At 39.0% G+C, this 138,210-nt stretch overlaps 4 protein-coding genes across 6 annotated transcripts; 2 read left to right on the top strand and 2 right to left on the bottom strand.

Annotated features, from left to right (window-relative positions):
- Nucleotides 1–1,169: 1,169 nt before the first annotated feature.
- GDF9 (growth differentiation factor 9) lies at nucleotides 1,170–4,457 on the bottom strand. Its single transcript, XM_047096231.1, has 2 exons — nucleotides 4,064–4,457; nucleotides 1,170–2,410 (listed from the first exon to the last, which is right to left on the bottom strand). The coding sequence occupies exons 1-2, from the start codon at nucleotides 4,455–4,457 to the stop codon at nucleotides 1,446–1,448; spliced, it is 1,359 nt and encodes a 452-aa protein (XP_046952187.1). The 3' UTR covers nucleotides 1,170–1,445.
- A 2,301-nt stretch (nucleotides 4,458–6,758) lies between these two features.
- On the top strand, nucleotides 6,759–8,020 carry LOC124524210 (cytochrome b-c1 complex subunit 8). Its single transcript, XM_047096340.1, has 3 exons — nucleotides 6,759–6,840; nucleotides 6,987–7,154; nucleotides 7,822–8,020. Exons 2-3 carry the CDS (start codon nucleotides 7,001–7,003, stop codon nucleotides 7,914–7,916), a joined length of 249 nt encoding a protein of 82 aa, XP_046952296.1. The 5' UTR covers nucleotides 6,759–6,840; nucleotides 6,987–7,000; the 3' UTR covers nucleotides 7,917–8,020.
- Nucleotides 8,021–12,093: 4,073 nt separating this feature from the next.
- LEAP2 (liver enriched antimicrobial peptide 2) lies at nucleotides 12,094–14,612 on the top strand. Its single transcript, XM_047084550.1, has 3 exons — nucleotides 12,094–13,313; nucleotides 13,533–13,672; nucleotides 13,964–14,612. The coding sequence occupies exons 1-3, from the start codon at nucleotides 13,257–13,259 to the stop codon at nucleotides 13,998–14,000; spliced, it is 234 nt and encodes a 77-aa protein (XP_046940506.1). The 5' UTR covers nucleotides 12,094–13,256; the 3' UTR covers nucleotides 14,001–14,612.
- Nucleotides 14,613–14,865: 253 nt separating this feature from the next.
- AFF4 (ALF transcription elongation factor 4) lies at nucleotides 14,866–114,122 on the bottom strand. Of its 3 annotated transcripts, none has more exons than XM_047084523.1 (21): nucleotides 113,775–114,122; nucleotides 80,220–80,346; nucleotides 76,534–77,328; nucleotides 74,492–74,536; nucleotides 70,463–70,549; nucleotides 46,418–46,454; nucleotides 44,632–44,680; nucleotides 41,949–42,003; nucleotides 41,474–41,511; nucleotides 40,669–40,831; nucleotides 39,146–40,063; nucleotides 34,355–34,467; nucleotides 33,537–33,777; nucleotides 28,599–28,693; nucleotides 28,108–28,171; nucleotides 27,854–27,990; nucleotides 27,522–27,593; nucleotides 26,060–26,153; nucleotides 25,208–25,251; nucleotides 23,792–24,012; nucleotides 14,866–20,661 (listed from the first exon to the last, which is right to left on the bottom strand). In XM_047084523.1, the coding sequence occupies exons 2-21, from the start codon at nucleotides 80,340–80,342 to the stop codon at nucleotides 20,534–20,536; spliced, it is 3,519 nt and encodes a 1,172-aa protein (XP_046940479.1). In that variant the 5' UTR covers nucleotides 80,343–80,346; nucleotides 113,775–114,122; the 3' UTR covers nucleotides 14,866–20,533. The 3 variants fall into 3 exon arrangements, with proteins under 3 accessions (XP_046940479.1, XP_046940488.1, XP_046940494.1); XM_047084532.1 differs by having other exon boundaries at nucleotides 34,379–34,467; nucleotides 113,775–114,121; XM_047084538.1 differs by lacking the exons at nucleotides 14,866–20,661; nucleotides 23,792–24,012; nucleotides 25,208–25,251; nucleotides 27,854–27,990 and having other exon boundaries at nucleotides 26,066–26,153.
- Nucleotides 114,123–138,210: the final 24,088 nt, after the last annotated feature.

Below are 138,210 nucleotides of genomic sequence, written 5' to 3' on the forward strand. Positions count from 1 at the left end.
CGTTCCATTCCCAATCACATCAAGAATACCTACAGTCTAACCTTAGGGGTGCCCTAGTGGCTGAATCGGTTAAGGGACCGACTTCAGCTCAGATCATGATCTCACAGTTCATGAGTTCAAGCCATACATCGGGCTCTCTGCTGTCACTGCAAAGCCTGTTTCAGATCCTCTGTCCCCCTCCCACTCTCACTTGCTCTCTCAATATGTAAATAAGTAAAACAGAAAAGAATTTAAACATAACAGGTTCAAAACGTACACTCTCCCAAGTACAGAAAGACCTAAATCAAAGCAAACGCCTCCCATGCTCATGGATTACAAGACTTAACATTACTAAGAGGTCAATACTCCTCAAACTGATCTACAGATTCAATACAATCCCCATCAAAATCTCAGCTGGCTTCCTTAGAGGCTAAGCACTAATCATTAAGAAAAGATCATCTCTACGAATGATAATACACCCTGCATTTAGGATTTACTTTGGTTGGTAGATTAGGGGGGTTAGAAATGCTGCAACAGAAATCACTCCAGCAGCCCTAACTATGGATCTCCAGGGCTCCCTCAAGGTAGATTTATTGAAAACCCACATATAAGCCGTCATATCCAAACAAGGCTTGCTCTGTAATGTAACCTAATCACTGCCAGGTGAGTTTAGTGGCAAAAGACCCAAATCCACCTGGAAAAAATTTGTGGGGGTGCAGTGATGACAGCTGAGGGAAATCTGCAAAACCAAGCTTAGAGCAAAAAGGAAAAAAAACACTCCTTGACTTCATTCCGGAAGGTCAGAGATTTTAAATATTTAAGGGAACAAATAGTTAAAAATCTTTACATTTTCTCATAAAAATCTGCAAGGCAATTTCCTTTCAACAAATTGGACAAATGTTATCTTGTTTGAGGTGAACCACCCTATTTATATGCCTAATGAGCTGAATTACATATTGCGCATCCATCACACTGATCCAACAGTCATGGGTTACATGCTTACTCTCTAGTCCCAGTAAGATAAGCTAACCTCTTACTCTGTAAAAGATAAAAAGTTAAGATTAGCTTGTAGATACACTTCTCCCTCCCCAAGAGCCATTTAAAATCAATCCTTAAAAAAAAAAAAAGCACACACAGAAAATTATGCCACTGAGAGGGGTTTATTCTTCCATTAACTACAACTACTGCACTCTGATACCAATGTCAAGAAAAAAAAATCATTCATGGGAAAGAAATTTAGGGCCCTCCAAAATAATTACAGTTCATTTACACCCGGAAATTAAACAGGAAGATGTTACCACTTTCCACGGATAGATGCCACAGAATGTGCTCATCTACACAGGCTCCCCCTTATACAAGACATACTCCATTGAGATTTGACACGTGGAACTTTCTCCTGAAGGCACAGAGGTGCACGGCATTTCTTTGCCAAAGAGGCTCCAGGTTTTAGTTTAGAGAACCCAGTATCAACGACAGGTGCACTTAGTGGCTATCATATCTTCATATTCTTTGTAAGCGATTGAGCCATCTGGCTCAATGGTCAGAACACTGAGAGGACTGTATTTGGCAGGCACACAGGAGGGTCTTGGCACTGAGGAGTCGAGCTTCTCATGGATGATATTCTGCACCATGGTGTGAACTGGCGAGCCATACCGATGTCCAAGTGCCCTTGGACAGTCCCCTTTACAGTATCGAGGGTTGTATCTGTGCGGGGCCACGATCCAGCTGTCCCACTTCAGCTGACTAAAACTAAGTCTAAAGTCATGGAGCTCACACTCGTTTTGGGGAAAAAGAAACTGTTTGAAGTATTCGCTCAGATTGAAAGAAGCTGCAACCAGAGGCTTCTGAGGTTCCAAGCCGATAGTCTCCTGACCTCTCCGATGACGGGAAGGTCGTACAGCCTCAGCTGACTCTTCTCCCTGGGGACAGGCAGACAGCCCTCTCTTCTGGCCAGCACCTTGGGAAGGCCTCCTTTTATAGTGAAGGGAATACCACCTGTGATGAGCCTGGGCACTCGTGTCGTTCAGATATAAAAGCAGTGAGGGGGGCACCAGAAGAGTCACGTTAAAGGGACTGTAACGTGCTGAAGGGGGCTGCAGCTGGGCTTTCACACAGGTCAAATTTACAGACATGTGAATGTTTCTTTGGTTGGAGGCCACTAGAGGCTGAAGAGGAGCCGTCACATCCACCTCAATCCATCTGTATTTCTTTCTAAATTCAAACTGGGAGTCAAAGGTCAATGAGGATGGAGTTCTATGGAGGTTCCCGCGAGAAGACTCGGGCTCATTCATCACCAGGTTGCACACACATTTCACAGCAGAAGAAAAAGAAATGGGGTTGCTGAAAGTAAATAGCAAGACTGACTTGATGAAGTGTTCAACGGCAGTAACACGATCCAGGTGAAATAGCAGGTCCACGGATGGTACGGTTCCTGAGAAGAAAAACAACCCACGAATTGTGCTTGAATACAAAAACGAAATAGCAAGTCAAATCACAGCATTAATACTTGATCATAGTGCTTTCTCCCTTCTCTTCCTCTCTTCATCCAGCCTCAACAAGTGAGGGAGGGGGGGTTACAGAGAAAATGCGGGTGAGAGCTTTCTTCCATAACTAACTGCCAGCAACTACAAGCAGGTATTTTATCACTACAAAATCACAACAGCTTTGGTGGTGAATAAAAACAACTATCGTTCCGTTTCACAACCTCAATCATTTGCTCCAAACATACAGAAGCTAATAAATATTTTTCTCTTGGCAAGTGCCTGGAGAGAAAGCGGTCATAAAAACACCAAGCTTCCTAAGGGATACAGGAGTACTGATGCATAGGGGCACTTGTACCCTAATGTTTATAGCAGCACTCTCAACAATAGCCAAATTATGGAAAGAGCCTAAATGTCCATCAAATGATGGATAAAAAAATTGTGGTTTATATACACAATGGAGTACTACGTGGCAATAAGAACGAAATATGGCCATTTGTAGCAACGTGGATGGAACTGGAGAGTGTGATGCTAAGTGAAATAAGCCATACAGAGAAAGACAGATACCATACGGTTTCACTCTTATGTGGATCCTGAGAAACTTAACAGAAACCCATGAGGGAGGGGAAGGAAAAAAAAAAGATTAGAGTGGAACAGAGCCAAAGCATAAGAGACTCTTAAAAATGGAGAAACAAACTGAGGGTTGATGGGGGGTGGGAGGGAGGGGAGGGTGGGTGATGGGTATTGAGGAGGGCACCTTTTGGGATGAGCACTGGGTATTGTATGGAAACCAATTTGACAATAAACTTCATATATTGAAAAAAAACAAAAACAAAAAAAACCCCACCAAGCTTGCTAAGAAGACTTTCTAAGCCCAATGAACAGGATCAATGAAGAAAACTTAATCATGTAATTCGAACACTTGAGATTGATAATCGAGGCTCTAAAAGCACTATAAAAAACCATCAAGGAAGAAGAAAAGATTTTAAACAGCCCCACCTGACTTGTTGGGTCAGCACAGTTTTGGTCATGAGGTAGTGAATTTAGGTTTTTGTTTTTTGATTTTTTTTTTTAAAGCACTTCTTTTTCACACACAATACCAAGGTGCTGAGTCAGACTGTTGACTAACACTTCGTTGTGAGGACCTACTGTTCCTAATGGAGACTCCAGCTTTCCTCTCACAGACAGCAACAAACAAGGGGAAAACATCCCAATTAATGCAGTAAATAGCTAGGGGATATTTTAGACACATTTCCAGGTTAGCAGTGGTAAAAGGGGAAGAACAAAGAGAGGTCAAGACACCGGGTTTCCAGTCTTGACTTTGTGACCTTGGACAAGATGCTGAGTTCCAACAAAACACTCCTCAGTCTTTAGAGCTATTAAGTCCCCTCTAACTCTACCCTATCTATCCTAGGAGACTTGCCACCCCTTAATCCATGAAGATGTTAAAACCATAAGATCAAGTACCACATTTGATTTCGGTTGTTGAATATTATGCAAAGTAAACTGCAATTCAAAGAACAAACCCAATCTGTTTCTTTAACCGAAACGCAAACTAATTTATCATCTTTCCACCACCCATTCACCAATCCACTCCTACACACCTGTCACCTGGTCCCCAGGAGCCTGCTTGTGCTGGGCATAAGATGTGAAGAGCCGAACAGTGTTGTAGAGAGGACTTCTGCTGGATTTAGGGATCCCCTCCTTGGTAGCAAAGGACTTATAGAGTCTCTTCATGTAACGCAAAGCTCTGGAGTCTGGCTGCAGCCTAGGGGCGTCACCTTGCCCATTATACAGAACCTTGAAGAGAGGAGGAAGGAAGCCCAATCTGTCTTTTTCATCTAGAGGCTGCACCAAGGACCAAGGTTCAGCCTTAGCTTCCCATTCAGCACCCGCTGCAATCTGAACTTCTGTAGAAGCCCGAGAACAAAGACTAATAGGAAAACACAGCCAGGAAAAGCAGAAAAACCAAAGGAAAAAGTCGCTGAGAAGCGCCATGGCCTGGAAGAACTAGCAAGGAATACATTTCCCCATACCAGTCTTCTTCCTAAAAGCCAGGAAGAACTTAGGTTGGTCTCTTAAATAAATTTTAGGTGTGTGGGTGGGCTAGGGTCAATTCTGTAATCAGACCTCAAGGATGGGTACCTGAAGATAATTCTTATCAGCTGTGAATCAAACATCTGATAACATCCTATCTATCCAATTTGTGCTCATTAGATACTGATGTATCTGGTGATTTAGCTTTCCTCTCCTTTTTGTTCTGGCATTCATTTAAAACCTCTTAAGTTAGCATTGCATAGGTGGACTACCTATGCAAGCTGAAAGACCAACAGAAATTGAGAAATGACCTTAAAACTCCCCCTTAAAAATTTTTAACTTTTTTTTAATGTTTATTTTTGAGAGGGGGGGAGCGGGGGAGGGGCAGAGAGTGACGGAGACAGAGCAGGCTCTGCCTTGAGAGCGTGGAGCAGCAGGGCCTAAACCCACGAACCTTGAGATCGTGAACTGAGTGGAAATCCCACGCTTAACCGGCTGAACCACACAGGCGCCCCCAAACCATCCCTTTTTTGAGATTACGATTCTTAAAATGTTCCCTAGGTGCTTGCTGAAACTTCCAAAGCACGGAAAAAAGCTAATTATTCATGATGATACGAAAACCTGTTGGTATTCAATTTATGGTATTGGGTTCACTCTTGCTCTTCCTTCACTCTCATCACCTCTCTGGCTCCCAGGTGCTTAGAATAATTACTTACTGCATGTGGATTTGGAGAGAAAAAAAGTCACAATTGGCATGGAAATCCCAGAGAACAGAGAACTATTGGATGGCCCAATTCTCTTAGGGAACTTCGTATAGAATATGTACTTGGAATGCTGCAATATGCTTTAAAATGGACATCACCTTTAACCTTGACTCATTTAAAAAAATTTTTATGCTAATTTTTGAGACAGAGCATGAGCAGGGGAGGGGCAGAGAGAGACAGAGACACAGAATCCAAAGCGGGCTCCAGGCTCTGAGCTGTCAGCACAGAGCCCATTGTGGGGCTCCAACTCACGAAGAACAATCGTGAGATCATGACCTGAGCTGAAGTCAGCCACTTAACCGACTGAGCCACCCAGGCGCCCCAGACCTTGACTAATTTTAGAATATAATACCTTGATTCTTTACTTTCAACTACATATTCATCTGTACCTATGTAGGTTGAAAGGTTTAGAGATGTTTGCAGGTTGTTTTTTGTTACTCAGATGCTGGTAGAATTTGAGAGGTGTTTTTGTTCTTGTTATGTAAGTACCTATGTTCTTGCCTTGGAGCTGAGACTAGGTGAGAAATGATGTTTTAAAGAAATGGGACGAAGGTGCACCACAAGAGGCTGAAACGGATGCATATCCAGCGCCACCCATGAGATCACACTGGAAGGAAATCAACCCACACTCCTGGTACAGATAGAGAACCAGTCTGTGCAGCACCTAGGTTGATGAAACTGTTTCAAATTTTATGTTTCTAAATTTTAAGTTCATTGCCTATGCCAAGCCTTCCCGGCCCATGACTGGTAAGCAGGGTCGCATAAAACACACCTAAACTTTGAATGACAGCTTACTCCTACTACACACACGGCTGGCAATTCCATGAACTAAACATGTACAAGACGCCCTGCATCCCGCCTTAGAAAGCGCTTCCAGAGAGAAGCTGGCGGCTGCGGGGGTGACCTCTGTCCTCCTACCGCCATCAACAGCCGGTTATCAACGGCTTGCCCACTTCTTGAAGACTCCTGGGGCGCGACCTGAGGAAACGTGTTTATTCTACCCAGGGAAAGTCTACGCCCCGCCAGTGCATTCTATAACCGCGGCAGCCGAGAAAAGCCCCGGATGCAAGCTCCTGGTACTGATTCTGATTCTCGTCACCGATGGTCTGAAAAGAACCGAACCCCTTTAGCGGCCGGACCAGAGCGCACACAGTCACGTAGGGAGGCCCCACGGCGGGCGTCAGGGCGCCCTCCACAGGCGCAGGACCCATAGGTCCTCGGCGGGAGCGCCTTTGACGCCGGCTGGCCCCTTTCTCTCCACCTCAGTTCCCCTCGGCCCCGGCCGTCGCACGGAGAGGCAAGGGGCTGAGATTGTCAGCGGGTAGTCCACGGACCCCAAAGGCCGCCGCGGAGTCCGCAGCCGGCGCTTGGCCCCGCCAATCCACGGGGCCACCCGACCCGGCCACTCTTCTCCAGAAGGGGGAGCAACGGTGCCTCCCCCTGGAGACGGCAGGAAAATGGTATTCCCCGGAAGTGACTTCAGGGTCTCCCGGAGCTGCTTCCACTTAGCGGAAGTGACGGAAGGAGGCTGGTGGTTCCCGAGGCTGTGGAGGGCGAGGTGACCCCCGCGCGGGAGTGAGGTCCGGTCGTGCGGTCGTGGTGGCCCCTGGGAGGGTGGAGGCGGCGCCTGGGCCGGGAAGGATGGGGGGCGCCGGGGAGGACCTCTTGGGTGGAACCAGCGCGTCCGGAGACTGAGGCAAGCGCCTGTCGACCCTCGGTGTTGCAGGTGCCGTCACGACCATGGGCCGCGAGTTTGGGCATCTGACGCGGATGCGGCATGTGATCACCTACAGCTTGTCACCCTTCGAGCAGCGCGCCTTCCCGCACTACTTCAGCAAGGGCATCCCCAACGTGCTGCGCCGCACGCGGGCGTGCATCCTTCGCGTCCTGCCGCGTGAGTGCCTTGGCCGGGTAGGGGGGCTGGACTTCCATCACACCCCAACAGCGGGTCCCTTCCTTGAGCACTGTCGGTAGGGCAGGCACTCCGCAACTTGGGATACGCCCGGTTTCTCACTGAGTGTTCCTGAAAGCCCTCGTGCTAGTATATCGTCCTGCTTATCTTAACCGATGAGTAAACTGAGTCACAGACGACTTAAACGACCCGTGCAAGGTCACCTGTGTGATTTCAGCTCCTCCCTCTGAGGTCATCTTTACCCACTAAGTAGCGAGGAACTGTTTGTGTCCGCATCAGGTAGTGATGAAAATTAGCACAACATTGTGAATTTGCTAAAAACCACAGAAGTGTTCACTTACGTGTTTCTGTTACGTGCATCGTTATGTGCATAGTTTCTGTGAATTATCTTCATTATCTCAAAATATTTAAAATGTGCAACAGGAAAGAGATAGGGGAGGTCTGATGACAAATTTTCCTGGGCTGGCCCTTTATTTTGGTCGCCTGTAAAATGAGTGTGTGATATAACCTTCCTTCATCATCTGGTTTAAAAGTGGCTTCTTGGAAACTAGAGACAGGAGGGCAGAACCTGCAGTGAGTCAGAAAAGAAGACTGAGACCCCAGTGTCTTATATGGGTGCACTGCTTACTCTCGCTTTTGATTTTTAAAGCGTTTGTAGGGTTTTATCTTGTCTATACCTGGGGGACCCAGGAGTTTGAGAAATCCAAGAGGAAGAATCCGGCTGCTTATGAAAATGACAAATGAGCCACTCATCTGGATAATGGTTCCCTTCGTCTGAAAGCCCTTCTCTGGGAGAGGAGTCGACACTGTACTGTCTTGAAGACATAATAAACTTCTTATGGACTGCACCGTTGTCATTTTCCATTTCTGTGAGCAAGTCCTGGATGTGACTGCTAATATTCAAGTTCGTGAACTCCCCTTCCTGGCATGAGTCCTAAACAGTTTCTCTAGTGAGTTTGGTGAAGGATCTGAGCTCAGTGCTTGTTCTGTAATCTACGAGAAAGTAGCTGCAGCTGTTCCTGAAGATCATTTGTGAACCGTGGGTTGCCAGGGGTCTGCTCCCGTAATAACAGTAAGATCTGGTCACTACTGTAATTACGGTGTGTCACATACTCAGCCCTTCACGTGCCTTTAAACCTCACACCTGCCTTTTTTTTTTTTAAATTGTCATTATTGCACACATTTTGCAGATGAGGACACATGCACAATGAGAGTAAGTAATTTGACTAAATGACACAACCAGTGATGGTAGATTCTGACACTAATGCTTCTAAAGCCATGCTAGACTGCCTTTCCTCCCAAGACAGGCCTTCCTTAGCCAGAGGGGAAGTCAGCTATAAAAGCAGGGGTGAGATCACCACTTGGCCCCTAGAGCTGGTGTCAGCAAATTGCCTGTTCTTGTACCAGGCTGCTAATGGTTTTAATCACATATGGCCCAGAAAGCTTAAAATACTCTCTGGCCTTTTATTGAAAAGTTTACTCTTGTTCTAGAGCCTTTGAATTCTCTTTTTAGTAGAAAGGCCCTTTTCCCTTCACCAGGAGATGGTAGAGGTAGGTATGGGTAGTTTACATGCTTCTGGTTCCCTGCTCCATTTCTAGAAACTTTCTCACTTCTTAGGACACTTCCTGCTGGTCCAGAGCAGCAACTTTCCCAGTGTAGTTCAGCTTCTGGCCCAGGCTGTATTTTTTCTCCTTCTTTTCTTTTTATTATTTTTAAAAAATGTTTATTTTAGAGCGAGACAGAGTGTGAGGGGGTAGGGAGAGAGAGAGGGGGAGACACCGAATCCAAAGCAGGCTCCAGCCTCTGAGCTGTCAGCACAGAGCCCAGTGTGGGGCTTGAAATCATATACTGTGAGATCATGACCTGAGCTAAAGTCGGATGTTTAACCTGCTGAGCCACTCAGTTGCCCCTCTTTTATTCTAACAATTATTCTTGCCTTTTAGGAACCAGAATTAAAATACTTAGAAACAAAAAACGCTAATAGAAATTGGATTGTGTGGCAGGATAAAGAACCTCTGAGTCTAGTGAACTGGGGCGCATACCCTTTAACCTGTGTTTCTTCACTGTATGATACAAGCAAGAAATCTGCATCCCTGAGCTTTGAACTTTTTGCCAGTAAGATAATGTGTTAATATAAAGCCATAGGGTTGTAATGGTGAGATGAGAGCTAAGCAGGCGTCTGGCAGGCTTAACAAAGGACAGCTATGTGATGAAAATTGCCTCACCAAACGTCCAGTTTTCCTGGGCTCTGTCCAAATTTGTTCCTGGGACTTGCTGTGTATTTGGGTCCTAGACTATTGACAATCTGATGCAGCTGTGGACCTGAAGGTGTCAATGTACCCCTCCTTCACTTTATTTAGTTTCACCAGGGGAGGGCCACTGCCTTGATGGGCCAGTAACCTGTCCTCTTCCCTCTGACTAGCCTCAAACTTCCTTGGGGAGATGGCTACCCTCTCCCATCTTTTTGGCTCCATTTTACCCCAAGATGTTATTTCTTCTTGGTTCCTTGACTCCTTTAAAGATAACAGCTTAAAAGTAAACTTAACCCTTTTTCAGCACAGACCAGGCCCTGAGTCTGGGTCTGAATCCTTTTTATCCCAGGAATGCTCTGAGAAGACCCTGCTACAATCTTTTACTGAAGTTCTGCTTTGAATAAAATTATTAAAGGCTGCCAGAAGGCTGTCTCTCACCAAAGGGCTTCTTCCTTCTCTAAGCTGGGGGGGCATGGAACCCTGTGTAGCAGGGTGATGGGGACGGTGGGTTAAAGGGGTGTGTGTGGGGATGTGTTGAGTTATCATAGCTCAGTGCTACTGTACTGGGACCTGGGATTATTTTGGAGACCATTCTATCTGCAGAGAACTGTAAAGAAAAGAACTTTTAAAGTCTCTTAAGGAAGAAGGGGACCACTGCCGTGGGCCTTAATGCCTATAACCCACCCACTTGGAGCCTCCAGCCCTGGCTGTGGCTCAGTCCTCTGCTTCCAGGGCACAACCACTTAACTCATCTAGCCCTTCTTTTCCTCAGCACTGCCCCGCCCCCACAAGGGCTCTTATCTCTGGGCTGTAGAATGCAGCGAAGTGAACTCCGCTTTGCCAACAAAGTCCTCGAGATGCAGGCCTACCTAGTGCAGGGCCAGAAGTCTGTGCCAGTTCCAGCCAGCAAAAAAGCAAATACACTTTGACCCTTTGTTGAAGTTTTACCTGGAAAAGTTTTTCCATTTCAGAGTCTTTCATTTTTTATTAGACATGTCCTGCTCAGGGACAGCAAAAAAGTCTCCAGTTACGGCCAAGCCCTAAGGGTCTCCTCTCCATCTGGAATGTGTTTCAAACTGCTCATGTAGCTACACCCTCTTTCTCTCATTTCATCCCCGGCACTTACCTCAGCAGCAGAAAATCCCTGGGAGTTGTAATCAGAGTTACCGAGCTATAAGCTATCCAACATGCTTCTCATTTTCTTCTTGTAAATTAATCATTTGAACCCCCCCAAATGTCAGTGGCTGAGAGGTCTCAGATCTCCTCCCATCTCACTGAGAGAACAAGAGACTGAAGCTCAAAGGGAAAGGACTGACCACTGGTCAGTTAACCCAGACCCCAGGCTCCTGCCTCCCAGCCAAGCATTGTTTTCTCTTTATGGCTGAGATTGTTAAAGGCTGCTTAGACCTTTCTGCTGGAGGAAGATGTAGTTGTATGCTTATTCATTCAGCAAATACTTGACTGTACAGAGCCCATTGATTATTTTTATTTATTTCAGGAATAGGCATTCACAGCTATTCAAGGGCTATGGGATGGTTGTGGACAATGGCTGTCACTTCAGCTTCATGCTGTCCAGATGCCACTTTCCTTTTCAAACTTTGATTTTTGCTCCATGTTTAACTTAAACAACTACAGAGGTAATGTAGGCACATTTTGGAATACTTTTCCTAACCGGGAAAAGTTCCATGGGCAGTGAACTGATGGGACTTTCCTCTTGGGAGGGGAGGTGGCAAACAAGATTGAGGCTTGAATCCCAAAGGCTTCTGCAGTGGTGTCACACTCATTATGATACATAAGACTTTATCCCCCTGTACACAATGGACCCTCAGGCTTTTTCCTTGCCTGGGGAATTGGCTAGTTTGATTTTGCTTGGAGTAGAGGAAGGCAGAAATGAAAGATGAGGAGAAACCATGTTTGGAACTAGCAGTTTCCAAATCCCATTTGGCAGATCATGCTCTTTAAGGGGAGGCTGGCACGGAGGCCACAGACCTGTCTCTAGGACATCACGTTGTCAGTCTTTTGCTTATCTAATCAGATTTGTGTTCTTACCCAATGTTCACTAGGTCATCACATAGCTTCTTCCCCACTCCACAGAGGTTCCTGGTTAAGCCCCTACCTGGGCTGATTCAACATCCAAGCTCAGGCCTAAGGGGAAGGAGCAACCAGCTAGTCTGTTTCTTCAAGTTCCTAAAGTGCAAGTAGTGGTGTCTCCCTCGGGGCCTGGCTGCACGGTCATCAGTGGACTGGGACCAGGACCGTCAGATCTGTGGCCACACCCCACTCCCCTAGCTCCAGTTCTGAGGTCCATCTTCCCACCCTCTGCTCCCTCAATAAGACGATTGGCATCTATGCTGTCCTATCTTCTGCTGTTCTGCCTCTCCTCCACTTTACCTTGCAGAACAGGCAACCTCAAACCAAATACCCATCCTGATGATAAGGGCCTTGGAAAGAGGTATCAGCCAAGCTTTTTTTTTTTTTTTAATATTTATTTTTGAGAGAGACAGAGACAGTGTGTGAGCAGGGGACGGACAAAGAAGTGGGGAGACAGAATCCGAAGCAGGCTCCAGGCTCTGAGCGGTCGGCACACAGCCCAATGCAGGGCTCAAACTCACGACCTGTGCGATCATGACCTGAGCTGAAGTCGGTTGCCCAACCGACTAAGCCACCCAGGGACCCTGTATCAGCCAAGTTTTTAGGGAGACACCAAGGAATCTTGTTACATCTGTCTTGGCTTAACCTTCCAGGTCATAGGAGGGATCTGAAGTCCTATCAATCTTACTCATAAGTTACAGCTCTTTCCCCCACATTTATCAAAATGCCCATGTCATTTGAGGAGTACCCATAACACCTCATGACTTAGGTACACGCACTTTCTTGTTCTAGCAATCTGCAGCTGTTCCTACGGAAGCTGATGGACGTTTTGTGCTTTGGCAGTATCTCAGCCCTAGGCCTGCTCCCCTGAGGCTGCTAGAAGGCTATGCTCTGCAGATGATCCCAGTCACCTACTGGGCAGAAAGCCTGTAATTCCAGGATTGCTGTCATACGTCACCACCATCAATCAATCCCACTGATTTAGGACCCCTGCTAAGAACTCATATTTTTAAAAACAAAACCACCTATACTCATTCATTCTATTCACCCATAGTTCAAGTAAGTCCCACATCAGTCTTGATTGCCCTTCCCCTGGGAAAAGGCAGGTAGGCCAGACTTTGAACTTGCCACAGCTGGGTCCATTCTTCTAGTGGGATGATCCGGAGCAGATAACTGGATAAGAGTCCATCTGTACAAAAGGGGGATCTGGGGCCACTGTTAGATCACATGTGCTGAAGCAACTTCCCAAAGAAGGGAGCTAAGGGCCTTATCCAATTGCCTGCAACATGATAGACTGGTGCTTCTTTCCTAGACAAGTCTGAAAAGGGGTCAACACTATTTCTGAAGACCTCACTATTAGAATTTTATTTTGATTACGGTGACCTCACTGAGCTATTTTGGAATCAAAATGTGGCTAGGTGCCTGGTTTCCCTCAGTGGCTTCACGTGGCTTTCAAAGGGAAGGAGAGGGTGGTGCTTTTGGTAAAATGGGTAATAGCGTCCAAGCCAGTAACATAATCACTCAAAGTCCAAATGAGGGATCAGTAAATACAACGTGCCTGAAAGGCAGGCCTTGAGCACATTCCTCTGGTAGACATTAACTTATTACATCGACCGTGGTTGCAAATATAAACTTTGCCCCCATCTCACCTGGCAACCATAAAAGTGGTGAATTTCAGTCTATAAAAGGAAGTGGGAACTGCCCCCGGATTTCAGGCTCCAACAGCCTCCCTCTGTCAAGATGTGGCATCTCAAACTCTTTGCGGTGCTCATGATCTGCTTGCTGCTGTTGGACCAGGTAAGAAGTGGGTGTACAGGGATTGTGGTGGTGTGGAGGGGTGGGTGTGGCGGGGGGGGGCGGGGGGATTGTAGGCCGAACTTGAGAACCAGACTCAGCCCTTGAGGAAAAGTCCCTCTGCTCTGAGTCTACAGCATCCTGGCGGTGAGCATTCTCCCAAGGTGTACAGAAAGGGGTCACCTGTTCCACGCCTGAGCTTTACTGGTCTTTGCCCTACAGGTAGATGGCTCCCCCATGCTGGAACCGAGTTCAACAAAGAGAAGGCCACGGAGAATGACTCCATTTTGGAGAGGGGTTTCCCTCAGGCCCATCGGATCCTCTTGCAGAGACGATTCTGAGTGTATCACGAGGCTGTGCAGGTAACTCCAAAAACTTGGGAGAAGGGCAGAGGACAGAAGAGCACACACGCAGATCTAAGAATAAAACTGGGAGAGGCGACTGCCTGGGCTGTAGCCGGGAGCTCCATGGAGAATCCCTCAGGACTTGAGAACCAAGAACAGCTCAACAAAGTTAGCATGAAAGGTGGTGCCTTTCCTTTCTGCAGTCTATCCTGAGGTTAGATAGAGCCAGGAGAGGAAGGAAACACAGAAGACACGTCTCTGGGCACTGCTAAACCTTTGTCTTAAAAACCACCTTTTCTTTTCCTTAAGAAAAAGACGCTGTTCCCTAAGTGTGGCCCAGGAATGACGTACACACCGGGGGAAAAGAGGACAGCATTCACCTACACAATGCTCCATTCTATGGAATATTGATGAACTGCATTTTGGCTGGAGACACTTAAGTGAAGCAGTTTTGTGTTTTTAATATTTAAAGACAGATATATGCTTTAAACTGGTCTCCGTTTCTTCTTAGAATGTTATGTAGATAAGCTTAACTAAACTTGTCAATTTAGAGTTTATTTTTCTATGTATACTATTAAACGTCTCAAACTGAAATTTTCAGTCTCAAATTCAAGTTTTTGAGGGGAAAAAGGATTCATTTTGTATGCTACAGAAAAACCCCAACATTGCCTAGTAACAGACTACTCAATCTGGAAAGGACAGTGAAAGTGAACATGTAAGAAATAAAGAACACAATGGCAGGCTGCAAGAGAAAAGTTTCGTAAGAGCCAGAGGATCAGCCTTGGCAAGTTCACAAGCTGTGGCCCTGGATCCCAGCCCTTCGCTCCAGGTCAGAACTCTTCAGCAAGGCCTCAGACATGGGCAGTGTCGGCACTTACTGCCCGACGATGGGACCAAGTCTGTCTATGACTGAAAAGGAGGCAGAACTGGAAGAAAAAAATCTAGTTTAATAAAACAATAAAACCCAAGCCCCCAAGAACAGCAGAATAGACTTTTCTGAGTTCTACTGGAGCAGGGTGAACTGTGATCTACGCAAAGGATGCATGGCCAGCAAGTTCAGAATTTCTGTCATCAGAAAAGGAGAGCCGGACTAGGGGACCAGACTCTTCAAGCAGAGAAGCAGTAGACACTAAGCTACAAAAGAGAAATTACATGAAAAGGCAGAGTAAGAGTTGAAGAAGTTTAAAGAGCACAGTGTTTATAAACTTTAATACAGAAAATCTATTTGATATTTATTAAACTTAGTTTCTCCAGCTATGGTTTGGCATTATACAAAGCATCTTAATGACACAGTAGAGTTAAAAAGATCTTTACAAATTGAAATGTGATACCCTTGTCTCCAAATATTTTAATTGCCATAAATTTGTTTAAAAATACACATTAAACGCATGTTTGACACTCTAAACTTTCTATAATCTCAATACCACAAAATACATATAATATACTATACAGATGTGGAAAAATCTAGTTAGTATATAATACTTTGCTCACCATTAACAGCTTTATTATGTGAAATGCACATACTTAGAAATCCTAGCTTTTGAGCCCCAAAGTACCTCTGAAATTTTAATGTATTGCAACAAATAAAAATCACAGTATATAATTGAAATTTTGGTTGAAAATGTCAGATGCTTAAATATTTTGGATAAAAGAAATGTAAAACAAAGATTTGGATCATGTACAAAACAAAGGCATCCTATCAGACACTAACAGTACCTTTCTGCAAAATCAACAAGGCTTTTTATCAGCGGCATTGCTTCCCCTCCAAAACCCTCCCCAAATATCAAACCGTTATTCACCAAATAATTTTAATGTCAAATAAGATAAAAGGATTCAATAAATATATAAGCATTTCCATCCTCCATATACAAAATTTCTTAAAACCATTCAAAACGGAGGCTAGATAGAAATTTTCATAACCGTGCTAACCAACCTACCTCACATCTGGTCCTCAAAAGTAGTGCCTTTTTAGGCACTGCCATCCGGGCCAGCTCTGTTGGTGAGCCCCGCCCCCCCCACCCAAACCCCAGTACTGTTGAACGCTCATGTCAGTGATTTGCCAGGTGTGTGCATAAAGTTTTAAAAGGGGGACACTTCTTGAACAGTAACAACAAACTCAACAGTATGGATAACCATGGCATTGATTTGAAAGGCAGCATTTCCAAACATATTTTCCAGAGAGGAACATAGCCAGTAGAAAATTCCAGTGGTTGAAAGCTGAAAAGAAACCCCACGTGGAAACAGTAACAGGTCAAAAACTGCATATTACTAGAATTTCTGGGTGGGAGCTTTTTTTCCATGCTCATTTAGGAAGCTTTTTTGTTTGCTTCTTTTTAAGAATGGCAATTTATGCTTAGCTGAGCAATGGTGGCAAGGAGAGGTCAATGCTGACATTCCGAAAGTCAACTTCATTATGTGATGATTACTTTAGGCTGCTATTTTAGGATGCTTAAAGATCTGTAAGACTCGGTTTAGACTTAACTCTAATGCCATATTCTGTAACCAGATTCCATCAAAAAGAAGAGATTTAGATATTCTTCCGTTGCTTTTCTAGAGCAGTGACTTTAATTAACCATATAGTTCAAGTGAACAGAATCAGCATCTGCTTTACGTACTACTACTAACTTCCTTCCTGTCACTTGCCAGCCTGGTTCTAGGGTCTCGATGTCTAAACTGAATTTCTCCGTTACGGAGTATGTCAAAGACAAGCTCACAAAAAACACTGGCCTCTTGTCACTACATATTCCAAATAATTTGACACTTATCTCTATTTATTTTACTGAATAGCAACCTTAGATGTGCAATGTTATTTATTATTGGAAAAAAAGTCTGCCTCTCCAACATGTAAATACATGAAAACTGAAATGAAATCTGTGTTCCACATAACTAGGGAATATGAGTTTAGGAGTCTACATGAACATGAAATGCTTTGCTTCTGGATTTACTTAGGTTTAAAAAAAATCATCACAATCTGCCTGAAACAGTCATTCCCATCAGATGTTCCTGGGACCCAGAGGCAAACTCCTATAATTCAAAATACATAATGAGGCCATTTTGTTCAATTAGCAACTGGAAAATTAAAATCCTTCCCACCCTGTAAGAGCCCTTATTATACTACAGAAGGGCTCAAATATATTCTCAAAGTTAATTTACTACAAATCATAGTAATTAAGCTTTAACAATCTAAAAGGAATACACATTGCACCCTTGAACATTAATATTCAAGGTGTCAACAAGAAAGTGTCTTAGATCAATTTAATAAATAATGTGGAAATAGTTGCACTAAGCTAAAGTACTAAACACACACATTTTTGACAAACTAATTTCATGTTTTCATACATACATACATATATATAAAGTGTGTATGTGTACATAATTTTAAAATCCAAAGTTGCATACCCTTACGCCTAGGAAGAGTGCACAGTGTACCTCTCCTCTACACAATCAGGCATCACTGACTGGAGCAACCACTGGCTGCTCTGAAACTCCAGAGTGCTGCGAGCCTCCAGAACCAGAACTTTCGTTCAGAACAGGTGCCTTTTGTAGGCTCTTGCTTCACAATGCAAGCTCACTCAGTGAATATAATTTCCCAAAGTTTCTGTCATTAAGTACAAAATGATGCTTGTCTGATCTAGCTGATTAAACCTTTCTTTAAGAAAAAGAAAAAAACAACAATTAAAAACAACAACAACAGTGAATCTAATAAAGCCACAAGTGAATGCAAAGCGCAGCCCAGATGCCTATGGATCCACCAGTGCGAGAGCTACCTGGAGCACAGGCATGTTGTGGGCACGTGCACACATTACTCTACACTGCTTTTACGTTGGAGAATTAAATTCGTGATGGTCAAGCTTCTCCACTCTTCAGCAACTATAGCTGAAGATTGATCTGAAGTACTCATTTCTTATAAAGTTAGTTCTTGGCTACTTGCCCAGGAAAAGGTGGCCCTGAGGCAAGAAATGGGCTGAATGCTCCCCAGCCAGACTGGCCCCGGGCTGGACTGTGGAAGCTTGAATCACCTGGAGGGGAGTGTTCCCCACAGCCCAGCCCAGGCTGGGCAAAACTACCATGTGACAACTTCATCCACTGTCCACTGGATGCCTGTGAAGAGTCCAATGGTGTAGGCTGCTGCCTCCTGGCATACAAGTGTGGTCTTAAAGAGCAGTCAATAGAGTTTTTTTAAATAGTTGCTACTTCTATAATTAACTATATATTAAGTACAAGTCTCAGACGAAGTAAGTTTTTAGCCACTTGTCAAATTCAGGTTTAAATGGTTACAGAACAGTGAAGACACCTATTGAGGAAGGAGGAACGGTGGCCTATAAAGGAGTCCAAAGTCTGTGCTGGAGCGGATGAAGACACAGACAACTTTGGAGGAGATGGACACAGAGGGAAGGGAGTGGTGTTTCCACAGACTATTACATTAAAAATTCAATTATTTAGGATACGATTTTGATCCACTGCCCATTACCACCTGGTGGGAAAAATCCCTCCACGATGAAAAGCTTGAAGAATTCATTCTCTAAGAATGAACAGTTTTACAGAGAGAGAATTAACTTAGAGCAGCACCAGAAAACATGCAGGAAACTATATTTTAACCAAGTATCAGTGTGACCCCAGAAACACTCCTGCTGCCTTTCAGGACACACAAGAGATTAGAACACACTGGAATTCAGAGGTACCCAGCTGGCTGCTGTTGCTGAAAAGTATAAACGCTCAGAGGACACTTAATCCCTTTCTAAGACATCACTGCAAATTAAGGAATCAGAGTAAGAGCAATCAGAGAAGGACAGGACATACAACCACTTGATTAACAGGGGTGAGTTTCTCAATAACTACCCTAGATCACTGAGAAGTCGTCCTCTTAAGGAAAACTGTTCCTAAAACATACTAAGATGAAGTCAGAAAGATTTCAGAGGCAACTTCTCTAAGGGAAAAAAGTTAAATTCAACCAAATTTCTAGATTCCAATCTTCAGCGACATGCAAAAACAACCCGAGGTACAAAACAGTTAAAACGCTCTATAAATTTGAACCACAGGACAATGAGGGTTCACTAGCTTCAGAAATGAGTGTAAAAAAGACTCAAACACAGAGGACTCACTGCACCACTGGGCTTGTGAGATTTTCTATCCCGTCTTTCCCACTTCAAACCTTAGCAATCATCTGTAAATAGCAGGGCAATCCTTTTTTCTGATTGGATGGATTCATTTTTGGAATGGGGAAAAGGATAAACTATTTTTTGAAGCAGCATTACCCAACAGGTTAGACTAAGTCATGTACCAAAGCATTAGCTTTTCTGAAATAATTAATCTTTATGTGACCCTAAAGGAAGATTAAAAAGTAAAGAGAATTTAACATTATTACTGCTGAAGACCAACCACATGGGTGATCTGGTCCTAGTGTAAAACTTCATCTGTAAACAATCCATAAAGGTTTCATTCAAAGGTAAGATTTAAGGCACACCAGACATGATAGGGGCACGAAAGGGGCATGACAGACGGTACGTTTCTCGCTTTTAACGCCTATATGCACCTTACAGGGAAGGTACTCTGATACACAACTCTTACAGAGCTGGCTTCTTAAGCTCTACCCCTGCTCCCCTCCCCTTCCCAAGAGAGCTAACATTGAACTAAATTAGATACTTTTCTAGTGTGAATTTTCTGATCCCATCGGAAACACAAATCATTGGTGAGGGGGCCCTCATAATACAAAGGCAGTCAATACAAGACAAGTCTAAAAGGAGAACGTCATCTCTACCTCAGGCATTATAAACTGTAAGTTGTACAGCAAAAGCACACACAGCAAAGCTCCAGCCCATTCCTGCATTAGTCACTGCATGCTCCCATGAGAGCATCACAATCTAGTGTGGCAAAAACATTTTACAAATAAGAATTCTGAAGAGAGATTTAACCCTTCAAACACCATCACCGAAAGAGATACAGGCAACATCCCCGGGAGCTGGATCATTGTTTGTCCCTCAGTAACTTAACTCTGTTTCAAAACCGTCAAGTTATTAGCAACAAAAAAGAACACATGGTTTTAGCAAAATCCATGAAGTTCAAGATTGTCCTTTTATGAAACCCTTCACACGACATCCGTCTCCTAGAAAGTTTACCTGCCCTCTTTTGTAATGCATTAAATGCAAGCTATAGTCACCTTGTGATTGCTATAGTGTTATTAACACACATTCACAGTTCCGGAAGTAATGCATACCGAATCAGACACATTTCATCTTCTCTCTGGAGAATGTCATCTTCTCATATTTAAATGATTTTCATGTGTAGAAGAATATCCTTAATACTAAGTATAAATTCTGCAAGAAAACTGTAGTTACGATTTAAAATAATATCAGGTAGTAGGTACAGAAAGAACACGTCCACGTTTTAGATGAACCAACTCTTACTCTTAGAAGAGCTACCACAAAAAGACATTAGGTAACAAAGCTCCCAAAAGTATATAAATAAAAACGCCTACATTAAACTTAGGCTAAATTTTCAACAGAGTAAATTCATAAGCAGAAATAATTAAGTTTTAAACTAGCCCCAATCTGGGAACTTAAAAAAAATTAAAATAAATAGGATTTCAATTGATTAGTTATGAATTGCAGCTGGAATTTCAATCTTATTACAGATCACCGAAACCGTCTTAGCAATGTGCTGCAGATTTAAAAACATTTAAATAATTTTCCATATTGGGAATATTAAAGGGGTCAACTGACATCATGGCTTTGGGTTATAAATAACAACAACACATGAACCAGGGAGGAAAAAACCATTCCTCATTCTTAGTGTCGACTAGGTGGCATGTTATGGCAGTTTTCCTTCGTGATGTGACACAGTGTTGTGGAGAAAATCAGAGGCAACGAGAATGTGTTCAGTTCAAGATATCAACTTGGCATCCTGGCGAAGCCAGTGCAGTCCCTGCCGGGTATATCGAACCAGGTCTGTCATGATGCTTGCATTAAAGATGAGAGGGCCCATCACTTTATCCAGTTCAGCAAAGAATTCTAGAAAACCAAAAAGAGTCATTAAATGATACACATGCTCTCCCCAATCACTGCTTTAAAAGTTTGGTCTAGACTGTAAAACAGTATTCATAGGAAGTCAAAAAAAAGATTCCCACCTGCATTAAAATGATGACCACGTTTTAGAACAAACCATCCATCCCATAGTCTCTGTCTTTCAAGCTACATTATTTTCTCTAAGTCATGAAACGTTTCCAACAGACTGTATGGTTAGGCATTAAGTGTTATACATAAAAGCAGAATTCCACTAATGGAAATTATCAATTGCTAGTATGCAGTATACACTACTAAAATGGGGACCTAGTGCTACGATGTACTCAAAACAGTCTCTGTTTACCGTTTTTGTGTAACAAGTAAGTGGTACAAAAAAGGACGATGTTCTGTGCATGTTTCCCCGTAAGAGCTCCTGTGAGGTTAGATATTTATGATAGCCTGTATCCAAACTTTCTGCTGCAATCATATACCATGCAACAGTGATAAACTAAATCCCATGTTTCAGACAGTATAGTTTAAAAATGTAAGGGATGGAAATGAAAGGATTCTTCCTATGTGAACAAATACAGGTTGATGTGGATGTGAGGTGGGTGCAGAGGAGGACGGAATGAAAGTGTCCTAACATCTGATCCCGATGCAATTTTGGGAGAAGACAGAGAAGGATGCAGGACTCAGATGGTAAAGAGTTTTTACATGTGCAGAGAAAATGGAGTCATTCTCATGATGAAGACTTGGCCCTACTCAACACAAGACACAATCAAACAGTGAGGAAAAAAGGGTCTTCTTTATAGAATGCCACCTAAAAAATGCAGAAGGAATATCAGAAGACAGATTCCTATTTCCTAATGGAATAATGGATATAGATAATAACCATCAATGGATGTTAAAACAGAAGTTAAAGTTTGAAGGGCGCCTGGGTGGCTCAGTCGGTTAAGCATCCAACTTCAGCTCAAGTCATGATCTCATGGTTCGTGAGTTTGAGCCCCGTGCTGGGCTCTGTGCTGAAAGCTGAGAGCCTGGAGCCTGCTTCGGTTTCTGTGTCTCCCTTTCTCTTTGCCCTTCCCCCACTCACACTCTGTCTCTCTCTCAAAAATGAACAAACATTAAAGCAAATTAAAAAAAAAAAAGTTAAAGTTTAATAGGGAATCTTACATCAAACTGAGGCTAAAACCACCTGAATTCAATCAATGGTCAAATCCTAATATCACTAAACAAGAGATAACCATTAATTACATGCCTCATAATATGCTGTAATATGCTATAATAGGAAATCAAGAGCACCACCTATGAAGTATTATCTAAAATAATGAACTTGAATCTAATCAAGTCTCAAGATGTAACTAATCAGTATGAAGGAAATATGGGGGACAGAGGAGCAAGCTAAATGATACCATGAGGAAGGAATCAGTCAAATCCAGAATATGTGTCATTTTGTCTTCAACATAAATGGCACAGTGCCCCACCTCCAAAAACACCAAAAAATAGAGGAGGGAGACTGATCAATGGGTGTGTGGACTCTGTTGGAAACAAATCGAGCTGTCTTTAAAAAAAAAACCCAAAACCCGCATATTTGCAACAAAAGGGAAACTGGATGGTAGACTAGGTATTAGGTGACAGAAAGGAAGTACTATTGATTTTGATGACTGGGTTAAAGTGATCACGGTGATCATGTTTTTGAAAAGTCCTTATCACTCAAGGATGCATATACCAAAGTATGTTGGGGTGAAATGTTATAATATCTGTTGTTTGCTTTAAAATACTCCAGGGGCAAAGAAAAGCAGGAGTCAGAAAGAGATGGAGTAAGATTAGCAAAATACTGTATTGGTAAAGCTGAAGTTGAGTGCAAGGTGCACAGGGGTTCATTATATCATCCTCTTTCCTTTAGTCAATATTTGAAAAGTACCAAGCAAAAAAGTAAAAATGAAAGAAGAGGATTTAAAAAAGGAAAAATGAAGCTGGAAAACTGTTATCAGAGAGAAAAAATGTAAAGTAAAGCAGGAGTGACTTAATAAGAATTTTGGCTTTGTAACCTTTCCTGAGCAACACTGACAGTATTTAAAATTTTAAGAAAAAATTGGATTTTAAGAAACACAACTTCATGTTTGATGCTGGGGTTCCTCTTCTACCTTTCTCTTCCCATTATCCCTCTTTAGGGATAGGAATCGTTCATCTTCATCTGATTACCTGTTTATATAATAAATATTTAAATGCACTGTGACAGAAAGACACTTGACTGACTGATGGGAGTGTTGGTCTACAAAGGATCTACCTGAATAGTTGCCACACGTGCCATATTTGCTAATAAAAGCTATGAAAATATTATGGTGTTTATATAGTACTTTTCCCTAGTATTTTATTATTATTTCTTAAATTTAAAATCCAGTATAGTTAACATACACTGTTATATTAATTTCAGGGTACAATATGGTGATTCTTCCCTAGGACCTTTAAGTATGTTATAATTCTCAATGTTCTTAGTTTGGGACATAACAAAAATAAGGTACAAAGTCTCAAATAACCTAAAACTGAATAATGCTAGAAAATAATTTATTTTATAGTCTCTTTTACCATGTAAGTTTTTCAATAGACCTAAAAATCCAGTATGAATGTGTTTTTTTTTTAAGTTTTATTTATTTTTCTTTTAGTAATTTCTACACCCAACACAGGGCTCAAACTCATGACCCTGAAGACCAAGAATCGCATGCTCCTGTGACTGGGCCAGCCACGAGCTGCCAAATGTGCTTTCTTACATATTAACTATCTCCTGTGTACAAAATGTCTGCATGTAATCCTACGCCTAAGTCAAACTTACTGTCACCCATCCTAACAGCATATATTTTTATTACTTTTATAACTGGCGCTGTCCTTAATGTGCCAAAACAAAGGCCTATTTGTCTTAGACCAAAAACTGTGTTTAGTTTAGTCTGTGTCACCAGTACAGTGAAAGGTATTTTTTCACCAAATTCAGTACATTCAGTATGATTGGTAAGCAATGGTCATTATCATCAACTCTCGATTGCATAATAAACTAAATGCGGATCAGACACTTATTTAACTGGATCATAAAAGCTCTTTTTGACAATTTCAACCTTCAAAGTCTCTCCATTGACCTTCCTACCTTTTTGCTCTTTGGAAAGCTGCTCGGCTTGGTCCCAAATTTCGGTGGCATAGAGGAAGTTGGACGTAACCTGAACATAGCTGGCTGCCATCTGGTGGATCCTCTGTGGAATGGTCACCGAAGAACCACTTGCTGAAGCACTACTGGCCCCAGAAGAATAATTTCCTGAATTGCCTGGCGACAGCTTTGGAGATACAGGGGAAGGCATCCCAACAGCTTTGCTACACACAGAGAAACAGGAAACTTATTCGTATGAATATGGTGAATGTGATGAAACCAATGTTCTACTGGCTCTTCTTCCATGAAAGCTTTTAAAATTTAAAGATTCTTTTAAACTAGAAGAGTTCCCAGAGAAGTACAATTCCTTCTAAGTAAGTACTTAGCTCACTAAAGCCCATGGTGAATCATCCTATCTAGACTCTTTGTTTTAATAAATGTAATAAATAATAAGTCCCACCTTTTGATGGAAAAGAAGGGAGGAGTTCACACACCTTGTTAGTAGCACTTCAAAGACTTAGAAGTTAGATCACCTCACTCCCAGCTCAACACACTTTCCATCTATTCTGGCACGTAATAGGTACTTTTCTAGTTGTTTTATAGAAAGTTGGGTGGAATTTGCAATTTAACACAAGAAAATTGTGGTAGTAGATAGGAACATCTTATTTTGAACTCCATTTCAGGTATTTTCCTAGTTTAAACAAGTTATTCAAAGCTGACAAAGAGGTACAGATTTCTCAACCAACTGCAATTATTTCAAGCTTCCTGTCAATTAAATCTTTCTCAGGAAACACATGTTGAACTCTGACAGGTACATTTCAGCAGTACTAAAATTTGTGGAAATGCCAAAGACTGTTTAAAAAAAAAAGGAAAATCAAACAAAAGTTGGGGGGGGGAAGCTATTTGTTAAGAATATTTTTATCTTCACTTTTAGCACTAGAAATTTGATTAAGAAAATACACAAGGGCAAAGACAGAAAGTCAGTTAAGATAAAAATAATAACTAAGTAAACTTACACACAAAAAAAGCTTTCATGGCAATTTGCCTCCTTTTGGTGGGGGTGACACAGGAAGGGAGGAAAAGCCACAATAATCCCATCGTGATAAAAACCCAAGTAGGTGTGGAAATTAAACTATGAGAAGGACTGAGGTGCTATTAAAAAAACTCAAGATTTCTCCAGGTGAAATACCCCCTTCTCTACTCTTTCTAAGATTATGCTCATTATCATATTTTCAACTTAGTAAAAATAAACAGAAAAATGAAAACTTTAAAAAATACTTTATTAGAAATAGTTGTAATTTTTAAAGAATTGTCATCTTTCCATTTTTGGAAATTAGACCTTACCACCCATTCCACTTTTACAAACAAAAATAAATAATTGTGTCACAAAAAATACTTTATAGAATAAAATTTACCTACCTTCCCAAGCCAGGTGATGGTGCTTGAGAATTATTGTAAGAATTCTGTGGAAAAAATAAAATGTATTTAATTAAAAAAAAAAAACAAAACACACAACTTCTGAAGTACTACAGATATTCAAAAGCACTGGGCCAGAACTGACCTTAAGAATCTTTACAAATTTAAGAACCTAAAATGTAAGAGCAAGAGAGAGAATGTACGTGTGTGTAAATGTGCAACAGAAAGACAATACTTAGGTGAGAGCTGGGGGTTCTGAAAGACTTAGAGAGAATACTCAGAGAAGAGGGGTAGTCATACTATATGCAAAGGCTGCATGAAAGTGAATGGATGTAACCCACAGTTTCTCTGGAGCAGAGGTTTAGATAAGGAATGAGAAAGAGACCTCGATGACTTTGAGGTCAGGGTAAGAAGCTTGGACCTGACCTTGAAAGCAACAGTAAGCTACTGAAGGGTTCCAACTCAGAACCAGGGCAGGATTTTAAGAAGATTTATGTGGTGCTGGCAGGAAAAAACATAGACAGTTTAGGAAACAAATGTAACAGTGTAAGGAGGGGTGGCAGTAAAACAGAATACCATTTGCAATGTATAAATTAGGTTTCATTATAAAAAGAGGCTACATCCCCTGAACTATTAGTAAGTGCTATTGCATATGGCTACATAGGTTCTACAATCAGATATATGTAGATTTAAAAACTTTTTAAGAAATCTCAAACCTATTTGAAAGTTCACTGACAGTAAGTAGCTCTACCCTTGCTGTGGCAGGCAAGACATGAAGGCACTTTTGGGGTTGGGATAGGAGACTTTACAAATTTTGTGTCCTAGAACATGGACCATCCTCTTTTTCACACTTACCTTCAGGTGCTCTGTCAGTGTCTTTGAGTACTTCAGAGCATTTTCCTTCTTCAGTTTGAACAGCCTCAGGTACAGCAAAGACTGGCATCGCAGGCTGGCCAATGGAAAAGGGCAGCTTATTTACCAGCACAGCAGACTCTGGCTATATCTGCACAGACAACTTTTGTATCGTGCAAGAGCGCAGGACTGGCTAATGTGAACAGACCATGGCATAAGTGTCAACGACACTAACCCTGAGGCAAAACTGGAAGATGCGCTCTTTATGGTACACACCTCAAGGAGGGGAAGAGACTGAGGACTAGTCTCCTGTTTGCTGACATTCAAAAATCAAAACCTCACCCGTGAGACACCAATTGTCATTGCAACACATGCATTAAAAAAATCACTGAGGAGCAGAATCTCTAGATCAAATTATAAATATCTCATACTAAACAACAAAAACCAGGGAACTCCACCATGCATAGTACAATTCTGCTGCAACGCAGGTAAGCCTTACTATGGCTGACCAAAAGCCCTGCATGGTCACCAATGCCTACCGCTCTAGTCACTTTCACTTCTCACTGGTCTTTTTAGTTCCTTGATAGTTTCCTGTTTCCTTCCACCACACACCTCTTGCACATGTCCCCTCTACCTGAAGATAACGTGTCCCTACACCCTATTCTCTTAAATATACTTTTCTTTCCAAGTACTGAATTCATATACTTGTGTGATTATTTAATTTCCGTCTCCTGACACTAGACACCAGACTCCATGACAAAGACTGTGCCACTTTATCCACACTACATTCCTAGCTATTAAGCCCAGTGCCAGGTAAAGTAAATGCTTTTATTTTATTTTATTTTTTTTTTAAATTTTTTTTTTCAACGTTTATTTATTTTTGGGACAGAGAGAGACAGAGCATGAACGGGGGAGGGGCAGAGAGAGAGGGAGACACAGAATCGGAAACAGGCTCCAGGCTCCGAGCCATCAGCCCAGAGCCTGACGCGGGGCTCGAACTCACGGACCGCGAGATCGTGACCTGGCTGAAGTCGGACGCTTAACCGACTGCGCCACCCAGGCGCCCCGTAAATGCTTTTAACAAACAAATTGGTAATACCTCCCTGGGAGCAAGCCAACAAGCCACATTCTTTATTCTGAGCAAGCTAAACATTTGCTCCCTAAGGAAAGGTATATGATATGTTGAGTAACAAGAGGGGATACCAAAAGAAGCGCCTGGAAAAGGGACGATGTGAGACAAGGAGAGTTCTACTCTACCAAGGATTTGCCAGGAGGGCAATGGATCAGAGACTGACAACAAGTTAAATCTTTCCGTAGGGATTTTGAGTTATTTTCTACTTTACCCATTGAGATTTATGAGTGGGTTACAAAAGGTCGATTCAAGGATAACTTTCCGAAGGGCATAACAGCATAATTTGTTCTGGAACCGCCTGTCATCTAGCAGAGGCTGGAACCCAACACCTACCAAAGTACTGTGAGCCTTTTATCTGCAGCTGTAGCATCAGGTGCCAAGTAATTCTTTAGCTTCATAGTGTACCTGTGAGTTAAAACAACAAACAGATGACACAAAACATAATATTCCCCTTTATCTAATGACTTCCTTGGTCCTCAGAACATTAGAACCCAACTTCAATAAAGGCAAAAATACCCCCTGAAGTATCTAATTCTCTGTATCCAAGAACAATAAAGGATTAAGCATCCTCTTTAGCTTTACTGTATACAGCTACATCAGCCCCTTCCAAGATGAACCAAAGAAATACTATTGCCAATGACGTGGCAGCAAATTTTCCCACTTACTTGATGAGCTCCACTGTCTCTGAATACATAGGGAATGGGGATTTGGATTCCTGAGCATTTTTCTCTAATGCATTCCCACATTCAATGAAAGATACCACAGCATCAAGATAGTATACAGCTTTCTCAAACCTATCAGACTGAAGAAAGGAGAATAAAGGTAATGAGAAATACACTGATGTACTATGAGAGCAAACCACAAATGAAGATTTAAGTTAATTTGATTAACTTAAATAAATGTGAGAATGTTTACATACCAATGCATCTGCATTGTGCTTCAGCTTTTTTGCTTCCTGTAAATAATGGTCTGCTGAATAATTTCTGCAATGTAAATTTTTATAGTAAATGAAACAGTAAATATTTTTGTAAGATAATACTTTCCATTTTAGTCTCTAGCATCCCTCAGTTTTCATGTCCCCAAGTAAAGAACATGACCTACTACTAAACATCCAATTCAGGTTTTTCTGACGAATGCTTTTCTTGGGTTAGGAGCATGAATCGTTTCGGCCAACTCATGGCAGATTTTCTACTTAGGGAAACAGAAATCAAGCTCCCTAGTATTAGATACTAATTTACCCAAGTTGTTTGAAAGATTCAGAATGAACAGATGCCTTTCGAATCAAAATCTAAATGTTCTGTGGATTACAACACAAGTATGAATTCTTCTGGTCACTGATAGGATTTTAAACAAGTTTCTTACACTCTGACTGGAATGATTTCTCCAAAGCATAAGAAACATTTATCTCACCTGTCGTCAAAGGCAAGCTTCGTTCTCCGAGGCTTAGAGGCATCAGGAGTTGGTGTAGAGGAAGGACAGTTAGAAGAGCTATTTGGAGCCTTTTCCTAACCAAAAAAAAAATATAATGTTGAAAAAATACGTATGTTGAAAATTCTGAGGTGATTAAAGTTAAACTGGAAGTATTTCTTGTGCCACTAGTAAAAAGTACAAAAAATTCCACTGCTGTCAGTAATTAATTTCTTTGTTATAATCATTTACAATTTCACAATGTAAAAGTCCTTTTTAACAGAATGGGTCCACTTTATATAAACAAAAACATTCATTCTAATAGCAAAGTCTACTATTACCAGGCAATGACTGAACTAGACACTTGTTGAAACATAAGGAAGACACAAACCTACTATCAAAATAGTAGTAGTGCTTAAGACAAAATTTACTGATAATTACCGGTCACTGAAAACAGCAATAATATCATCTAACATTTACTATGTGCTTACTACTTACCAGGCACTAAGTACTTAGGCCAGTCATTAAGATTTCAACAACCTTATGGAATGTGTATTGCTACTGGGACAGAATAAAAAGCAGTGTCAAGGAGGGTAACTCACCCAAGTTCAAACAGCTTTCAAGTGGCATTCCCGGAATCCAGATCTGTCACATTTTATTTTATTTATTTTTCAGAGTCTTTTTTTATGTTTATTTCAGTTATATTTTGAGAGAGAGGGAGAGGGAGAGACAGAGTGGTGTGCGTGAGCAGGGGAGGGGCAGAGAGAGGGGGAGACAGAGAATCCCAAGCAGGATCTCTGTACTGTCAGTGCAGAGCCCACAAAGGGCTCGAACTTATGACCCTGAGATCATGAACTGAGCCGAAATCAAGAGTACGATGCTTAAATGACTGAGCCACCAGGCGCCCCTGAAGCAGTCCCATTTTACAAGTCTAGGCTTCTTAACTTTATTCTACCCTCTATCAATATAGCCCTTTATGCGGGGCCTTTGATCCTGTCTTCCCAACTACTTCCCTATACACATTTTTCCATAATAAAACATAATAAGTTAATAAGTAGATAGATAAGTAGATAAATAAGTAGAATTTATCCTACAAATGGATGAATGTTCCAACATTAGTAAACCCAATTAATATATAATTTTACCGCTTGTGCTTAAAAATCTACTGAAAATGAACCATGTAACCTAACCATTTCTTTTTTCTTAAATGATAATAACTTTTCAGTTCTACCCAATACAGCATGCACCTCAAAGAATTAAAATAATCATTATGGTGATGATGATATATGATGATGTATCTCAACTCAAAAAAACCTGGCAGAACTAGAAGAAATAAACAAATCTTGTAAGTTTGTGGAAAAAGGAACAAGAGGACAAAATGACCAAAATATCAACATAAAGAAGGTCTGAAAACAGGATTAATCAATGTGAATTACACAGATTCCTTGTTCACAATATATGCAGAATAGACATTCTTTTCTAGTAAATACAGAACAGTACAAAAATCTACCATATACTATACTCTCATAAAGCAAATCTTTTTTTTTTAATGTTTACATTTTTGAAAGAGAGAGAGCAAGTGCACAAGTAGGACAGGGGCAGAAAGAGAGGGAGAGAGATCTGAGGCAGGCTCCTCCCTAACAGCAGAGAGCCTGAAACAGGGCTCAAACTCACGAACTCTGAGATCATGAATTAAGCTGAAGTCAGACGTTTAGCCAACTGAGCCCCCCGGGCATCCCTCTCATAAAGCAGATCTTAACAAATTTCAAAAGACTGCTACCATGCAGACAATTTTCCAGCCCCAATGCAATTAATGTAGCAACACTAACCAGATGATAATCAGCAAATCTCCATATGTTTGGACATTGATTAATCCACTTTTAAAGAACTCTAGTGTCAAAGATGAAATCACACTGGAAATTAGAAAAAATTTTAAACTGAGTTATAAAATCATTCCATATCTTCTAGGATGCACATATACAGTAGTTAAAGGAAAATATATAGCTTAACTGCTTATGTTAGAGAAAGAAAAAAGGCTTAAACTTAATTTAAAAATTAATGAGCTAAGTTTCCATCTTTAAAAGTCAGTGAACAGAGGGGCACCTGAGTGGCTCAGTTGGTTAAGAGTCTGACTTTGGCTCAGGTTATGATCTCGCAGTCCGTGAGTTCAAGCCCCATGTCAGGCTCTGTGCTGACAGCTCAGAGCCTGGAGCCTGCTTCAGATTCTGTGTCTCCCTCTCTCTCTGCCCCTCCCCCACACATACTCTGTCTGTGTGTGTCTCTCTCTCTCAAAAATAAATATTAAAAAAAAAAAAAAAGTAAACAGAGGGAGCCTGGGTAGCTCAGTCAATAAAGCATCTAACTCTTGGTTTCGGCTCAGGTCTTGATCTCACGGTTCATGAGTTCGAGCCCAGCACTGGGCTCCGAGCTGACAGGGGGAGGAGGGCCTGCTTGGGATTCTCTCTTTCCCTCTCTCTCTCTGCTCCTCTGCTTGTGCTCTCTCTCACAAAATAAATAAACTTAAAAAAAAAAACCCTCAGTAAACAAAACAGCAAAACAAAAAGAAAGGAAATCATAGACTAAAAATTAACAAAATAGAAATAAAAAGTAAACCACAGAGAATCAACAAAAACAAAGGCTCTTTTTTGAAAAGACAAGTAAAACTAATAAGCCTCTGATGACACTAATCAAGGGGAAAAAAAAAAAAGAAATGGCATAGAGAACTAATATCAAGAACAAAAGAGAAATATAAGAGATGTTACAAATACCAAAAGCATAAGAGATTGTAATCAACAACTTTATGCCAACATATTTCAAATATTTGATAACAGGAGCAAATATGTAGAAACACAAAAATTATATGTAATTTTGTTTTTCCATATTATCTATTCTTAAAGTGATAACAAGAAAAAGTACATTTTCTAACTAAATTACAGATTCTTTTTATTAAAAAAATTTTTTTTAATGTTTATTTATTTTTGACATTGAAAGAGAGCACAGACAGAGGAAGGGCATAGAGAGAGGGAGACACAGAATCCAAAGCAGGCTCCAGGCTATGAGTTGTCAGCACAGAGCCCGATGCGGGGCTTGAACCCACGAACCATGAGATCATCACCTGAGCTGAAGTCAGAAGCTTAACCGAGTGAGTACTCCAGATGTGCCTATAGAGTGTTCTTTAATAAACCCATATATAATTGCCTAAATTGGAAATTGCCAAGACTAACATTAACGATTTTAATAACTGTTAAAAATGCCCTAAGGTGTTGGAATCAAAGTGGTCAGGGCCTATATTTTATATTTTGTCACCAACAACAGAATACCAAATAACTACACTTGATCCAACAAATATTTCCTGATTACCCAGTAAGTTAAACAATGGAGAAAACACAAGATAAGATACAAATCCCTGCTTTCAAGGACCTGATAAACCAACAAGGAAGACATAAGAGTTTTTACCTATGAGTAAAAACTTTTGTGAAAAAGCCATATGAGTGGGTGAGCTCACTTAAAGAGTACATTTAAAAAGAGAGAGGTAAGAGGTTTCAAGAAATAAGCATACAGACCTCAAATCCTACAGCTAAAGGATGGAAAATAGAAAAAAGAGCCAGTCAGCAAGTTGACACAGAAGTGGGACGGTGAAGGAGGTCAAGAGGACAGTCAGGTCCCTTAAGGACACTAGGACTTATACTCTAAACCATTACAGAAGGGTGTCCAACTGCGGAAAAAGCCTTCTGTATATCTCAATTTCAGATGTTGTTCACAATTAAAATTACCTCAATTTCAAAGACTTAACTACTACATTTAATAAGCATGAGTAACTACTTTTAATGCAATTTTTTCAACTCTCAAACCTTTGCCTACTCAAGTCACAAACAACAATCCAGTGAACTATATTCTTAAAAATCTATGTATTTGGGGGCGCCTGGGTGGCTTAGTCGGTTGAGCATCCTACTTCAGCTCAGGTCATGATCTCGCAGTTCGTGAGTTCGAGCCCTGCATCGGGCTCTGTGCTGATAGCTCAGAGCCTGGAGTCTGCTTTGGATTCTGTGTCTTCCACTCTCTCTGCCCCTCCCCTGCTCACACTCTGTTTCTCTCTCTCTCAAGAATAAATAAACATTAAGAAAAAAAATCAAGGTATTTTCTTAATTTTGTCAGAGTTTGCTCCCAATCAAAACAGTTCAGAAAGTAATGCAAATAACCTCGTAAAAAAACTGAGGGTAAGATTCTAATAAGGTATAGCCTTGAGAAAGCTTCTATGACCCAATTCTCCATCCATGAATATTAAGAATATTCCCCTATTGGGCACCTGGGTGACTCAGTCGGTTAAGCATCTGACTCTGCTCAGGTCAAGATCTCATGGTTCGTGGGTCTGGGCCCCCACTGTCAGTGCAGAGCCTCTTTGGGATTCTCTCTCTGCACCTCCCCCACTTGCACTTACTCTCTCTCTCTCAAAATAAACTTAAAAAAAAAAAAAGCCCTATGTTATGATCATGCTCTAGGAATAGTTCCAATGCTATTTACCTAAAGAATTTCCTTCATGAATCAAAGCCAAATTAGTTGCCTTATCACTTTATGTAATATAACTTGCTTGTAAAATCTAATTCTAAAAAATCCAAAGCCAATTACAAACTATACACAATCGATCATAGCAAATGGAGTGATTTATAATTAGATCATAATCAGCTACTTTCTTCCAAAACCAACTTTTCCAATTAAGCGTTTGTCTTAATTAATATGCATGTTGGCAGGTGACTTATTGCTTTCACGGTCTGAGATCACTGCATACGTTCATTATCAAGATTATGACATTTTGAAATGAAAACACATAGGCCTACAAGTTTAAGGAGAAGTTTACAAGATTTTCAAAGTACAATGTCACCTTGGAGAATTCCTATGGCAATGGGATTGGTTTCCAAAAGGCTCAGGCCTCTAGTGGCTTACCTTGACCTCCTTAGAGCTACTGGAAGTCTTCCCTTCAGTCTTCTTCTGCTTTGATGTGGAGGAACTGTTTTTGCTGCTGCCACTATTCTCCTTGTTGCTGTTATTACTTGACTTTAAAGAAGATGACTGACTAATAGTCCTCTTCCGAGAGCCATGCTCTGTTTTTGGATCTTTTGAAGGAACGGGTCCAGCAGGAGAAGGCAACAAATCCTTTTCTTTTGCAGCATTTTGCTTAGTTGACCTGCCAAACCAAACAAATGCCCTTATTTCTCCACAGTCATGTAGCTATGATGGATTTTTTTCTATTTCTCTCTGCTTTCAAGACAAATTTATTTTTCCCTGAGTTAATTAAAACACATGATTTCTATAAAACAAAATAAAAGTGTACATTTCATGAGGACAGGCCACCTCATGTGTTTTCCACCCTCTGGTTGTACACCCAGCGCTTAAATCTTGGCCTGCCACACAGCAAGTATTCAATAAATACTGATTACATAAATGAGAAGATGAACGATGAAGATATTAATAAGTTCCTAAGTTAGAAATTGGTCTCTTGCAAGTTACAGTTAAGCTTGTCATTTAGCCAGAAAGTGGTAACACTTTAGTTTAATTCTTAGCCTATATTCAACCCTACTCCACTAAAGAAAGAACAGACTGAATCTTAAAAACTTTCTGACCCAATTAGCTAAAAATAAAATCTCCCACTAGGTGGTATATGTATACATATGCATGGATAGGACATATACTTACTAAAAGGAACATTCTAAGAGCACATCAGGAAGTACACAACAGCAAATAACATGCACATATTAACATACATGTAACATGTTTGGGGGACATACTCTCTGTTGCTGGATGGCTTGTGACCTGCTGAATTCTTGTCCTCTGTTTTGGGTTTCTTGCTGTCATTGGCTCGGTTATCATCTTCATTCTGGATGAAAAATAGGAAAAAAGCAACTACTACATTTGATTTTTATTCACCTAATTTCAGTTTCCAGCACAAGTCACCCTCAAATAGTTCATCCCTGGTAAGTTTCAAAAAGAAAAGAAATAAGAAGTGAAAAAATTCATGTAAGCCATGCTAAATAAACTGAGTTTCAAGGTGGAGAAGTCTCCTATTTAGATAAACAGAGCCCAAATACTGAAATACATTTCCTATAGAGTCTTGAGATGACATCTTTTTATCCTAATGATTTTGCAGGAAGAATGAAATTATAATTGAGATATAACTCACATACAATAAAATCCACTCTTTAAAAGTACACAATTCAATGACTTTTAGTATATTCACAGAAGTGTACAACCTTACCACAAATAATTCTAGAACATTTTCAACATCTCAAAGACCCCTCTACCCTATAGCAGGCATTCCCCCCATTCCCTTCACTCCCAGACTCTAATAATCGCTGATCTATGTATTTCATCTTTATAGATTTGCCTATTGTAGACATTTTATATAAATGGAATCATATATGTGGTCTTTTGTGTCTGCCTCCTGTCACTTAGTATATTTTTAAAGTTCATCCATGCTTTAGCATGTATCAGCACTTCATTTGTTTTCATACCTGAATATACTCCATTGTATGCATATACCACATTTTATCTACCCATTCATCACTTAAGGGCCATCTGAGTTGTCTCCACTTCTTGGCTAATACAAACAATACTCCTGTGAACATTCAAGTATAAATTTGGGGGTAGACATGTTTTCTTTTCTCTTGGGCATATACTTTCTCTTGGGTATATACTCTTGGAATTTTTGGGTCATAAAGTAACACTGGGGTGCATGGGTGGCTCAGCCGATTAAGTATCCGACTTTGGCTTGGGTCATGATCTCACATTTCGTGGGTTCAAGCCCCGCGTCGGGCTCTGTACTGACAGTTCAGAGCCTGGAGTCTGCTTCAGATTCTGTATCTCTCTCTCTCTCTCTCTCTCTCTCTCTCCCCTCCTCCTCCTCCTCTTCTGCTTGCACTGTCTCTCTCTCAAAAATAAATAAACATTAAAAAATTAAAATTAAAAAAAATTAAGTAACACTACCTTTAACTTTTTGAGGAACTGCTGATACTGTGTTCCAAAGTGGCTACACATCATTTTATATTCTCACCAGCACCATATAAAATTCTAACTCCTCCACATCTCTGCCAATACTTGCTACTGTCCATATTTTTTACTATAGCCAAACCTGATGATTTTGAAAGACTCTTTTTGCTAAAACAAAAGTTATTAGCCTATCTAAATTTACCAAAGCTACTTTCCTGAGTGATTGTAAATTTTCTTACTGCTTCAAGTATCAGGGCCCAAGACTGCAAACATTCTACTGTAACAAAGAAATCTGTTCCCTTACACAAAAGATTGAAAGTGGACACATAAAAACACGAGGGGGTGCCTGGGTGGTTCAGTTGGTTAAGTGTCCAACTTTGCCTTGGGTCATGATCTCTTGTTTATGAGTTTGAGCCCCAACGTGTGGCTCTCTGTTGTCAGTGTGGAGCCTGCTTCGTATCCTCTGTCTCTCTCTCTCTCTCTGTCCCTCCTCCCCTGCTCGCACACATGCTCTCTCTCAAAAATAAATGAACATTGGGGCGCCTGGGTGGCGCAGTCGGTTAAGCGTCCGACTTCAGCCAGGTCACGATCTCGCGGTCCGTGAGTTCGAGCCCCGCGTCGGGCTCTGGGCTGATGGCTCGGAGCCTGGAGCCTGTTTCCGATTCTGTGTCTCCCTCTCTCTCTGCCCCTCCCCCGTTCATGCTCTGTCTCTCTCTGTACCAAAAATAAATAAACCTTGAAAAAAAAAAAATTTAAAAAAAAAAAATAAATGAACATTAAAAACAAGACAAAACCAGGGGCATCTGGGTGGGTCAGTCGGTTGAGCAGTCAGCTTCAGCCCAGATCATGATCTCACAGCCTAGGAGTTCGAGCCCCGCATGGGGCTCTGTGTTGATAGCTCAAGAGCCTGGAGCCTGCTTCGCATTCTGTGTCTCCCTCTCTCTGCCCCTCCCACGCTTGCACTGTGTCTCTCTCTATCAAAAATAAATAAACATTAAAAACAAAACAAAACAAAACAGGGGCGCCTGGGTGGCTCAGTCGGTTGAGCGGCCGACTTCGGCTCGGGTCATGATCTCGCGGTCCGTGAGTTCGAGCCCCGTGTCGGGCTCTGTGCTGACAGCTCAGAGCCTGGAGCCTGTTTCAGATTCTGTGTCTCCCTCTCTGATCCTCCCCCGTTCATGCTCTGTCTCTCTCTGTCTCAAAAATAAATAAATGTTAAAAACAAAAATTAAAAAAAAAAACAAAACCAAACAAAAAAACATGAGAAAAATAATCTAAATCCATCATTACTCTTAGCTGGGACTCCTCTCAGTACCATCTGATTTATCTTCAGAAACTACCCCTGACAATTTTACCAAAGTCAGGACACTCAAAAAACCATTACTAAGTTTCCTAACTTGATTCTGATTTTATAAAATCAAAATCTGACTTACAGGTATTGATATAAAAAAACTTGGGGGGCTCCCAGGTGGCTCAGTCAGCATCTGACTTCTGACTTCAGCTCAGGTTATGATCTCAGGGTCATGAGATTGAGCCTCGTGTCGGGCTATGTGCTGAGCATGAAGCCTGCTTTAGACGCTCTCTCCCTCTCTCTGCCCCTCCCCTGCTCTCTTAAAAAAAAACAACAACCAAAAAACCAAAACGTGGGAGGAATATAACATGCCAATGAGATGTGGGGAAGGGGAGGAGTATGGAGAATTTCTTTTAGAAGAAGGGGATTTTGTTGTAAGTTATATATTGTAGAATTTTAAACAAGAGTAAAAAGGACATTACATATTCTATCTCTATATTATATCAAATCTCGTAACATGTAATACTTTTTAAGCATAAAAGGACCATTTTTTAGTTCCATAAGAAGCACCTTAGTCTTCTAAAGAGCAGAGTCCATCATTTATTTATAAGCTCTTATTTCATGTAATTCTATGAATTAAATCCCAAGTCCAGCAATCTGAGGTTGCAGCTCTACAGGGGCAGCAGCCCTAAACTTACTGGTCTAAAAAGCTTCCCTATACTACAATAATGGAAACTCATTAGCTATAGCACTGAAAATAGTAAGCTTCATTTTTCTAGAAATTCATATTTTTATAAATCGTATATTTTTGAAGATTAAAAAAAAGGGTATTATTCTAGTTTGTCCAAATATGTATCATCATCTGCACTTCTGTACTGTGGTTTTAAGAAAAAAAACAGATGAAAAACCTCCAGTTCACTCATTTTAAAAAATGCTTTATTCTTTCTATCCTCTGATGTGAGACTGCCACGGTCAACTGGGATTGGGGTTTTGCTCTGAGTCTACCTGGTAGACTGGGTGGCTCTACCTGAGCCTGGGTGGCTCAGTCAGTTGAGCATCTGACTTTGGCTCAGGTCATGATCTCACTGTGTGTGGGCTCCAGCCCCGTGTGGGGCTTTGTGCTGACAGCTGAGAGCCTGGAACCTACTTCCAATACTGTGTCTCCCTCTCTCTCTGTCCCTCCCTCCCTCTCTCTCTCAAAAATAAATAAACATTCAAAAGAAATTTTTTTAATATAAATCATTAAGATTTTCTTTCCTCTAAAAATGTCTCACTAGACCTGAAAGATCAAGCTGGTTTTTTCCCCCAAAGAATCTGTCTATACTCATAAGTTGTTCAGCTCTTTTCATTATATGTCATTATCCTCCAATCAAAGACATCTGTGAGTTTTCACATTTCCTCAGTTTAAAAAGGCTGACATTATATACTAAGCATCATCTCTAAATCCAAATTATCACAAAAGACTTTAAGGACAAGAGTTGGCCATGTGCCAGCAGATGTGCTTAGTTTTAAACCTGCAGACATGGGTGGTCGAAAAGGAAAAAAAAAGCTGGGGCACAGGTATGTACAGAGGATTGGTGAAATTCTTTAGAATTTGTCCAAAATTGATGAGCCCATTTTTTATCTGGAATTAGTAATTTAAAGAGTGTGACTTGGTCTGGGTATAAGATAGAAGAGAGTGTTACAGAATGTGACAGCCTGGGTGGCTCAGTTGGTTAAGCGTCCAACTTCTGCTCAAGTCATGATCTCGTGGTTTGGGAGTTTGGGCTCTGCTTCGGGCTCTGTGTGGACAGCTCAGAGCCGGGAGCCTGCTTCAGATTCTGTGTCTCCCTCTCTCTCTACCCCTCCCCTGCTCTCTTTCTCTCTCAAATATACATAAACATTTAAAAAAATTTTTTTTAAAGAGAATGTGACAACCTGGAAAATATATATCCCAACTAAAGACATTTAAAATCAAAATTTTAACAATGTTGTGAAGGCCTGTTTGCAATCCCTGCTTCACTCTCATCTATATGCTGGCCAGTACATACTCTGAACAGAAGCACTGGCTCATTTCTTACTTGATCAGAAACTATCCTGCTTCATTAAAGGAGCCAGGCAGAGGCACAGTGGTCCTGAAGGACTGTTCTGTCTGTAGCGTCACTTGGGTCTTGGGCTTCCCCTCTATTTTCTCTCACAGCTATAACTCAACTAGGTATTTTCTGGCTTACCGAGATTTCCACTGCATTTCAGGTTCTGATGTTTAAAAACAAAACAACAACAAAAACCCTTTACAAACCTTATGTTTCCTCTTGCCTTTGTTGGAAACTTTTTCTGAGGCTTGTTTCTGAGCCTCTCTTGTGTGCTTTTCTGGCACATTTTTCTTTTCCCCCTTGGGTGGCTCTGTTTCTTTGTAAGGCTTTCCTGGTATTCTGGTCAAGAGATTCAGGTCAATCTTCACAATAAGTGGATACCTGTCATCAGGCTCACTGAGGGGTGAAAGAAGTTCCTTCTCTTCCATAGGAGAGAACATTCGTTGCCGAAAAAAGCTATCTTCTTCCTCCACTGAGGAGGGTTTCACGGGAGTCCTGTTACTCTCAGGGTACTTAGGAGTTTGTGAGGAAGGAGGAAGGCTCTCGCTTTCATCCGAATCTGAGGATGAGGTATCTGTTTCTATGATTTCCCTTGATTTCTGGGAAGATTTACTCGTTGACTTGTATTTCTTTTTTTCTGCAGAAGGTCGAGGGGAAGATTTGGACTCCTTTTTTATATTGGGTTTCCTTGAGCCTTTGGTGGCTGCTTTGTGTCTGCTGGAAGGCATGCTGGTAGCCATGTCTACAGGGGTTTCACTTTCTATCTTCAGGCCTCCCCGGGGCTCTTCAGCAGCTGCCTTCTCAGCCTTTTTGGGTTGTTTTTTGCCTACAGTTCTCCTCTGTGTTGTACTGTCACTCTGTGCAGGGGACTTCTGCCTCCCGCGCCCACTTTCTGATCCCTTTTGGACAGTCTTGGAGTCTCGTCCAGGAGTAGCAGAACTTGTTTCTTTAGGCCCCCCTGGATCAGTGTAGCTATTCCCAGTGCCCTGTTCTCGGCCTTCCTTTTTATAGCCTTGAGATGAGGGGATGTTACTGTCCACAGAAGAAGCTGGTGACACTTTATGTGGGTTCACTTTATTCAACCAATTATCAAGTTGCCATTTGTTTGTTGGTGGTGGTTCAGGCTGAAAAACAGAAACAAAAATACAATGTCTAAGAGCACAGAGCCATCTGTTTTTCATACTTTTGATTGAACTAAAGCAAAGGGCTGAATATTGACTATCAGAGCTCTCATCACTTGAATGAGGAGATAAGCTTAATGTTACAAATGGCCTTTAAACATTAAAGATTCCTGTCAGGAACCCAACTTCAAAGATAAAATTCCTAATCTAGACCAAACATTTATTCAAGTAACAAGGACACTGAAGTATCGAAGGTTCCTCCAAGATACACAGTTCAATTTCTTAACCTTCTTTCCTTCACTTTTTATATCTCTTTTTTTTTTTTTTTTTGAAAGACAGAGGGCACAAGTGAGCAAGGGGCTGAGAGAGAGGGGGCGGGGGGGGTGGGAGGGAGAGGTTGGGCTCACTCGAAGTGGGGCTGGAGCTTACCTGATACAGGACTTGAACTGAGAAATCCTGAGATCATAATGTGACCTAAAGTCAAATCCTTAATGACTGAGCCACCCAGTGGCCAAATCTAGCCACCTAGATTTGAATCAAGTCTTAAATGGCCATCAACAGAGGCCATGAGAGACCCATGGAAGGTGGTACCCATGTCTCCCTCTCACCTCAGGAGATGCACTCTGGGATGGCTCGTTTGCCTCACTGTCACTGGAACTACTTTCACTCTCAGAGTCAGATCCAGAGCTGCTTTCAGATCCACTGTGGCTGCTAGAATCATCCCTGGAGTTATCTGCTCCTTCACTATTATGGTGTGAAGGTTCAGAGTTACTAAAAGAAAGAAAACATATAAATGAGAAAGTTGGGTTTTTTTCCCACAATGACAACAGGAAAACATCCAAATCTGAAAACCAACTTTATAAAATGTTTACTGTTATACTGTTACAATTCTATGAAGCCAGAACTTTATTTATAAATGAAATAAATACTTCATAAAAAGTTTCTAATATGCTGCTCAGCCACTGGTACTTACCTTTTAGAAACGGTTTTCTTGAGGTATGATTTACATACCACAGAATTCATTCATGTTAAGTTTACAATCTGATGATATTTAGTTAATTTACACGACTGTACAATCACCACCACAGTAATATTTACTGTGTAAGGTCAATTTTTTTTTTAATGTTTATTTATTTTTGAGAGAGACAGAGAGGGAGAGTGTGAGCAGGGGAGGGACAGAGAGAGAGGGAGACACAGAATCTGAAGCAGGCTCCAGGCTCTGAGCTGTCAGCGCAGAGCTGGACACGGGGTTCCAACTCATGAACTGTGAGCCGAGCTCATGACCTGAGCCGAAGTCAGTCGCTTACCTGACTGAGCCACCCAGGTGCCCATGTAAGGTCAATTATTATAACACTACACTTCTATCAGGTAATTCCCACCTCTACAAATAAAACAAAATAAAAGGATGCATACCTTCCTGGTGTACTCCTTGGCATTGTCTTATCACAATCCTAAAAGTAAAACGAGAGGAAATCTGTGAATGAATAAACAACACTCTATCTGCTTAATGTGAACAATATTTGAACTCTTAACAGGAACACTAGCAGTTCTAATGTATGTATCAATGTTTACCTAACATTTAGGACATAATGTTTTTACCTAAAGAATAACTAATTACCAGGCTAAGATGAAAAGATTTGTTAATAGTTCTTGTCAACAATCTTATGCTTCATGAGTAAGTTCTGATCCACCATAACTATTAAAGAAGAGCCAATTAAAAAAAATGGAGATTTAAAGACAGAGCAGAAAAACATTACACTGTCAGAAAGCAGTAAGGAACTTCTTTTAAATAAATGGCTCATAAATATATCATTCAACCATAATTCTTATAGAATACAATGAAAACACAGTGTATAAAACTGGCAAACTCATAAAGCAGTAGACATACCTGCTCCCCATCGCTGTCTTCACTGCTGCTTAGTTTTAAGTCATCTTTTAACATACTAAAGGGAAAATGCAGAAAGAATTAGTATTTTTGTAACAGTTTATCATGGCACACCAGAGTATTAAATATTTACTAATCATTCTAGAAATAATCACTGTGGTAGCCAAAGATTTAATTAAAAAACAAAGAAAAGAACCAGTAAATTTTACTCTGTTTTGGTTCACATCCAGAGTACAAAGTGAGAAAAGTAGGAATTTAACATTTTCACAAGCTCTCACTTTTCCATAAGTAAAATGCATATCCTTCTTTTCTAATTAAATAAACCACATTCTACAACTTCTCTCTACTTGTTTTCTCTATTTTTCTCTAATTACATACACACACACTCATCATATTAAATCAAATTACCATACTCATACTCAACAGTCCACTAGAGAGATATAACTCCTAAAAAGAAGGAAGATAAAATGAAAATATCACCAATTCTCTTTCACTGTCCCTCATGTATCACAAAAAGATTCATACAACTAGGTAACTGTGAAAACCAGAACACTAAGTCAAAGTGCTAGTTCATAAATGTCTTGCTATGAAAGAAGAATGCCCTCTGGAAAAGTAACAATTTTGGATAAAAACCTTACCTATAAAATAGAAATGACAGTGTATGAATTAAAAACAAATTCCAGGGGGCGCCTGGGTGGCGCAGTCGGTTAAGCGTCCAACTTCAGCCAGGTCACGATCTCGCGGTCCGTGAGTTCGAGCCCTGCGTCAGGCTCTGGGCTGATGGCTCAGAGCCTGGAGCCTGGAGCCTGTTTCCGATTCTGTGTCTCCCTCTCTCTCTGCCCCTCCCCCGTTCATGCTCTGTCTCTCTCTGTCCCAAAAATAAATAAACGTTGAAAAAAAAAAATAAAATAAAAAAAAAAAACAAAAACAAATTCCAGGTTCCAAACCCTCCTTCATCAAAATTCAAATCAATTAAAAAAACATGAACTGACAATTTCTGAAATTCACTTTTCAAAGTAAAATTACAAATTTAAAATTGCCTAGAGGCTCCTGGGTGGCTCAGTTAACCATCAGACTTTGGCTCAGGTCGTGATCTCGCATTTGTGGGTTCGAGCCCTGCGGTAGGCTCTGTGCTAACAGCTCAGAGCCTGGAGCCTGCTTCGGATTCTGTGTGTGTGTCTCTCTCACCCTCCCCCGCCTGCACTCTGTTTCTCTCTCTCTCTCTCTCTCTCTCTCTCTCTCAAAAATAAACATTAAAATTTTTTTTCCTTAAGGCCAAAAAATCATAATTAAAATTAAAAATCTGAGTAACGACCCCCAAAACACTCCTTGCCTTTTTACAGAAGAGCAAAAATTAATACAAAGCTTAGGGAAAACTACGACTAGAAAAATGTTTAATATCTCATTACCAGCAGTTCCATTACCTTTCTTCTTAAAATTTCATGACACTCTCCAATCAGTGGGAAGGAAATCTTCTTTCACTTCAGTAACTATTAATACTTTCCCCTCAAAAACTTCACCTGAGTTTCTAAATCTGACCCCAAATTCAGATTATCATATAAGAGACCACCTTGAAACAAAGTACCCAGATAATTACAGAATTATGAAAAATGTTTTAAGGCTGGCCTGGTTAAGCGGGACAGAAAAAAAGAGTTTTCTTTTGGACAAGGGCTTGGTGCAGGTCTATGAATGACATCGTATAAGGAAATGTACTTGCTCTGAATTCTCTCAGCCCTTATGATTTAATAATGGCAGCTCAATGAACCTGCTCACACATGTGGATATGTCAAAGCTTTTACCAGACTGCTCAAGGTCCTGCATGCTTTCGCTCCCTCAGCAACAAGTAATACACACATATATGGTAGGCCCTTATCAATTCTTTGCATATGAATAAGTATGATAAATATGAATATAATTTGAATTCTTTAACAGTGAGGGGGACTTGTTGCATTTCACATAAGTTATTCTCACTCAGTTCTTCCTCTGTTCAGCTGAAGAGGCTGAGGTTATCAAGACTGTATGTTGTAGTTTAGAAAGCTAGCACTGTGGCCACCATTTCTTTAGAATTTTGGTTTAATCATGGAGTTAACTTGTGGTCTCAGGAATTCAGGAGTTCACTTTTGAAGCTGGAATTTATTATCACCCAATATACTAGCCTGATTACATTTTGATATATATTCCTGGTTCTACTAAAGAAGCAGGAAAACAAATATAGTACAAACTATGCTGATTTAATATTCTACATTTAGCAGTTAAATGGAGGGCTTACAAAGAAGAATCCTGTATTTTTTGGTCTTCTTTATTAAAAACTATCAACCTACACACAAACACAAATACACACATCTCTAAGAGATGAGAAAAATCTGTAATCTCAGAGGAGGGGAAGGCAAACTATGGCCCACAAGTCGAATAAAGACTACTACTTGTTTTGTAAAAAAGTTTTATTGGAACACAACGACACCCAGAGTCTATATTTGCTTTCATGCTACAATGGCAGGGCTGGTTAGTTGGGACAAAAGCCATCTAGCCCCTAAATCCTAAAATATTTCACTATCTGGCCCTTTACATAAACATTTGCATACCCCTTCCTTAAAAGATTAAGGACACATTTCTAAGTATTCTGGTATGCAGACACTACACATAGACTTTTAGCAAAACGGATAAACTTATTAAGCAATAAACTTACGATTTAGACTGGTGTCCATTTGAAGTTTTAGAAGAAGGATTGTATCTTTCTAGAACAAAGAGAATGCAGAAATTAGCAACTACAGTGTGGCTATTTAGATTGTAAAATATGTATCAGTATACCCTCAAAGAAATGTAAATCAAAACATTTAGAATTCTTCCTCCACCAAACTGGCAACACTTTAGAGTCCAATAATACAAGATACTGGTGGAAACAGGTAAGCTCCAATGCTGCTTGTCCAACTATAAACCCATACAATCTTTTTGGCAGGCAATCTGGCAATATTATCTTTACTGATACTGTAAATGCACATATCCACTTTCGTAGCAATTATAATGAAAAAAATTTTTCCTTACAGGTATATCTGGAAAAATACATAAACACACACTGAAACACAGATGTTTATCATAATATGTTTTGTAACAGCAAAAACTGGAAACAAACATCTATCGAGAGGAGAATAGTTAAATAAATGGTATTATCATAAAATACACAATTTTAATGTTATAAAGAATGAGGTAATGTTAAAAGAATGAGCAAGAATTTATACTGATATAGACACAGCTCTAAAATAAATTAAGTGAAAAATATAGGTAATACAGAGTATGTGCAACTTATGATCTCATGTGCCAATACTGAGTTATAGGGGGAGGAGGACAGAACTAAGGAGGAGACATTCTGAAAAGTTGTTAAGAGAGAAAATGTAAACTTTCTGGCCTAGGGCTATTTTCTTCATATCTTTAAATAGTGATAAAGATTCTTATAACTATAGTTTAAGGTAAAACCAAGAAGTGGATATACAAATAAAGTTTGCTAACGTTAAAAAGGAATATTCTCCATAGTTTCATCTCTTTGCTTTAAGACCTTTAAAGACAACAAACTAAGCATCAAAAAGTCCCACATTTTTACATCCCAAAACTGATTACCAATGTAAATCTACCTTATTAAAGAAGTTACTGTTCTTGGCAAAACCATATATATTTATATTTATTATAGCGCTATATGAGGAAGCCCAGACATTCATAAAGTTCCTGGCCTTACCACTCATTAATTCACGTAACCATCATCTCTTGGGATCACATTTAAATTCCCTAAGGCTACCATCCCCTCAAGTTCTTCTCAGAAACAAAAAGACAGGAGGTAGAGGGGGATTCTGTAACACACACAAGATGTTCGTCCCAGACCTAAAGACCCGGGAAGGATAAATACAGACGTAGGCAGAGAAGAACTACAATAAGTGACAATGACCCTTTCCCTTGCACATAGTGTAACTCTCACAGAACCAACTATCTTCATGAAAGATAGAGAGAGAGGAATGCTCTTGGGTTTATCAGGTGTCCATCAAACTGAATTCGTGAACTTTGAACTTATTACTTCAAGAAATAGTCAATTTGATCTCCAAGGATCTATAATTCTTCATTTTAAAAAATGTTGATTTATTTTGGGGGGAGGAACAGAGAGAGGTTGGAGAGAGAGAGAATCTAAGCAGGATCCATGCTGTGGGCACACAGCCTAAAGTGGGGTTCGATCCCACGAACTGTGAGATCATGACCTGAGCTGAAATCAAGAACCGGGTGCTCAACGACTGAGCCACCCAGGCGCCTCTATAATTTTTCATTTTTTAAGTATACCAAGATTCAGTTTAACTCATTACAAACTATCAGATAATAAAAACTGGGATAAGACAACGTGAAGGAATTATAAAACCAATATATGATGTGACCATGAGAAATGAATGCTCAATTAACAGCTTAACATGAAAACCAAGAAGAAAAGAAATACTCACTTTGTTCTCCAGGGCCAAAATTGGACTGCTGAGATTCCTAAGGGACACAAAATTATATAGTGATATTAAGAGAAGGGTTCATTAGTAAAAAATGCTTTAAACTAAACTATTCAATTCCAGCTAATTCAATGAAAGATCCTGTTGAGTTCCTAAGAATGCATAAAAGAAAAAACACAAAGAATTTAATGATCCCATCTGATCAGCCTCAGCAATTGTTCTGGTCAGTAATGAACTCTCCCAGAGCTGAACACAAAAAACATCAAGCTACCTAATAGTCTACCTTTATTATTCATTTCTTTTCAGCAGCATCCATGGTGCTCATATCATAATTTAGAGCTTCGGGAAAGCAAATTATTTCCATTTAAGATTCTTGGTCTTAAAATGTTTAATTAAAAAAAAGTAATACTAAAAACCTACACTAGAGTAAACACAGCTGTACAACCTATATAGAGTCAAAAGATACCACTTTTATGCACTAAAAACCTCACACGGTCATTCACATGTCACTATATTGCCTTCCTTTTCCCACTCCCAATATTTTACACACAATTAGCAACTTGAGGAAAAGACTGTCATATACCACTTTGTACGCCATACACTAGTACAATGTCTGGCACTCAGGAAGCACCAGTAAAAAGAAAGCCAAAATCTCACTGTCAGTGAAAGAAACATGCCTTTCCAAACTCAACTTTCATAATCAGAAAACCTTTTTCACACATGGAAATTGTGCATTTTTCTAGGTTAAGTCTTTGGAACACAACATAGTATTAAAATTACACAAACATCCCTAAAAGCCCACTTAAAAATGAGCACAATCTTGCTTTAATGACAGAATTACCTGTGAAAGAGAAATCCACATAGTATGAATGCTAAAATACAGTTTTGTTGTTAAAAATAATACTGTAAACCTACACCTATGGTCAAATGATTTTCAACAAGTATTCCAAGACCATCTATAAGGGAAATGACAGTCTTTTCAGCAAATGGTGTTAGGACAACGGACTAGCCATAAGCAAAAAAATGAAGCTGGATGCTTACCTCAGCCAATATAAAAAAAAAATAACTCAAAATGGATCAAAGAACTAAATGTAAGAGCTCAAACTACAAAACTCTTAGAAAACTTAGAGCCAAATCTTAATGACCTTGGATTTGGCAAAGAACTCTTACATATGACACCAAAAACATCAAAAACACAAAAGAAACAAATAGAGAAATTGGATTTCAGCAAAATTAAAAACTTTTGTACTTCAAAGAACAACTCTATCAAGAAAATAAAAAAACAACCCACAGAATGGGAGAAAATATGAGCAATTACGTATCTGATAAGAGACTGCTATCTACAATATATAAAGAGCTCTTACAATTCAATGATAAAAAGACAGCCCAATGAAAAAAATGTGCAAAAGCATCTGAATAGACAATTCTACAAGGAAGATATAAAAATGGTTAATAAGCACATACAAATGGTCAATAAACACATGAAAACATGTTGTCTGACATCGTTTGTCATGGGGAAAATGCAAATCAAACACACAATGAGGTAATACTTCACACCTACTAGGATGACTAGGATCAAAAACTGATAACAGCAAGTATCGACAAGGATGCAGAGAAAAATGAAAGCCTAGTAGGAATGTAAACTGGCTCAGCTAGCTTTGGAAAACATTCTGGAAGTTCCTTAAATGATGAAACATACAGTTGCCATTTGACCTTGCAATTCTACTCCTAGGTATATAACCAAGTGAAAAGAAACATTATGTCCCCCCAGAAACTTCTACACAAATGTTTACAGCACCATTATTCACAAAAGCCCAAAGCTTAAAACAACTCAAATGTTCATCAGCTGATGAGTTTATAAGTAAAATGTGATATATAACCATACAATGGAATATTTGGCCACAAACAGAAATGAAGTACTGATATATTCTATAACTTGGAAGAACCTTGAAAACATTATCCTAAGTTAAAGAATCTTGCAAAAGACCACATATGGTATGATTCCATTTACATGAAATGTTCAGAAAAAAGGAAATCTATAGAGACAGAGAGTAGATGAGTGATTTCATAGGGCTGAGAAGGAGACAGAGGGAAGTGGTAATAGATAAACAGGGTGTTTCTTTTTGAGATGATCAAAATGCTCTAAAATTCACCATTGTGATGGCTGCATAAGTCTGTAAATATATTCAAAACCATTTAACTGTACACTTTAAATGGGAGAAAAGCATGGCATGTGGATTATATTTCAATAAAGCTACTAAAAAACCTGCCAATAGAGCAGTGACCAAGGTCACCCCTGTGAATTATGTTGCAGATACAAATAATTTTCCACCCCTTTCAATTGCCAATTATCTTATACTCATTTACCTGGTAAAGAGCCTAAATGTTAATAGCCCAAACTTTCAAGTAATCTCTCACTCCTTTCCCTAACACCTCTGACAATAGTCAGTCTACTGATCTTCAAAGTCTAGTGGATTCTGTCCCCATAACATCTACTAAATGTACACTATCTCATCTTCATCTACGCTGCAAAGACTTCAGGTCCTCACATTTTTTCATCTACAAAGGCCATTTAATGGAACTTTCTAGCTCTAATCTTTCTCCTTCACTCAACTATAGTCTCCAGTCAACCTTTCTGAAGCCCAAACCCTAGTATGAGTCATCACTGCTTTTTTTCTTAGGGCCTTCAATGGCTCTTTGTTTTTTCTAGGGATTAAACTCAAACTCTTTGACACACACGATATCCATTCATATGTCTAAGTACTGGAAAACAAAGTGAAGAGGAAAAAAACACAAAGGCCTTCTACTCATGGAGCTTAACACTCTTCTGAAAAATGTTAATGACTATCTCTGCAACTATTCATGTAAATAAAGGGAAAATGGCAATTGTAAGAAGTGCAATGAAAGGTAAATATAACATACACAGTATTATTTAAGAGCTTATAATTGTGTGTGTGTGTGGGAGAGAGAAAGCATGTGAATGAATGTGAGTGAGAAAGGGAGAAAGAGAGAGAGACACACACACAGATCTAGTCAGGAAAATGAACAAAGGCTTCTCTGAGCAAGTACCATTCAGGTTGGGATGTGAAGTGTAGGTAGGAAGTAAACTGGGAAAGGTAAGTGTACAGGGTAGAGAGAAAAGCATGTAAAGGCCAGAAAAAAGATAGGGAGCACTGGTAGTGTAAAGGACTTAAAGGCAGTCCACAAGAGGAAAAAGTACAGAAGGGTAGTGAGAAATGAGACTCAAGACATGAAAACCTATATCATATAGTACGCAGGCTTTATAGATTATATTAAAGAACATTTAATACACATAAACCACATCTGTTTAGTAAAATCTGAGGGGTGCCTGGGTGGCTCAGTCGGTTGAGCATCCAACTTCGGCCCAGGTCATGATCTCACGGTTTGTGAATTTGAGCCCCGTGTCAGTCTCTGTGCTGACAGAGCCTGGAGCCTGCTTTGGATTCTGTGTCTCATTCTCTCTCTGCCCCTCCCCGACTTGTGTCCTGTCTCTCAAAAATAAATAAATGTAAAAAAAAAAAAAAATTTTTTTTTAAACTGGGGACTTGAAGGAGGGAGGGATGCAGGCTGAGGAAGGAGGCTGGAGGAAGGGGTATAACTCATTTTTATGTGACGTAACTTATGTCATGAAACAACCAGTGAATTTTTTTGTTAGTGCAAAAAATACAAGCTTCTGTGTTAGTGTAAAAGATTCAGGAGTACTGTATGCCCCATTAAAAAAGGAGGAGGGAGGGAGATAAATTATTTACATTATACTTTAGGATTTATACTGTCTCTGTTATATCTTTCTTTGATGCACAAAAAAGTAGCTCTTCAAGTAATTTAATAACTGGAAAAGAATCTAACAAAAAGATGACTAGAATCACTGGCACTTCCACCCATCTCTACAGAGCTAACTTTGTACACTGAATGATTTATTCTAATATTTATTTCTGGAATCTTGAGCTTTGCTTTCTAAGCCTGCCTCAACAGTGTTTCCTGACAAAGAAGTGCCTTTTAGTAGATTTGCTCTTTATTGGATTTCAGCCATTTTTAACTAGAGCAGAAAGACCAAGGTTTTGGACAAAGATACAGAACACTGGGAGAAACCTCAAAATAGGTTTATAATACAATTTTACTAAACCTGGATGTTTAAGGACTGAATTGAATTATTACACAACTCAAAATACCAGTGAGTATGAACCATGATGCTTTCATAGTTTCATTAGCAACTATCTCAAGGTATGTTATACACTCAAAAGCAAGATTAATGATATAAATGCATATTCAAACTACTGTTGATAATCCGATGTTTCCTTCTTTTCTGTTTTTTTTTATATTAAAAAAAATTTTTTTTAACATTTATTTATTTTTGAGACAGAGAGAGACAGAGCATGAACGGGGGAGGGGCAGAGAGAGAGAGGGAGACACAGAATCGGAAGCAGGCTCCAGGCTCTGAGCCATCAGCCCAGAGTCCCACGTGGAGCTCGAACTCATGGACCGTGAGATCGTGACCTGAGCTGAAGTCGGATGCTTAACCGACTGAGCCACCCAGGCACCCCCCTTCTTTTCTGTTTATGGCATCTTTGTTTCTACTTTGTACAGCGGCAGATAAAGAGTTCATACCAGAAGAAGATAAATCTCAGCTCTGTCATGTTCTTGTTTGCTCAGAAATGCATCTCAGGGGCGCCTGGGTGGCGCAGTTGGTTAAGCGTCCGACTTCAGCCAGGTCACGATCTCGCGGTCCGTGAGTTCGAGCCCCGCATCAGGCTCTGGGCTGATGGCTCGGAGCCTGGAGCCTGTTTCCGATTCTGTGTCTCCCTCTCTCTCTGCCCCTCCCCCGTTCATGCTCTGTCTCTCTCTGTCCCAAAAATAAATAAACATTGAAAAAAAAAATTAAAAAAAAAAAAAAAAAGAAATGCATCTCACTGTTATTTTCACTCAGCACTTTCACTGCAGGTATATCTTTTAAGCCACTTGTGCATGAGTGAAGATTAGATGAATTAAAACCAGTTAATATACTGTGTAAATCACCTTAACTATGCACATTTAAAACTGTAATATACTAGAGCCAGTAAGAGCAAATAAAGGAGAGCAAGTCTATCAACTTTTCCATAATGAGAAAACCTAAACTTCTCTCGGAATACCTCAGAAATAAAATGTGACCAACTGCCATTGAGATCAAGAGAAGCAATACTACTTTGATTTTGTTTTTGCAGACTTAAAAATAGAGAAATTTAGGACTAAAAACAACTATAAAATTTTCATCCCCTTCTCCCAGTCCCCAATCTCCAATATACACACAATGTTGGAGGAAATGCTTTTCACTCTGAAGACCACTGACTTACCACAGTGGCAAGAATCAAGATGGAGAAAAATGAATGGAACTAAAATACATTAAAAGAGGCAAAATCATTACGACTTGGTGATAGTTTAGAGTGTGTGACAGGGAAGGAAGTGCCAAGCATAATTCTAACAAGGCTTTCCTAGCTTCACTAAGACAGGAAACAGGAAGAGGATCATGCTTGTTTCCTCTTTACTTTCCTTTTGGTTTGAACTAGCAGGGAGAATCAGAAGTTCCCCCTGGAAGATGTCTCAAAGGCACCTGAAACTCAACATCTAAGAAGTGTCATGTATGTAGCTAGATGTATGTATCTGGAATTCAAATACAGTCTGGAATTAAGATAAAAATTGTCATGAAGATAAAAATATGTGGAACACCTGTGTAAAGAGGAACAGGGTACAAAGAGAAGACAATCTAAGCATGGAGTGTGTAACTGTGCATGCACTTAAACACTAATATGTAATTTTTTTCATTCTTTTTATTATTTTGTTTTCACAACGGAATATTGGGCAGCTTGAGGCAAAACATATTTCTTCTTTTGTATTCTCGTATAGCACCAAGCACAATGCCAGGAAAACTTAACGGTAGAGACAAAGACAGAGGAGAAAAAGGAGAAACCAGAGAAGCAAAGTAACTCTGGATGAGCAACGTACAGTGGGAGATAAGGAGGAAATAGGCTAAAACAGTATTTTTTTTTTATTTAAAAAAATTTTTTAAGTTTATTTATTTTGGGGAGACAGAGAAAGACAAAGCACGAGGTGGGGAGGGGTAGATAGAGAGGGAAACACAGAATCTGAAGCAGGCTCCAGGCTCTGAGCTGTTAGCACAGAGCCCAAAGTGGTACTCGAACCCACCAACCATGAGATCATGACCTGAGTCGAAGACAGACGCTTAACCAACTGAGCCATCCAGGTGCCCCATAGGCTAAAACAGTATTTAATGCTTATGAGAACCCTGATGAAAATAAAGAAATAAAGAACATTAACTGGATTTACAAAATGGGCCACTAGTGGTCATAATGAAAATGGTTTCAGTGAGGTGTAAAAGCAAGATCAGACTAGGTTGAGGAGTAAGTGAAGGAAGGCATACAGACAGCAAATTTGAACCACTTTTTAAGTAAGTTTAACTCTAAAGAGGAGGACTGGATGGAGAATAACATGGAATAGAGGGATTTATTTGTTGTGCTGTTTTTATTTTTTTTTTTTTAATTTTTTTTTCAACGTTTATTTATTTTTGGGACAGAGAGAGACAGAGCATGAACGGGGGAGGGGCAGAGAGAGAGGGAGACACAGAATCGGAAACAGGCTCCAGGCTCTGAGCCATCAGCCCAGAGCCCGACGCGGGGCTCGAACTCACGGACCGCGAGATCGTGACCTGGCTGAAGTCGGACGCTTAACCGACTGCGCCACCCAGGCGCCCCTGTTGTGCTGTTTTTAAATGGCACAGATCAAGGATGTTTAAGTGAATGATAAGGGTTTAATAAATCAGCTCTCCAAATATGTTCCTAAACTCAACTTCTCCTCTACCACTAGCCACATGTGAACTGCTCTTTCACATCTGTTAATGAGTGTGAAATCCGCCCTCTTGGGTGCTCCTTACCTTCCTGTGCTTCTAGCACCCTTATACTTCTCCTTTAAAGCCCAGTTGGTGCCATCATCCTTAGGATGCCATCTCCAAATTCCATAAGTATCAAAACTTTCTCCCTTTTCTGTCCTCTCGGTGGACCCAGTTCATATGGTTAACACACAAAGAATGAATACCTATTAAAGTTATGTAGGAAGCTTTAAACTGTTTTACACACAAAGGTGTATTCATTAAAAATTCAGAGACTGAGATTAACTATAAAAAAGCAAAACCTGACTTATAAAAGCAACTCAACCAAAGCAATCATCACTAAGTAGCTAACTGAAGTTATTTCAAACACATTACCTGAATATTTATATCCAACTCCAGTAAACAAACATTTACTGAATGGCTATATATGCCAGGAACTATTCTAGGCATTGGCACATACTATTCTAATTGCGTTTGTTAAATACCAATCTTAGTTAGAACAAGGGTAACATCTAAATGATTCAATGCTAGGGACACCCGGGTGGCTCAGTCGGTTCAGCGACAGACTCTTGATCTTGGCCAGGTCATGATCTCATGGTTCGTAAGTTCGAGCCCTGTGTCCACCTCGTGCTGAAAGTGCAGAGCCTGCTTGAGATTCTCTCTCCTCTCTGTCTCTCCCAGCTCACATCCTCTCTATCAATAAACTTAAAAAAAAAAAAAAAGATTCAATGCTATACCTCTGAAGTACCATCTATAATACTGCCAGGTAGTGTTTCAAACATACAGTAAATATGTGCAAGGTCAGTCAAAAGCTTTAGTATGCTTCAAACTATCATTGGAAAATCTACCAACCTATCTCCAACTACACCCATCTAATCTGCTTTCCTTCCTATGATAAAGAAAGACCTAATTGTGCTCTATTCTAAAGCTAATATCCTCCATCACAGCACTGAATCTCAACCTCTCTAATGGAGACTTCTTAAGGTTACCAGCTGTCTTTCCCAGGTATCATTTGTTTTTCCTTTTTTACTAAAACATCATGATCAGCACAGATGATATATATGATATATAAAAAATCCTTATCTTATAAAAATACTCACCTGACAACATCACTATACCCTTCCTGGCACCATCACATTTCCCAGCTCCCTTTTACAATGTGTCAAAAGAAAATCTTCTTTTATATGTTCATCATCTCCAAATTCTTTTGGGCCTCTGCAATCATTCTTTTACCCTCAGCTTTCTAACTAAAAGTGTTTTTTTTTTTTATTTTTTTTTTCAATATATGAAATTTATTGTCAAATTGGTTTCCATACAACACCCAGTGCTCATCCCAAAAGGTGCCCTCCTCAATAACCATCACCCACCCTCCCCTCCCTCCCACCCACCATCAACCCTCAGTTTTTAACAGTCTCTTATGCTTTGGCTCTCTCCCACTCTAACCTCTTTTTTTTTTTTTTCCCCTTCCCCTCCCCCATGGGTTTCTGTTAAGTTTCTCAAGATCCACATAAGAGTGAAACTATGTGGTATCTGTCTTTCTCTGTATGGCTTATTTCACTTAGCATCACACTCTCCAGTTCCATCCACGTTGCTACAAAAGGCCATATTTCATTCTTTCTCATTGCCATGTAGTATTCCATTGTGTATATAAACCACAATTTCTTTATCCATAACTAAAAGTGTTTATATCAGCAATAAAAAAATACATTGTCAAATCTCTTACCTGGAACATAGTAAGAACTTAATAAATATATGCTTGACAAATAAACACATAAACATCAAATCTATAGACATGAAAGCCATAATGTCTGAGATCAAAAATATGTTAAATGGGATTAACAACAGATTAGACACTACAGAACAAAAGATTACTGAAACTGAAGATTTAACAATAGAAACTACCCATAAATGAAACAACAAAAGATAAAAGATTTTAAAAAATGAACAGTGCATTCATGAGCTATGGAACAACTTCAAGAGGCCTAATATATATGTAAATGGAGTCCTAGAAGTAAAGGAGAAAAGGGGAAGAGGGAGTACAGAGAAATATCTTGAGAAAATAATGGCAAAAATTTCCCAAATGTAATAAAAACTATAAACCCAAAGTTTCAAGAAGCTAAAAGTCACCCCCGAGCACAAAAAAAAAAGATGAAAAGACCCAAGACAACTCAAAAGTGAACAGCTTAAAATCAGTGATAGAGACAAAAAGAATCTTAAAAGCAGCCAGAAGGAAAAAAAAGACACCTTATATACAAAGGAAGAAAAAAGGCAATAAAGGATATCTCATATACAATGCAATCAGAAGACAACGGACAACAGTTATAACCTAGCATTCTATAATCAGCAAAAATACCTGAAGAAAAAAGGTAAAATAAAAATGTCAGATACACAAAAGCTGAAAGCATTCATCTATCACAAGCAGACAAGCATTAAAAGAAATGTTAAGGGGCGCCTGGGTGGCTCAGTCGGTCAAGTGTCCTACTTCAGCTCAGGTCATGATCTGACACTCTGTGAGTTCAAGCCCTGTGTCGGGCTCTGTGCTGACAGTTCAGAGCCTGCAACCTGCTTCAGAGTCTGTGTCTCCCTCTCTCTCTGCCCCTCCCCTGCTGAAGCTCTGTCTCTGTCTCAAACATAAATAAAAACATTTTAAAAAATTAAAAAAAAAAGTTACAAGGGAGTCCTCCAGGGGCACCTGGGTGGCTCAGTAGTAGATTAAGTGGCTGACTCTTGATTTTGGCTCAGGTAATGATCTCACGCTGGGTTTATGAGTTTGAGCCCTGTGTCTGGCTCTGCACTCAAAGTATGGAGCCTGCTTTGGATCTTCTGTCTCTCTGCCCCTCCCCTTCGCACACACTCTCTTTCTCTCAAAAATAAATAAATGTTAAAAAAAATTATTAAAAAAATAAGCTACACTGGTTATATTAATATCAAAGTAAATTTTATAGCAAAGATTATCGTAAGAATTAAAAGGAGTCAGTTCCTAACGATAAAGGTTATCATTCATGTAGAATTAATAACAATCCCAAATGTTTATGCACCTAAAAAAAAAACTTCTTAAAAATATGAAGAAAGAAACAAGAGAAAATTCAAAATCATAAATTCAAACTTATTGGAGATTAACTATAAGTCTCAATAAATGATAGAACAAGTAGAATTAAAATGAGTAAGAAAATAGAAAACTGAATACTATAAACCAACTTGATGTTGACATTTACAAAACACTTCAATGAACAACAGCAAAATATGTATTCAAAGTACACAAACATTTGCTAAAAGAAGTAATACTCTGGGCCATGAAGTAAGTTATAATAAATGTAAAAGGATTCCAGTCACACAAAGCACGTTCTCTGACCAAAATGGAATTAAGCCACAAAATGGAATTAAGCCACAAGTAACAGAATATATTCTGTAACAGAAAATATACAGCAAAATCTCCAAATATTCAAAAACAAAATGACACTTCAAAATAATCCACGGAATAAAGAAGAAATCAAAAAGGAAATCAGAACACATTTTGACCTGAATAAAACTGAAAACACATTTCAGAATTTGTGGGATGCAAATAAAATGTTACACAGAGAGAAATTTATAGCACTAACAGCGTGTATTATAAAGTAAGAAAGATCTCACATCAATAACCTTAGCATCCTCTTTAAGAATATTTTTTAAAAGAAGTATAAATAAAATAAAATGAAAGCAGAACAAGAAAGTAATACAGATGACAATGGAAATCAATGCAACAAAAACCAAAACCAATGAAGGAGAAAAAGCAGATTTTTAGAAGATCAATACAACTGAAAAACCTCAAGCCAGAAGAAAAATAGGAGAATCAAATTACCAATAACAGGAATAAGAAAAGTGGCATCATAAGAGATATAAAAATTATAATAAAGAAATATTATCAAAAATCAAAAACTTTATACCCATAAATTTAACAACTTTCACAATCAACAGATAAACTGAACAAGTTGCTTGAAAAAATACAAACTACCAAAACACATTCAAGAGAAACAGATAATATGAATAGCCCTAGATCTATTAGTAAATATAATACTGAGTTAAACACTATACTATAAACAAAACCCAAAACTCAAAGGGTTTCACTGGTGAATTCTAACAAACATGTAAAGAAGAAATAATACCAATTCTATACAAACTATTCCAGAAAATAGAGGAGGGAGTTATGTCCCATCTCATTCTATAAGGCTGGCATTACTCTGATACCAAAACCCAGCAAAGACATAATAAGAAAATAAAATGACAGACCAAAAACATAGATGTAAATTTTTTTTGTAAAAATTCTTTTTAAAATGTTTTGAAAATCAAATCGACATATAAAACAGGTAATATATAATAACCAAGTGAAGTTTCTACCAGGAAGGCAATACTGGTTTAAATTTTTAAAATTAATCAATGTAATTTACCATATCACAAACCAAAAAGGAAAATCATATGATTACATCAATAGATTCAAAGAAAGCATTCAACAAAATCCAAAATTCACTACTGATAAGAACACTAAGGCAAATGTGAATAGAAGGGAACCTCCTCAATTTAATAAATGACATCTGTGAAAATTCCACAGCTAAAATCATACTTAATGATGAAAGACTGAATACTTTCCCCTCTATAATGAAAAACAAGGCAAGAAAGTTACTCTAACCACTTCCAGTCAACACTTTATTAAAGGTTCTAGCCGGCACAATAAAGCAAGAATAAGAAATGAGGCATTTGGTTTGAAACTAAAGTTGTAACAACACCCTTTATTCACACGTGGCATGACTGTCTAAATAAAAATTCTATGGTAGCTACAAAAATGCTACTAGAACTAAATACATTCATCAAGGTTTCAATATAAAAAATAAAATAATAAATGAAATGTATCTTTATAAACTAGCCAGGAAAAGCAGATACTGAAAAAAAATTTCCAAGTTTTTGTTTTAAGTGTATTTATTTTGGGGTGTTTGGGTGGCTCAGTCAGTTAAGTATTCGACTTCAGCTCAGGTCACGATCTCACAGTCTGTGAGTTCAAGTCCCACTTTGGGCTCTGTGCTGAAAGCTTAGAGCCTAGAGCCTGCTTCATTCAGACTTTTTGTCTTCGTCCCCCGCTCACGCTCTGTCTCTCTCTCTCTCAAAAATAAACATTAAAAAAGACAAATAAGGGGCGCCTGGGTAGCGCAGTCGGTTAAGCGTCTGACTTCAGCCAGGTCACGATCTCGCGGTCCGTGAGTTCGAGCCCCACGTCGGGCTCTGGGCTGATGGCTCAGAGCCTGGAGCCTGCTTCCGATTCTGTGTCTCCCTCTCTCTCTGCCCCTCCCCCGTTCATGCTCTGTCTCTCTCTGTCCCAAAAATAAATAAACGTTGAAAAAAAAAAAAAAGACAAATAAGTATATAAACTTAAAAAAATTTTTTTTAAGTTTATTTTGAGAGAGACAGATGAGCGGGGGAGGGGCAAAGAGAGAAGGGGAGAGAGAGAACCACAAGCAGGCTCCTTGCTGTCAACGCAGAGCCTGACACAAGGATCGAATCCACAAACTGTGAGATCATGACCTGAGCAAAAACCAAGAGTCGGATACTCAGCCAACTGAGTCACCCAGGGGCCCCACATATATTGAACATTTTTAAACAAAATACCATTTATAATAGCATTAAAAAATGAAATGCTTAGAGGTAACTCTGATAGAAAGTGTGGAACACCTAGATATTGAAAACTATAAAATAACGACAAATTAAATTATACCTAGGTAAATAGAGAAGAAGATAAGTGCTATGGGCCAGAAGACTCAATACTGTTAAGATGGCAATTCTCCCCAACTGATTCATAAACCCAATGTAATCTCTATCAAAACCCTAGAAGGCTTTTATGCTGAAAATAACAGGTTGGTTGTAAAATTCATACTAAAATGCAAAGGACCTTGAAAAATCAAAATAATTTTGAAAAATGGTAATATGATTGGAGGATTTACATCACTATCGTTTATATTATTCACGTCAGATAATCAAGACAGGTTGGTACTGATATCATGATAGACAAAGAGATTAATGAAACAGAATACAGTCAGAAATGCACCACATATATAGTCAAGTGCAAGTGTTAAGGCAATTCCATGCAGAGAAACAAGTTTTTTAAACACTGATGATGAAAATGGACAGCTATACACAAAAAATAAACTTTCATCCATACCTGTACCATATACAAAAATTACTTTATAATGAATCACAGACCTAAATGTAAAGCCCAAAACTATAAGAAGTTTAAAAAAATACATAGGAGAATGTGGGTTAGGGAAAATTTCTTAGACACCAAAAAACATGATCTGTAAACTAAGAAACTCATGAATTGGAACTCATCAATACTAGCAACTTCTCCTCTTCAAAAGATAAGAGAATGAAAAAGGCAGCTACTTACTGGGGTTGGAGGGATGTACAAATCTCTTATCCGATAATGGACTTGAAGCCAGAAAACAGAAAACACTCTCAAACTCACTAAGAAGAGGACAACATCCAATAAAAGACGGGCAAAAGTTTTTTAAAGTGCACCAAGGAAGATATACAAATGACAAATAAGTACATGAAAAGATGCTCAACATCATTTGTCACTAGAGAAATATAAATTAAAACCACAATGAGGCGGCACTCCTACACAATTACTACAAGGCCTAAAATTTAAAAAGACTGGCCATAACAAGCATTGGTTAAATATGGGGAGCAACTGAAACTCTCATATATTGCTAGTAGGAATACAATATGGTTCAATCATTTTGGAAAACATTATGAGCTATTCTTAAAAGTTAAATGTATATTAACCATCTACTCAAAGGTATTTACTGATGAGAAATAAAAGCATGTGCCTATATAAAGATTTGTACACAAATTTTTACAGCAGCTTTATTTTTAACTAAAAACCAGAAATAGCCCAAATGTCCATCAGTAGATGAATGGGTAAACAAACTGGTAAAATTATAAAACGTGAACACTACTTAGCAATAAAAAATAATGATTTTCACATGCAATACTATGGATGAATCTCAAAATAACTGTGCTGAAAGAAACCAGAGCCAAAAAGAGTACATATATTATTATTCTATTTATGTACAATTCTGAAAAATGCAAACTAATGTATAGCGATAGAAATCAGATTAGTGTTTGACTAGGGATGGGAAGGGTAGAGAGAGTACAAGGAAGAGAACATTGTAAAGGATCATAAGTAAACCTTTGGGGTGCACCAACAAAACAAAGGATAAAAACCATATGATCATTTCAACAGATTCAGAAAAAGCATTTGACAAAGTACAACATCCATTCATGGTAAAAATCTTCTGCAGGGGTGCCTGGGTGGCTCAATCAGTTAAGTGTCCAACTCTTGATTTTGGCTCAAGTCATGATCTCACGGTTCATGAGATCAAGCCCCATGTTGGACTCTGCACTGACAGAGGGAAGCCTGCTTGGGATTCAATCCCTTCCCTCTCTCTCTGCCCCTCGCTCACTTGTGGTCACTCTCTCTCTCAAGATAAAGAAATAAACATTTAAAAAAAGAAATAAAAAGCACAGTTAAAATATCTTCTACAAAGCAGGTTTAAGGGGGGACATACCTCAACATAATGGCCATATAGGAAAAACCCACAGCTAACATCACCCTCAATGGTAAGTTTTGTTTGTTTGTTTTTTTTACCTGTGTTGTGGTCCTTTATTATTTTTTTAATATAAAATTTATTGTCAAATTGGCTACCATACTCAATGGTAACTTTTAAAAACAAAGTTTTTCCTCTAAGATCAGGAACAAGACAGAGATGTCCCCCCTCACCACTTTCATTCAACAGATACTAGAAGTCCTAGCCACAGCAATCAGACAAGAAAAAGAAATAAAACATATCCAAATTGGTAAGGAAGAATTAGAACTTTCATCATTTGCAGGATGACATGATATACAGAAAACCCTAAGACTCCACCAAAAAAACTACTAGATCTGATAAATGAATTCAGTAAGATCACAGGATGCAAAATCAATACACAGAAATCTGTTGCATTTCTATACATTAATAATGAAGTCGCAGGAAGAGAAATTAAGAAAACAATTCCATTTACGGTTGCACCAAAAATAATAAAATACCTAGGAATAAATTTAACCAAGGAAATGAAAGACATGTACTCTGAAAACTACAAAACACTGAGGAAAGACAACACCAACAAATGGTAAGATATTCCATGATCACGGATTCAGAGAACAAATACTGTTAAAATATCCATACTATCCAAAGCAATCTACAAATTGAATGCAATCCCTATCAAAATACTGATAGCATTTTTCACAGAACTAAAACAAATAATCCTAAAATTTGTATGGAACTACAAAAGACCCCAAACAGCCACAACAATCTTGAAAAAGAACAAAACTAGAGGTATCACAACCCCAGGTTTCAAGATACACTACAAAGCTGTAGTAATCAAGACAGTGTGGCACTGGCACAAAAAAAGGCACATAGGTCAATGGAACAGAATAAAGAACCCAGAAATAAACCCATGATTATATGGTTAATTAATCTACAATGAAGGATCCAAGAATATGCAATGGGAAAAAAGTCTCATCAACAAATGGTGCTGGCAAAACTGGACAGCTACATGCAAAAGAATGAAATTGGACCACTTTCACACCAATTTTGTGTATTTTAAATAAACTCAAAATGGATTAAAGCCCTAAATGTGAGACCTGAAACCATAAAAACCCAAGAAGAGAACACAGGCAGTAATATTCCTGACTCTGTCAGTCACAACATTTTTCTAGATATGTCTCCTAAGGCAAGGGCAACAAAAGTAAAAATAAACTACTAGGACTATATCAAAATAAAAAACTGCAAAGCAGAGGAAGCAATCAACAAAACAAAAAGACAACCTACTGAATGGGAGAAGATATCTGCAAATGACATATCTAATAAGGGGTTAGTATCCAAAATATATAAAAAACTTATACAACTCAACACCAAAAAGCAAATAATCCAATTAAAAAATGGACAAAAGACAGGAACATACATTTCTTCAAAGAAGACATACAGATAGCCCACAGACACATGAAAAGATGCTCAACATCATTCATCATCAGTAAAATGCAAACCAAAACCACAATGAGATATCATCTCACACCTGTCAGAATGGCTAAAACCCAAAACACAAGAGTTAAGATGGCAGAGAATGAGGGGGACCAGGATTGGCCTCATCCCTCAAACACAGCAGTACTGAGGTCAGAACATTTGGAACACCCACGAAATCAGTCTGTGGAGTGACAGAAAAATCTCCAGAGGTAGATGGAGACAGCTTGGCGGGACAGATGTGCATATATGCGAAATGGGGGAGATAAAACAATGTGGGCATGGAGGGGAGGGATCCCCCTGAGTGGAGAGAAAAAGGGAGAGAAAGAGAAGCTGTGGATTGCAGCACTGTTAGGACAAGAGAAAAACCTCTCCAGACTAGGGACTGGGGAAAGAGAAATACAGAGAGCACCAGTTTTACTTTGCAAACAGCCTTAGGAGCTAAAAATCGGAGCTTTCAAAAGACTTTCTCCAGACTGAGCTGCCGCCATGTGTGTGCATGCCTGGGGTAGACAGGAGCCAGTCCCAGAGGTGGTAGTGAAAAACACAAGAAACACATGGTGAGGATATGGAGAAAAGGGAACTCTTGTGTACTGTTGGTGGGAATGCAAATTGGTACAGCGACTGTGGGAAGAATATGAAGGTTCCTCAAAAAATTAAAAAAAGAACTACCCTACGATTCAGTAATCACACTACTGGGTATTTACCCAAAGACTACAAAAACATTAATTCAAAAAGATACACACACCCCTATGTATACTGCAGCATTACTTCCAACAGCCAAATCATGGAAGCGGCCCAAGTATTCATCAATAGATGAATGGATAAAGAACAGATGGTATATACATACAATGGAATATTACACAGCCATAAAAAAGAATGAAATCTTGCCATGTGAACAACATGGCTGGATCTAGAGAGTATAATGGTAATAAAGTCAGTCAGAGAAAGATAAAATACCATATGATTTCACTCATATTTGTAATTTAAGAAAACAAATGAACAAAGAAGGGACAGACAAAAAAAACCCAGACTCTTAAATATGGAGAACAGATACTTACTAGAGGTGGGATGAGTAGGAGGATGGGTGAAATAGGTGAAAGGGATTAAGAGTAGACTTATCATAATGAGCACTGAGTAATGTAAAGAATTGTTGAATTACCATATGGTACGTCTGAAACTAATATAATCCTATGTTAATTATACTGGAATTAAAAAAAAAAATTTAGGGGTGCGTGGGTGGCTCAGTCAGTTGAGCAACCCACTTTGTCTCAGGTCGTGATCTCATGGCTCGTGGGTTCAAGCCCCGCATCAGACTCTTGTGTTGAAAGCTTGGAGCCTGGAGCCAGCTTCGGATTCTGTGTCTCCCTCTCTCACTCTGTCCCTCCCCTGCTTGTGTACTCCCTCTTTCAAAAATAAATATAAACATTTTTTAAACAAATAAATAAACTAAAATTAAAATTAAAAAAATTTAAAGAGAAACATTTGAGGGTAACTGATTTATTAACTGTACTATGATGATGGTTTCACAGGTTTACATGTAAGTCAAAATATCAAATTTAAATTTAAAATATGTGCTGTATATTGGTATCGTTAATCCTTAAAAAAGTCATTTAACATACTCAGCTGTTTAAAATGTAAGAAATAATAATGTATTGTGAAGTTTATAACATATAGCTAAGCAACATGTATTATAAAAGCAGAAAGAATAAAAAAGAGGGAAATGAAGTTAAACTGTTGCAAGGCAACTAACCCGTATGTGAAATGACATACTGTTTTAAAATAATTGTGTATGATGTTGTAAGCCCTTGAGCAACCACACACACACACATATACACAGGTCTAGAGAACTCACACTTCCCTGATTTCAAAATTTACTACACAACTATAGTAATCAAGACAGTGTGACACTGCCATAAGAACAGACAGATCAGTGAAAAAGAACGCAAGAGTACACAAAAATCCCTCACATTTATGGTCAATTTATTTTCCATAGGGTGCCAACGTGATTCAATGGGCAAAGAACAGTCTTCTCAACAAATGGTGCAGGGACAACTGGATATGCACATGCAAAATAATGAAGTTGGACACTTATCTCACACCAAATATAAAAATTAACTCGAAATGATCAAAAACCTAAATATAAGAGGTAAAACTATAAATTCATAAGAAAATATAGATGTCAATCTTCATTACTTTGAACTGTGCACTGGTTTCTTAGATATGACATCAAAAACACAAACAAAAACAACAAAAGATAAACTGGACTTCATCAAAATTAAAAGATTTTTGGGCTTTAAAAAACACCATCATGATAGCAAAAAAGACAACCCACAGAATGGGAGAACATTTTTGCAAATCATACATCTGACAAGGGACTACACTCTAAGATATATAAAAAACTCCGATGAATAATAAAAAGACAACCCAATTTAAAAATCAGCAAAATATGGGACACCTGGGTGGCTCAGTCGGTTAAGAGTCCAACTTCACTCAGGTCATGATCTCACAGTTCAAGAGTTCGAGCCCTGCATTGTGCTCTGTGCTGACAGCTCAGAGCCTGGAGCCTGCTTCAGATTCTGTGTCTCTGTCTCTCTCTGCACCTCCCCCACTTGCACTCTATCTTTCTCTCAAAAATAAATAAACATTAAAAATCAGCAAAATATCTAACAGATATCTCTCCAGATAAGATACACAAAGGCCCTAGAAGCCCATAAAAAGATTCTCAACATCACTAGCCATCAGGGAAATTAATATCAAAACCACAAGGACAAACCACTTCACACCCACTTAAAATAGCTAGAAGGGTAATAACAACTTGGCCAGGATTTGAAGAAACTGTAAGGCTCATACACTGCTGGTGGAAATATAAAATGTAGCAACCACTTTGGAAAAACATGAGGTAGTTCCTCAAAAGATTAAACACGGTTACAATATAACCCAGCAATTCTACTCCTAGGTATATAAAACCAAGTGAAAACAACTGAAAACATACGTCTACACAAGCATTTCTACACTCACGCTTATAGCAGCAATTCTCATAATAGCCAAAAATTGAAAACAACCCAAATGCCAAACAACTGATAAAAAGATAAATAAAATGTGATATATCCATAAAATGAAATATACATTTAGCCATAAAATGGAACAAAATAATGATATATAACATAAATCATGCCAGATGTAAAAATATCTGGTCATAAAAGACCACATATTGTATACTTCAATTTATATGAAATGTCTAGAAGAGGCAAATGAATAGAGAAATAATGTAGAGTAGTGACTGCTTTGGGGTTAGGGTATGAGACTGGAGGATACAGAAGGGTAACTGCTAAGTAGTATAGGGTTTCTTTTGGTGGTGATGAAAATGTTCTAAAATAATTGTGGTTATAGTTATATAACTATGAATATACTAAAAACCAGTTAACTGTATGTTTTAAATGAAGTAACTGTATGGTATGCATGTTATGTACCTTAATAAAACTGTCACCTAAAAAAAAATTATGAATGGACTTGCATTCATAAGCCAGAAATATGAAATTAAGTTCAAAGTCTTTTGATAAACTCAAGCTTTAATTGTATAATTAAAAAAAGTATACCTATTAAATAATTCAAGATAGAATATTAAAAATAATTATTCAATCCAAAAGAACCTCAAAAAAAGAACAAAGAAAGAATTGTTGGGACAAATGGAAAACAAATAGCAAATAGTACATTTAACATTGTCAGGTACATTTAAACCCTACCATAAAAACAAAAAACAAAACAAAAAAACCCCCTACAATATCAATATCAATTACTACATTAAAAGGAAATGGTTTAAACACTCCAAGATTAAATGCTAGAGACCAGCAAACTAAAAAACCAAGACCCAAAATTATATGCTGACTATAAGAAACTCACTTCAGGGGCGCCTGGGTAGCTCAGTCAGTCAAGCATCCGACTCTTGATTTCAGCTCAGGTCATAATCTCACGATTCAGGAGATGGAGCCTTACACTGCTATCAGCACAGAGCCCGCCTGGGATTCTTTCTCCCTCTTTCTCTCTCTCTCTCTGCCCCTCCCCTGCACATACACACTTGTGTGTGCACGCACTCTCTCTCAAAATAAACATTTAAGAAAGTCATTTAAATATGAAGCCACCAATAGATTAAAAATAAAAGAATAGAAAATGTTAAACCTTGTCAATAGTAAATTAAAAGAAAGCATGAATGGCTATATGAATCTCAGACAAAGTAGACTTCAGAACAAGTATTAATACCAGATATAAACACCAACACCTCATGATGGAAAAAAAAAAGGGGGGGGGATCAAATTATCAGCAAGATATAGCAATCCTAAATGTGTACATACCTAATAAACAAAGCTTCAAAACACATGAACCCAAAATGGATAAAACTCAAAGAGGAAACAGAAAAATCCATAAATACAGGTGCAGATGTCAACACTCTCCTTTCATTACTTGATAGAATAGAAAGTGAGTAAAAATGTAGACGACTAATCACTCTCAACTAACTTGATCTGATATATACAGAACATATTGTATATAGTATACATAATGGTCACCAAGAAAGATCATATAATGGCCATAAAACATTTAATAAATTTTTAAAAATTGGTATTATATAGCATATATTCTCTAACAAGAACATAAATAAATTAGAAAATTAGTAACAAAGGGTATGTGGAAAATCCTCAAATATTTGAAAATAAAACCACATGCTTCTAAATAACCCATGGATCAAGGAAGAAGTCACACAGGAATAAACAAATATTATGCAATGAATGATAATACAAACAATATAACACAATTTGTGAGATACACCTAAAGTAGGGCTCAGAGGTAAACTGTAGTTTTAGAGAAAACAAGAAAGGTTTTACAATCTACTATCTAAACCTTCATCTGAAAAAGTTAAAAGAAAAGTACTCCTGGAACCAGTATTGCACTGTATGTTACCTAACTGTAATTTAAATTAAAAAAGAAAATAAAATAAAAAAAGTTAAAAGTAAATGAAACTCACAATAAGTAGAATGAAGACAAGGAATAAACAAAGAAATAGAAAACTGAAAAAAGTAAACTATGGTTCTTGGAAATGATCAGTAAAACTCATAAACCTAGCTAGTCTAATCAAGGAAAATGAAAAAAAGAGAGAAAATGCAAATCACCAATAAAGGGAAAAAATGACCACTAGATATCCTAGAGGCATTAAAAGAATATTTATATTATTTACAAATAACTCTATGTCAACAAATTTGAGTACTTAGAGGAAATGGAAATTATAAAATTGACACAAGGAACAGTACATCTGAATAGCTCTTACATCTAATAAAAATTTTGAAATTATAATTTAATACCTTCCAATAAAGACCACTATGGGCCCAGATGGCATCGCTGTTGAAGTGTATTAAAACATTCAAGGAAGAATTAATACTAAATTCCACAAACCAGTTCAGAATATAAAGATGAAGAGAACTTTTCCCTGTTCCTTTTAAAGACCCAGCACTCCCAGATACCAAAATCAAATACAGACATTAAAGAAAACTACAAATAACACTCCCTACCTAGCTGGGCCACCCCCCCCCCCCACACACACACCCCCACCCCCATGGCAAAAGATTTGAACTGGCACTTCCAAAAGAATAGTCAATAAGCTCATAAAAAGAGGTTCAACATCATTAGCCATCAGGGAAATTACAAACTAAAACTAGTAGGAGATACCTCTGCGTGCCCAGTAAAATGGCTAAAACTCAATAGACAATACCAAATGCACACAAGGATGCAGAACAAATCAAACTATCATATACTACTGAGGGATGCGAGTGGGGTGAAGTAAAAGCGTGATACAATCACCTTGGAAAATATTAGGTTAGTATCAACTTAATATGAACTCAGCATATGACTCAGCAATTTGACTTTTTACCATATATCCCAGTATTTACCCTAGAAAAGAGAAAACTTAAGTCCATACAAAGACTTGTAAGTCACTATTTATAGATACTCTATTCTTAATAGCACAAATCTGGAAAAGACCCAAATGTTCATCAACAGGTAAATGGATACACAAATTCTGGTATTTTCTTTTTTTTTTTTTTTTTTAATTTTTTTTTCAACAGTTTTATTTATTTTTGGGACAGAGAGAGACAGAGCATGAACGGGGGAGGGGCAGAGAGAGAGGGAGACACAGAATCGGAAACAGGCTCCAGGCTCCGAGCCATCAGCCCAGAGCCTGACGCGGGGCTCGAACTCCCGGACCGCGAGATCGTGACCTGGCTGAAGTCGGACGCTTAACCGACTGCGCCACCCAGGCGCCCCAACAAATTCTGGTATTTTCATACAACACAAATAAAAAGAAACTCAGGGATAAAAAAGAACAAATTACTGATATGTTCATGAACATGGACAAATTCCAAAAATACATGCTGAACAAAAGAAGGCAAACATATATGCAAAAGAAATACACACTGCATGGCTTCCATTTATGTAAAATTCTAGAAAAAGCAAAACTTATCTGTAGCGACATGAAATATATCAGTAATTGTGAGGGCCAGTGGTGGGGGTGAAGCAGATTGCAAAGAAACGTGAGGGGACTTGGCAGTGATGGAAATGTTCTAATTATTCAAAACTGCAATTACGTTAAAATAAAAAATGAGGGTGTGCTTATGATCCCGGGAAAGGAGAAAGCGTCTTTAATAAGACATTAAAAAATAAAAGCTCCGTGAAAGAGAAAATTCTACATATTCATCAAAATTAACATCTTCCGGACCACAATACTTAAAAAGACTCTAACTGGGAGATACATTTACAGCATATAGAAGAAATTATTAAATCCAGAATTCACAAAACAATAAACACAAAAAGAAATCCTCCTAAAATATTTTAAGTGAAGGATGCAAGCCAAAGAGCAGAGGAAACAGGTAAATTCATCCACACAGAAATCACATGGATGACAAATGTGTAAAGAGATGGACCCCATGAGTAATCTTGGAAATGGAATACCATCTTGCACTCAAAAGACTGGTGCTTAAAATAACAAATGGTGATGTGCATGTGAGGAATAATAGGGAATACAAGTGAGAGTACTGACTGGTACAACTGATATGGAGGGAATTTAAGAATATATATTAAATATATAATCAATAATTCTACTTCTTACTTTTCACCCAAAAAAAACCTCATGCACACAAGAAGGCATGAAAAAGATACCCACTAAAGCAATGTTTATAGAAATGAAAACTTGGCAACAACTTAGATACCAAAGTAAAATAATTCAGCTAAGATACATTTATACCATGGATACAAATAAAAGAAGTAAAATACCTCTATATGTAATATATTATCAGTAGACAATAAAGATACATAATAACATGGAAAGGTCTTTCAGACCTGTTGCTGATTAAAAATATAGAACAATAAACTGGTGCAGAAATAAAGTACATGAGAAAGTGCTTACATGTAATGATCACATATATATGTATGTAAATGCATATGAAAAGACTTGCAAAGGTATGTATGAAAGTAGCTCCGGTAAGATGGAGGAGGCAAAATTGGGGAAAGCTATTATCAGGGGTCCTGATCAAACTTCCACAAGGAAAATATATTCTTTTATTGTTCGTGTAGATATAAATTAATGTAAAAAAAAAAAAAAGCATATCTGCTGATTGTAGATGAGCTTGTAACTGTTGTCTGAGGGACCTCCATCCATAGCACATATTTACAGTTGCTACGTCCAATTTGGAAAGGAGTTCCTCAGACAGTCTGAGAAGCCTTAACACCTGCAGCTTAGAATACCATAACAGTTTCCAACAAACTTTGATGCCTTTTAATTCTCTTCCCAATTGCCTCCAAAGCTTTTTCAAGAACTTCTTAATCCAAGTCGCTCTTGATTCCGTTATCTTGTTTTATTTTCTTCATAGCAATTATCACTATCTGAACTTATGTATTTATTCACTTATTTATTGTCTGTCTCCCACTAGAATGGGAATGGCAAGACAATTGTGAATTCATATGATTTTAGTGAAGCCATTGAGAGTTTTCTAACAGAATCAAAGACACATGTTATTTACTTACCTTAGTTGGAAAAGGAAATTTGGAAGGTTCTGTTTTGCATGGTGTATGAATAGCCGTTAGAGGGGGAGGCCATGAATGCGTCATCTCCTGAAATGTAATTATTACAGTTTGTTTTCAACCAGTTCAAGGATAAAAGTTACATAGCTAAAAACCAGATTTATATTATAAATGCTGGTTTCATGGTAGCTCCTCCAAAAGTATACATATTTGATCGGTAAGTATTAATTAAGCACAATTGTGTGCAAAGCACTATGGGGGCAGGAAACAGTAAGATAAATAATATACACTCCCTGGCTTCAAGAAGCTTGGAGTTAGGATGCTGAAACCTGTGAAATGTCACAGAAGTCAGCCTGTGATCAAACACAAGGCACACAGTACAATGCTACTGAGGAAGAGCCGGCTGTGAGAGCTGTGACAGGGGTAATAATAAGAAAAGGAGGTAACACTGTGTGCCTGTAATGGGCCACCTACTGTGCTGTTTTACCTGTCTGTTCCTCATTTAGTACTCACAATGATATTAGGAGGTAGATACTGTTATTACCCTGACTCTGCGTAGGATGAAACTGAAGCACAGAAATTGTCCATTAAAAGTCACACACGTAGTAAGTAATGGACACACAGTTGCACCCTAGGAAGTCTGGCTGCAGAACCTATTAACTGATAGGAAGTTTTGGTCAGGTGGAGGAAATCAGAAGAGAGATATCAAAAGCACATGAAAAGGAAGACAGACAAGCAAGGCCATAAGTATGATTTTGTTCAATGCCTTCTGTTTAATCATATGCCAACTATGTTCAAGTGGAGATTTGGATAAGATCACAATGCATATGTTAGAAGAGCAGGGGAAAGAGAGATAATCAGATTTAGAATAAGGAGGGAGTGTTTTATTTCTGGCATATAGCTCAAAGTAAGCCATCAGACAGACTGAGAAAATACAATAAATTAAAAGTGGTACAATTTTTAGGAATTTACTCTGTAGCTATACCCACATACGTTAGGTAAAAATACATGTTCAAGGGGCCTATGCTTAAAAAATGGAAACAACCTACATATCCAACAGCACAGAAATAATTACCAGACAGTCATACAATGGAACACCAAGCAGACAGTAAAATGAGTAATTTTAACTACTGATATGAAATCATGTCCACAATATATTGTTAAATGATAAATACAAATCATAGTCTATGTGCTAGTAAATGCTCATATATGAAAAAAAATCTCTGGCTACCTGTGGGCAACAGAATGACAGGAGGAGGAAGGGACATGGGCATATGATACAGTCTATACTACCTGAACCTCATAAAACAGCCACCTGTACTGTAATTGCTCTTTATCTTCTTACAACGCTTTATTTTTCAATGGCATTTCATGTTCTCAAATAATATTACATAGTTGATTATTTCCAATATCCTACTCTAGAACATCAATTCAAAGGGTACAATACTATCATTATTATCACCACTGTATCCGAAGGGCTTGATAATGGCAGGTGCTCAATTAGTAAGCCTTGAATTAATCTTTTTTTATTTTACAATAAACATGTATCATTTTTAGATTAAAACGTTTTTTCTTTAAGTTCATGATGGAGTTCCTAGAAACAGGAGGACTACAAATATCAAGAAAACATGAAGGCAGTCAGGACCAGAAGTTCCTTACACACTGCATACAGGGAAAGGAAACAGAAACTCATGCACTCTAGGTTTTCAGTGTGCATTTTACACTTCAAATACCAAAGTACTCTCAACAGAAAATCTATGTAACTCCATCATTAAATGTCAGAGCACCTATTAAACCCAAGGCCATGTGCCAAGCCCTGTATATACAAAATGTATAATAAATGGTCAGTAACATCAAAGAGTAATTAAATATAAGAAATCTAACATTCTTCCAGGTATTATATCATGCATTTTTGAGGATGCAAGAGAAAAGATAAATGCTGTTAAACTTTTTATATACATGGCAACTGAAAAATGCACACTATGTGAGATTCAAAGGAAAGACTTATTTTTGTGATCTGATGGTCTGACATAGGGGAAAGAAGGATTTCACTGGGATTCTAAGAAAAAAATAGAATCTATATATGACTGAAGACTAAGGAGAAACATATTTCACCAAGTTTACTTTAAAAAGGTAAAAGAGCAAGTAAGTACATGCCTTAGTGAAACCAATTTGGCAAAAGTGGTGAATCAATAGCGTAAGAGGTTAGAACCGGCCTATAGAAGGTCTAGAATGTTGAAGCTGGACACTATTCTTTCTATGGGGCTTAGAGACTCAGTGAAAACTTCTAAAAAGGAAATTAACTTATGAAGACAATGGATTAAAGAGAGAATCTGGTAGCAATATAGATGACAGAGGAGAAGGGAGACTCAAGGCAGAAAGGCAAAGCAAGGACTGTATATTGCAATTTTTGAAGCTCAAGGTGGCAGAAATGGAAATAAAGGAATGGTATTTCCAAGGAGTATTCAAAGCGTACATGTAGTTTTGTGATTAAACAGAAAATGAGAGAAAATGAAGATTTTACACTTATAAGCACATGAGAATGGTAGTACCACTAATAGAAGGAAGTCTAATAAATCTGCCTTTAGACATGATGAATCTAAAAAAAAACAGGGAGAAATGCAAATGGACACACAGCTACAAGGCAAGGAAGAGACATAAACCACAACCCAAGGGAGGCTAAGCAGGAGATAAAGACTGAACTGCTAATAGTTGAAGCCATTAACAATAAAGGAAAATTAAGACAGAGCAAAAAGAAAAGGAGAAGCTAGAAAAAAGGACCCATATTTAAAAGATAAAAAGGGCACCTGGGTGACTCAGTTGGTTGAGCATCCAAGTCTTGATTTTGGCTCACGTCATGATCCCAGGGTTGTGGAATCGAGCCCCATGTCAGGCTCCATGCTAAGGATTCATTCTCTCTCTCTCTCTCTCTCTCTCTCCCTCCCTCCCTCCCTCCCTCCCTCCCTCCCTCCTCCCCAGACCCCCTTTACCACTCTCTCTCTAAAATAAAAAAATTTTTTAATTTTTAATTTAAAAAATAAAAGAAGAGAAGACACAAAGGTTTCCAAAAGGCAGAGAATGAGACAAGGGTGGAAGGAAATAAAAACAGTGAAGCATAGAAACAGTCAAGGGAAGGAAGAATCAGGTTTCCAGAAGTAAAAAATAAAAATTCTTTAAAACAGCAGAAACAGCAGAGAACTCAAATGAAAGCCCCAGTGAAGGGGAAGATAATGACCTTAGACAAACAGGTTCAGCAGAATGATAGAAGTATATCAAAGACTGCAGTGGGCTGAAGAAAGGAAGGAGAGAATAAAGTGGAGGCAGCAAAGCAAGTAGTCTTTCAGAAGTATCCACAGTGAAATGCACGTATAGACACAAAAACTCAGGAGCTTATGCAAAAAGTACAAGTAATATGTAACTTAACAGTTTTTCTCTATTGAGCCAAAAGCAGTCACTGTCACTCATTAATTTACTGGACTTTCTCTTTTTCCGACAGACAACTTTTTCTTTTCCCAAAAGAGGAATACACATTTTGGTCACGTGTCACTTTTAAACATATTCCACTCAACACTCAAAATGAGCAATATTCAGAGGTCTTTCATTGTAGGATTTGACCAGTATGTACAGAAGAATTACAAAGCAAGTATTTTCAATGAAATGTTTTGACTGGTAATTACTGAGTTTTTTAGCACTTAAATTAACTGATCAGCCTTAGAAAGTGCAATTATATTTGCTTTCTTCCTCTTTTCAAGGCAAAGTATTAAACCTGGAATTTGCTTTACTTAAAAATGAAAAACAAACAAAACCAGTTCTTTGAGGGCAGACAGTAAACAAACCAAATGATTCAGAAACTAAGTATGAAAATAAGCAAAATAGAGTCAACTACTTTTTAAGGACATAATGAGGTTACGCATGTAAGCAATTTCCTGCTTCACATCCTTTGAGAAATATTGGGGAGAAGAGAGAAAAAGATAGCAGAGCATCATAAATAAAAAAGACTCAAACTATAAAAAAAAAAAATCAACAACTTACTTTAAGAATTTCATCCACACAGCTCACATCACCAGAAGCAGATGCCTTAAGAGGAAAAGAAACACACATTAAATTTGGAGTCATTTATTATTAGATTTGTATCATTTTTGTACAGATTTAACAATATTGCTAGAAAGTGAATTAAATTTAAAGACATATTTATTGATCCCACTACTCTAAATCACCACACTAATTAGAACCTTTGGACAAAGTTCCTTTAATGTCAATTTTTCAAGCTCTAAAAAATTTTAATCATCAACTGTACAGGATGTAAAGAACTTTGTATTTTTCAGAAGTTTTAAAAAGTCCTATATTTCTTAGATTAGAAATAAATTTTTAAATGTTATTTTTCAGGTGAGAAACTTATCAAAAATTTAAAGTTTATTTATATACAAAATATTCCAAGATACTGAAATGTATCATTTCAAACAAAATAAAACCAATTATTACTGAAAGAATACTTGTCTGGGACAGAATGGACATTTTATATAGCTTTTCATAAATTATGGAAAAGTTGTTTATTCTAAAGCACAATCAGGAATTAGAGAGCTAGAGTGTGAACTCAAATCCACCTCCAAGGATCATGTCTTCTGAAGAAAGAACAACCACTTCACTGTTCTCTTGCAAGGAATGATTAGATGACACATGCCATGAACAACAGTTTCCCAAGTCCATAGGAAAAATGTTTCGATGTTCTCAAAATGGCACCTTACCTATCCTTGATCCCTTCAACCACGTTTTAAGCTATAAACTATGACTTTCAGTTACTGACACTACTTTTGAAAATTTTATTTTAGGGGCGCCTGGGTGGCGCAGTCGGTTAAGCGTCCGACTTCAGCCAGGTCACGATCTCGCGGTCCGGGAGTTCGAGCCCCGCGTCAGGCTCTGGGCTGATGGCTCAGAGCCTGGAGCCTGTTTCCGATTCTGTGTCTCCCTCTCTCTCTGCCCCTCCCCCGTTCATGCTCTGTCTCTCTCTGTCCCAAAAATAAATAAACGTAGAAAAAAAAAAATTTAAAAAAAAAAAATAAAATAAAAAAAAAAAGAAAATTTTATTTTAAAATTTACATTAAAAGATAAAACTTCTATTTCACAACGAATGCTCAATTTCTTTGGTTATTCTGATGCTTGGTATACAGTTATAATGCTGTAAATTTCAAACCACCACTATGAATTTAGAGCAGCTGCCTCAAACCTTTAAGTTTAACCAGAGAAAAGATCATGGAAACCAAACCACACATTACCAACTGGATGGATCCTCAAAAATCTTAACATTCCCTACAATGAACCACTGCCCACATCTCATTCATGAGTATCACAATGAGAAAACAAGTTAATTTTTTTAAACACAATATGTATTATTTCATACAATCAAAAGGAGGAAATCTAAGGTATTGATCTCATAGATCGTGCTTTTATTCTGTAACTGTTATTTGAATATTTCAAAATAGTGAATGGCATTTTCTCTACTGCCCAAGAGGGGAAGTTAACAGGTCTGTGGATCCACTTTAGAGTCAATGACAAGTCTTTTTTTAAACTTATATACACCTTCTCATTAAAACAGAGAGGGGCGCCTGGGTGGTTCAGTCAGTTAAGTGTCTAATTCTTGATTTTGGCTCAGGTCACAATCTCATTGTTCCTGAGACTGACCCCACATTGGGCTCTGTGCTAACAGCGCAACGTCTGCTTGGCATTCTCCCTCTCTCTCTCTCTCTCTCTCCCTCTCTCTGTTCCTCTCCCGCTCATACTCTCTCTGTCTCAAAATAAATAAACATTAAAAAAAAACCCCAACAACAACAGAGAGACAAACTGCTTCACAGAGTCGTAACAGTAAAAGCTCTAGGGGCGCCTGGGTGATTCAGTCAGTTCAGTATCTGATTCTTGATTTCAGCTCAGGTCATGATCTCACGGTTCATGGGATCAAGCCCTGCAACGGGCTCTGGGCTAACAGCATGGACCGTGCTTGGGATTCTCTCTCCCTCACTTGCTCCCTCTCTCAAATAAACATTTAAAAAATAAATAGAAGTTTTAAATGTGTGACTTACATCCAATGGTTGCGAAGGTATTTTCAGCTTGGTAAGATGTGCTTTGCTACTGGGCTTCAGTTCGGTCATGCTGTTGCCATGGGATTGGCTACTGTAGTGCTCAGAGGACAGCTTTGGTTCCATGGACTCCTGTCCATCCATGGGCCGCACATAGGCAGTGGGTTTCTGTAACATTGAACTGGACTTTGACATCAATGAAGGTGGGAAAGACTGATTCGAATGTTGCCCACTTGAAAAAGGTACACGGGAAGGAGAATCCCAGTTTGCATCAGGGTCCCGAGGTGATTTGGAACGCTGATGTTCCTTGCTATGGTGATCATTCCCATGAGATCTGGAATGACTGGAGCTTAATGAAGAAACAGCCTGGGGTTTTCCAGGGCTGGAAGAGCGTGATTTGGAGTGTTCCGATCCATGCTGGCTTTTTTTCCGACTGCTGCTCCCACTACTGCTGTATGAGTCACGGTCGTGCCTCTGGCCACTACTATTAGTGCCACCACTGCCACCTGCACTGGTCCGCTGGCTACTGTGTCCACTCTGCAAGCCGGAGGACCGTTTCTGAGACTGAGAAGTACTGGGAGCAGGTCCTACTGGAGTCCATTTGCTACTCTGATGAGAGGTCCCATGTCTCTGTTCAAAGAAATTAGGATTCGATTTTTCATCTGCTGTTGGTGGTACTGTAGGCTTGGGAATTGCAACAAGCTTTGGTATAGATCTGTCTCCTATGAAATCCTTCATTTCATCGTAATTTCCAAGCATACTCTGAATACGACTTGATAGCTTATCTTCTTTGCTAGTCTACAAAAAAATTGCAAAATAAAATTATATAATTAGCACAACCAGAAATAAAAGATGCTTCTAAACGGACTTTCCAAACTTCAAATGCAAAGGGATTTTTCAAAGAGACACCTCATGTCATATCTTAAGGTTAACATCTCAAAAGCAAACTCCAAACATATAATTTTTATAGTGACAAAAAAAAAAAACAACAAAACACTGAAAGTGAAAAACATTCATGCTAAAACACAAATATTCTAAAGGACATTGAGATACAGCAGCACTCTCAACAATAGCCAAATTATGGAAAGAGCCTAAATGTCCATCAACTGATGAACAGATAAAGAAATTGTGGTTTATATACACAATGGAGAACTACGTGGCAACGAGAAAGAATGAAATACGGCCCTTTGTAGCAACGTGGATGGAAGTGGAGAGTGTGATGCTAAGTGAAATAAGCTATACAGAGAAAGACAGATACCATATGGTTTCACTCTTATGTGGATCCTGAGAAACTTAACAGAAACCCATGGGGGAGGGGAAGGGAAAAAAAAAAAAAAGTTAGAGTGGGAGGAAGCCAAAGCATAAGAGACTGTTAAAAACTGAGAACAAACTGAGGGTTGATGGGGGGTGGGAGGGAGGGGAGGGTGGCTGATGGGTATTGAGGTGGGCACCTTTTGGGATGAGCACTGGGTGTTGTATAGAAACCAATTTGACAATAAATTTCATATATTGAAAAAAAATAAATAAAAATAAATAAATAAATAAATAAATAAAAATAAAGGACAATGAGAAATATGTAGAAAAGATTCCAGAAGGGAAAAAAATCCACATTTCACCAATAAATATATTGGAATAGTAGTAAAAATCTTTTGAAAAGTAATGTGCCTTTATGTCATTCAGTACTAGGTCAGCTGCTGAGCCAACACTCATTATTTTAGCAACCTAGGAAAACATTATATTACTTAAGAGTTCAATGTTACAGTTAGAAAGAGAAACAAAAATTTAATGAAATGAGTTATATCCAACTGACATTTTAAAAAATTTTAATTTCTTCTGTTACTGTGACTAACAAAAGTCAACAAAAAAATTAAATGGAAAAGCCATTGATAAAGTTTCAAATATTAATTCTATTAATTCTGACCAACAAACACAAGTTTTGAAGTCAATGGTACACACTTTAAGTTTTGAAAATCATTCTTGGAGGGACACCTGGGTGGCTTAGTCAGTTGAGCATCCGACTCTTGATTTCAGCTCAAGTCATGATCTCACAGTTCAGGAGATCGAGCCCCACCTCAGGCTCTGTGCTGTGTGGAGCCTGCTTGAGATTATCTCTCTCCCCCTCTTTCTCTGTCCCTACTCTGCTTGCAGGTGCACGCGCTCTCTCTCTCTCTCTCAAAATAAATACATAAACACTTAAAATTAATACTAAAATCATTCTTAGATAATAAAGTCCAAGATGTCTACAAGCTTTAGGACTCATTCACGTTCATACGCAAGAATGAGAGTAAGCTTACTGATTACATTAAAGAAGAAATCAACCACTACTATTTATTTTGAGATTGGCATGAATTGATAATAACTTTAGATTATGTGAAAATCAGTCTGACCCCTATTAAACAAGAAAGGCAAATATATAGACAGCATCGAGATCAGGAATCAAATCCAATTCATTACATTGTAATTATAAAATAAATGGTAGTATGATTTGAAGATTCTGGACCAATCTCTTGTTTTTTCCAAAATGTCTTTAATCTCTAATTCCAAACCCCAGGTTTTGTGTCACACTCATATAAATGATATCAGTATAACCTTAAAAACTAAAAAAATGGCTTCTACAGATCTCATAAATGGCTTCTACAAACACCAAATGTTTTAAGAACAAAGTCAAACTATGTGTTATATTTATATTTCATCAGAAAAAAGACTTTAATACACTCTCAATCTCATACTGCAAACCCACAATGGTCATTACTGTGACAATATATACTATTACAGCCACCATACATAGCCTAAGCCTTTAAAAATGTAAGGCTAGATCAAATGAAAGCCAAAGGCAAATCAAGTATTAGAGACATTTATGGCCACTACAGCTATGTTAGAGTCAATCAGAAGTGATATGTACTGTTTTATGCAATCCCAAATCAAGTACGATGATAGCTATAAAAATAGCAATTGGTTCAATTTATTGAACGTCTCTGACAACATGCTTTTAACATAAATTGGAATCTGGTAATTAACCACATAAAAAAGGAAGATAACTTAGTATACGGTAACAGAAAAAGGAACCAGACTGATAGTGAAAACACATTTATTCAAACATACTAATAGTCATTGATACTTAGTTAACTAAGTAAGCAAATGGCAAGAAACAAGACAGACACAAAGAATATCTGAAATAAGTGTCTTTGATTGATGTTATACCCAAAGAACCTAGGAAACAGCAGATGATGCGTATCCATTTACAAAATATTAATTTAATTCAGAAAGGTGAAATGTCTGCCCAGGATTAGTGGTAAAGCCAAGAATATAGAGATAAATGCTTGAGTTAATCCAGACCACATTTAAGACTATGAGATAGCAAAGGGGAGCTGGAAGGAGGTATGAGTTTGAGGACAACTTTAGGATGCTAACAATATTGTTTCTTGATCTAGATACTGATTATATAAGAGTGTTCATGTTGTGAAAATTCTTTCAGCTAAAACACTTGTTTTGTGTACCTTTCTGCATGTTATACTCCAATGACAAGTTTATCCCCAAAAAGGACATTCTGATTTAGAGGAAAGGAAAAAATGTTAAATGGTATACATATTAGTAACTCTTTCCTACTATAAAAATTCAATTTTAAACACTTTCTTCAAAGGAAAACTGTCACACTACTGGCGGGGGGGAACATTCAAAGGACAACTTACAACTTTGTATGGCTCAGCAAAGAGAGGAGAGCTAGGTGGGAAGGCGTCTTCGCCCTGCTGAATTTCCTGATTCCGCCTTTCCCGTTCTTTCATACGCAGCACATTTCGGTCTTCACGGTTCATGTTGCTAAGAAGAGAAACACAATCTTTGTATTACAAAAAGAAAAATTAAATGTTCTGTACTCACTTTGTGAGTTTAAAGCTTCAATCAGAGATTCCCTTTCAAGTTCCACGTAATAACAGGCATTAGTGCTGAAGCTGGGTACTGGTAATGGTTTTACCAACTAATACCAAGTGTCTTGCATAGCTATCGAGACAGGAAACACTAGCCCAGAGTATTAGGATCCACCCCATTGAAACATTTAACCTCATCAATTTTTAAAGAATTCAGCTAGCTAAAAGTCAGCTAAAACTTATGGAAGGTAGTACTTAAACCCAAATCCTTAGCATTTCCTATAAGCCTTTCATGGCTTCCTCTTCAGAAATCTAACTATTCTTTGCCATTAGAGGCACACAACCCACTCCCACCTACCACTCCCTTCCCCCAGGTATCCAGTGCTTTTCTCTACTTTGCATCTCCTTATCTTGATTCCTTTTTGTCTCAAACACAGCTTCCTTGGTGTCCATCCTTATGGCAGTTTGACCTCGCTTTGCTGTTGCTCTAGATTCCCTAAAAAACGACATTTCTGCTCTAAATACATTAATATTTCAATTAATACCTCAATAAATGGCAGGGGCACTGGGTGACTAAGTTGGTTAAGCGTCCAACTTCGACTCAGGTCATGATCTCATAATTTGTGAGTTCGAGCCCCACATCGGGCTCTGTGCTGACAGCTCAGAGCCTGGAGCCTGCTTCAGATTCTATGTTTCCCTCTCTCTCTGCGCCTCCCCTGCTCACGCTCTGTCTCTGTCTCTCAAAAATAATTAAATGTTAAAAAAAAAAATCTCAATAAATGGCAAAACTGAGGCTTTCAGCAATAGACTCTAAAAATAACTTGGGTTAGTAATAGTAGTCGAAATTGTACTGAAAAAGAGTCAGTCTTTTGGGGTGGAGGGGAAAATGAGGGGGTCATTTCTATAAAGATTACAGCATTTTGTATTTTCACTAGGAACAAAACAAAGAAGATGAATTAAAATTTTGTAAATGGGTACACATTATCTGTTGTTTCTTAGGTTCTCTTTCAGAGATATTTGCCTCTCCCTTGTTTCTTGCCATTTGCTTGCTTAGTTAACTAAATGTCGTTATTTATAGCAGCAGGGACTTTTGGTTAACAACGTAAAAGATGCTGAGCCCCGGAACAAGGTATTACCAGAGACTCTGCAACATTCTTCCCCTGGGGATAGAGTAAATCAGCTATCCTGGTTTTATTTAAAGGGAGTGGGGAATCCTGGAAGACACCAAAGGGAAAAACCAGATTGTATGTGTAGAGCCTTTCTAGCCTTATAATTCATAAATCTAATCTAATCAGAAAATTGAAGTAAATCAAGATGGGAAATAAATTATAATTGTAAAATTAGAATGGACAGCAAAACCAATATATTCTTGAAGATTTTTATAAGTGGTCAGAACAGTGCAAGTAAACATTCAAAAATAAAACTTTGTGATTTGCACAATTTAGTATCAAAGTAAATTAATGTTCAAAAAAATATTCTAAATGCTCGAAATGTGTATTAAGGTGTTTCTATGCGTACAATATTCTAATAAACTTAGACAAGAATATAAGCTATTTTGAGGTACTGAAGTAATATGTGCTTTCTTTGGTCCCCCTGGTACTTAGTACCATACAGAACCACAAAAAGTATTTGATTCTTCTTTAATAAATACCAGAAAACATCTACACTTCAGTATTCAGAGAGCGAAACCGAAGAACATAATATTATTCTACAATACACTTGAACCAATTAATAAGTGTATATCACTAACAATCAGGTTTCAGAGACAACGCTATAAACCTTTACACCTCTTCATATGGTGCTACAGCATATGAAGTGATCTGTATCCTAAGAGTCTAGGGAATGTGTTAAATACTAATTCCCTTACACTTCCTGAATTCGATTCCTGAAATATTTTTTTAAAAAAAGAAATGCCTTCCCTAAACCATGATTTAATTAAAGTGCTAAAATAATCATGCAAAAAACACTTGTACATTTATTACACAAATAGATATGATTCCCACAATAGAAGTCCTCCAATAATCCAATACAAAAATGTTTTCTTAAACAATGTAAGTCATCCAACTGAATATTCCCTTTTAATAAGACTGTCAAGAAGCAGAACAAAATTAAATGATTGCTTATAAGAACTAATATCCCAGTTATAGCTCTTATTCTCTAATTTTTTTTAACTTTTTTTTAAAGTTTATTTATTTTGAGAGACACAGAGAGAGCAAGCAGGGAAGGGGCAGAAAGAGAGGGGGAGAGAGAGAATTGCTAGCAGGCTCCATGATGTCAGCACAGAGTCCAACGTACGGCTCGAACACACAAACCGCAAGATCATGACCTGAACCAAAACCAAGAGTCAGACGCTTAAGTGACTGAGCCACCCAGATTCCCTCAAATTTTTTTCTGATCAGCCTTACTTTCACATCTAATTTATTGGATCCACAATTGTTCCTGTGTTTTTGAACATCAATACCTCTGCCTAAGATAAAGTTTCCCACAAACAATAATTCCAGTAATCTGAGCTCCCTTAAAATTAACATGAAATTTAAATATAAGTCAATTAGAAGTATATCTCTGCTGCACAGGCAAGCTATTATATAGCATATCCCTCAGGAGATTTGCAACTACCAGAATGAAAAAGGATTGTTAAAATTAGCAAATTGCTACATCAAAACAAAATCTGTGGGACTACCAGATAAAATAATTTTTAAAAGCATAATAGCAAGTAGAAAGGAGAGTTCTCTAAATTTTTTAATTGCTTAAGGTAAACTGTTCTTAAGTACCTATCAAGTACTTATGTTAAGTTGATATGTTTATTTCAAACAGCATTGTATGGTATAGCATAATGGTACAGCAATTTCATTGTTTCAAGATTGAGCAAATGAGTAAATATACCATGACTTCTAGGGATCCAGGCATGTTACTATGAAAGAAGAGAGATTATAAATATAGAAAGGAATAAAAAGAAAAAGAACCTTTGAGGACTAGGAACTAGTAGCACTACAATGAACACAGGCTTTTATTTTAAAAATCTGTATCTATATCTATCTGCCTGCCTGCCTGCCTGCCTGTCTATTGAGAGTGTCTCCAGCTCTGTTCACTGAAAGCGTCTGTGAGCACTGACATCCCAGAAAAAAGAAGCACCTTCAGTACCCAAATTCTGATTTCTAATATCATTTCCTACGAAAATGGAACAAGACTTCTTGGAGAAATAGCTCATTCCAAGGCTACAGCAGATAAAGTACAAATAGACCTTAAAATATCTTGTTTTAACAGCAAGAAAATGCACAAAAACAGATGGGGACATATGAAAAGGGCACGAGAAGCAGCCAGAAGGTGCTCCCATCAGTCAGATTTAGAAACATGAGCATCAAAATAAAGACAAAAATGGAATATAAGCAAATGAACAACAACAACAAAAGAATCCCTCAGTCTACAGTAATAATAGCAAAAAATAAAAGAACGAGAAATAAAGCAGGGAGTAAATGCCTTCTTTATAGAACAATGTCAACTAATCAATATAGAAGAAATAAAAGAATTAGAAAATCACTTTTTTTGTGAACAGTGAAGTAATAATTGAGACCAAAATCACCAATAGGTGCGCACCTGGGTGGCTCAGTAGGTTGTGCATCTCACTCTTGATTTTGGCTCAGGTTATGATCTCACAGTTGTGGGATTGAGCCCTGCTTAAGATTCTCTCTCTCCCACTCCTTCTGCTCCTCCCCCGCTTGCACACGCATGTGTGCTCTCTCTCAAAAAAACAAAACAACCATCAGTGGATGCTAAAACCACTGGGGAAAAAATTGGGGGGAATAGAATATTCAGTATGACCCCATAGACCATTAATTGGAAAAAAAATTTTTAATATAGAGAAGTAAACAATACCCTTAATCAAGTAATCAGAGTTAACATTATCAATAATGGGATAAAATAACATCATGTGCGGCACTAAATGAGGCACTAAAGACATATCACTACCTAGGTATTCTTTCTGCTAAAAATTTAACCTGAATCTAATCAGGAACAAGCAGACAAAACTCAAGTTGAGAACAATTCTGCAAAATTGGCCTGGACTCTTCAAAGATGTCAGTATCATGAAAAGAAACACAAAAAGAGGCTGGGGTTACTTTTACATTCTTCTATATTCAAGGAGACACAACAACTAAAGGCTGTATGTGATTCTTCATTTCCCAGACACTAGTTCTGGGGAGAGAAAAATGGTTGTGAAGGACATTATTGGGAAATTTGAGTATGAACAGTATTTCAGATAATCCTATCAATGTTCAGTTTTTGAACTATGAATATTGTATTTAGTAATGTAGGAGAATGTCCTTGGTTCTTAGGACATACACAGCATATGTGGGTGAAATGTCATCATCGTGTCTACAAGTCTAAAATGGTTTAGCACCCATCTAAATATAGATCTAGCATGTGTAGAGAGTGAATGAGTGAAAGTTTGTGTATGTGTGTATGCAAGCGTGCACACACAGGGAGGGTGGAAGAAAGGAGGGAGGGAGGGCAGGAGGGAAAAACAGACAAGAACTGAACAGTAGAGCAGGATTGGCAATTACAGTAAAAATATTGACAACTGGTACATCTAGATCAAGGGAATACAGACATATGTTATACTTTATTATATAGGTTTGAAATTTCCTTTAATGTTTATTTATTTTGAGAGAGAGAGAATCCCAAGCAAGCTCTACACTGTCAGTGCAGAGCCTGATGAGGGGCTCAATCTTACAAACCATGAGATCATGACCTGACTTGAAATTAAGGGTTGGACACTTAACAGACTAAGCCACCCAGGCACCCCTGAAATTTTTTAAAATAAAAGATAGAAGGAAAAGAGTGATAAAGTTTATGCAGGAGAGCACTATGGGTACTTTCCAGCATTTTCACCCTTGGAATTTACTATCAAACTGTCTCTTCTCTAAAAATTAAAGTATTTCTCTCAAAGACAGATACCATATGTTTTCACTCTTAGTGGATCCTGAGAAACTTAACAGAAACCCATGGGGGAGCGGAAGGGAAAAAAAAAAGAAAAAAAAGAGGTTAGAGTGGGAGAGAGAGCCAAAGCATAAGAGACTCTTAAAAACTGAGAACAAACTGAGGGTTGATGGGGGGCGGGACGGAGGGTAGGGGAGGTGATGGGCTTTGAAGAGGGCATCTTTTGGGATGAGCACTGGGTGTTGTATGGAAACTAATTTGACAATAAATTTCATATAATATAAAAAAAAAAGTATTTCTCTCATGTCTAACATGTGTCCCCCCCCGCTTCATATTTCCAAGTTCAAATTGATCATCCAAATCTCCTCAACTCGTCCTCTATGTCACTGTTTATTACACTTGAGAAAGTGTAATAGCATTCTTGGCTAACAGGGGACACTATGAACATGCCAACTTTCAGTTCCCCTAAAGTAACAAGGGTGCCAACCTAAAACAAGATATTAATATTAAGCATTAAAATATTAATATTAAACATTAATATCTATTATTTATTAAATCTATTTATTAACTTAATAAATACACAAGAAGCATCTATTATATACTTAGTACTGGATAGAGAACAAGAAGAATTTGTCACAGTAGATAGTAAAACTTACTATAAAGTCATCACCATTATCAAAACAGCATTGTAGTACACAGAAATGAACTAAATGCTCTGCAAAACAAAACCCAGAAATAAACTCAAAGATACATCGGATATTAACAGTTAAAAAATCCAATCCAGGGGCGCCTGGGTGGCGCAGTCGGTTAAGCGTCCGACTTCAGCCAGGTCACGATCTCGCGGTCCGTGAGTTCAAGCCCCGCGTCGGGCTCTGGGCTGATGGCTCAGAGCCTGGAGCCTGTTTCCGATTCTGTGTCTCCCTCTCTCTCTGCCCCTCCCCCGTTCATGCTCTGTCTCTCTCTGTCCCAAAAATAAATAAAAACGTGGAAAAAAAAAATTAAAAAAAAAAATCCAATCCAATGAGAAAAGAATGTTTTATTTAAAATCTTCTATTTACTAACAAGAGCCAAGTATTTTTCTAAAATGACATAGTCATTAAAATGGTAAAGTGATGTTTCAAACTCAGAAAAAATAAACCCTTTAATTGAGCAACCTTACTTGTGGGGATATAACCCACAGAATTAGCAGTACAGCCATAAGCTACAAAGATGTTTAGTGAAGCATTTCTGTTAATGGTAAAACAATTGAAAATAACGAAATGACCAAGAAGAGGAAAAATGGTTAACTAAATAGTTAAACCACAGTTTTTTAATAATAAACAAATGAGGCAGGTCTTTGCCAATGAACTTGGAGGAATTTCCATAATTGCTGCTTTGTGAGAATACATAGATGCGACACAACGTATAGTATGACTGACCATTCTTTGTTCAGGGTAAACTAGAATTGTTAGGTGTTGAGTATATCCATAAGAATTAGATTCAACTAACTCGACTAACATCAGAATGTAACAACTAATATTCTCACAAGCTAAACACCAGGACACTGAAATGTGAATATACAGTTTTCATATATAAAACATAGGATGTCTTCCTATTTAGCTATCTCTTCTTTATTGGTCCTCAGCAAATGTTTTGGCTGTTCATATAAACATGAATAAGGAGTATTCTTCCACCTACACATTTTTCAAAAGAGATAAACCTTAATGGTTTTGTTTTTCCAATTACAAAAGCAATACTGTTTGCTCAAATACTCTTTGCTCAAAACTTAATATAAATTAGAAATTAAAAGTCATCAACAATTTCACTTTCCTGAAATAATACTGTGAGGAGCCACATATAATCATACACATGAAGAAATTATTACACACACGATTCTTATTTAGTAAACAATGAACATAGTTCCACATCAATACATATGAATTTTCATTCTTTTATTGACTGTATAGTATTTGTTTAACCAGAGAGCCCCTGAGAGATTGTTGGGCTATATCCAGAATTTAGTATTTCAGACATTACAGCGAATGTGTATGTATGTGAAACTATTGTGAGGGTACATGCTATATCGCTTTTAATTTATATCACTAAAGTGCTTTCCAAAATGAATCAATCGGGGACACCAGGGTGGCCCAGTCAGTTGAGCACCCAACTTCAGCCCAGGTCATGATCTTGTGGTCCATGAGTTTGAGCCCCACATCAGGCTCACCGCTGTCAGAGCAGAGCCCACTTCAGATCCTCTGTCCCCCTCTCTCTACCCTCTCCACTCATTCCCTCTCTCTTTCTCTCTCTCTCTCTCTCTCCAAAATAAAACATTAAAACACACACACACCAAAAACAAACAAACAAACAAACAAACAAACAAACAAACAGGGGTGCCTGGGTGGCTCAGTCAGTGAAGTGTCCAACTTTGGCTCAGGTCATGATCTCAAGGTTTGTGGGTTTGAGCCCCGCATTGGGCTCTGTGCTGACAGCTCGGAGCCTAGAGCCTGCTTCAGATTCTGTTTCTCCCTCTCTCTCTGCCCCTCCCCCGCTTGTGTGCTCTCTCGCTCTCAAAAATAAATAATAAACATTAAAAAATTTAAAAAAGGGATACCTGGGTGGCTCAGTGGGTAAGGCGTCCGACTTCCACTCAGGTCATGATCTCGCAGTTTGTGAGTTCGAGCCCTGTGTCAGGCTCTGTGCTGACAGCTCAGAGCCTGGAGCCTGCTTCGGATTCTGTGTCTCCCCCTCTCTCTGCTCCTCCCATGCTCATGCTCTGTCTGTTTCTCAATAATAAGTAAATATTTTAAAAATTAAAAAAAAAATTAGGGGCGCCTGGGTGACTCAGTCAGCCAAGGGTCTGACTTCGGCTCAGGTCACGACCTCACAGTTTGTGAGTTCAAGCCCTGCATCGCGCTCTGTGCTGACAGCTCAGAGCCTGGAGCCTGCTTCGGAGTCTGTGTCTCCCTCTCTCTCTGCTCCTGCTCACATTCTGTCTCCCTCTCAAAAATAAATAAAGATTAGGGGCGCCTGGGTGGCTCAGTCGGTTAAGTGTCTGACTTCAGCTCAGGTCACGATCTCGCAGTCCATGGGTTCGAGCCCCACATCGGGCTCTGGGCTGATGGCTCAGAGCCTGGAGCCTGCTTCCGATTCTGTGTCTCCCTCTCTCTCTGCCCCTCCCCCGTTCATGCTCTGTCTCTCTCTGTCTCAAAAATAAATAAACGTTAAAAAAAATTTTTTTTAAATAAAAAAAAATTAAAAAAAAAATAAATAAATAAAGATTAAAAAAAAAAAAAGACTGAATCAATGGACTGCCTACCAACAAAATAATGAGACTGCCGTTTAATCATGCCATTCTCAATCCTAGGGCATGAGTCTTTTTAAATTGTGTCACCAATCTAAGAGGGAAAAAATCCAATTTCATTTGTTTATTTCATTCATTCATAAAATACATGAGCCTATCCATTATTGCTAGGCACTGGGCTAGAAGCTAGGGATAAAACGGAGAACGACACATAGACAGTTCTTGGCCATCTTACAGTCAACTGCATTCTACCGAATTTCTCTGATAGCTAGGTTGTACTTTTTTGTGTGTTAGCCATTATACTTCTTCTTTTGTGAACTGCCTATTCATGTCTTTTGTCCATTTTCCTATTAAAGTGACAGTCTTTTAATTACGTGATAACAATGCTTTCTCAATTTTTCACATATCTTAACTGAGGAATACCAGGTTAGGATTAAATCATTTTGTTTTAATTTTTTTTAATCTTTATTTATTTTTGAGAGAGAGAGAGAGAGAGAGAGAGAGACAGAGTGCGAGTCGGGGAGGAACAGAGAGAGGAGACACAGAATCCGAAGCAGGCTCCAGGCTCTGAGCTGTCCACACAGAGCCCAATGCAGGGATCGAACTCACAAACCATGAGATCATGACCTGAGCTGAAGTGTCACACTTAACCGCATGAGCCACCCAGGCGCCCCGGTTAGGATTAAATCTTACACTGACGTGTGCATCCTCACTCTACTGAGTACCACTTCAAGTCTTCTGCCTCCTCCTCCAAGATCACCACCAAACTGTGCTGGCAGGTTATGCCTAAACTCTTTTCAATCTCTTCACAATACATAAACTGCACTGCAGTTGCAGAAATTTGTCAGTACTCTCTGGACTTGTTTCTGCTTCCTTCTTTCATCTCGATCTGGAAATGCTCAGCCTCTCTGGAGTTTTCCATTCTTTATTTCTGTGGGGTAACTATAATTAAGCTAAATAATTTTAAATTCCTATACTACAGATATTATGCTATCTAGATCTTAATTCTCACTTATCCAGTATCCAAAGAGACCAAAAATGAGTTCAACTATGGACAACATAGGATTGGAGGACTTAAGAAAGGAAACAGTTGGCTTTGACTGGCAGCCCCCGCCACCCACTTCACTTGTTACAAAAGACTCATCCACCACTAGCAGCCCCAGTCAAGTCAAACTGTATTTAGAGAGGAACCACGCAAATTAGAAAGAGGTCACCTCTCAGACATTCATATTTCTCTGAAGATTCTTAGGACCTCTTGGGAAAAAAGGGCAATGACGGATTAAGAATAGCAATCTCAGGGGCACCTGGGTGGCTCAGTGTGTTAAATGTCTGACTCTTCATTTCAGTTCAGGTCCTGTTCTCACAGTATGTGAGATCAAGCCCTACATGTCGGGCTGTGTGCTGACAGTATGAAGCCTGCTTGGGATTCTCTCTCTCCCCGCTCTCTGGCCCTCCTCTGCTTGTGCGCGTGAGTGCTCTCACTTGCACTCTCTTTCTGAAAATAAATAAACATTAAAAAAAAAAGAATAACAATATCAGAAGAGTATGAAGAATAACTCAGGCATGTATGTAATAACTATTTACTGGATGAATATTTTGGAGCCAAAAAGAAGTCCTCCCTTATTTTTCCATAATCATCACGGGAAAGGCAAAGGTTATCAATTTTCAACAGGACCCTTTATCTCCCAATGCACAGTACCTCAAATTGTCAAGTGATATCTGTCGTTTAGTTATAAGCAAGGACTATTTGATAATCTAGATGTAGAGTGGTATCCTTGCTAATAAAGATTCTCAAAAATGTCTAGTAAGCAAAAACCAACATAGGCAATTACCTATTAACTAATTTTTTAAATACCTTAAAGTAATCTAAGTTCCAAACTTCAATTGAGCTTTCAACAGTTGAGGCATGGTAATTTAATACATGAGATACGTAAAGATAAATTATTGTTATTTCTGATTATATATTAGACATACATTTTAGGTTCAGTAACCTCCCTAAATTTCACTTTTATCTTTTATAAAATGCGCATACTACTCTGATGATAATAATTAGATGAGAGAAGCATTTGAATGTATCTGAGCATTTACCATTACACAAGAATAAAGGATAAAACAAAAAACGAAGGGTGACTCCAAGTGAGCATAAGAGATCGTTTTGGGGTGATGGAAATGTTCTACAATTAAACTGTGATGAGGGCTGCACACTCTATAAACTGATTTAAAAACTGTTCAATTGTACCCTTAAAAAGTGAATTTTATGGGGCGCCTTGGTGGCTCAGTCGGTTAAGCTTCCGACTTTCGCTCAGGTCACGATCTCGTCAGTGAGTTCGGGTCCCGCATTGGGCTCTGTGCTGACAGCTCAGAGCCTGGAGCCTGCTTCAGATTCTGTGTCTCCCTCTCTCTCTGCTCCTCCCCCATTCACGCTCTGTCTCTCTCTGTCTCTCAAAGATGAATAAATGTTAAAAAAAATTTTTTAAGTGAATTTTATGCTATAAAGCTGTTTTTTAAAAAAATAATAATGGAATATTAACAGCTTGAAAAGGATCCTTGATTACTCTCATTTCTCAAGTGTTCCTCTGTATCTGTGGACTTACTACTGATGGTCTGTAGGCCAGTGCATTTCCTTAAATAACAGAGGCCTCCAACTTTCTGCTTAAACTGCCTTTTCCCTATCACAAACAACTGAGGTCTCCTACCATTAAAATAATCTGGTGTTAAAGAGATAAAGAATATAAATAAGGACAAACATTACAGTCTCTCAGGATTAGATACAATGAACTTGAACACGATACAATAAGCCAACTAGTCCTAACAGATACATATAAAACACTCCACTCAATAATAGAATATACTTTCTTCTCATATGCAGTATTGTCACTAGGAATAAAATACTCAGAAATAAATTTAACAAAAAACAAAAAAACATGCTCTGAAAACTATAAAATGTTATTGAAAGAAATGAAAGAAGACCTAAAGAAATGGAAAGACATCTCATATTTGTGGATTGGAAGATTTAACTATTAAGATGGACATACTCCCTAAACTACAGATTCAACACAGTTATCAATACCCCAGCCGACTTCTTTGCAGAAGTTGACAATCTGATTCTAAAATTCATATGGAAATATAAAGGATCCCGAACAGACAAAACAATCTTGCAAAAGAGCAACCTGGAAGTCACACACACTTTCCAATTTCAAAACTTACCACAAACCTATAAATCAAATAAATAGAACTGAGAGTCCAGAAACACATTACATTTATAACTGATTCTCATTAAGAGTGCCAAGACAACTCAACTGAAAAATGGGCAAAGGACTTAAATATTTCTCCAAAGAAGATATTAAAATGGCCAATAAATAATTAATACTTTGTTACCTACACTGGAAACAAAATTTTAAAAGAGAAAAGAGAAATAAAATATGACCAACAGTGGCACCTGGGTGGCTCGGTCAGTTAAGCGTCCAACTTCGGTTCAGGTCATGATCTCATGGCCCTTGAGTTCAAGCCCTGTATTGGGCTCTGTGCTGACAGCTCGGAGCCTGAAGCCTGACTCAGTGTCTCCGTCTCTCTCTGACCCTCTCCCGTTCACACTGTCTTCCTCTCTCTCACTCTCAAAAATAAAAACATTTTTAAAAAATTTTAAATGAGCAATATATGAAAAGACGCTCAACATCATTAGTCATTAGGGAAACATAAATCAAAACCACAATGAGATACCACTTCACCACTCATTATGATGGCTATTACCAAAACATACAAACAAACAAACAAAAACTGCTGTTAAGAAAGTTGAGAAATTTGAATGCTTGAGCATTCATTGCTGATGGAAATGTAAAATGGTGCAGATGGAGTGGAAAACAGTTTGGTGGTTACTCAAAAAGCATAAAAGAATTTCATGTGATCCGGCAATTATACTATGCCTATACCCAAAAGAACTGAAAACAGGGACTCAGGTACACCAATGCTCATAGCCCCATTATCCACAACAGTCAAAAGGTAGAAGCAACACAAGTGTCATTCAAAAGATGAGTGGATAAACAAAATGTGGCACATATATGCAATGGAATATTATTTGGCCTTAAAAAAGAATGAAATTTTGACATGCTACAACATGGATGAACCTTAAGGACATTTCGCAAAGTGAAATGGGACAGTCACAAAAAGACAAATAGTATATGATCCCACTTATATGAGGTGCATAGAAAATTCACAGAAAGAGAAAGGAGAATTGTGGTTGCCAGGGGCTAGGGATAAGGAGGAATGGGAATTATGTTTAATGAGTATACAGTTTTTGTTTGGGATGATGAAAAAGACCTGTAAACAGACAATGGTGATGGTTTCACAATACTGTGAATATACTCAATGCCATTGAGCTACACACTTAAAATGACTAATAACTTTTATGTTATGGATATTTTTCCACAATAAAAAAATTACAATAAGCACACAGTAAAAAAAAAAGGTTTGGGGCGCCTGGGTGGCGCAGTCGGTTGAGCGTCCGACTTCAGCCAGGTCACGATCTCGCGGTCCGGGAGTTCGAGCCCCGCGTCAGGCTCTGGGCTGATGGCTCAGAGCCTGGAGCCTGTTTCCGATTCTGTGTCTCCCTCTCTCTCTGCCCCTCCCCCGTTCATGCTCTGTCTCTCTCTGTCCCAAAAATAAATAAACGTTGAAAAAAAATTTAAAAAAAAAAAAAAAAAAGGTTTAACGTGCATTCCCAATGAAGCAGAAAGCCACCTTCTATAATATTTTAATAAACACATGCAGTCTTAGAACATTTCAAATTTAAATTTTAAAAAGATTAAAAGCAAAATGTGACCTTTAACTTGCCTCTTTCAAATGATTCAAATTCAAAAAAACCTACAATGTTTTTTTCAATTATTGTCTCAGAACATCTATACTGCTGACAAACGGAGCTGTTCAACTACCAGATTATTAAATTATTTAAACTCTAAAAATCTAAATGAGACTAGAGCTAAGAGCATGATCATTTTAGAATCCAGTTTACAACAAATGCTATTAAACTGTAATTTTATCACAATGCACTGTATTAAAGCAAAAAGCCTCATGTGTACTGAAATCTCCCTTGGCCTCCTTTGGCAGGATTTTTCTGTGAGAATCTGAAGAGGTTATTTCCTAAAAGGTAGGGAAACAAATATTGTACACCTGGAGAGCAAAGCCGATAGTAACAAACCATCAGGTCCCAAAACAGTACTTTGCAGAGAAGGATCTTGCCCCACAGTCAGAAGTAAGACTTCTACAGCCTTTAGATTTAAAATACTGCCATGTTGGGGCGCCTGGGTGGCGCAGTCGGTTAAGCGTCCGACTTCAGCCAGGTCACGATCTCGCGGTACGTGAGTTCGAGCCCCGCGTCAGGCTCTGGGCTGATGGCTCAGAGCCTGGAGCCTGTTTCCGATTCTGTGTCTACCTCTCTCTCTGCCCCTCCCCCGTTCATGCTCTGTCTCTCTCTGTCCCAAAAATAAATAAACGTTGAAAAAAAAATAAAATAAAATACTGCCATGAAAAACACGGAAGCAAAGATAACTCCATTCTGGTTGTGCTTTCTTCGTTGTATCTTTATACATAAGCAGAATTTCTTATAATCATTTTTCATAACTCACTCTCAACTAGGCCCTCAAAGATTCCCAAAATCTTACTAGTTTTCACAGATGAATGTTCTTTCCTACTTCTCACAAGTATTTTCATGGAGTCCTAGGACTCTCTCTCCTAACTTGTATTCCACAAATAGCCTTGTCTTAGTGAACAGAGATTAAAAACAGAAAATTAAACAAGAGACAGAAATTTTCTCATCAATCAACCATGAACTTTCAAACTACCAGCATCTGAATCCATTCTCTTATTTCCTCTGGGTAAAAAAGAAAAAAGTATCTCTTTTCTGTGAAAGAACAAGTATGTCCATTTTACTACATTCTAGACCTTTATCAGTTACTGACTTCTCTCTAGCAACTTCAACTTCTCCCTCTCTAATGAATCCTTTCTACCAGCATCCAAGCATATTCTTCCTTTATTTAAAAAGTTTATATACACTTGAGAGAAAGAGAGAGATAGAGAGAGAGAGAGAGAGAGAGAGAGAGAGAGAGAGAGAAAGGGAGGGAGCATGCACCCAAGTGGGGGAGGGGCAGAGAGAGAGGCTACAATCCCACGGTGCCAGTGTAAAGCCTGACAGGGGTTGAACTCACGAACCTTGAGATCAAATTCTTCTTCAAAAAAAGAAACAGACTCAGGGTGCCTGGGTGGCTCCATCGGTTAAGTCTCTGACTCTTGATTTCAGCTCAGGTCTTGACCTCACAGTTCGTGAGTCAGTTCGTGAGTTCGCGCCCTCCATCAGGCTCTGCACTGTCAGCGCAGAGCCTGCTTGGGATTTTCTCTCTCCACCCCTCCCCTGCTCATGCTCTCCCACTCTAAAAACAAATAAACTTAAAAAGAAAGAAAAAGAAAAAGGCTTCCTTGATCCCATCTTTCTCTCCAGCTACCATTCTATCTTTTCTCTTCTCTATTTTCGTTCATGGCCAAGCTTCTCAAAAGGACTCTTGGTGTTTGTCTACTTCCTCTGCAACCATTCATGTCATAAAAAGTTACCTGAAATAGGGTAAGAAGCAATAAACACTTGTGTTAGTCATGAACCACCTCAGGAAATACAGCATTGCCAATAGAGTGAAAGGCTATTGTATACCATCCTTGGATCACATCTCTTGTACTCACTCCACCTTACAAGTGAGAGCCACTATTCTGATTTTGGTGATAATCATTCCCATAAATTCCTTTTATATTTTTATAACTTATGTATATATCCTTAACACTGTTTTGCATATTTTTCAACATTTAAAAAGGGTATATTCTAAAGACTGAGGCTTTCTAATTCTCAGCATTATGTTATGAGGTTAATCCATGTTGATACATGTTACTATAGTACATTTATTTTCACCAAGGTGTTATTCACACAACTTACCACTGTCCAGTTGATGGATATTTAGTTTCCCCTTTTTCTGCCAACACAGAGCTGTAGTGATCATTTTTTTCTGCATTTCTCTTATGCCAATGAGTGAAAGCTTTTCTAGAATAGACACCTACAAGTGGAATTTCTAGGATGCAAGCATCTTCAATGTTGTTTTTTTTTAATGTTTGTTTAGTTTTGAGAGAGCATGTGCACAAGCGAGATAGAAGATCCAAAGCAGACTCTGTGCTGATCGTAAAAAGCCCAATGCAGGCCTTGAACCCACAAACTGTGAGACCATGACCTGAGCAAAAACCAAGAGTCAAATGCTTGACTGATGGAGCCACGCAGGAGCCCATGATATCTTCAATTTTAGTAGATACAGACAAATTGTTTTCCAAAACATATCCAATCACTATTCAACCTTCTATTGTTTCCAACTTCCCAACATTCTGTTTTCAACTTCCCACACTCCACTTTGCCAAGATCACTAGTGATTTGCATATTACTAAATCCAACAGACACTTAATCATCTTAGTTGACCTACCATTCAACACATCCAGCCACTAATGGCTCCTTAATATATTTTTTTTAACAAAAAGCGGCAAGTTTATTCACATAACAATTCTAACATGTATCAACATAACATGTATCAAAATTTCAAGCATGTCATTTTGAATCTCAAGAAACCACAACATTCAGTATTAATTAAAAACAAAAAAAAAAGGGTGACGGTGGTCATTTATAGGTTTTAGTCCAACATGAAAATGCAGAAAATGTTTATTTTGTTCATCTGTGTTGATTCCATGTTTCTCCTTGAGAAGCTTCAACTGTTCTTCCTTCTTTTTTGTGTCCACCTTCTGAAATGCCCTATTGGCATTACAGTACAAAACCACCAGGTTATCTGTTATAAACACTGAATCCTGAAAGGTGATCACACACATTCTAGGCATCAAAGAAATCTTCACAGATCACGCAAGCTGTTCCTCTAGTTGCAGGTGTGTCCCCAGTCAGATTTAATGAATAGATCAGTATTTCCAAAATATATCGTATGTTTCTTCACCTATGATGTCATATGGCAAATTTCTTATATCTAAACTGATTTACTTCAAGTAGAAGTCGAATATTCACTGTCTTGGCAGGCTGATGAGGTTACTACAGCAAATACTGGAATCCCTCCGGACACCTCTGGAGCTCACTCAACTTTGACCACAACGTCAAATGCAGGACATCAACATACAGGCTCCCTCCTCCTTAATATACTTTTGGTTTCTGCAACTCCAGCCCTCACAGTTTTCCCACCACCTCGGTCTCCTCCCATTTTACCTACCAGACTTCTTAGAAGTTGATGCTTCTCTGTGCTCAGCCATGGGTCTTATTCTGATTCAGTCTACATTCTCTCCTTACATTCTCATGGCTTAAAATACTATGTGTACACAGGGGCATCTGGGTGGCTCAGTGGTTTAAGCATCTGACTCTTGACCTTAAGTCATGGTCTCAAGGTGTGTGGGATAGAACCCAGTGTCAGGCTCCGTGCTGACAGTGCAGACCCTGCGTGGGATTCTCTGTCCCTCTCTCTCTTTCTCTTAAAATAAACAAACTTAAAAAAACAAAAAAACCACCTATATACCTACAATACAAATACCCAAATATGCACCATTATCAAATTTTTCTCTTTGAGATAGAGAACCTTGTTGATCATGTTCTTTGAGGGATCTCAATCTTAAATACATCCCGAATTGATTCCTTAATCTGTTTTTCCCTACTGCCAGGAATTCCTGCTCCAGTAATCCTCATCCTATCAACCAACTGCTCTTGTTCAATCCTCCCTTTAACCTCTCTCCACAACCAACCCATAACCACAGCCTCCCAAAATATATTTTTAATTTATCTGTTCACTTCTTTCTGCTCAGCCACTAGTCAAAACAAGCTATTACTTTATCTCCTTGAACAAATGTTACAATTGGATTCCTGGTTCCCTTGTTTTCTAATCCATATTTCATACAGCAAAGTGATCTAATTTTTTTTAGAGGAAAAGGAAGTAGCTTTTTTTTTTTTTTAATTTGAGAGAGAGAGAGAGAGAGAGAGAGAACATGAGTGGGGGAGAGGGGCAGAGGAACAGAGAGAATCTTGAGTGGCCTCCACACTCAGCAGAGCCCAACGTGGAGCTCAATTCCATGACCCTAGGATCATGACCTAAGCCAAAATCAAGACTGGGATGCTCAAGGGGCACGCGGGTGGCTCAGTCATTTAAGCATCCAACTTTTGGTTTTGGCTCAGGTCATGATCTCATAGTTTATGAGATTCTCTCTCTCCCTCTCTCTCTGTCCCTCCCCATCTCCCCAGAGAGTCCTATCATGAGCTCGCACTCACTTTCCCTCTCTTTCTTTCTCTCTCAAGATAAATAAATAAACATTAAAAAAAAGAAAAGAAAAAAGAGTCAGAAGCTCAACCACCAAACCATCCAAGTGCCTCCAAAGTGATCTTTTTAAAACACAAACCAGATCATATCACCCAACCCCTGCTTTAAAAATTTTAGTAAGCTTTCCATTTACCTTAGGAAAAACTTTAAGGTCCTGAAATGGCCTACAAAGCAATGATGTAACTTCATACTTGACGTGACTCCCACCTATCTCATCAGATTTATTTTATATCTTATGAATAACCTCCCTTCCCAGTGCCCACCAATCATCTTTTCTTTTTTTAGCTTCTTGAACTTGTGGTGCTTTTTTCAGCATTAGGAAATTCATGTAGACAATTCCATTTTCCCTCAGAGTACCTAATTATAATTAAGTATACACTTCTTTTGATGTTCATTAATATTTCCTCTCCCACTAGGTCATGATCAGAGAATGTTGTCTGTTTTGTTCAGCCTTGCATACCTAGAACATAACCTCGTGGACAATCACTTCAGTAAGTAAACTAACGAACTTCAGGGCTTGGTTAGAAAGGAGCAATTATCTCACTATAAAATAATACTTAGAGATCATGAGATTCTTCACCTAACATCACAAAATCCCAGTATTTCAAAACTGGAATAATTAAGACTCATATTACACTAAAATCAGACACCATCTGCAACATTTTAATTTAGCAGACACTTAACGTATGCATTAATTATTTTAGATCAGAATTGAAACACATGTCTTTACTTATCTGCCAAGCTATACAACTCTGATTCTATGACTATAACTCAATTCACTTTCTCTATGAAGCTTTTCCTAATAAAGCAAAACTTTATTTCCTCATCTTAGAGGTCAAACAATACCACAACCAATGTTTATTATGTCATTACACACACATTCAATTGTTCAAGAAGTCATTTGAAACAGTATTTTCCAAGTGGGTTACTGATAAATGTATTCTTTTTAAAATACTAGACAGGGGCAACTGGCTGGCTCAACTGGTAAAACATGCGACTCTTCATCTCAGGGTTGTGAGTTCAAACCCCACACTGGGAGTGGAGCCTACTTAAAGATTTTTTTAAAAAAATCTAGATAATTTTAGGGGCGCCTGGGTGGCGCAGTCGGTTAAGCGTCCGACTTCAGCCAGGTCACGATCTCGCGGTCCGTGAGTTCGAGCCCCGCGTCGGGCTCTGGGCTGACGGCTCAGAGCCTGGAACCTGTTTCCGATTCTGTCTCCCTCTCTCTCTGCCCCTCCCCCGTTCATGCTCTGTCTCTCTCTGTCGCAAAAATAAATAAACGTTGAAAAAAAAAATTTTTTTTAAAAATAAAAATAAAAAATCTAGATAATTTTAAGTCTCAATTCAAGAAATGTTTATTGCACACACAAGTATGCTCAACACTTAAATGTGAACATAAGAATATGACTATTCATATTACTTATAACCAGCTGCTTCCTTCTAGATATTTCTCTCAATAATAATCCTAAAATGCTCCTTCTCCCAGTAGTCCTGCACAGTTTTACACACCAAAACCATTTTCAGAACCAAAACCAAGTAAAATTATATTTCTTGGGCTTTTACTAATACTTGAGAAATATGTAAACCAAATTTAACTAGTTTAAACTTCTCTCAAAAAGTTACTACCAAATTCTAAAAGCATATGGACAAATAAACTGAGAAGTCTATTTTCATCTTTAAAGATGAATGAATGGGTGGAAACGATGGTTAAAAGTCAAAGTTTACAGTTCCTTTTAGAAAGAAAACAATCTTGGGGCACCTAGGTGCCTCAGTTGGTTAAGCGTCCAATCTTGGCTTCAGCTTGGATTGTGATCTCATGGCTTGTGAGTTTGATCCCTGCAATAGGACTGTGCTGACAGCATGGAGCCTGCTTGGGATTCGTTCTCTCTCTCTCTCTCTCTCTCTGCCCGTCTCCTGCTGTTTCTGTCTCTCTCAAAATAAACTTTAAAAAAAAAATTGAAAATTAAAAAAAAAAAGGAGAAAAATCTTTTGATTCAGTTTCTTGCTTTCAAAGCATGCAATATCTAAAACCCACTAAGGTCTCCTATTGGAAACTTCTGTAATATATGAGTTGATAATTACTTTCATATTTTTATGAAACAGAAGTACTTAAAACATTCTTCTGCTTAAAAATCAAAAACTCCAAGCTCTATGGAAAATCCTAATCCTAAATTCTCATCCCAGGATTTAAAACTGTCCACAGCTTTTTAAATTCTTACCTATTTCTATAAAACCTTCAGGGTTTATCTGAGCCTAAAAATAACCTACACACGTCCAGATCTACATATTTACTCAAAAACTAGTCCCTCTACTTAGAATATCCTTCCTTCTCCCCATTTCTAAACACATCCATTTCAAAGTTCACTGCATACCCCACTTCCTCCAAAAAGCCCTCCAAGATTCCTCTGTCACTAAAATCACTTACTTTCCAAAGAATTTCTTTGTATCTCATCTGGCACTTAAGACTTGCATTACGTTAGGATTATTTACTGATATTCTAGGGACTCTCCCTACTCACCTCCTTATTATAAGTCTCTAGAGAGTAAGAGCCACATAAACATCATTTCACTTACTCTTTAACCCCTGTGGTGATTAACACAGTGGCAGGCATACGAGACATACTCAAAACACGTGATGAGTTTCATAAAGGTCACAACTGTAGTGTTATTGCCCTAAGAGTCAGTGGTAATACTCACTAAAAGTTGGGTTTCAAAATATGATGTGGCCCATCATTTTCTATCCACAGATAGTCTCCTATTTCCTAAGACTTTCAGTTATATCTGATAACAATAAGAGAGTAGGTCTTCTTTACACTGTATTCAATATATTATCAATCCAATAAAGGCATTAATAGTGATATTAAATGAACTCTGTTGCTTTTAAAGCAATTTTTCTACAAGAGTTTATCTAAAAGTAAAACAACATATGTTCAAGAAAAAAAACCATACAGAAATGATCAATTTCTATTTTTACTTAAACCCTGTACTCTCAAATGTTCACCAAATGTAAGTGCTAGACTGTAAAATCTCAGAATCATACTTGGCAAAGTGGGAAGGTGTAAAAACTGAGTATTTCAGTCTACAACATCCAGAAAGAAATGATCTGTTCAACAGAGCACTGTAAGACTGCTTTCATTTGCAGTACCTGAGGAAGCCAAGAGAAAAGAATACAAGTCCAAACTGCAAAATAAAAGCAATTTTTTTTACTTAAAAATGCATATACCACATTAAGCAAAAGTTTAACAACATTATACAGCAAAAGATCCTCGGAGTGCACGCTAAAAGGAATTTCTCAGTAATTTCATCATCATTTGCATATGTGAAAAAACGGATGGTAACAAGTACCCCGTTTTTTTTTTTTTTTAAGTTTATTTATTTTGAGAGAGAGAGAGCATGCAGTTGAACAGAAGAAGAGCAGAGACAGACAGACAGAGAGGGGATTCAAGCAGGCTCCAAGCTCAGTACAGAGCCTGATGCAGGGCTCAATCCCATGACAGTGAGATCATGACCTGAGCTACAATCAAGAGTTGGTAACTTAACCCACTTTATTAACTCTATATTCTGTTAATAAGGTTCCAGTTAAATGTAAACAGGAATACTGCTTTAAGAAGGTTAAGGCCATTTAAGGCTACTGCTCTTTAATAATAACTTAGAAGTTACGGGTTATTTATCATGGCACAAAGAATATTTACTTTGAAAGATCAAACTGTAAGTAAGAAGAGTAAACATATTTTCAAAATATTTTCTAATTCAGACTTGTAACAGACAAAAGTCAGAAGGAATTTTGAAGGTTTTACAATTGTCATTTTAAAAACTATCTTTCAGGGGCACCTGGGTGGCGCAGTCGGTTAAGCGTCCGACTTCAGCTCAGGTCACGATCTCGCCATCCATGAGTTCGAGCCCCGCGTCGGGCTCTGGGCTGATGGCTCAGAGCCTGGAGCCTGCTTCCGATTCTGTGTCTCCCTCTCTCTCTGCCCCTCCCCCGTTCATGCTCTGTCTCTCTCTGTCTCAAAAATAAATAAACGTTAAAAAAAAAATAAGAAAAAAAATAAAAAAAAATAAAAACTATCTTTCAGTATAGACCTATACAACACATAAGGTACAATGTTAACACTCTTAGTTCATTCACCAATTACTTAACCAGAGCATATACTGTGCCAGACACTGCACTAATGCTAAGGATATTAAAAATAAAAGTACTCTGGGGCACCTGGGTGACTCAGTCTTAAGGTTAAGTGTCCAACGTTGGCTCAGGTCATGATCTCGCCATTCATGGGTTTGAGCCCCGCGTTAGGCTCTGTGCTGACAGCTCAGAGCCTGGCGCCTGCTTGAGATTGTGTCTCCCTCTCTCTCTCTGCCCCTCCCCCATTCGCGCTCTGTTTCTCTCTTAAAAATGAATAAACGTTAAAAAAATATTTTAAAAAAAACAAATAAATAAAAGTACTCTTCATCTCCAAGATTTGGGTGCAGCTACCCAGACTAGAGAAAGATGGCAGTAGGGAAGGAGGAAGGAAAGGGAGGAAGGCAAAAGAGGGAGGTTGGTTCTAAGCAGAGAGAACAAGTGCAACAGCCAAGAAGAGAGAGCACAGCACAACCAGGGAATACAGGTGTATCAAGTACAGGTGGAAAATAGGGTTGGGGGAGTACAAAATAAAAGTTAAGACTGGAGAGATACATGAAATCAGACCAGACCTGTGGGATTGTTTATCAGATCTGGAAAATATAAAGAGACCTCTGCAAAGAAAATGAAATCTCCCAGATCTTGAGTGACGACTTTATTACATTAAAAAAATACTAAAACATAAAATTAGGTATGAACTCATTATATTTATAGCTCTTAAGTTTTCCCTAACTGTAAAACAGAAACAACTTTAAAAATTAAATACAAAATAAAATTTAAAGTAACATTAACATAACATGGGGCGCCTGGGTGGCTCAGTCAGCTAAGCCTCCTACTTCAGCTCAGGTCATGATCTTGAGGTTCCTGGGTTCACATCCTGTATGAGGCTCTGTGCTAACAGCTCAGAGCCTACAGCCTGCTTCAGATTCTGCAAGATTCTCCCTTTCTCTCTGCCCCTCCCCTGCTTGTGCTCTCTCTCTCAAAAATAAACATTAAAAACATTTTTTAAATAAAATAACATTAATATAAGATTATGATGTATTCATAATAATTCACGAACAATGTGAATTCACGAACAATGCCAGCTAGAGGTCCTTAAATATCAATTTTAAAACATTTTAAAAATTAAAAAAATAATAATAATAGGGGCACCTGGGTAGCTCAGTTGGTTAGGTGTCCAACTTCAGCTCAGTTCACGATCTCAAGCTTGTGAATTTGAGCCTCGCGTCGGGCTCTGTGCTGACAGGTCAGAGCCTGGAGCCTGCTTCAGATTTTGTGCCCCTCTCTCACTCTGCCCCTCCCCCCATTCCTGCTCCGTGTCTCTCACTCTCTTTCTCTCTCTAGAATAAATAAAAAACATTAAAAAAAATTTTAAAGAGTCCTCACTTGCTGGGGCACCCAGGTGGCTCAGTCGGTTAAGTGTCCAACTGGATCTCAGCTCAGGTCATAATCTTACCATTTGTGAGATTAGGCCCAGCATCAGACTCTGCACTGACAAGGACTCTGCTTGGACTTCCTCTCTCCCTTTCTCTCTCAAAATAAATAAATAAACTTAAAAAAAAAAAAAAGAATAAAATAAAGAGTCCTCACTTGTTAACTTTTGCAATCTATCTTATTTGTGGTTTAAGTAACTTAATTGAAATCTACAGTAAATGTGTATGTAGTATAATGACTGCTGAGATTTGGAACAAAACACTTATACTGTAAACAAACTCTTTCATATTGATTAATTACATAGATGGGATCCACCAGATACATCTCACAGTGAAGACATGACACTAACTACTATGCCAGGGTTCTTACTGGTTTGGCCTGCTTAAATTAACAACCTACCATGACACGATCCAGTTGTACTCACCTTCTTTCCTTGTCTGAACCACCACAAAATCATTAGTACAATGCATTATAACTTGGCACAAACACAGTAATAAACAACATCTAAACACAGCAACAAACTCCCAAGGGAGTAGCTGGCTACAAAGCAGTGCTTCAGATGTTACAGAAGAATCCCTAGTTAGAAGAACAATACAAAAAATGAAACACAACTAAAAAGTTTTAAGAGACAAAATCAGATTTATAGTTTAGAGAGAAGTCAGGAAGCAAACGAGAAGGTTGCTGCAATAATTCAGTGAAAAGTGAAAACCTGGATTAAGGCAGTAATACTAGGAATACAGATAATATAGAAAAAGCATTTAAATTTAAAGATGTTAAGGAAGTAGACTCTTGGGGCCAGCCAGATGTGAGAAGTAAAACAGAGGAATCAAGGACAACTTGGAGGTTTCATGAAAAGGCGATGACAGTGGTACGTTACCCAAGGCAAGGAAAAGAGCAGGATTTGGGGGTGAGGGGATTGACTGAGAAGCAGTAGAAGAATTAATTCGTACATGATGAACACTCACAGAAACTATCTGATGAGCTTCCAGCCTTACCTCTCCCCCAGCTTTTCTGGAAATTTTTGCCCCCCTTCACCATACCTTCAAGGTACAGGTGACCAGTGAAGTCTGAATCCCTAACTTAAGCTAAGCCAATGCCCAGACCACATCTGTTTTTTATGTATTTTTAAAATTTATTTATATCTATTCATACACATGCACACACACATTCCACAATCAAAAAACCCTAACTACCACCACAGTAAATAGGGACCATGTAAACTAACATTGAATCCTAAAACAATACTCAATCTCAGCTATCCACCAGGGATCTGCTAAGACAGGAGATGACCAGCTTTTTCAAAGCCACAGAGTAAATATTTTAGGCTTTGCAGGCCCTACGGTCACAGCTATTCCACTCTCCTTTGTAGCAGCAAAAGCAGCTACAAACAACACAGAAACAAATGGGTGTGTCGTCTGTGTCCCAATAAAACTTTATTTACGGACACTGAATTTGAGTTTCCTATAATTTTCACAGGCCACAATATTTTTTTCCCACCGTTTAAAAATATAAAAAACATTTTTAGCTCACAGGCCATACAAAAGCAGGCAGCACTGGGCCTACTAACCATAGCTTACTGATCCTTATGCTAAGGCAACACAGAACTGCCTTCCCTTAAAACTCCTTCCAGATGTCCTCTCAGTGTTAACCTTAACTTAAAACAACAGACAAGGAAAACAATCCTAGTTGACAGAACTGAAAATTTTCATTTGGCTTACCAAAGAACTCACTCCATTTGCAAGGAAGTCAACAGATGAAGGCCCACATACTTGCTGGTTTTGCCATTTACCTTACACTGTACTTGCCTAGCAACGTATGGTGTAAGTTTTGGAACAATGCTACCTTCCTCTCTCCTCCACACCAAACAGTTTTAGTTTTGTTGGTGTTTTTGTTGTTTTTCCACAACTATGTATCAGTTATCTCAGGGATGATCAAATTTAGTATTTAGCCCACAACTTTCAAATATGTGACAAAGCAGATCTAGCTAGACCAATTAACAAAGGATATCACCGTGTGAATCTGGACTCAGAGAACAAGGGCCTTTGGATGGAAATTGGGTTGTCTCTACTGAAGAGATGAGGGTATCTGCTGTTGTATGCAGATAGCTATATTATGTTAAAAAATACATATTCAACAGGGGCGCCTGGGTGGCTCAGTCAGTTAACGATCCAACTCTCGATTCCAGCTGAGGTCATGATCTCATGGTTTATGAGATCGAGCCCTGCATCAGCCTCTGCAATGACAATGCAAAGCCTGTTTGAGATTCTCTCTCTCCCTCTCTCTCTGCCCCTCTCTGCTTGCATGTGTGCTCTCTCTCTCTCTCTCTCTCTCTCAATGTAAATAAGTAAACATTAATATATATATATATATACATATATATGCATACATAAAAGTAGGACTGTGTGTGCACTAAATAGCTATGGGATGAATGAGGGGGACAACTATGTTTTAGAGTGCCCTTTACTCCACTTCTCTCTGGAATGCTGCAGTTAGAGCATATTGGGTTTTTCTGTTTGTTTGTTTATTTACTTATTTTGAGAGAGAGCATGCATACACACGAGAGAGAGGCAGAGAGAGACAGAAACAGCATGCGCATGTGCATATGCACGAGTACTGGGGATGGGCAGAGAGGGAGAAAAAAGAATCTTACAAACCATGAGATCATGACCTGAGCTAAAACCAAGAGTCCAATCCAAGAGTTGGAAGCTTAAATGACTGAGCCACCCAGGTGCCCCAGTTAGAACATGTTATTACAATGTAGCTCCCTAGCCAAAGTTGTGCTCCACAGGTGGACATATCACCAAATGAGTCCTTTTCCTGGAATTGAGATTTAGAATCAAGGCAGCCTCTCTCTGATAGCAGCAGATATGAAATTTAAAACTCAAAAGGTATTAGTTAAGTGTTAAATTTCATCTGCACCATGGGCAAATTGAATAGAGAAAGAACATCTAGAGAGTAATAAAGAGATACTCCTAACCACATCTGCAGCCCCTGGATCCAGCTGCTCCTGAGTTCTAGCTGTCCTCTTGTGGGTTGATTGCCTTTCTTACAATTCATGGGATATGTGGTATGTTCTCAACAAGTTCTTTTTAGTTTAAGTTAGATATGTGTCACTCGCCTAACCAAAACAAAGTGCCTACTAAACAATCCAAAGGAAGGTATTCAGTTGAATAAGAGTTCTGGTTCCCACAAAACACTTAAGAGATGGTAGCTGAAGCTATACAAATGGATGAGATCATCCAGAAGAGTGAAAACAAAAGCCCAAGGCTAGGGGGTGCCTAGATGGCTCAGTCGGTTGAGCGTCTGACTTCGGCTCAGGTCATGATTTTGCGGTCTGTGAGTTCGAGCCCCATGTCCAGCTCTGTGCTGATAGCTGACAGCTGGAAGCCTGGAGCTTGCTTGGGATTCTGTGTCTCCCTTGCTCTCTGCCCCTCCCCCGCTCATGCTCTGTCTCTCTCTCTCTCTCTTTGTCAAAAATAAATAAACATTAAAAAAAATTAAAAAAAAAAAACAAAAAAACGAAGGCCAAGGCTAAAATCAAGAACTTTCAATATCAAAGCATTAGCAGAGAACTAAGTCTGCAAGAACGCAACTGGTAGGAAGAAAGGGACAAAGTCGTAAGAGTCCAGGAAGAAAACAGTATCAAGGAGAAAATGGTTAACAAAAGTAAGTAGACAAAGAGATAAAGGAGTAAGCAGTAACTATATAATTTGGCAATAAAGAAGTCACAGGCGGCCTTGGCAAGAGCAATTTCACGAACAGGATGAGAAGACAGGCATAAAGTTTAAGAGTGCAGAGGAGGGGCACCTGGGTGGCTCAGTTAGTAGCACGTGGGACTTCAGCTCAGGTCATGATTTCACTATTTGTGAGTTCAAGTCCTATACTGGGCTCTCTGCTGTCAGCACAGAGCCTGCTTCCCTCCAGATCCTCCGTACCCCTCTCTCTGCTCCTCCCCAGCTTGAGCTCTCCACACTCTCTCAAAAATAAAAACATTAAACAAAACAAAACAGGGCACTTGGGTGGCTCAGTCTGCTAAGGATCTGACTTAGGCTCAAGTCATGATCTCACAGCTCCTGAGTTCAAGCCCTGTGTGGAGCTCTGTACTGACAACTCAGAGCCTGGAGCCTGCTTCAGATTCTGCGTCTCCCTCTCTCTGCCCCTCCCCAGGTTGCACTCTGTCTCTCTCTCAAAATAATAAACATAAAAAAAAAAAAAAAAAAAAAAGACTGCAGAGGAAGTACACAACACTACCCATGAAGTAATCTTGTCATTTAAAAAAAAATTCAAGCCTTGGGGTGCCTGACTGATTCAGTTAGTAGAGCATGCAACTCTCGATCTTGGGGTCATGAGTTCAAACCCCATTTTGAACACAGTTTATTTAAAAGTAAAAATTCAGAGGGTGCCTGGTTGGCTCAGTTGGTTGAGCCTCCCACTCTTGATTTCCACTCAGGTCATGATCTCATGGTTCATGGGAAAGAGCCCTGCATCAGGCTCTGAACTGATAGTGTGGAGTCTGCTTGGGATGTTCTCTCTCCCTCCCTCTCTGCCCCTCTTCAACTTGTTCCCTCTCTCTCTCTCTCTCTCTGAAAATAAACTTTAAAAATAAATAAATAAATAAAAATAAAAATTCAGGGGCACCTGGGTGACTCAGTTAAGCATCCAACTCTTGATTTAGGCTCAGGTCATGACCTTGCCATTCATGGGTTCAAGCCCCGCCCCACTGACAGTGCAGAGCCTGCTTGGAATTCTCTTTCTCCCTCTCTCTTTGCCCCTCACACATTCGCTCTCTATCTCTCAAAATAAATTTTAAAAACACAAAGTAAAAATAAAAATTCAAGGGGTGCCTGGGTGGCCTTGGTTAGGCATCTGCCCTCTTCCTGGCTCACCTTCTTTCAAAATAAATAAACATTAAAAAAATGAAATAAAAAGTCAAGCTTCAATTGGATCAAGCTTCTAAACGTAACTACTATATACAGAAAAAACAAGGGACTGAGGAACATACTATATAATACCACAGGGATGCATCCAGCACTATTTAGACTGTGAGAAATCTCATAGGGCAAAAAACATGGCTTCTTTATCAAACCAATTGTATAGAAATGAGTAAGTGCAAAAATCAGAGAAATCTGAAGACTGACTAAATACATGATGACACTAAGAAATTAGTATTAACTTCTTTACTGAAAAGTTGGATTATTGTTTTAATCCTTATTTTTTAGAGATATATAAGGAAATAGTATTACACAGTCCTTATTTTACCAGTATGTCTTCCCAGATACATGGTGCCAGATGTCACTCAGCAGGGTACAGTCCCCTAGTTAACATAACAAGTAAGGAAGATACAAAGTGATGCAGGGATTCAAAAAAGGTAGGTCCCAGTTGGAGTATCCAGAGGAATCATGGAAAACTTTAGGAAGGCAATGGTACTTCCACTGTGCCTTAACAGACAGTGAAATTTTAACAGGGTAGGGAACAAGAGAGGAAAAGTGTTATTTCAGATGGAAGAAATGGAAACAACTGCAAAGAGGTGGGAAGTCCTGTCAATGCAAAGCACTGGCCTATACTCACCTCTCCATAAAACTGTTGCTACCATAATGACAAGAAAAAGTCAAAGTGAAAAACTGTAACTCACTAGCCAGCTCTAACTTAACAAAATCATGCGAGACCCATTCAGTCCTAAAGTAGCCTCAAGTAGCACAGTCCCAAGGTAGATCATGACAATATCTGGGTAGTCAAACCATACTGGCTTTCCAGAGCAATGTATTGATGTCAATCCCTGATTTCCCCTGCCACACACCTACAACTCTGGAAAAACAATGCTCAAGGTTCTTTTTACCTATCCTAGGAAATTATAAAAATAATTTAAAACGGTACCCAATAATAAGCTTTGTCTACCCTCCTAAAAGCCACCGCCATGGTTCATTTGGCACCACGAAAGAGGTAAAATTGCCTTCCCTCAGAACATTCCTCAGGTTACAGGTTTTTTAATAAAATATATACATGATGAAGCAGGTAAATTTCATTTTTTTAAAATTTTTTGACTATATCTACTTTTTTTTAAATTTCAGTGTCATTAACATACACTGCTATATTAGTTTCAGGTGTACAATATAGTGATCCAACAGTTCCATACGTTACTTAGAGCTCATCAAGACAATTGCACTGTGTCAACTATACTGGAATTATATTTAAAAAAAAATTTTTTTTCAAGTGCATTCCTAATGTCCTTCACCTTTTTCACCCATTCCTGCCACCCACCTCCCTTCTGGTAACCATCTGTTTGTTCTCTGTAGTTGAGTCTATTTTTTGGTTTGTCTCTTTTTTCTTTCCTTCGTTTGTTTTGTTTCTTAAATTCCACATAGGCGTGAAATCATATGCTATCTGTCTTTCTCTGGCTTATTTCACTTAGCATCATGTTCTCTAGATCCATCCATACTGTTGCAAATGGCAAGATTTCATTCTTTTTTATGGCTGAATAGTACTCCATTGTATCTATATACCAATCTTCTTTATCCATTTATCTATTGATGGACACTTGAGGTGCTTCCATAGTTGGCTATTGCAAATAATGCTGCAATAAACACAGGGGTGCATGTATCCCTCAAAATTAGTGTTTTCAAAGTTTTGGGGTAAATACCCAGTAGTGTGATTATTGGATTGCAGGGTAGTTCTATTTTCAATTTTTTAAGTAAACAGTCTTCCACGGTGGCTGCACCAGTTTGAAATTTCACCAAGAGTGCATAAGGATTCCTTTTTCTCCACATTTTCACCAATACTTGTTGTTTCTTGAGTTTTGTATTTTAGCCATTTGAAAGATGATTTTAAATAAAATTTCTTTGTTCAAAAACAGAATTAGGCTGGGTGGCGCAGTTGATTAGGCACCCAACTCCTGATTTCAGCTCAGGTCATGATCTCCAGGTTCATGGGATGGATCCCTGCATTGGGCTCTGTTCTGGGAGGGCTGAGCCTGCTTGGGATTCTTTCTTTGCCCCTCTCCTGCTTGTGTGCGTGCTTGCATCACACACTTTCTCCCTAGTCCTCTCTCTCAAAATAAATAAGCTTTAAAAAAAAGAGAGAGAGAATTAAGGGGTGTCTGGGTGGCTCAGTTGGTTAGGGGTCCAACTTCAGCTCAGGTCACAATCTCAAGGTTCATAGGTTTGAGCCCTGCATCGGGCTCTGTGCTGATCGCCCAGAGCCTGCAGCCTGCTTCAGATTTTGTGTCTCCCTCTCTCTCTGCCCCTCCCCTGCACTCTCACTCTCTCTTTCTGTCTCAAAAATAAACATTAAAAAAAACAGGATTAATAAGTAGTCTCAATATTAAAATGTTTTTGTAATATTTTGGAAATGAATTCACTGGTTCTAATATTTTCTGTGTGCCAATACCATTAAAATTCTCAGGATGTGATGCTAGTGAAAATGAACATCAAGACAGACAGGAATGCAGATGATCAGCCAAAACTCCATAACGGTCATGTTTATCATGTCCTCTTCCATTTACTAGAGTTATCACTTCAAGCAACCAAGATATTCAGTATAAAAAGTTACAAGTAGTGGTACCTGCTTGAACCAAAGGAAAAAGCACCAAAGTAACAGGTCTGGTTAGCTTTAATCACTGACTACACCTCGTTTCACACTTACTGACACTGGCACACACCCTCCCAGAAATCAAATATAATCGTTCCAACTTATCAGAGGAAATGAAAAAGGAAATGGGTAAAATATAATGAGGGCTGGGAATTCAAAAGCTGGGAAACCTTTACATGACATAGGAAAGTTAAAAAGAATTTTTTTTAATTTGAGTACAGTTTACCTAAAAAAAGTTTTCATAATAAAATACCTGGAGAATAGAGCTAAAGTAAAAGATAAAACCTAAGTCATCAACTTTTACAATATGTACTGTACTTCTGGGTTACTGTCTACGTGTGCCTTTAATACCTGTAAGAGTACTTCTTTGATTTTATGAAAAATACTACAAAGAAAAGGCCTCATACATTTTGGACTCCATTCTAAACCAGTAGATGGCCACAAAAGAAGAAATACCTGTTTTCTTTGTTCCTCTCAGGTACACATAAACCATGACATTTACCTTAGCTCTTCAAAAAAGGTAAGATACATAACTTTTAGAAGCCTTCACCTTCTGTCATCTTCTGTAGCTGATAGTTACTTTCTCCCCTTCAAATATTGATCACTTGCTCATACAGTTTGCTTTAGATTATCCCTTTGTGAAAACTTAGATTGGATATCACATTCACATTCAATCTAACAACTGTGTAAAATACTGATGATACTGGAGAGATATAAACATAGCTTTTGTTCTAAACACACTACAAGAGACCTATCAGAAAATTACAATACAAAAGGAGAATATATCAGCTATTACAAAAGGCATACAATTCAAGAGCACAGAGAATGTATGTCATATGACAAAGAGAAAGTAATCTTAATGAAAATATTCTATCTTTAGGAATTCTTAATTACAGAGCTTTACCAAAGCACTGTACAATCATCTCTACACCCCAAAACTGTGGAGTGCTTTCCAATTAATACAGCTAAGCTCTTTGTGAGTGTGAGTGTGTGTGTGTGTGTGTGTGTGTGTGTAAACCATACAATAAAGGTTGGGTCATTCACAGACCTCCTATCTTGTCCACACCTGATGCAAACTTATATTTAAAGTAGAATTTGCCTACTGTTCCTGCAGAGCTAACAAAACCTAAAGTCATCAGCATACAAGCCACCACAAACTGAATGAAACTGCTGATATTTAAAAAAAAAGAAAAATCACTGCTCCCAGGTAAATTGACTCTAAAAGATCATTAAAAATAACTTCTGGAGGATTTTTTTTAATGTTTAGACACTGAAAAATGCAGTGATAAGGAAAATAAACCAGAAAATTTTAAAGAAGCCAGCTTTGTTAAAAGACAAGTGGCCACTTGCCAACACGTCTTTATGCACATATGACCAAAGAAGATCCAGGCAGATTCGCAGGCCACAAAGGCTCTTATCAAATGCCAAATTAAGAAAATTTACATAAATATTTCAATTTTGATAAATCAAAGTACAGTGAAATGACAAAAGCACTTTACAAAGCTTTGCAGAATCAATATGGAAACAAAGCTTTGAGCTTTTTAAACACATGAGTCCTAAAAATCAACATGTATCTTAAATGTCACATTTGCAAACATCTTATTCACAGGCACTTATTGCTTAGGTTCCCTCAAGACATACCGGTCACTGAAAAAGAGACTGGCCTTAGTTTAAAATTTCTGTAAAGCCACTCTGAATGGCAACTGACTACGAGAAGAACCCTAAATGGAACTCTTCGTCTTAGTGCAACTCCATGCACGAGCATTTCAGATTTGTACTTTCAACTTCCTATAAATGATAACCACTGTAAGAGAAAAAGCAGTAAAGATAGTCCTCAAACTCCTATACTCCAAGATCCACCCTCAAAGAGTGGAAGGAACAGCAAAGTGGAAGGAACAAAGCACTGACGTCAATTACGAGATTAACCCCGGGCACAGGCAGCTGGAGGAAAGGCCTAAACATCAATATCCAAACCCGAGCTATCGGGATAACTAGGTAACAGACCGACTGCGAAGTTAGGGGCGGGGGGGGGGGGGCGGCTATTCAAGTATTACACCCCCACCTTCCCATTTTTAGTCAATCCCCTTCGCTAGCCGAAGGTGGAAAATTTTTTTCCTTTTTTTTTTTTTTTTGCAGAGGTGGGGGGGGAGAGAGCGAGAGAGAGAGGGAGAGGGAGAAAGAGAGCGAGAGAGAGAGAGAGAGAGAGAGAGAGAGGGGGAGAGACGTGCGCAGGATCGCGAGAAGGAAAGCGAGAACTAGTTGGGTAATGATAGCCAGAAATCTAGGCCTATTTTCTCTACAAATAACTTGAAACTGAAGAGGATATTAAAAAAATCACGAATCTGTCGCTAAATTTTCTGAGGGCTGGAATGGATTAAGAAACGAAAGCGGAAAGGAGAAACGGTGAAAAGATGGATTTCTGGAAATTTTTGTTAGGATGGTTAGCCTTATGTTTTTTTTTTTTTTTTCCAGGCCGGGGGTGGGGGTGAAACGGAAAGAAGAAGGGCGAAGCCGGATCGAGCAGCCCCGGCCTGGAGGGTCTCCCGAGCCCCCAAGGCGGACCCAGTTCACCGTCTCCCCCACCCCCACCCCGCACCCCGCGGCCAGGCCCGGCCCGGCCCGGCCCTCCGTCAGTCAGTCGGCCCCTCTCACCTCCAATCCCTGCTCCGCTAGGCCCAAACCATCTCCCAGCTGCGGCAGCGGCGGCGCCGGGCCTGCACCTTCACGGGACGCGCATTCGAGCCCGCCCGGGGGCGGCGACAGACTGCCAAGGACGAGGGGCTCCGGGCGGCGGCGGGGGTTCGGCAGGTCTGGAAAGGCGCAGGCGGGGGCGGCGGCGACGCGCCTCACACGGAACAGGCGGAGGTCCCGCCCCGCTCCATGACGGTCGGGCCCAGCCCGGGACGGCCGACTGAGGCGGCAGGGGCGGGCCGACGAAGACCTGGCACCGGGATCCCCGCCCCGTCCGCTGGCGGCGGCGGCGACGGCGGCTCGACTCCCGCAGCCAGGACGGTGACTGACGCAGCGGCCGTGCCACCCATGTGATCAGGGCCGGGCGGGGGCGAGGCGTCACGTGGCGACGCCGCGCCCCGCCCCGCCAGAAAAGCGGGGCCCTGCTGGGCCTGCGGTGACCGGAGGCGACACGGGGGCCGTGACGTGCGCGGCTGTGGGGGTCGAACGACCCCGGACGGGCGGAGCACAGGCCCCGGTGGCTTAGACCCGACCTCCTAGGCCCCGCGGCCGCACAGGGCAGGGCCGCCGGGCAGGACCCGGCCTGCAGATCCGCGACGCGCACACCCTTCTGTGCACGTAGCCGCTACCGGGGACGGGCCGAGCCGGGTCTACCGGTTCTGGGACTCAGGTGAGGGGCGGGGGGTCAGGTCGTGCGCCCCTGGCGAGGGTCTGGCGAACCCGAAGCCCCTTCGACCGACTTCCCGGTGCTGACGTTGATGCCCGGAGTCCAGCGGCCCTCAACAGGTCGGCGGAGAAAGGAAGTCTCCAGGGACTAATTGCAGGAGGATGCTTAGAACCACGCTTGAACTTCTTCCATGAAGCCTCTCCAGCCCTTTCTGTTCGCCATCCAAACATTTTCTGCCAGTAATACTGTTCTTCAGGATATCATTTTCAACGCTTTCCTTCATCTCTTAATATTCTGCCAGTCAGGGCAAACTATAATTTAATTGAGAGTAAAATAATAGTTATAGACCAGACAGGATTTTCAAAGGGTCTCATGGAACGCAGTTTGGTAACTGTTCAGAGACACTACCTCTGGTTCACCATTGGAAGAACACTTTATAATCTCCTGCCTCTTACTTGTTTTCTTTCTGTACAGAAGCCTCAGGAAGCTGGGAGGAGCGTGAAGGGGGTGGGAGGTTACTTTCTACCAACTAATCTAGAAAAAAGCGTGTTAAAGATTGCTTTTGGTAAGGTGCAAGGTTTTTGAGGAGCTTTATGATAAACTCTTATAAGGAATGTGCATATGAAAATGTTTTTGTCAGCCCTTAACACTGGTAATTCAGCATCAATAAAAGTATAATTTTTCCTTTTTAAAATTCTTAACTGACCACCTATTATTTTTAAGCCTCACTCTCTATATCTATATAGATATTATCTATGTATCTCTATAGATGAGGAAATTATTAGTGCAAAACTCAAAAAGAACTGTGATGAAATAGAGTGAAAAATAATTACTCCTCCCATCCCTGCCCTTTAACTATGGTAGTCCTGGAGGCAATCATTTGGCATTTTCTAGTGTATCCCTCCCAAGATATGTTATAAATAAACATGAAAATATAGTGATAACATACTTTTTACAGGAAAGATAATGTATTGTATATACTGTTAAGTTCCTTCCTTTTCTCACTTAAAATATCCTGGGTATCCTTCCATATGGATGTGGGGCCACAAGCCAACAAAGAATTCTTGAGAGGCTTTTGGTGCAAGAAGGTGCTTTTATTACAACCTGGGGTCAGAACCTGTGGGCAGAAAGAGCCGTACCTTTGCTGTATGAAGGCAGTGGCTACATGCTTAGTGCTCAAGGGGGAGGGGAGCTGCAGGGAGTATTAGATCATATATGTCTTCCTCGAATTTCTACTCCTAAAACTAGTTTCAGAAGATTTCTCTGGTGCTTAACATTCACCTCAATATTAACTGTTGGTGAGATTTACAGGCACTCATGAGACGCTTTAAGAATGCAGGAGTCAGTGCATGTTTGATCCTTATCAAAACCATGTAAGCTATAGGTCAGCCTTCTGGGCTAAAGGTGAACATTTTTCTGCTTCTGGCCATCATCACTTATTACTACATGAAGAACTGCTTCATTCTTCCCAGCAGCAGTATTTCCATTGTATGCAAATATTTATTTAGTCAGTCCCCAATAAGTGGGCATTTAGGTTGTTGCCAAGCCAAAGCTATTACAAACTAGGCTGTAACTGATAACTAATTACCCCATACGATGGGCAACTAATACATAAATCCTTACCCTGGAACCTTTAGATCAAAAGGTATTTTTAACTTTGATAGATACTGTCAAATTGTCCTCTGCAGAAGTTGTGCCAATTTTATTTGCTTTCTTTCAAGTTTTGCCTTGGAAGATTTACAAGGCTATATTGGAAGATAGTGGGGATGGAGAGAAGTAAAAGAAAGATTGTCATTTTACACAGTAATTAAAGAAGTATGAAGATGCAAATTGATATTTAATAAACTTTACAAGAAGTTTCCTTAACTTATTTTGGAATAAATGTTATTTGTCATTTAATCAGATGCATCCATTTTAACAAAGTGAATGTCTCTATTTTCATGTTCCAGAACAATGTAAGTCAACTGCACAGAATAAAGAAATAGTAGAAAATACTGACCATAAAGCTATAAGAGAAAAAAAAATGAAAGAAATGTATGATTGTTTTATTTTATTTTATTTTTAGTTTCGAGAGAGACCGAGTGTGAGTGGGGGAGGGGCAGAGAGCAAGGGAGACACAGATCTGAAGCAGGGTCCAGGTTCTGAGCTGTCAGCATAGAGCCTGACACGGGGATTGAACTCACTAGCTGTGAGATCATGACCTGAGCCAAAGTCAGATGCTTAACCTACTGAGCCACCCAGGCACCCCAGAAATGTATGATTGTTTTATTAACATGCAAGATTTTAACAAAGTATTCAACATATATTGTTCAGTAGCAATTCTGAGTAGATTTCTGTGTTTTATAATTCACAAACAAGAAAATGAAGGGTGTCTGGGTGGCTCAGTCACTTGAGCTTTCAACTTCAGCTCAGGTCATGATCTCACATTTGTGGATTTGAGTCCCATGTCGGACTCTTGCTGACAGCTCAGAGCCTGGAGCCTGCTTAGGATTCTGTGTCTCCCTCTCTCTCTGCCCCTCCCCTGCTCACACTCCCTCTCTGTCTCTCAAAAAATAAAATAAAAAACATTAAAAATTTTAAAGAAAGAAAATGCATATTTTTTAATGTGTACAATTGTATAAACTACCACTACAATCAGGACATAGAACATTTCCATTACACCAAAACATTCTCTTGGTCTCCTTTATAATGAACCCCTCACCTCAACCTGGGTTCCTGGCAACCACTCATATGCTTTCTTGTCTCTAAAATTTTACCTTTTCCAGAATATGACATAAATGGAACCATACAGTATGTAGCCTTTTAAGTCTGGCTTCTTTCACTTAGCATAATGCCTTTGAGATTCACCATTGTTGTTGCATGTATTAGTAATTTATTCCCATTTATTGCTAAGTAGTAATCTATTATATGGATATAACCTAGTTTGGTTAACCATGCATGAGTTGGACATTTGAGTTTCCATTTTTTAATGATAATGAATAAAGCTGATATAAACATCCATGTGCAAGATTTCATTCAGACTTTAAAACTTATCCTTTTTTTTTAACTAATGTGTTTTTTAAAAAGATTTTATTTTTAAGTACTCTCTACACCAAATGTGGAGCTCGAACTCACAACCCCCAAATTAAGAGTCACATGCTCTACTAACTGAGCCAGCCAGGCATCCCTAAAATTATTTTCTGAAAGTCACATCTATGTATAGGAAATACCAAGTCACAATTTCATCTACACAAATATTATTCCATATTATTTTAGAAACTCGTAATTTATTCATTATGTATCAAACATGTAACGTATATGTTACATATACGTAACACCTACATATATCAGGTACTATTCTAGGCACATGGATAAAACAATTGTTAAATGCTCTTCCCCAAAAATACCACCCAAACAAGGTGGTGATAAGGCAAAGCTGAGTTTATCATTTACTGGTAAGAGAGACCAGTACCCCAACAGTCTCAGTAACATTCAGTAACATTCTGAGCAGGGAAGTTGCGGTATTTATCAGTTTGGGGGGCTTTTCAGTTCAGAGGCTTGATTCGAGTTTGGTGAGAATCATGATCTAATAGGTTAGGATTAGTGGACACAGCAAAGATTTTTAAGAGTCTTGGAGAGTATACTAATTATTGCTGCCATAACAAACAACCACAAACTTAGGGACTTAAAGTAACACAAATTTATCATCTTATAATTTTGTAAGTCAGAAGTCTGATACAGGTCTTGTTGGGTTAGGACCAAGGTATTGGCAAGACTGCTTCTTTTTGTAGGCTCTAGGAGGTGATCCCTTTCTTTGCCTTTTCCAACCTTTAGAGAATGTCCACACCCCTTGGCTTGTGCCCCTGTTCCCCTTCAAATTGCTTCAAAGTCAGCAATTGCTGGTTGAGTACTTTCTTAAATCACATCACTCTTCCTATTCTGTCTCCCTCTTCTATTTTGAGAACGCCTGTGATTGCTGTGGGCCAACTCAGATAATCCAGAATCATCTCCCTATTTTAAGGTCAACTGAATTAACAGTTTAATTCTATCTGACCCTACTTCCCTTTGTCATTTAACATGGCATATTCAAAGATTCCAGGGATTCGTACATGAACATCTTCTGAGGGCCACTATTTGGCTTACCACACAGTGTAGGCCATCATCTAAAGTCATCTACTGCAAAAATAGAAAAGATTCAGTACTATGAGGAAAAAAAAGTTAGAAAATAAGGTCATCTACTGAAAAGTTGAGCAATTTTGTGTTCATTTAAAAGGGATTTTGGGGGCGCCTGGGTGGCGCAGTCGGTTAAGCGTCCGACTTCAGCCAGGTCACGATCTCGCGGTCCGTGAGTTCGAGCCCCGCGTCGGGCTCTGGGCTGATGGCTCGGAGCCTGGAGCCTGTTTCCGATTCTGTGTCTCCCTCTCTCTCTGCCCCTCGCCCGTTCATGCTCTGTCTCTCTCTGTCCCAAAAATAAATAAACGTTGAAAAAAAAAATTAAAAAAAAAAAAAAAAGGGATTTTGAGAAGTTCCTGAAATGAACAATAAAGCTTCTTGCAATTATTCTCTTTTTGGTTAAAATGTTCCTGAATTGTAGTTATGTTGAAGATGACTTCACCTCAGATCATGATCTCGTGGTCAGTGGGTTTGAGCCCCGCATCGGGCTCTGTGCTGACAGCTCAGAGCCTGGAGTCTGCTTTGGATCCTGTGTGTCTGTGTCTCTCTCTCTGCTCCTCCCCCACTCGCGCTCTGTCTCTCTCTCTCTCAAAAATGAATAAGCGTTAAAAGATTTTTTTTAAATGGTAGAGGTGAGGGGAGATGGGCGAGGTACCAACAACAATATCTGGTTCGATAATTACTCTACATACTATGTGGTAGGCACAATGCTAAATACTTTGGGTGTGCTATTTAATCTTCTGGAGCTTTTCCTTTCTGTCTTGTCCACTACTACCATGCACTGAAACCACTCACCAAGAACATCAACAGTGACCACACTGCCAGATTCAAAAGTTGAATCTTTGCCTTTACCTTAGTAGCATTTAACACAGTTGACCATTCTCTCTGGTTTGAAACATTTTCTTCTCTTATATTTTAAGATGCCTCACTTGCAGAATTTCCCACTTACCCCCCTGGCTGCTGCTTTTCAGGCTCATTTGCAAGAGATCCTTTACCTTTTCCTGACTTCTAAGCAGAAGTACCCTAAGACTTGATCTTTAAGCTCCTTCTTTTCTCTCTGGAGTTGGCAAGCTTTTTCTATAAAGGTGAGATAGTTGATAGTTTAGGCTTTGCAGGCCAAGCGGCAAAATCAAGGATCTTATGTAAGTATGTAACAATAGATTTAATTTTCTCCATAAATGTTTTTGATGAAGTTCAAAGTATAGTAATTGAGCAAGTTTTGTAATTCAAGTCTACTGATGAGAATAATTTTTTGCTAGGGAGTGAGGATAACATTTCTCTTGATTAGGATTCAAAGTTAGAGTTTCCTATCATCAAAAGTGCTTTCAGGAGTGTCGGGCTGGCTCAATCAGTACAGCATGTGAATCTTGATCCTGGGGTCTCGAGTTCAAGCCCCATGGTGGGTGTGGAACTTACATTTAAAAAAAGTATGTTCAGGGGCACCTGGGTGGCTCAGTTAAGTGACCAACTTTAGCTCAGGTCATAATCATATGGTTCATGAGTTCAAGCCCCACATTGGGCTCTGTGCTGACAGTGCAAAGCCTGCTTGGTATTCTCTCTCTCTCTCTCTCTCTCTCTCTCTCACTGCCCCTCCCAACTCACATTCAAACACTCTCTCTCTTTCAAAATAAACTTTTTAAAAAAGTGCTTTCAAATATTCTTCTGCTAATACTGATCTGTAACGAAGTTTTATCTATTTCACTTTTGAAAACATCTTTTCACACGGATAGGTGCTGCTAAATGCTGATATCGATCTGTTGGCATGTGATATTAACAAGAGTATTCATTTCTTGGAAAAAATGTATAGATTTTTACTAGGTTCTTCTCTTGATTTATGCCTTAGAATATATCATTATGTTGAGAAGCAATCACCTCTAATTGAAGATTGAATAGGTGAGTCTCAATCGTAGGGTTAAGTGGATTTTGAAATATGAAAATTTCCTTTACATCTGAAGTCCAGAAAACACTGTAGGGAATGCAGTTTGAGCTCAGAAAAGATACATGCGGCAAACATGTGTGCTAATGCACATTTTACTTCTCCTTGTAACTTCTGACAGCATAGGAAGTGTATGAAGCAATTTGACATTACTTGTACCCCAAAAAAGTTACTGTTGCTGAAATAACTTTACTATGGAAGAAGTTTCACATATCAACAATTTACTTTGTGATTTTAGGTTGAACGCATTAAGAAGCATTGCTGAGTCTTCAGTAAAAGCTAATTCCCAAACTATTTTGTGTTCAACGGTGGTCGAGGGCAGTTCTCATTCGTGAAAACGTGCAACTCACAACATTATTCACAATCGCCAAAAGGTGGAAGCAACCCAAGTGTCCATCGATGAATGAATGGATAAGCAAGATGTGGTATGTTTACACAACAGGATATTATTCAACCTTAAAAAGGAAGAAAACTCTGACACATGCTATAACATGGATGAACCTTGAGGATGTTATGCTAAATGAAATAAGCCAATCACAAAAAAGACAAGTATTGTATCATTCCACTTATGTGAGTACCAAGAGTAGTTAAAGTCATAGAGACAGAAAGTAGAATGGTGGTTGCCAGGGGCTGGGGTGGGGGGTGGGGAGAATGAGGATTTTTTTGTTTAATGGGTATAGAGTTTCAGTTTTGCAAGATAAAATGAGGTTTGCAGAGGGATACTGGTGATGGTGGTAATGGTTGCACAACAGTGGGCATATACTTAACACCACTGAAATGTGCAGTTAAAAATGGTTAAGATGTTAAATTTTTTTACCTTTTTTATTTTAGAGAGAGAGTGTATGAACTGGGAAGAGGGGCAAAGGAAGAGAGGGAGAGAATCTTAGGCAGGCCCCACGCTCAGCATGGAACCTGACATGGGACTCGATCCCACACCCCTGGGATCATGACCTGAGCTGAAACCAAGAGTCGGACACTCAACTGACTGAGCCACCCAGGCGCCTCAATATGTTAAACTTTATGTTTTATTATCTTAACATCAATTAAAGAAAAATTCCATCTGTGTCCTGAGCTCAAGCAATCACAACACTTTACCACTACTAAGCCATCAATTTGCTGTGTTGTAGCAGCAGGTCAGGTTATGCAGGTTTATTTCCAAAAAAAAAAAAAAAAAAAAAAAAAATCCTGGAATTTATGATGCTTAAGTGCAGAAGAGCAAATAAAGATCACTGTTGACACTGTTTATTCAATAACACATGATAAATTCAAATATTTGCCACAAGGCTTTAAACACCTTACATTTTCAAAAGGTTTGTAAATCTATTCAACTGAGATTTTTCTGCTCCTCATATATTGGTACTATCAACTGTAACACATCTTATCCAACTCATCTTCAGGTTATACTCTTGGCTTCAGGGCTTCAGGTCCAACTCTTGGCTTCAGCTCAGGTCATATTGTCACGGTTCAGGAGTTCAAGCCCTGAGTTGTGATTCTCTTTCTCTTCCTCTCTCTCTGCCCCTCCCCCACTCGTTCTCTCTCAAAATAAAAAAAATAAACTTAAAACAAAACACAAATTTAAAAAAATAGTCTTTTCAACAAAGGCTGCTGGGACAACTGCATTTCCTTTTACAAAAGAATGAATTTGGACCCCTACTTCACACCATACACAAAAATTAGCTCAAAATGAATCAGACCTAATTGTAAGAGCTAAAACTATAAAACATGAGCGTGAAATTTTAAGACGTGGATTAGGTAATGGCTTATTAGACGTGTGGTATTGTGGTTTATAATTTAAATGTATTAATATGTGCATGACCAAAATGCATTTCCTATATATATAGTTATATAGCCACAGCTCTGGTTCACAGTTTCCAAAACCCTTAGCATTCCCTAAGTGTTGAGAGTGATAAAGGTGTCTTTTGTTTATTAATGAGGTAACTTTTGGGCTTCACTGAAGGATGGAGGCTGATTGCCAGGAGGACCAACTATGTGATTTAGAAGGTTGAAACTGTCAGCCCCACCCCCCAACCGCTCACTCAGCCAATCAGCCAATGGCCAATGACTTAATCAATCATGACTATGCAATGAAGGCCCCATAAAAACCTCAAAGGACTGTTTCTGAGAGCTTCTGGGTTGGATGTTGGGGAGAGTGGCATACCAGAAGAAGGCATGGAAGCTCTATGCCCTTTGCCCATACCTTGCCCTATGTATCTCTTCATCTGGATGTTGATTCATATCATTTATAATATCCTTTAATAAACTGGTGAATGTAACTGTATCCCTGAGTTCTGTGAGCAGCTCTAGCATATTAATTTTTTTAATTATTTAAATGTTTATTTATTTTTGAGAGAGAGAGACAGAGTGTGAACGGGGGAGGGGCAGAGAGAGGGAGACAGAATCTGAAGCAGGATCCAGGCTCTGAGCTGTCAGCACAGAGCCCGATGTGGGGCTTGAACTCATGAACCGCAAGATCATGCATGACCTGAGTTGAAGTCAGGCGCTTAACTGACTGAGCCACCAAGGTGCCCCAAGCGGCTCTAGCATATTAAAAGAATCTAAGGAGGAGATTGTTTGGAACCTCCACAATCTATAGCTGGTTGGTCAGAAGCACAAGTAACAGCCTAGGGCGTGTGTCTGGCATCTGAAGTGAGGGACAGAGGGCAGTCTTGTAAGACTGAGCCCTTAATGAGCAGAATCTGATGCAATCTCAGGGTAGATAGTGTTAGAATTCAGTTGAAGTCTCAGACATCCACCAGATACCCAAGAATTGCTTAGTGTTTGGTGTGGGGAACCCCTCCCAGGTTGGAATTGGGTCCAGGAGCCTTAAAACAATATGACACCCAAAAGACAAGCAATGAAAGAAAAATAAATAAACTAGACTTCATCAAAATTAAAAACTTCTTTGCTTCAAAGAACAGCATCAAGAGAGAATAGACAAATGCTCAGGTTTTAAAAAATGGGCAGAAGACCTGAATGAACATTTCTTTAAAGACGATATACAAATGGTCAATAAGCACGTGAGATAATACCCGACATCATTAGCCATTCAGGAAATGCAAATCAAAACCACAATGTGATACTGCTTCATACTCACGAGGATGATTATAATCAAAGTGACAGATAATTACAAGTGTTGGTAAAATGTAGAGAAATTAGAACATTTGCAGATTGCTGTTGGGATTGTAAGATGGTACAGCTGCTTTGGAAAACAGTCTGTTGGTTTTTCAAAACATTAAGCATAAAGTTACCATATGACCCAGAAATTCCATTCCTTGGTATATACTCAAGAGAATTCAAAACATATATCCACACAAAAACTTGTACACAATGTTCATAGCAACAGTATTCATAATAGTCACAAGATGGAAAACAATCCAAATGTCCAACTGATGAATGGATAAACAATTGTGGTATGTCCATACAATAGAATATCATTTGGCAATTAAAAACTGAAATACTGATACATGCTACACTATAGGTGAAATTTGAAAACATTGTGCTAAGTGAAAGAAGTGAGCCATAAAACAATATATGATGTAGTTCCATTTATATGAAATGCCTGCAACAGACAAATCTAGAGAGGAAACAAGATTAGTAAGGTTACCAACTACTGGGTGGTTAGGAGGGAGAAGAATAAAACTGCTCATAGGGACAGGGTTTCTTTTTGGGGTGATAAAAAATATTTAGAAATTTATTCTGATGATGGTGTACAACTCTGAACTATACACTGTAAACAGATAAATGTTATGGTATGATAATTATGACTAAAGAAGCCATTATGAAAAAAAGAAGGTCCAGGAAATCCAGTTGATATCACTCACTTTGCTTCTTAATTGATTATCGATGTTGTTCTCACTGTTTTCAAATCTGAGCAACCGTTCAAACAGAAAGGCTAATACTCTCAAACAGTTTTGTTTTCTCTGGATATATTTCTTTGCTGCAATCAAATGTGATTTAATGAACTTGCCCACAGTAAATGGCTTTCTTTGCTTGGATAACAAATGAGTCACTTAGAAACTTACTTGGGTTATAGCTTCCTTTTCATTTTTTATTTTTGTGAAGAAATTCAGCTGTAATGAGATAGCCCACTTACAATTTTCTACGTCTTTTATGATCTAGTCTCAGAAGCCACATCAATTTCTGCAATATTCTATTGGTTGCACAAGTCAGCCCAATTCAGTCTGGGAATAGACGTACCAGGACATGAATACCACAAGTCAGGAGTCATGGGGGGCCATTTTAGAAGCTGCCTACCACAATGCCCTTTTAAGAAAAGTGGATTAAAAAAAAACCACGGGTGTAAACATTACTTTTTTTCATTTTGTAAAACATTTTTTAAATGTTATCTCTTACAAGAAACTGATGTCTTTTTTTTCATGTTTATTTATTTTTGAGAGACAGAGTGTGAGCGAGCGTGCGTGGGGGAGGGGCAGAGAGAGAGGGAGACAGAGGATCCCAAGCAGGCTCTGCATTGAGAGGGAGAGCCTGACGCAAGGTTGGAACTCACAAGCCATGAGCCCTGCATTCGTGATCTGAGCCAAAGTCAGATGCCTAAGCAACTGAGCCACCCAGGCAGCCCAAAGATTTTTTTTTTTTCTTGAGAGAGAAAGAGAGAGAGGGAGGGGCAGAGAGAGAGGGAGACAGAGAATCCCAGGCAGGCTCCCCACTGTCAGCGCAGAGCCAGATGCGAGGCTCTAACTCACGAACCCTGAGCTCATGACCTAAGCTGAACTCAAGAGTCAGACGCTGATTTCACTAACTGAGCCACTCAGGCACCCCTAAAACATTTTTTGGTGTAATAATTCTAATGCAAACATTATGAAAAATAGTACAAATTTGCTTATGGCTCAGTCTCTATATGCCCATCACTCCCACCTCCACCCCAGAAATGAGTCCAAGTATACTATTAAGGTGAATGAAAACATTAACAATCTTATTTATCATTCATTTATTCATTCTTTCAACAATTATCTACTGAGTGCTTATCATATACCAGACAGCATCATAAGCATTCTGGGTTGCAGAGGCAGGAGTGAACAAAAGAGTCCTTATCATCACGGGGCTTCTATTTTAGTGAAGACACAGACACACAAATACATGCATATGACCAACTTTCAGGTATAAATACAAAGAGGAAAAAGGGAAAAGGGATAGCATGAAAACAGGTATTTTTTTTAGCTAGGTTGGCTAGGAAAACCTCTCATAAGAAATGAACACTGAGCAAAAACTTAAATGTGGTCTTTTAATAAACATTTCCTTTGGGGCACCTGGGTGGATCAGTTGCTTAAGCTTCCGACTTTAGCTCAGGTGATGATCTCACAGTTTGTGAGTTTGAGGCCCATGTCGGGCTCTGTGCTGACAGCTCAGGGCCTGGAGCCTGCTTCAGATTCTGTGTCTCCCTCTCTCTCTGCCCCTCCCCCACTCACACTCTGTGTCTCTCTCTCTCAAAAATAAATAAACATTAAAATTTTTTAAAAAATGTTTAAAGCATATAAATATTAGGGTTTTCAAATTATTATTTCATAACAAATGGCTCAAAACTTAGTGGCTTAGGGGCCCGTGGGTGTCTCAGTCAGTTGAGGATCCAACTTCAGCTCAGGTCATGACCCTGCAGTTCATGGGTTTGAGCCCTCCGTCAGGCTCTGTGCTGACAGCTCAGAGCCTGAAGCCTACTTTGGATTCTGTGTCTCCTTCTCTCTCTGTCCCTCCCCGGCTTGTACTCTGTCTCTCTCTCTCTCTCTTTCTCTCTCAACAGTAAATAAACATTGAGAAATAAACCTAATGGCTTAGAACAACAGTAACTATTTATCAACTCTCACAATTTCTGTGGGTCAGGAATGCAGGTGTGGCTTTGGTAGGTGGTTCTGGCTTAGGGGGCCTCTTGAAAGGTGGTAATCAATCATTTGAAGACTTAACTAGGGTTGGAGGATCAGACGTGACTGGTAGGTTACTGCCACTTGTTGATTGGAGGACTGTTCCTCTCCACTGGGGTCTCTCTACAAGGCTGCTTAAGTACCCTCATGCCATGGACTGAGAGTTTCAAGAGACAAGGCAGAAGATGTAGTGCCTTTTATGACCTAGCCTCTGAAGTCACACACTGTCACTTTTGTATTATTCTACTGGTTACTTAGATGAGCCCTGATTCAGTGTAGGAAGGGACTATACAAGGGCATAAATAACAGGAAATGAGGATCATTGGGAACCATCTTAAAGGCTGGTTATACCAGTCCAAACCATAATTTTCATCAGATGTTTTTTTTTTAATTTTTTTTAACGTTTATTTATTTTTGAGACAGAGAGAGACAGAGCATGAACAGGGGAGGGGAGGAGAGAGAGGGAGACACAGAATCTGAAACAGGCTCCAGGCTCTGAGCTGTCAGCACAGAGCCTGAAATGGGGCTTGAACTCACGGACCGTGAGATCATGACCTGAGCCAAAGCCGGATGTCTAACCGACTGAGCCACTCAGGCGCCCCTCATCAGATGTTTGTAGTGATTTTCAGCACTTTACACGGGGGGAATAACCCACTAATGAACAATAAAATCTAATTTTTTTATGTTGGTTCAATTTCATTTTCAGTTTTTTTTTTTAATTTTTACATGTTTATTTGTTACTTTTGAGAGACAGAGAGAGAGAGAGAGAGAGAGAGCCAGCAGGGGAAGGGCAGAGAGAGAGGGAGATACAGAATCCGAAGCAGGTTGCAGGCTCTGAGCTGTCGGCACAGAGCCCAATGCAGGGCTCGAACCCACAAACCACGAGATCATGACCTGAGCCGATGTCAACGCTCAACTGACTAAGTCACCCAGGTGCCCCTCATTTTCAGTTTTTACATACATAAACTTTGTACCTTCACATTTATAGAAGACTCCACCCAATAGTAGAATACATATTCTTTTCAGAATGCACTCAGAACATCCACAAAGTTATATTTGCCAAGATAGTCTATATTCCAGATCATAAAAGAAGTCCCAATAAGGGTAAAAGGATTCAAGTCATACTAGGTATATTCAAAGAATACCTGACCAGGGGTGCCTGGGAGGCTCAGTCGGTTAATTGTCCAACTTCAGCTCAGGTCATGATCTCACAGTTTGTGGGTTTGAACCCACCTCAGGCTCTGTGCTGACAGCTCAGAGCCTGGAGCCTGCTTCAGATTCGGCGTCTCTCTCTCTCTCTGCCCCTCCCCTGCTCACACTCTGTCTCTATCTCTCAAAAATAAATAAATAAATAAACATAAAAAAATTTTTTAAAAAGATTTTCAACCAACTGAGCACCCAGGTGTCCCTCTTTTTATAGTTTCTTTTTTTAAGTTTATTTATCTGTTTTTGAGAGAGAGAGAGAGAGAGCATGTGCGCAGGGAAGGGGCCGAGAGAAAGGGGGACAGAGGATCCAAAGCGGGCTCTATACTGACAGCAGAGAGCCTGATGTAGGGCTTGATGTGGGGCTCAAACCCACGATCCTCGAGATCATGACCTGAGCGGAAGTCTGAAGCTTCATTGACTGAGCCACCCAGGTCCTCCTTCTAGTTATTTTTGTTCTAGTTTCTTTCTTTCTTTCTTTTTGGGGGGGGGGGGAGTGAGCGAGGGGTAGAGAGAGAGAGAGAGAGAGAATCCCATGAAGGCTCTGCACTGTCAGTTCAGAGCCTGAAGCAGGGCTCAAACTCACCTGAAGCGGGGCTCAAACTCACCCCATTTGGTGCCCGAACTCACAAACCAACAGTGAGCTCATGACCTGAGCTGAAGTCGGGTGCTTAACCTACAGAGCCACCCAGGGGCCCTGTCCCTGCTGGTTTTTTTTTTTTTTTAATTTTTTTTTTCAACGTTTATTTATTTTTGGGACAGAGAGAGACAAAGCATGAACGGGGGAGGGGCAGAGAGAGAGGGAGACACAGAATCGGAAGCAAGCTCCAGGCTCTGAGCCATCAGCCCAGAGCCTGACGCGGGGCTCGAACTCACGGACCGCGAGATCGTGACCTGGCTGAAGTCGGACGCTTAACCGACTGCGCCACCCAGGCGCCCCCCTGCTGGTTTTTTAAGGTGCAAGCTGAACTCATTCATTTAGGAACTTTCTTTTTTTTTCTAATATTTAGTGCTATAAATTTCCCCTTAGTACTGTTTTAGAGGCATCTCACAAATACCAGTATATTTTGCTTTCACCTTTGGTTAAAAATATTTTCTAATTTTCCTTTTGAGGAAAAAGGAGCTTTGAGTTCTTCTTTGGCCCATGGGTTGTATAGAAGTGTATTATTCAGTTTCCATACACTGGGGGATTTTCTAAAAATGGTTCTGTTATTGATTTCTAGTTTAATTCCACTGTGGTCAGATATACCTTGTATATATCTTGCATGACTTAAATCCTTTTCTATTTATGAGACTTTTTTATGATTAGGAACATAGACTACCTGAGTAAACATATCTTAGTAAATACTCTGGGTGCACTTTGAAAAGAATATGTATTCTGCTATTGTTGGGTGGAGTGTTCTATAAATACAACTTCAATTGAATTGGTTGGTTGTGTTGTTCAAGTTTTCTATATCCTTACTGATTTTATGTCTCCTTGTTCTATCAAATATTGAGTATGGATATCGAAATCTCTGACTAGTGGCACCTGGGCGACTCAGTCGGTTAAGCGGCTGACTTCAGATTAGGTCATGATCTCACAGTTCACGAGTTCAGGCCCTGTGTTGGGCTCAGTCTCACAGCTCAGGGCCTGGAGCCAGCTTCAGATTCTGTGTCTCCCTCTCTCTCTGCCCCTCCCCTGCTCGCACTCTGTCTCTCTCAAAAATAAATTAAAAATTCCATTAGAAACAATTAAAAAAAGACATCTCTGACTGTACTTATGGATTTATCTATTTCTCATTTTATTTTTATCTGTTTTATTCCTATATTTTCTATTCTTTTTTTTAATTTTCTTTTTTTTAATTTACATACAAATTAGTTAGCATATATATAGTGCAACAGTGATTTCAGGAGTAGATTCCTTAGTGCCCCTTACCCCTTTAGCCCATCCCCCCTCCCACACCCCCTCCAATAACACTTTGTTTGTTGTCCATATTTATCAGCCTCTTCTGTTTTGTCCCCTCCCTGTTTTTATATTATTTTTGTTTCCCTTCCCTTATGTTCATTTGTTTTATCTCTTAAAGTCCTCCTATGAGTGAAGTCATATGATTTTTGTCTTTCTCTGACTGACTAATTTCACTTAGCATAATACCTTCCAGCTCCATCCACGTAGTTGCAAATGGCAAGATGTCATTCTTTTTGATTGCTGAGTAATACTCCATTGCATAGATATACCACATCTTCTTTATCCATTCATCCATCAGTGGACACTTGGGCTCTTTCCATACTTTAGCTATTGTAGATAGTGCTGCTATAAACATGGGGGTGCATGTGTCCCTTCGAAACAGCACACCTGTTTCCCTTGGATAAATACCTAGTAGTGTGATTGTTGGGTCGTAGGGTACTTCTATTTTTTTTTTTTTTAATTTTTTTTTTCAACGTTTATTTATTTTTGGGACAGAGAGAGACAGAGCATGAACGGGGGAGGGGCAGAGAGAGAGGGAGACACAGAATCAGAAACAGGCTCCAGGCTCTGAGCCATCAGCCCAGAGCCCGACGCGGGGCTCGAACTCACGGACCGCAAGATCGTGACCTGGCTGAAGTCGGACGCTTAACCGACTGCGCCACCCAGGCGCCCCAAGGGTAGTTCTATTTTTAACTTTTTGAGGAACCTCCATACTGTTTTCCAGAATGGCTGCACCAGCTTGCATTGCCACCAACAATGTAAAAGGGATTCTCTTTCTCCGCATCCTCGTCAACATCTGTTGTTGCCTGAGTTGTTAATGTTAGCCATTTTGACAGGTGTGAGATGGTATCTCATTGTGGTTTTGATTTGTATTTCCCTGATGATGAGTGATGTGGAGCATTTTTTCAAGTGTCAGTTGGCCATCTGGATGTCTTCTTTGGAGAAGTGTCTATTCATGTCTTTTGCCCATTTCTTCACTGGATTATTTGTTTTGTGGGTGTTGGGTTTGATAAGTTCTTTATAGATTTTGGGTACTAACCCTTTATCTGATATGTCGTTTGCAAATATCTTCTCCCACTCTGTCAGTTGCCTTTTAGTTTTGCTGATTGTTTCCTTGGCTCTGCAGAAGCTTTTTGTTTTGATGAGGTCCCAGTAGTTCATTTTTGCTTTTGTTTCCCTTGCCTCTGGAGACGTGTTGAGTAAGAAGTTGCTGTGGCCAAGATCAAAGAGGTTTTTGCCTGCTTTCTCCTTGAGAATTTTGATGGCTTCCTATCTTATGTTTAGGTCTTTCATCCATTTTATTTTTGTGTATAGTGTAAGAAAGTGGTCCAGGTTCATTCTTCTGTGTGTCACTGTCCAGTTTTCCCGGCACTACTTGCTGAAGAGACTGTCTTTTTTCCATAGGATATTCTTTCCTGCTTTGTCAAAGATTAGTTGGCCATTCGTTTGTAGGTCCATTTCTGGGTTCTCTATTCTGTTCTGTTGACGTGAGTGTCTGTACTTGTGCCAGTACATATATTTTCAAGATCTATTATAAGGTGCATAATTATTTAGGATTGTTATGTCCTTTTCATGTATTGACCACAAAGCCATACAAAATGACCTTCTTTAGCGCTGGTAATATTCTGTCTTCTGAAATCTATTTTGTCATTAATACATACTCTCTAGTTTTCTGTTTATCAGTATTGGCATATCTATTTGTGCATTTCTGGTCAGTAGCATGACTTGCTCTCTTATCCAATCTGATAATCTCTACCTTTTAGTTAGAGTGTTTAGACCATTCATATTTAATGAGATTATTGATGTCATTAGGTTTAAATCTATCCAGGATTTTTGGGGGCGGGGTGATAGAGTAAACTGGGTGGAATTGGTGGGAAGGATTACAAAGGGACACATGGAAGCTTGGGGGTGAGTTTTAATGATCTTGCTTGTGGTGTTGATTTTATGACTGTATATGTGTCAGATTATACACTTTCAATATATACAGACTATTCTATCAACTGCACCTCAATAAAGTTTTTTTTAAGTTTTTATAATAATCACCCAGTGCTCATCAGGACATGTGAACTCCTTAATCCCCTCACCTGTTTCACCCATCCCCATGCTCTAGTAACCTTTAGTTTTCTTTCTATAATTAAGAATCTGTTTCTTGGTTTATCTCTCTCTCTCTCTCTCTCTCTCTCTCTCTCTTTTTCTCTTTTGTTCATTTGTTTTGTTTCTTAAATTCCACATTTGAGTGAAATCATATGGTGTTTGTCTTTCTCTGACTGACTTATTTCACTTAGCAGTATACTCTTTAGCTCCATCCATGTTAAAGTTTTAAAGAAAAATTGGAAAGAAAAAATGTCATCTATAATCTTACCATCCAAATATGAGAGCTGTTAGCAATTTAGTAACCATGAAAGTCTAGAGACAACACTTTCAGATACCCAGATCTGAAAATTTTGAAAAACTGTAGTATTCCATTATGGTAATAAAATAGTCTGACTTTTCTCCTGTTGCTCAAGTTGGTTTATATTTGTGAAGGTTATATCTGCCATTATAGTTTTAATAATAAAACTGTACCAAAATGGATATTTTTGTTTCAATATTTATCCAAACAACAGATCTGGAAACTTTCCTAGGTACACTCCTCCACTGCAATCTGTTGATCATGAAGTTCTGTCACATTTGTCGCCTCCTTTCTGCTCTCATTGTTAATAGGCTGGGTGTGTATAAACGTCTTGAATTTGCATAAATTATAAGCAAGAGCACACAAATCACACAGTAGAGCTCCTATAAGGGGGTGTACTCTGTCTGGCATTAGTGGTGGGGACAAGTCACTGTATCAAGTGACTCTGATGACCAAAGTCCCCAGGAGTGATCCTCATTTCTCTTCTGGACGCCTACAATAATATCTCTTATTCTTTTAACTTAAAGCTAAAGATATTAAACCAATAAATCTAATAACATGTGAAGAAACAATTTTTCTTGAGCATTTAAATGTTGATTATAAGCTGATCAATTAATGAAATAAAGCAATGTATTTTATATAATTGAGTATTAATCACACACACATACATATATATTTACCCACACCATTAACATCATGGATTTTATTAATTTCTTCCTTATTTCTGCACTAATTTTTCCTTCCTAGTTCTACTGCTATTCTTTTCTCCTTTTTTGATATTTTCTGAAGGATCTAGTATTATTTTGATTTCTTCCTAGAATTACATTAATAATACCAGATCCAAAAGTAAAGTTATACCATCACAAACAGAGATTACAGAATTTGGGGCACAATTTTGTTTGTTTTGCTTTTTAATGTTTATTTCTTTTTGAGATAGAAAGAGCAGGAGCAGGTAAGGGGCAGAGAGAGAGGGAGACACAGAATCCAAAGCAGGCTCCAGGCTCTGAGCTGTCAGCACAGAGCCTGACGTGGGGCTCAAACCCACAAAACTGTGAGATCATGACCTGAGCCAAAGTTGGATGTTCAACCAACTGAGCCATCCAGGTGCCCAGGTCACAATTTGGTTCTTAATTTTTTTTTTTTCAACGTTTATTTATTTTTGGGACAGAGAGAGACAGAGCATGAACAGGGGAGGGGCAGAGAGAGAGGGAGACACAGAGTCGGAAACAGGCTCCAGGCTCTGAGCCATCAGCCCAGAGCCCGACGCGGGGCTCGAACTCACGTACCGCGAGATCGTGACCTGGCTCAAGTCGGACGCTTAACCGACTGCGCCACCCAGGCGCCCCTACACAATTTGGTTCTTAGTGGAGTCTTAGGGTTTGGGTTGGCATATAGATCAAGTCACTTAATCCTCTACTTCTAATCTTGACATTCTTGAGATTTTAAATGTTTTGTGTTGTTTTTTTTTAACGTGAGGCTCTCCTGCCATCTCCCAGATAAAACACAAATTCCTTAGTATGATAGATAAGCCTTGGGAATATAGCAATCCCTTCCCCCAGCCTCCCATATAGCCTCAACCCATGTTGGTGTCCACGAGAGCAGACTTCCAGCCATGCCCACCAATTCTTTCTCAGCCAAATACACCTCCTATGAAAGGCTTATCCAAACTCTCCTAGCAAATGTTTCAGACTCTAAGCTCTCAAGAAACTTCTTTTTATCACTTAAGCAATACCTGTAATTGTCAATTAATAGCCTGTGAATCCTTGGAGGACAGAGACAGGTACTTAGCAATAGCTGTTAAATTTTGCGTGAATGAGCATTTTCTCCTTTGTCCACATACTCATGATTCCCTTCAAGAGAGCTAGTTACCGATGATTTCTTTGTGCAAATATCTAATGGCCTTGGCTTACATGTTTTGTGATCCCAGACTTTATTATGGATTTGCCTAGTACAGAAACCACCTTTTCGGAGTACTCTCAGGACTTCCTAAGGAGGGTAATCATTTTATCAAATGTGCAACACAATGTCCATATAAAAAAAATTATTCAGCAATTCTATGGATTTTCATTCTTGTTTTGTCCAGAAATTTTGGGGGAGAGTAAGATGTAGCTAGGAATTTATCATTGTGGTCTAATAGCACTTACTGTCTACACCCCCAAGTAGCTCTTTGCATATGGCAACTTGTATCATCTCTAATTTTAAATTAACATAATAACCATTTTAATCATTAATCATGGCAGGTTGAACACTGGGGCTCACTACTGTGTATTCATAAAATCTCACGATAAAGGGATTAAATATAAAACAAACCACCAAGACAGCACGAACAGGAGAGGAGTGTAGATTCAGATTCTCACATAAACTTTCCACTGGTGTTTTTGTCTTCAAGCCTTGCCTGCACCTTGGCTGACAAGTGTATGGTGCCATCAAGTTTGGAGACTTTCCAGAGTTCCGCGGCACAAATCAGCTTGCTTCCTGTTGCTTTTCTCTTACTGCCGGCTTGTGCTTTGGCCTTGCTTGGTTTAAATCGGTAGCCGTTATTCCATCAATTTTACAGCTTCTGAAAGAATTGTCATTTCTTGTGTTTCATCTCGTCTCCTCTCCCTCTTTGCCTTATGCATTTATGCTGTTTTTTGATGCCATCTTAGTTGGATTTCAGAGGAATGGTAATAAACACATGGGTTCAATTTTCCATGTTTAACTGAAAGCCCTCTTCGTTGTTCAGGTTTCTGTGTGTCTGGTCTCCCCAACTAGAGAGTGAACTCCAAGGAAACCATTATTGAAGTGTTATTATACATTGTTTTATAGGATCTTCCAAACAGGCGTTCTACTTATGTTTATGGTTGATATTACGGATTACCTTGAGTGGCCAGCACAAGTACCCTTGAGGTTACATAAAAGACTTTTCAAGAACACTGGCAATTTCTAGGTCTTCAACTTCCACCTGTACCCCTTCCTAAAATTAATCTAACATTTGCAGCCCATGTATCGTATTGGCTTTCCTTTCTCTTTTCCTCTTTAATGATGCATTTCTCTCCTTTTCACCCTCTCTTTTACACACACACACACACACACACACACACACACACATCCCACATCTAAATCTTTTTCTGGCACAATTTGCCCAGGGTGTAAAAACCTGCAGGGCAGCATACAAACATACAATTTGACATATTGCTTTGGGCCAACTTCTTCCAATTAAGGCCCCATAATCTGAGGTATGGCAGTACGGTCATACATATACATAACATTTTTCTTCCCCTGCCAACAGCTCAGCTTGGTGTGAGAAAACAGGTATTTGGCCCATGTCTGAATGTAGATATATTATAATGGGGGAAAGGATGCAGTAATGACGATTTTTAATTAAAGAATTTGCCTCTTCCATCTGTTGTCAGAGAAAGCATCGCTCCTGAGGAAGTCCTAGAGAAGTAAAGCTAGAGGAGAAATGTTGAAGGTGATGGCTCCTTCTTTCTTCCAGCTAATGGCAAGATTCCATGTGTTGTCTAACTACCTTAGTACACTGTTACTCAAAATCCAGAAAACCTAGAAAGATAGCACCAAGATCCTGGATTCTAAACACCATTCTTCAATCAAAAACCAGGGCAGACCTCTTAGAGAAGTGGTTGGTTCCAAAGGTGGGTCAGGGAGACCTGAACTGGAACATCAAACATGGAACATCTTGTGGTTCCAGGATGTAAGGAAATACCAAAAGCCAACCAACAAGCAAAGAAACAATGAGGATTTGTTTAAAGAATAAAGGAGCCAAAGTGAAGGAGCTCTCCTAATAGCCAAAGGAGGAACAATGTGAACAACAAAAGAAACAATGGTATTATTGGATTTTAACTCACAGGACAAAATAAACATCTGAGTACACAGTATAAAAAAAATCAAATAAATGGGAGAGGAGCATCTCTCTACTTGCTAGATGGAATGCTAACCAATTCATGAATTACTTAATAAAGCCAATTGCATTTTCAAAAACTTAAAAGATTAAAAAATGGTGGAGAAGAGACAGCTAGCACAATCTTAGAGAGTTCCAATTAGCGTAGGAGAGAGGGAAACAGAACATCACCACTTGCAAAACATCACAGGAATAATTGTAGATGACATCCACTAAAACTAGTGGGTGAGTATAGAGTAACAATTTGGTCTCACAAGTATCTGTCCCAAGATATCTGTTAACTAAAAGGGTAACTTTACAATGAAGAAATCTGACTGAAACCATCTTAAGCAAATAACCAAATCAACATCACTAATAATAAATAAGACATATTGACACTAGAAATCCTGTGATAGGGCGGATGGAGGACAGCTTCACTGCTGTCATTTTCTTCCAAAAAGTACGACCTTAATTCAATCACAACATAATAAACCCAAACTGAGGGACATCAGACAAAAAAAATTGATAAAACACTCTTTTAAAACAATAAGGGCATGAAGGACTAGGAGATACTGAGGAACTGTTATAGACAGTAGCAGACTGACTAGTAGCTAACTGTATTTTCTGGGTCATACTCTGGAACAGAAAAAGGACATTAATAAAAAAGCTGGTGAACTATGGTTATGGAAGATGCTAACATAAGGGGAAGCTGGGTGAGGTATATATGTCAACAGCATTTTTGCATTTTTTCTGCAAACCTATGAATATGAAGTATACCTTCTCTGCACTTTTTTTTTCCCCATTACCAGGGCTAATGTGTAGCCTACAACTATATTTTAATTCCAGGACAAAGTACTAATGAAATGTTTGTGGAATGAAAACCTATGATCTAATGACTCTTCTTGATATGGTTGTGGTTGAGAAATGTTACATTTAAGGCATTTGCTGAGGGTGGGGGAGAGCTGAGTGGCTCAGTTGGTTGAGCATCTGACTTCAGCTCAGGTCATGATCTCACAGTTGGTGGGTTCAAACCCTGCATCGGGCTCTGTGCTGACAGCTCAGAGACTGGAGCCTGCTTCAGATTTTGTGTCTCCCTCTCTGTCTGCACCTCCCCTGCTTGTACTCTCTCTCTCTCCCTCAAAAATAAAGAAACACTAAAAAAAAAAAAAAAAAAAAAAAAAAAAAGACATACGTCAGGGACTCAACTTCCAAATTTTTGCCTTTAGGCAGGATATGGAGAAACTCTTCGGAAGTTAGACTCTACCTTGCCATTGATTCTGTTTTCTGTTTTTGTTATTTGTATTGGGACGGGGGTCAGAGGAAGAGAAAGAGAGAATCTCAAGCAGGCTCTACACTCAGCACAGAACCCAACACAGGGCTCAATCCCACAACGCTTGGATCATGACCTGAGTGGACATCAACAGTCGGATGCTCAACTGACCCTGCCCCACAGGTGCCCCGCCACTGATTCTGTTTTGAATGAACTGTATGACTAGAAAAGAATAGAATTCCTGCCTTCTGTACTTCTCCAGGTACACCTTGTAACAGTTACAACAATAAAAATAATTAGAATTTGCTTAAATGTCCTTACCCTCCAAAGGAATAAGAGCTAGCATTAAGTAAAATAGCAAAGAGATAATAGATGCTTGAGCTCATGAGCACAAACGAGTTTTATTTAATTGCAAGTGTTGCAACCTAAGTACACTTTTCTTTTCTCTTCCAAGTTCTTTAACTGCTAAAAATGCCCTTATAGAGACTACCGTTGTAAAATGGGATTAATTAGTAACTTATTAAATCTACCTGTCAATTGATATGTTCTGTATGGAGCCTTTGAAATGATGTTTTGAGAGTTTATTTACAATCACTGAAAACAGCTGGTTCTATAAAACATACAAGGAGTTACAGGCTCCTTAAACTTACAACATACGTGTATTTCAACACTTAAATAGAAGCTCATTTTTTCAAAAGCAGTTTTCTACTTTCTCATAAAAATATAAAAAAGACAACATTCATAGTTTTAAAAACCCTTATTTAGCCCAAGTCAAGATTTTTCTACAAACGATACCTCTTTCCAAAAAGCTTAAAAGACATCATAGAATGATGTCATGCACAACTAATTTCACCACAGCAGAGTATATCACTTTTAAGAAATATTGTGCAGTATTTCTTTTTAATCTTACATGCTACATTTCAACGGTGTCTATGCTATGTAAACACATGAGATTAATCCAAGTCATTTGTATTTACTCAGTAGATCGCCAGATATGACCAGTTGCCATGAACTGCCAAATCACAATGACAAAAATAATAATAAAATAATAAAAGGCAATCTTTATGAATGCTTAGAAA

The sequence above is a fragment of the Lynx rufus genome, unplaced genomic scaffold (assembly GCF_022079265.1).
Source record: "Lynx rufus isolate CCGP_SWC_20201006 ecotype Redwood Valley unplaced genomic scaffold, mLynRuf1.p SCAF_1, whole genome shotgun sequence".
Taxonomy (NCBI): Eukaryota; Metazoa; Chordata; class Mammalia; order Carnivora; family Felidae; genus Lynx; species Lynx rufus.

Bases quoted from the DNA above. Each gene is read 5' to 3' on its own strand.
- LOC124524210 (XM_047096340.1), top strand. From the start codon at position 7,001: ATGGGCCGCGAGTTTGGGCATCTGACGCGGATGCGGCATGTGATCACC. The intron at 7,155-7,821 runs GTGAGTGCCTTG...TGATTTTTAAAG, and splicing joins CATCCTTCGCGTCCTGCCGC to CGTTTGTAGGGTTTTATCTT.
- LEAP2 (XM_047084550.1), top strand. From the start codon at position 13,257: ATGTGGCATCTCAAACTCTTTGCGGTGCTCATGATCTGCTTGCTGCTG. The intron at 13,314-13,532 runs GTAAGAAGTGGG...TTTGCCCTACAG, and splicing joins GCTTGCTGCTGTTGGACCAG to GTAGATGGCTCCCCCATGCT. The intron at 13,673-13,963 runs GTAACTCCAAAA...CTTTTCCTTAAG, and splicing joins TGTATCACGAGGCTGTGCAG to AAAAAGACGCTGTTCCCTAA.
- AFF4 (XM_047084523.1), bottom strand. From the start codon at position 80,342: ATGAACCGTGAAGACCGAAATGTGCTGCGTATGAAAGAACGGGAAAGG. The intron at 70,550-74,491 runs GTAAGTTGTTGA...ATTACATTTCAG, and splicing joins GTGTGGATGAAATTCTTAAA to GAGATGACGCATTCATGGCC. The intron at 34,468-39,145 runs GTTTGTAAAGGG...TTTTTCATCCAG, and splicing joins AAGGCAAGAGGAAACATAAG to AATGAAGATGATAACCGAGC.
- GDF9 (XM_047096231.1), bottom strand. From the start codon at position 4,457: ATGGCGCTTCTCAGCGACTTTTTCCTTTGGTTTTTCTGCTTTTCCTGG. The intron at 2,411-4,063 runs GTGTGTAGGAGT...TTTTCTTCTCAG, and splicing joins TCCTGGGGACCAGGTGACAG to GAACCGTACCATCCGTGGAC.